A 144,179-nucleotide genomic window follows, 5' to 3' on the forward strand; every position below is an offset into this window, starting at 1 on the left:
TCTCCCTGTCTTTGAGTACCGTTTTCACTGTCCCGGTTACCTCTTTGCTAACATTCTCTTCAGAGCTGCAGTGAATCCAGGAACCACGTGGAGAAGGCACCCACACTGAAAGTGCCTGCAGGCAACATTGGGGCTTCTTCTCAGTGTCTCTGACATAGGGTTTCACTGTCCCGGGAAAGTCTCTGCTAACAGCCTGCAGAGCGCTGTGCCCAATATACAGAAACGTCTTGCGGTATCTCCTACAGGGAAAGTGCCAGGAGGGAATTGTCGATCTTGTTCTCAGTGTCTCTGAGAATTGCTCTGATTCTCTGTGTGACCTCTTTGCTAAGACTCTCCAGAGAGCCGTCCTCAAAACCAACACACATCTTGACATATCTCCCACATTGATCGCAGTGTCTCCAGGAACCGCATTCAGCGAGCCAGGAGCTTTTCTCCCTACACTGTCCCTTGAGTTGTCCTCAAAACCAATATACATCCTGCTATATCTCCCACATGGAAAATGCCAGGAGGGAAAAGTGGGGATTAGCTTAGACTTTCTCGGAACTGCTTCAAATCAACTAGATATCTTTGTGCTGTAAATCTCCCAGTAGCCAAACGCAAAAGCAGCAAACATCTCGCTGTATGTCCCACATTGAAAGTGCCAAGAGAGTAATATAGAGCTTGCTCTCCCTGTCTTTGAGTACTGTTTTCACTGTCCCGGTTACCTCTTTGCTAACATTCTTTTCAGAGCTGCAGTGAAACCAGGAACCACGTGGAGAAGGCACCCACACTGAAAGTGCCTGCAGGCAACATTGGGGCTTCTTCTCAGTGTCTCTGACATAGGGTTTCACTGTCCCGGGAAAGTCTCTGCTAACACCCTGCAGAGCGCTGTGCCCAATATACAGAAACGTCTTGCGGTATCTCCTACAGGGAAAGTGCCAGGAGGGAATTGTCGATCTTGTTCTCAGTGTCTCTGAGAATTGCTCTGATTCTCCGTGTGACCTCTTTGCTAAGACTCTCCAGAGAGCCGTCCTCAAAACCAACACACATCTTGACATATCTCCCACATTGATCGCAGTGTCTCCAGGAACGGCATTCAGCGAGCCAGGAACATTTCTCCCTACACTGTCCATTGAGTTGTCCTCAAAACCAATATACATCGTGCTATATCTCCCACATGGAAAGTGCCAGGAGGGAAAAGTGGGGATTAGCTTAGACTTTCTCGGAACTGCTTCAAATCAACTAGATATCTTTGTGCTGTAAATCTCCCAATAGCCAAACGCAAAAGCAGCAAACATCTCGCTGTATGTCCCACATTGAAAGTGCCAAGAGAGTAATATAGAGCTTGCTCTCCCTGTCTTTGAGTACTGTTTTCACTGTCCCGGTTACCTCTTTGCTAACATTCTCTTCAGAGCTGCAGTGAAACCAGGAACCATGTGGAGAAGGCACCCACACTGAAAATGCCTGGAGGGAACATTGGGCCTTCTTCTCAGTGTCTCTGACATAGGGTTTCACTGTCCCGGGAAAGTCTCTGCTAACACCCTGCAGAGCACTGTGCCCAATATACAGAAACGTCTTGCGGTATCTCCTACAGGGAAAGTGCCAGGAGGGAATTGTCGATCTTGTTCTCAGTGTCTCTGAGAATTGCTCTGATTCTCCGTGTGACCTCTTTGCTAAGACTCTCCAGAGAGCCGTCCTCAAAACCAACACACATCTTGACATATCTCCCACATTGATCGCAGGGTCTCCAGGAACGGCATTCAGTGAGCCAGGAGCTTTTCTCCCTACACTGTCCATTGAGTTGTCCTCAAAACCAATATACATCGTGCTATATCTCCCACATGGAAAGTGCCAGGAGGGAAAAGTGGGGATTAGCTTAGACTTTCTCGGAACTGCTTCAAATCAACTAGATATCTTTGTGCTGTAAATCTCCCAATAGCCAAACGCAAAAGCAGCAAACATCTCGCTGTATGTCCCACATTGAAAGTGCCAAGAGAGTAATATAGAGCTTGCTCTCCCTGTCTTTGAGTACTGTTTTCACTGTCCCGCTTACCTCTTTGCTAACATTCTCTTCAGAGCTGCAGTGAAACCAGGAACCACGTGGAGAAGGCACCCACACTGAAAGTGCCTGCAGGCAACATTGGGGCTTCTTCTCAGTGTCTCTGACATAGGGTTTCACTGTCCCGGGAAAGTCTCTGCTAACACCCTGCAGAGCGCTGTGCCCAATATACAGAAACGTCTTGCGGTATCTCCTACAGGGAAAGTGCCAGGAGGGAATTGTCGATCTTGTTCTCAGTGTCTCTGAGAATTGCTCTGATTCTCCGTGTGACCTCTTTGCTAAGACTCTCCAGAGAGCCGTCCTCAAAACCAACACACATCTTGACATATCTCCCACATTGATCGCAGGGTCTCCAGGAACGGCATTCAGTGAGCCAGGAGCTTTTCTCCCTACACTGTCCATTGAGTTGTCCTCAAAACCAATATACATCGTGCTATATCTCCCACATGGAAAGTGCCAGGAGGGAAAAGTGGGGATTAGCTTAGACTTTCTCGGAACTGCTTCAAATCAACTAGATATCTTTGTGCTGTAAATCTCCCAATAGCCAAACGCAAAAGCAGCAAACATCTCGCTGTATGTCCCACATTGAAAGTGCCAAGAGAGTAATATAGAGCTTGCTCTCCCTGTCTTTGAGTACTGTTTTCACTGTCCCGGTTACCTCTTTGCTAACATTCTCTTCAGAGCTGCAGTGAAACCAGGAACCACGTGGAGAAGGCACCCACACTGAAAGTGCCTGCAGGCAACATTGGGGCTTCTTCTCAGTGTCTCTGACATAGGGTTTCACTGGCCCGGGAAAGTCTCTGCTAACAGCCTGCAGAGCGCTGTGCCCAATATACAGAAACGTCTTGCGGTATCTCCTACAGGGAAAGTGCCAGGAGGGAATTGTCGATCTTGTTCTCAGTGTCTCTGAGAATTGCTCTGATTCTCCGTGTGACCTCTTTGCTAAGACTCTCCAGAGAGCCGTCCTCAAAACCAACACACATCTTGACATATCTCCCACATTGATCGCAGGGTCTCCAGGAACGGCATTCAGTGAGCCAGGAGCTTTTCTCCCTACACTGTCCCTTGAGTTGTCCTCAAAACCAATATACATCGTGCTATATCTCCCACATGGAAAGTGCCAGGAGGGAAAAGTGGGGATTAGCTTAGACTTTCTCGGAACTGCTTCAAATCAACTAGATATCTTTGTGCTGTAAATCTCCCAATAGCCAAACGCAAAAGCAGCAAACATCTCGCTGTATGTCCCACATTGAAAGTGCCAAGAGAGTAATATAGAGCTTGCTCTCCCTGTCTTTGAGTACTGTTTTCACTGTCCCGGTTACCTCTTTGCTAACATTCTCTTCAGAGCTGCAGTGAAACCAGGAACCACGTGGAGAAGGCACCCACACTGAAAGTGCCTGCAGGCAACATTGGGGCTTCTTCTCAGTGTCTCTGACATAGGGTTTCACTGTCCCGGGAAAGTCTCTGCTAACAGCCTGCAGAGCGCTGTGCCCAATATACAGAAACGTCTTGCGGTATCTCCTACAGGGAAAGTGCCAGGAGGGAATTGTCGATCTTGTTCTCAGTGTCTCTGAGAATTGCTCTGATTCTCCGTGTGACCTCTTTGCTAAGACTCTCCAGAGAGCCGTCCTCAAAACCAACACACATCTTGACATATCTCCCACATTGATCGCAGTGTCTCCAGGAACGGCATTCAGCGAGCCAGGAACTTTTCTCCCTACACTGTCCATTGAGTTGTCCTCAAAACCAATATACATCGTGCTATATCTCCCACATGGAAAGTGCCAGGAGGGAAAAGTGGGGATTAGCTTAGACTTTCTCGGAACTGCTTCAAATCAACTAGATATCTTTGTGCTGTAAATCTCCCAATAGCCAAACGCAAAAGCAGCAAACATCTCGCTGTATGTCCCACATTGAAAGTGCCAAGAGAGTAATATAGAGCTTGCTCTCCCTGTCTTTGAGTACTGTTTTCACTGTCCCGGTTACCTCTTTGCTAACATTCTCTTCAGAGCTGCAGTGAAACCAGGAACCACGTGGAGAAGGCACCCACACTGAAAGTGCCTGCAGGCAACATTGGGGCTTCTTCTCAGTGTCTCTGACATAGGGTTTCACTGTCCCGGGAAAGTCTCTGCTAACACCCTGCAGAGCGCTGTGCCCAATATACAGAAACGTCTTGCGGTATCTCCTACAGGGAAAGTGCCAGGAGGGAATTGTCGATCTTGTTCTCAGTGTCTCTGAGAATTGCTCTGATTCTCCGTGTGACCTCTTTGCTAAGACTCTCCAGAGAGCCGTCCTCAAAACCAACACACATCTTGACATATTTCCCACATTGATCGCAGTGTCTCCAGGAACCGCATTCAGCGAGCCAGGAGCTTTTCTCCCTACACTGTCCCTTGAGTTGTCCTCAAAACCAATATACATCGTGCTATATCTCCCACATGGAAAATGCCAGGAGGGAAAAGTGGGGATTAGTTTAGACTTTCTCGGAACTGCTTCAAATCAACTAGATATCTTTGTGCTGTAAATCTCCCAATAGTCAAACGCAAAAGCAGCAAACATCTCGCTGTATGTCCCACATTGAAAGTGCCAAGAGAGTAATATAGAGCTTGCTCTCCCTGTCTTTGAGTACTGTTTTCACTGTCCCGGTTACCTCTTTGCTAACATTCTCTTCAGAGCTGCAGTGAAACCAGGAACCACGTGGAGAAGGCACCCACACTGAAAGTGCCTGCAGGCAACATTGGGCCTTCTTCTCAGTGTCTCTGACATAGGGTTTCACTGTCCCGGGAAAGTCTCTGCTAACACCCTGCAGAGCACTGTGCCCAATATACAGAAACGTCTTGCGGTATCTCCTACAGGGAAAGTGCCAGGAGGGAATTGTCGATCTTGTTCTCAGTGTCTCTGAGAATTGCTCTGATTCTCCGTGTGACCTCTTTGCTAAGACTCTCCAGAGAGCCGTCCTCAAAACCAACACACATCTTGACATATCTCCCACATTGATCGCAGGGTCTCCAGGAACCGCATTCAGCGAGCCAGGAACTTTTCTCCCTACACTGTCCCTTGAGTTGTCCTCAAAACCAATATACATCGTGCTATATCTCCCACATGGAAAATGCCAGGAGGGAAAAGTGGGGATTAGCTTAGACTTTCTCGGAACTGCTTCAAATCAACTAGATATCTTTGTGCTGTAAATCTCCCAATAGCCAAACGCAAAAGCAGCAAACATCTCGCTGTATGTCCCACATTGAAAGTGCCAAGAGAGTAATATAGAGCTTGCTCTCCCTGTCTTTGAGTACTGTTTTCACTGTCCCGGTTACCTCTTTGCTAACATTCTCTTCAGAGCTGCAGTGAAACCAGGAACCACGTGGAGAAGGCACCCACACTGAAAGTGCCTGCAGGCAACATTGGGGCTTCTTCTCAGTGTCTCTGACATAGGGTTTCACTGTCCCGGGAAAGTCTCTGCTAACACCCTGCAGAGCGCTGTGCCCAATAGACAGAAACGTCTTGCGGTATCTCCTACAGGGAAAGTGCCAGGAGGGAATTGTCGATCTTGTTCTCAGTGTCTCTGAGAATTGCTCTGATTCTCCGTGTGACCTCTTTGCTAAGACTCTCCAGAGAGCCGTCCTCAAAACCAACACACATCTTGACATATTTCCCACATTGATCGCAGTGTCTCCAGGAACCGCATTCAGCGAGCCAGGAGCTTTTCTCCCTACACTGTCCCTTGAGTTGTCCTCAAAACCAATATACATCGTGCTATATCTCCCACATGGAAAATGCCAGGAGGGAAAAGTGGGGATTAGTTTAGACTTTCTCGGAACTGCTTCAAATCAACTAGATATCTTTGTGCTGTAAATCTCCCAATAGTCAAACGCAAAAGCAGCAAACATCTCGCTGTATGTCCCACATTGAAAGTGCCAAGAGAGTAATATAGAGCTTGCTCTCCCTGTCTTTGAGTACCGTTTTCACTGTCCCGGTTACCTCTTTGCTAACATTCTCTTCAGAGCTGCAGTGAATCCAGGAACCACGTGGAGAAGGCACCCACACTGAAAGTGCCTGCAGGCAACATTGGGGCTTCTTCTCAGTGTCTCTGACATAGGGTTTCACTGTCCCGGGAAAGTCTCTGCTAACAGCCTGCAGAGCACTGTGCCCAATATAGAGAAACGTCTTGCGGTATCTCCTACAGGGAAAGTGCCAGGAGGGAATTGTCGATCTTGTTCTCAGTGTCTCTGAGAATTGCTCTGATTCTCCGTGTGACCTCTTTGCTAAGACTCTCCAGAGAGCCGTCCTCAAAACCAACACACATCTTGACATATCTCCCACATTGATCGCAGTGTCTCCAGGAACCGCATTCAGCGAGCCAGGAGCTTTTCTCCCTACACTGTCCATTGAGTTGTCCTCAAAACCAATATACATCGTGCTATATCTCCCACATGGAAAGTGCCAGGAGGGAAAAGTGGGGATTAGTTTAGACTTTCTCGGAACTGCTTCAAATCAACTAGATATCTTTGTGCTGTAAATCTCCCAATAGCCAAACGCAAAAGCAGCAAACATTTCGCTGTATGTCCCACATTGAAAGTGCCAAGAGAGTAATATAGAGCTTGCTCTCCCTGTCTTTGAGTACTGTTTTCACTGTCCCGCTTACCTCTTTGCTAACATTCTCTTCAGAGCTGCAGTGAATCCAGGAACCACGTGGAGAAGGCACCCACACTGAAAATGCCTGCAGGCAACATTGGGCCTTCTTCTCAGTGTCTCTGACATAGGGTTTCACTGTCCCGGGAAAGTCTCTGCTAACACCCTGCAGAGCGCTGTGCCCAATATACAGAAACGTCTTGCGGTATCTCCTACAGGGAAAGTGCCAGGGGGGAATTGTCGATCTTGTTCTCAGTGTCTCTGAGAATTGCTCTGATTCTCCGTGTGACCTCTTTGCTAAGACTCTCCAGAGAGCCGTCCTCAAAACCAACACACATCTTGACATATCTCCCACATTGATCGCAGGGTCTCCAGGAACGGCATTCAGCGAGCCAGGAACTTTTCTCCCTACACTGTCCATTGAGTTGTCCTCAAAACCAATATACATCGTGCTATATCTCCCACATGGAAAATGCCAGGAGGGAAAAGTGGGGATTAGCTTAGACTTTCTCGGAACTGCTTCAAATCAACTAGATATCTTTGTGCTGTAAATCTCCCAATAGCCAAACGCAAAAGCAGCAAACATCTCGCTCTATGTCCCACATTGAAAGTGCCAAGAGAGTAATATAGAGCTTGCTCTCCCTGTCTTTGAGTACTGTTTTCACTGTCCCGGTTACCTCTTTGCTAACATTCTCTTCAGAGCTGCAGTGAAACCAGGAACCACGTGGAGAAGGCACCCACACTGAAAATGCCTGGAGGGAACATTGGGCCTTCTTCTCAGTGTCTCTGACATAGGGTTTCACTGTCCCGGGAAAGTCTCTGCTAACACCCTGCAGAGCGCTGTGCCCAATATACAGAAACGTCTTGCGGTATCTCCTACAGGGAAAGTGCCAGGAGGGAATTGTCGATCTTGTTCTCAGTGTCTCTGAGAATTGCTCTGATTCTCCGTGTGACCTCTTTGCTAAGACTCTCCAGAGAGCCGTCCTCAAAACCAACACACATCTTGACATATCTCCCACATTGATCGCAGTGTCTCCAGGAACGGCATTCAGCGAGCCAGGAACTTTTCTCCCTACACTGTCCCTTGAGTTGTCCTCAAAACCAATATACATCGTGCTATATCTCCCACATGGAAAGTGCCAGGAGGGAAAAGTGGGGATTAGCTTAGACTTTCTCGGAACTGCTTCAAATCAACTAGATATCTTTGTGCTGTAAATCTCCCAATAGCCAAACGCAAAAGCAGCAAACATCTCGCTGTATGTCCCACATTGAAAGTGCCAAGAGAGTAATATAGAGCTTGCTCTCCCTGTCTTTGAGTACAGTTTTCACTGTCCCGGTTACCTCTTTGCTAACATTCTCTTCAGAGCTGCAGTGAAACCAGGAACCACGTGGAGAAGGCACCCACACTGAAAGTGCCTGCAGGCAACATTGGGGCTTCTTCTCAGTGTCTCTGACATAGGGTTTCACTGTCCCGGGAAAGTCTCTGCTAACACCCTGCAGAGCGCTGTGCCCAATAGACAGAAACGTCTTGCGGTATCTCCTACAGGGAAAGTGCCAGGAGGGAATTGTCGATCTTGTTCTCAGTGTCTCTGAGAATTGCTCTGATTCTCCGTGTGACCTCTTTGCTAAGACTCTCCAGAGAGCCGTCCTCAAAACCAACACACATCTTGACATATCTCCCACATTGATCGCAGGGTCTCCAGGAACGGCATTCAGCGAGCCAGGAACTTTTCTCCCTACACTGTCCCTTGAGTTGTCCTCAAAACCAATATACATCGTGCTATATCTCCCACATGGAAAATGCCAGGAGGGAAAAGTGGGGATTAGCTTAGACTTTCTCGGAACTGCTTCAAATCAACTAGATATCTTTGTGCTGTAAATCTCCCAATAGCCAAACGCAAAAGCAGCAAACATCTCGCTGTATGTCCCACATTGAAAGTGCCAAGAGAGTAATATAGAGCTTGCTCTCCCTGTCTTTGAGTACTGTTTTCACTGTCCCGCTTACCTCTTTGCTAACATTCTCTTCAGAGCTGCAGTGAAACCAGGAACCACGTGGAGAAGGCACCCACACTGAAAGTGCCTGCAGGCAACATTGGGGCTTCTTCTCAGTGTCTCTGACATAGGGTTTCACTGTCCCGGGAAAGTCTCTGCTAACAGCCTGCAGAGCGCTGTGCCCAATATACAGAAACGTCTTGCGGTATCTCCTACAGGGAAAGTGCCAGGAGGGAATTGTCGATCTTGTTCTCAGTGTCTCTGAGAATTGCTCTGATTCTCCGTGTGACCTCTTTGCTAAGACTCTCCAGAGAGCCGTCCTCAAAACCAACACACATCTTGACATATCTCCCACATTGATCGCAGTGTCTCCAGGAACGGCATTCAGCGAGCCAGGAACTTTTCTCCCTACACTGTCCCTTGAGTTGTCCTCAAAACCAATATACATCGTGCTATATCTCCCACATGGAAAATGCCAGGAGGGAAAAGTGGGGATTAGCTTAGACTTTCTCGGAACTGCTTCAAATCAACTAGATATCTTTGTGCTGTAAATCTCCCAATAGCCAAACGCAAAAGCAGCAAACATCTCGCTGTATGTCCCACATTGAAAGTGCCAAGAGAGTAATATAGAGCTTGCTCTCCCTGTCTTTGAGTACTGTTTTCACTGTCCTGGTTACCTCTTTGCTAACATTCTCTTCAGAGCTGCAGTGAATCCAGGAACCACGTGGAGAAGGCACCCACACTGAAAATGCCTGCAGGCAACATTGGGGCTTCTTCTCAGTGTCTCTGACATAGGGTTTCACTGTCCCGGGAAAGTCTCTGCTAACAGCCTGCAGAGTGCTGTGCCCAATATACAGAAACGTCTTGCGGTATCTCCTACAGGGAAAGTGCCAGGAGGGAATTGTCGATCTTGTTCTCAGTGTCTCTGAGAATTGCTCTGATTCTCCGTGTGACCTCTTTGCTAAGACTCTCCAGAGAGCCGTCCTCAAAACCAACACACATCTTGACATATCTCCCACATTGATCGCAGGGTCTCCAGGAACGGCATTCAGCGAGCCAGGAACTTTTCTCCCTACACTGTCCATTGAGTTGTCCTCAAAACCAATATACATCGTGCTATATCTCCCACATGGAAAGTGCCAGGAGGGAAAAGTGGGGATTAGCTTAGACTTTCTCGGAACTGCTTCAAATCAACTAGATATCTTTGTGCTGTAAATCTCCCAATAGCCAAACGCAAAAGCAGCAAACATCTCGCTGTATGTCCCACATTGAAAGTGCCAAGAGAGTAATATAGAGCTTGCTCTCCCTGTCTTTGAGTACTGTTTTCACTGTCCCGGTTACCTCTTTGCTAACATTCTCTTCAGAGCTGCAGTGAAACCAGGAACCATGTGGAGAAGGCACCTACATTGAAAATGCCTGCAGGCAACATTGGGGCTTCTTCTCATTGTCTCTGACATAGGGTTTCACTGTCCCGGGAAAGTCTCTGCTAACACCCTGCAGAGCGCTGTGCCCAATATACAGAAACGTCTTGCGGTATCTCCTACAGGGAAAGTGCCAGGAGGGAATTGTCGATCTTGTTCTCAGTGTCTCTGAGAATTGCTCTGATTCTCCGTGTGACCTCTTTGCTAAGACTCTCCAGAGAGCCGTCCTCAAAACCAACACACATCTTGACATATCTCCCACATTGATCGCAGTGTCTCCAGGAACGGAATTCAGTGAGCCAGGAATTTTTCTCCCTACACTGTCCCTTGAGTTGTCCTCAAAACCAATATACATCGTGCTATATCTCCCACATGGAAAATGCCAGGAGGGAAAAGTGGGGATTAGCTTAGAATTTCTCGGAACTGCTTCAAATCAACTAGATATCTTTGTGCTGTAAATCTCCCAATAGCCAAACGCAAAAGCAGCAAACATCTCGCTGTATGTCCCACATTGAAAGTGCCAAGAGAGTAATATAGAGCTTGCTCTCCCTGTCTTTGAGTACTGTTTTCACTGTCCCGGTTACCTCTTTGCTAACATTCTCTTCAGAGCTGCAGTGAAACCAGGAACCACGTGGAGAAGGCACCCACACTGAAAGTGCCTGCAGGCAACATTGGGGCTTCTTCTCAGTGTCTCTGACATAGGGTTTCACTGTCCCGGGAAAGTCTCTGCTAACACCCTGCAGAGCGCTGTGCCCAATATACAGAAACGTCTTGCGGTATCTCCTACAGGGAAAGTGCCAGGAGGGAATTGTCAATCTTGTTCTCAGTGTCTCTGAGAATTGCTCTGATTCTCCGTGTGACCTCTTTGCTAAGACTCTCCAGAGAGCCGTCCTCAAAACCAACACACATCTTGACATATCTCCCACATTGATCGCAGTGTCTCCAGGAACGGCATTCAGCGAGCCAGGAACTTTTCTCCCTACACTGTCCCTTGAGTTGTCCTCAAAACCAATATACATCGTGCTATATCTCCCACATGGAAAATGCCAGGAGGGAAAAGTGGGGATTAGCTTAGACTTTCTCGGAACTGCTTCTAATCAACTAGATATCTTTGTGCTGTAAATCTCCCAATAGCCAAACGCAAAAGCAGCAAACATCTCGCTGTATGTCCCACATTGAAAGTGCCAAGAGAGTAATATAGAGCTTGCTCTCCCTGTCTTTGAGTACTGTTTTCACTGTCCCGGTTACCTCTTTGCTAACATTCTCTTCAGAGCTGCAGTGAAACCAGGAACCATGTGGAGAAGGCACCCACACTGAAAATGCCTGGAGGGAACATTGGGGCTTCTTCTCAGTGTCTCTGACATAGGGTTTCACTGTCCCGGGAAAGTCTCTGCTAACACCCTGCAGAGCGCTGTGCCCAATATACAGAAACGTCTTGCGGTATCTCCTACAGGGAAAGTGCCAGGAGGGAATTGTCGATCTTGTTCTCAGTGTCTCTGAGAATTGCTCTGATTCTCCGTGTGACCTCTTTGCTAAGACTCTCCAGAGAGCCGTCCTCAAAACCAACACACATCTTGACATATCTCCCACATTGATCGCAGGGTCTCCAGGAACGGCATTCAGCGAGCCAGGAACTTTTCTCCCTACACTGTCCCTTGAGTTGTCCTCAAAACCAATATACATCGTGCTATATCTCCCACATGGAAAGTGCCAGGAGGGAAAAGTGGGGATTAGCTTAGACTTTCTCGGAACTGCTTCAAATCAACTAGATACCTTTGTGCTGTAAATCTCCCAATAGCCAAACGCAAAAGCAGCAAACATCTCGCTGTATGTCCCACATTGAAAGTGCCAAGAGAGTAATATAGAGCTTGCTCTCCCTGTCTTTGAGTACTGTTTTCACTGTCCCGGTTACCTCTTTGCTAACATTCTCTTCAGAGCTGCAGTGAAACCAGGAACCACGTGGAGAAGGCACCCACACTGAAAGTGCCTGCAGGCAACATTGGGGCTTCTTCTCAGTGTCTCTGACATAGGGTTTCACTGTCCCGGGAAAGTCTCTGCTAACAGCCTGCAGAGCGCTGTGCCCAATATACAGAAACGTCTTGCGGTATCTCCTACAGGGAAAGTGCCAGGAGGGAATTGTCGATCTTGTTCTCAGTGTCTCTGAGAATTGCTCTGATTCTCCGTGTGACCTCTTTGCTAAGACTCTCCAGAGAGCCGTCCTCAAAACCAACACACATCTTGACATATCTCCCACATTGATCGCAGGGTCTCCAGGAACGGCATTCAGCGAGCCAGGAACTTTTCTCCCTACACTGTCCCTTGAGTTGTCCTCAAAACCAATATACATCGTGCTATATCTCCCACATGGAAAATGCCAGGAGGGAAAAGTGGGGATTAGCTTAGACTTTCTCGGAACTGCTTCAAATCAACTAGATATCTTTGTGCTGTAAATCTCCCAATAGCCAAACGCAAAAGCAGCAAACATCTCGCTGTATGTCCCACATTGAAAGTGCCAAGAGAGTAATATAGAGCTTGCTCTCCCTGTCTTTGAGTACTGTTTTCACTGTCCCGGTTACCTCTTTGCTAACATTCTCTTCAGAGCTGCAGTGAAACCAGGAACCATGTGGAGAAGGCACCCACACTGAAAATGCCTGCAGGCAACATTGGGGCTTCTTCTCAGTGTCTCTGACATAGGGTTTCACTGTCCCGGGAAAGTCTCTGCTAACACCCTGCAGAGCGCTGTGCCCAATATACAGAAACGTCTTGCGGTATCTCCTACAGGGAAAGTGCCAGGAGGGAATTGTCAATCTTGTTCTCAGTGTCTCTGAGAATTGCTCTGATTCTCCGTGTGACCTCTTTGCTAAGACTCTCCAGAGAGCCGTCCTCAAAACCAACACACATCTTGACATATCTCCCACATTGATCGCAGTGTCTCCAGGAACGGCATTCAGCGAGCCAGGAACTTTTCTCCCTACACTGTCCCTTGAGTTGTCCTCAAAACCAATATACATCGTGCTATATCTCCCACATGGAAAGTGCCAGGAGGGAAAAGTGGGGATTAGCTTAGACTTTCTCGGAACTGCTTCTAATCAACTAGATATCTTTGTGCTGTAAATCTCCCAATAGCCAAACGCAAAAGCAGCAAACATCTCGCTGTATGTCCCACATTGAAAGTGCCAAGAGAGTAATATAGAGCTTGCTCTCCCTGTCTTTGAGTACCGTTTTCACTGTCCCGGTTACCTCTTTGCTAACATTCTCTTCAGAGCTGCAGTGAAACCAGGAACCACGTGGAGAAGGCACCCACACTGAAAGTGCCTGCAGGCAACATTGGGCCTTCTTCTCAGTGTCTCTGACATAGGGTTTCACTGTCCCGGGAAAGTCTCTGCTAACAGCCTGCAGAGCGCTGTGCCCAATATACAGAAACGTCTTGCGGTATCTCCTACAGGGAAAGTGCCAGGAGGGAATTGTCGATCTTGTTCTCAGTGTCTCTGAGAATTGCTCTGATTCTCCGTGTGACCTCTTTGCTAAGACTCTCCAGAGAGCCGTCCTCAAAACCAACACACATCTTGACATATCTCCCACATTGATCGCAGGGTCTCCAGGAACGGCATTCAGCGAGCCAGGAACTTTTCTCCCTACACTGTCCCTTGAGTTGTCCTCAAAACCAATATACATCCTGCTATATCTCCCACATGGAAAATGCCAGGAGGGAAAAGTGGGGATTAGCTTAGACTTTCTCGGAACTGCTTCAAATCAACTAGATATCTTTGTGCTGTAAATCTCCCAATAGCCAAACGCAAAAGCAGCAAACATCTCGCTGTATGTCCCACATTGAAAGTGCCAAGAGAGTAATATAGAGCTTGCTCTCCCTGTCTTTGAGTACTGTTTTCACTGTCCCGGTTACCTCTTTGCTAACATTCTCTTCAGAGCTGCAGTGAAACCAGGAACCATGTGGAGAAGGCACCCACACTGAAAATGCCTGGAGGGAACATTGGGGCTTCTTCTCAGTGTCTCTGACATAGGGTTTCACTGTCCCGGGAAAGTCTCTGCTAACACCCTGCAGAGCTCTGTGCCCAATAGACAGAAACGTCTTGCGGTATCTCCTACAGGGAAAGTGCCAGGAGGGAATTGTCGATCTTGTTCTCAGTGTCTCTGAGAATTGCTCTGATTCTCCGTGTGACCTCTTTGCTAAGACTCTCCAGAGAGCCGTCCTCAAAACCAACACACATCTTGACATATCTCCCACATTGATCGCAGGGTCTCCAGGAACGGCATTCAGCGAGCCAGGAACTTTTCTCCCTACACTGTCCCTTGAGTTGTCCTCAAAACCAATATACATCGTGCTATATCTCCCACATGGAAAATGCCAGGAGGGAAAAGTGGGGATTAGCTTAGACTTTCTCGGAACTGCTTCAAATCAACTAGATATCTTTGTGCTGTAAATCTCCCAATAGCCAAACGCAAAAGCAGCAAACATCTCGCTGTATGTCCCACATTGAAAGTGCCAAGAGAGTAATATAGAGCTTGCTCTCCCTGTCTTTGAGTACTGTTTTCACTGTCCCGGTTACCTCTTTGCTAACATTCTCTTCAGAGCTGCAGTGAAACCAGGAACCACGTGGAGAAGGCACCCACACTGAAAGTGCCTGCAGGCAACATTGGGGCTTCTTCTCAGTGTCTCTGACATAGGGTTTCACTGTCCCGGGAAAGTCTCTGCTAACAGCCTGCAGAGCGCTGTGCCCAATATACAGAAACGTCTTGCGGTATCTCCTACAGGGAAAGTGCCAGGAGGGAATTGTCGATCTTGTTCTCAGTGTCTCTGAGAATTGCTCTGATTCTCCGTGTGACCTCTTTGCTAAGACTCTCCAGAGAGCCGTCCTCAAAACCAACACACATCTTGACATATCTCCCACATTGATCGCAGGGTCTCCAGGAACGGCATTCAGGGAGCCAGGAATTTTTCTCCCTACACTGTCCCTTGAGTTGTCCTCAAAACCAATATACATCGTGCTATATCTCCCACATGGAAAATGCCAGGAGGGAAAAGTGGGGATTAGCTTAGACTTTCTCGGAACTGCTTCAAATCAACTAGATATCTTTGTGCTGTAAATCTCCCAATAGCCAAACGCAAAAGCAGCAAACATCTCGCTCTATGTCCCACATTGAAAGTGCCAAGAGAGTAATATAGAGCTTGCTCTCCCTGTCTTTGAGTACTGTTTTCACTGTCCCGGTTACCTCTTTGCTAACATTCTCTTCAGAGCTGCAGTGAAACCAGGAACCATGTGGAGAAGGCACCCACACTGAAAATGCCTGCAGGCAACATTGGGGCTTCTTCTCAGTGTCTCTGACATAGGGTTTCACTGTCCCGGGAAAGTCTCTGCTAACACCCTGCAGAGCGCTGTGCCCAATATACAGAAACGTCTTGCGGTATCTCCTACAGGGAAAGTGCCAGGAGGGAATTGTCAATCTTGTTCTCAGTGTCTCTGAGAATTGCTCTGATTCTCCGTGTGACCTCTTTGCTAAGACTCTCCAGAGAGCCGTCCTCAAAACCAACACACATCTTGACATATCTCCCACATTGATCGCAGTGTCTCCAGGAACGGCATTCAGCGAGCCAGGAACTTTTCTCCCTACACTGTCCCTTGAGTTGTCCTCAAAACCAATATACATCGTGCTATATCTCCCACATGGAAAATGCCAGGAGGGAAAAGTGGGGATTAGCTTAGACTTTCTCGGAACTGCTTCAAATCAACTAGATATCTTTGTGCTGTAAATCTCCCAATAGCCAAACGCAAAAGCAGCAAACATCTCGCTGTATGTCCCACATTGAAAGTGCCAAGAGAGTAATATAGAGCTTGCTCTCCCTGTCTTTGAGTACTGTTTTCACTGTCCCGGTTACCTCTTTGCTAACATTCTCTTCAGAGCTGCAGTGAAACCAGGAACCATGTGGAGAAGGCACCCACACTGAAAATGCCTGGAGGGAACATTGGGCCTTCTTCTCAGTGTCTCTGACATAGGGTTTCACTGTCCCGGGAAAGTCTCTGCTAACAGCCTGCAGAGCGCTGTGCCCAATATACAGAAACGTCTTGCGGTATCTCCTACAGGGAAAGTGCCAGGAGGGAATTGTCGATCTTGTTCTCAGTGTCTCTGAGAATTGCTCTGATTCTCCGTGTGACCTCTTTGCTAAGACTCTCCAGAGAGCCGTCCTCAAAACCAACACACATCTTGACATATCTCCCACATTGATCGCAGGGTCTCCAGGAACGGCATTCAGCGAGCCAGGAACTTTTCTCCCTACACTGTCCCTTGAGTTGTCCTCAAAACCAATATACATCGTGCTATATCTCCCACATGGAAAATGCCAGGAGGGAAAAGTGGGGATTAGCTTAGACTTTCTCGGAACTGCTTCAAATCAACTAGATATCTTTGTGCTGTAAATCTCCCAATAGCCAAACGCAAAAGCAGCAAACATCTCGCTCTATGTCCCACATTGAAAGTGCCAAGAGAGTAATATAGAGCTTGCTCTCCCTGTCTTTGAGTACTGTTTTCACTGTCCCGGTTACCTCTTTGCTAACATTCTCTTCAGAGCTGCAGTGAAACCAGGAACCACGTGGAGAAGGCACCCACACTGAAAATGCCTGGAGGGAACATTGGGCCTTCTTCTCAGTGTCTCTGACATAGGGTTTCACTGTCCCGGGAAAGTCTCTGCTAACACCCTGCAGAGCGCTGTGCCCAATATACAGAAACGTCTTGCGGTATCTCCTACAGGGAAAGTGCCAGGAGGGAATTGTCGATCTTGTTCTCAGTGTCTCTGAGAATTGCTCTGATTCTCCGTGTGACCTCTTTGCTAAGACTCTCCAGAGAGCCGTCCTCAAAACCAACACACATCTTGACATATCTCCCACATTGATCGCAGTGTCTCCAGGAACGGCATTCAGCGAGCCAGGAACTTTTCTCCCTACACTGTCCCTTGAGTTGTCCTCAAAACCAATATACATCGTGCTATATCTCCCACATGGAAAGTGCCAGGAGGGAAAAGTGGGGATTAGCTTAGACTTTCTCGGAACTGCTTCAAATCAACTAGATATCTTTGTGCTGTAAATCTCCCAATAGCCAAACGCAAAAGCAGCAAACATCTCGCTGTATGTCCCACATTGAAAGTGCCAAGAGAGTAATATAGAGCTTGCTCTCCCTGTCTTTGAGTACTGTTTTCACTGTCCCGGTTACCTCTTTGCTAACATTCTCTTCAGAGCTGCAGTGAAACCAGGAACCACGTGGAGAAGGCACCCACACTGAAAGTGCCTGCAGGCAACATTGGGGCTTCTTCTCAGTGTCTCTGACATAGGGTTTCACTGTCCCGGGAAAGTCTCTGCTAACACCCTGCAGAGCGCTGTGCCCAATAGACAGAAACGTCTTGCGGTATCTCCTACAGGGAAAGTGCCAGGAGGGAATTGTCGATCTTGTTCTCAGTGTCTCTGAGAATTGCTCTGATTCTCCGTGTGACCTCTTTGCTAAGACTCTCCAGAGAGCCGTCCTCAAAACCAACACACATCTTGACATATCTCCCACATTGATCGCAGGGTCTCCAGGAACGGCATTCAGCGAGCCAGGAACTTTTCTCCCTACACTGTCCCTTGAGTTGTCCTCAAAACCAATATACATCGTGCTATATCTCCCACATGGAAAATGCCAGGAGGGAAAAGTGGGGATTAGCTTAGACTTTCTCGGAACTGCTTCAAATCAACTAGATATCTTTGTGCTGTAAATCTCCCAATAGCCAAACGCAAAAGCAGCAAACATCTCGCTGTATGTCCCACATTGAAAGTGCCAAGAGAGTAATATAGAGCTTGCTCTCCCTGTCTTTGAGTACTGTTTTCACTGTCCCGCTTACCTCTTTGCTAACATTCTCTTCAGAGCTGCAGTGAAACCAGGAACCACGTGGAGAAGGCACCCACACTGAAAGTGCCTGCAGGCAACATTGGGGCTTCTTCTCAGTGTCTCTGACATAGGGTTTCACTGTCCCGGGAAAGTCTCTGCTAACAGCCTGCAGAGCGCTGTGCCCAATATACAGAAACGTCTTGCGGTATCTCCTACAGGGAAAGTGCCAGGAGGGAATTGTCGATCTTGTTCTCAGTGTCTCTGAGAATTGCTCTGATTCTCCGTGTGACCTCTTTGCTAAGACTCTCCAGAGAGCCGTCCTCAAAACCAACACACATCTTGACATATCTCCCACATTGATCGCAGTGTCTCCAGGAACGGCATTCAGCGAGCCAGGAACTTTTCTCCCTACACTGTCCCTTGAGTTGTCCTCAAAACCAATATACATCGTGCTATATCTCCCACATGGAAAATGCCAGGAGGGAAAAGTGGGGATTAGCTTAGACTTTCTCGGAACTGCTTCAAATCAACTAGATATCTTTGTGCTGTAAATCTCCCAATAGCCAAACGCAAAAGCAGCAAACATCTCGCTGTATGTCCCACATTGAAAGTGCCAAGAGAGTAATATAGAGCTTGCTCTCCCTGTCTTTGAGTACTGTTTTCACTGTCCTGGTTACCTCTTTGCTAACATTCTCTTCAGAGCTGCAGTGAATCCAGGAACCACGTGGAGAAGGCACCCACACTGAAAATGCCTGCAGGCAACATTGGGCCTTCTTCTCAGTGTCTCTGACATAGGGTTTCACTGTCCCGGGAAAGTCTCTGCTAACAGCCTGCAGAGTGCTGTGCCCAATAGACAGAAACGTCTTGCGGTATCTCCTACAGGGAAAGTGCCAGGAGGGAATTGTCGATCTTGTTCTCAGTGTCTCTGAGAATTGCTCTGATTCTCCGTGTGACCTCTTTGCTAAGACTCTCCAGAGAGCCGTCCTCAAAACCAACACACATCTTGACATATCTCCCACATTGATCGCAGGGTCTCCAGGAACGGCATTCAGCGAGCCAGGAACTTTTCTCCCTACACTGTCCCTTGAGTTGTCCTCAAAACCAATATACATCGTGCTATATCTCCCACATGGAAAGTGCCAGGAGGGAAAAGTGGGGATTAGCTTAGACTTTCTCGGAACTGCTTCAAATCAACTAGATATCTTTGTGCTGTAAATCTCCCAATAGCCAAACGCAAAAGCAGCAAACATCTCGCTGTATGTCCCACATTGAAAGTGCCAAGAGAGTAATATAGAGCTTGCTCTCCCTGTCTTTGAGTACTGTTTTCACTGTCCCGGTTACCTCTTTGCTAACATTCTCTTCAGAGCTGCAGTGAAACCAGGAACCACGTGGAGAAGGCACCCACACTGAAAGTGCCTGCAGGCAACATTGGGGCTTCTTCTCAGTGTCTCTGACATAGGGTTTCACTGTCCCGGGAAAGTCTCTGCTAACACCCTGCAGAGCGCTGTGCCCAATAGACAGAAACGTCTTGCGGTATCTCCTACAGGGAAAGTGCCAGGAGGGAATTGTCGATCTTGTTCTCAGTGTCTCTGAGAATTGCTCTGATTCTCCGTGTGACCTCTTTGCTAAGACTCTCCAGAGAGCCGTCCTCAAAACCAACACACATCTTGACATATCTCCCACATTGATCGCAGGGTCTCCAGGAACGGCATTCAGCGAGCCAGGAACTTTTCTCCCTACACTGTCCCTTGAGTTGTCCTCAAAACCAATATACATCGTGCTATATCTCCCACATGGAAAATGCCAGGAGGGAAAAGTGGGGATTAGCTTAGACTTTCTCGGAACTGCTTCAAATCAACTAGATATCTTTGTGCTGTAAATCTCCCAATAGCCAAACGCAAAAGCAGCAAACATCTCGCTGTATGTCCCACATTGAAAGTGCCAAGAGAGTAATATAGAGCTTGCTCTCCCTGTCTTTGAGTACTGTTTTCACTGTCCCGCTTACCTCTTTGCTAACATTCTCTTCAGAGCTGCAGTGAAACCAGGAACCACGTGGAGAAGGCACCCACACTGAAAGTGCCTGCAGGCAACATTGGGGCTTCTTCTCAGTGTCTCTGACATAGGGTTTCACTGTCCCGGGAAAGTCTCTGCTAACAGCCTGCAGAGCGCTGTGCCCAATATACAGAAACGTCTTGCGGTATCTCCTACAGGGAAAGTGCCAGGAGGGAATTGTCGATCTTGTTCTCAGTGTCTCTGAGAATTGCTCTGATTCTCCGTGTGACCTCTTTGCTAAGACTCTCCAGAGAGCCGTCCTCAAAACCAACACACATCTTGACATATCTCCCACATTGATCGCAGTGTCTCCAGGAACGGCATTCAGCGAGCCAGGAACTTTTCTCCCTACACTGTCCCTTGAGTTGTCCTCAAAACCAATATACATCGTGCTATATCTCCCACATGGAAAATGCCAGGAGGGAAAAGTGGGGATTAGCTTAGACTTTCTCGGAACTGCTTCAAATCAACTAGATATCTTTGTGCTGTAAATCTCCCAATAGCCAAACGCAAAAGCAGCAAACATCTCGCTGTATGTCCCACATTGAAAGTGCCAAGAGAGTAATATAGAGCTTGCTCTCCCTGTCTTTGAGTACTGTTTTCACTGTCCTGGTTACCTCTTTGCTAACATTCTCTTCAGAGCTGCAGTGAATCCAGGAACCACGTGGAGAAGGCACCCACACTGAAAATGCCTGCAGGCAACATTGGGGCTTCTTCTCAGTGTCTCTGACATAGGGTTTCACTGTCCCGGGAAAGTCTCTGCTAACAGCCTGCAGAGTGCTGTGCCCAATATACAGAAACGTCTTGCGGTATCTCCTACAGGGAAAGTGCCAGGAGGGAATTGTCGATCTTGTTCTCAGTGTCTCTGAGAATTGCTCTGATTCTCCGTGTGACCTCTTTGCTAAGACTCTCCAGAGAGCCGTCCTCAAAACCAACACACATCTTGACATATCTCCCACATTGATCGCAGGGTCTCCAGGAACGGCATTCAGCGAGCCAGGAACTTTTCTCCCTACACTGTCCATTGAGTTGTCCTCAAAACCAATATACATCGTGCTATATCTCCCACATGGAAAGTGCCAGGAGGGAAAAGTGGGGATTAGCTTAGACTTTCTCGGAACTGCTTCAAATCAACTAGATATCTTTGTGCTGTAAATCTCCCAATAGCCAAACGCAAAAGCAGCAAACATCTCGCTGTATGTCCCACATTGAAAGTGCCAAGAGAGTAATGTAGAGCTTGCTCTCCCTGTCTTTGAGTACTGTTTTCACTGTCCCGGTTACCTCTTTGCTAACATTCTCTTCAGAGCTGCAGTGAAACCAGGAACCACGTGGAGAAGGCACCCACACTGAAAGTGCCTGGAGGGAACATTGGGGCTTCTTCTCAGTGTCTCTGACATAGGGTTTCACTGTCCCGGGAAAGTCTCTGCTAACACCCTGCAGAGCGCTGTGCCCAATAGACAGAAACGTCTTACGGTATCTCCTACAGGGAAAGTGCCAGGAGGGAATTGTCGATCTTGTTCTCAGTGTCTCTGAGAATTGCTCTGATTCTCCGTGTGACCTCTTTGCTAAGACTCTCCAGAGAGCCGTCCTCAAAACCAACACACATCTTGACATATCTCCCACATTGATCGCAGGGTCTCCAGGAACGGCATTCAGCGAGCCAGGAACTTTTCTCCCTACACTGTCCCTTGAGTTGTCCTCAAAACCAATATACATCGTGCTATATCTCCCACATGGAAAATGCCAGGAGGGAAAAGTGGGGATTAGCTTAGACTTTCTCGGAACTGCTTCAAATCAACTAGATATCTTTGTGCTGTAAATCTCCCAATAGCCAAACGCAAAAGCAGCAAACATCTCGCTGTATGTCCCACATTGAAAGTGCCAAGAGAGTAATATAGAGCTTGCTCTCCCTGTCTTTGAGTACTGTTTTCACTGTCCCGGTTACCTCTTTGCTAACATTCTCTTCAGAGCTGCAGTGAAACCAGGAACCACGTGGAGAAGGCACCCACACTGAAAGTGCCTGCAGGCAACATTGGGGCTTCTTCTCAGTGTCTCTGACATAGGGTTTCACTGTCCCGGGAAAGTCTCTGCTAACAGCCTGCAGAGCGCTGTGCCCAATATACAGAAACGTCTTGCGGTATCTCCTACAGGGAAAGTGCCAGGAGGGAATTGTCGATCTTGTTCTCAGTGTCTCTGAGAATTGCTCTGATTCTCCGTGTGACCTCTTTGCTAAGACTCTCCAGAGAGCCGTCCTCAAAACCAACACACATCTTGACATATCTCCCACATTGATCGCAGTGTCTCCAGGAACGGCATTCAGCGAGCCAGGAACTTTTCTCCCTACACTGTCCCTTGAGTTGTCCTCAAAACCAATATACATCGTGCTATATCTCCCACATGGAAAATGCCAGGAGGGAAAAGTGGGGATTAGCTTAGACTTTCTCGGAACTGCTTCAAATCAACTAGATATCTTTGTGCTGTAAATCTCCCAATAGCCAAACGCAAAAGCAGCAAACATCTCGCTGTATGTCCCACATTGAAAGTGCCAAGAGAGTAATATAGAGCTTGCTCTCCCTGTCTTTGAGTACTGTTTTCACTGTCCTGGTTACCTCTTTGCTAACATTCTCTTCAGAGCTGCAGTGAATCCAGGAACCACGTGGAGAAGGCACCCACACTGAAAATGCATGCAGGCAACATTGGGGCTTCTTCTCAGTGTCTCTGACATAGGGTTTCACTGTCCCGGGAAAGTCTCTGCTAACAGCCTGCAGAGTGCTGTGCCCAATATACAGAAACGTCTTGCGGTATCTCCTACAGGGAAAGTGCCAGGAGGGAATTGTCGATCTTGTTCTCAGTGTCTCTGAGAATTGCTCTGATTCTCCGTGTGACCTCTTTGCTAAGACTCTCCAGAGAGCCGTCCTCAAAACCAACACACATCTTGACATATCTCCCACATTGATCGCAGTGTCTCCAGGAACGGCATTCAGCGAGCCAGGAACTTTTCTCCCTACACTGTCCCTTGAGTTGTCCTCAAAACCAATATACATCCTGCTATATCTCCCACATGGAAAGTGCCAGGAGGGAAAAGTGGGGATTAGCTTAGACTTTCTCGGAACTGCTTCAAATCAACTAGATATCTTTGTGCTGTAAATCTCCCAATAGCCAAACGCAAAAGCAGCAAACATCTCGCTGTATGTCCCACATTGAAAGTGCCAAGAGAGTAATGTAGAGCTTGCTCTCCCTGTCTTTGAGTACTGTTTTCACTGTCCCGGTTACCTCTTTGCTAACATTCTCTTCAGAGCTGCAGTGAAACCAGGAACCACGTGGAGAAGGCACCCACACTGAAAGTGCCTGGAGGGAACATTGGGGCTTCTTCTCAGTGTCTCTGACATAGGGTTTCACTGTCCCGGGAAAGTCTCTGCTAACACCCTGCAGAGCGCTGTGCCCAATAGACAGAAACGTCTTGCGGTATCTCCTACAGGGAAAGTGCCAGGAGGGAATTGTCGATCTTGTTCTCAGTGTCTCTGAGAATTGCTCTGATTCTCCGTGTGACCTCTTTGCTAAGACTCTCCAGAGAGCCGTCCTCAAAACCAACACACATCTTGACATATCTCCCACATTGATCGCAGGGTCTCCAGGAACGGCATTCAGTGAGCCAGGAACTTTTCTCCCTACACTGTCCCTTGAGTTGTCCTCAAAACCAATATACATCGTGCTATATCTCCCACATGGAAAGTGCCAGGAGGGAAAAGTGAGGATTAGCTTAGACTTTCTCGGAAGTGCTTCAAATCAACTAGATATCTTTGTGCTGTAAATCTCCCAATAGCCAAACGCAAAAGCAGCAAACATCTCGCTGTATGTCCCACATTGAAAGTGCCAAGAGAGTAATATAGAGCTTGCTCTCCCTGTCTTTGAGTACTGTTTTCACTGTCCCGGTTACCTCTTTGCTAACATTCTCTTCAGAGCTGCAGTGAAACCAGGAACCACGTGGAGAAGGCACCCACACTGAAAGTGCCTGCAGGCAACATTGGGGCTTCTTCTCAGTGTCTCTGACATAGGGTTTCACTGTCCCGGGAAAGTCTCTGCTAACACCCTGCAGAGCGCTGTGCCCAATATACAGAAACGTCTTGCGGTATCTCCTACAGGGAAAGTGCCAGGAGGGAATTGTCGATCTTGTTCTCAGTGTCTCTGAGAATTGCTCTGATTCTCCGTGTGACCTCTTTGCTAAGACTCTCCAGAGAGCCGTCCTCAAAACCAACACACATCTTGACATATCTCCCACATTGATCGCAGTGTCTCCAGGAACGGCATTCAGCGAGCCAGGAACTTTTCTCCCTACACTGTCCCTTGAGTTGTCCTCAAAACCAATATACATCGTGCTATATCTCCCACATGGAAAGTGCCAGGAGGGAAAAGTGGGGATTAGCTTAAACTTTCTCGGAACTGCTTCTAATCAACTAGATATCTTTGTGCTGTAAATCTCCCAATAGCCAAACGCAAAAGCAGCAAACATCTCGCTGTATGTCCCACATTGAAAGTGCCAAGAGAGTAATATAGAGCTTGCTCTCCCTGTCTTTGAGTACTGTTTTCACTGTCCCGGTTACCTCTTTGCTAACATTCTCTTCAGAGCTGCAGTGAAACCAGGAACCATGTGGAGAAGGCACCCACACTGAAAATGCCTGGAGGGAACATTGGGGCTTCTTCTCAGTGTCTCTGACATAGGGTTTCACTGTCCCGGGAAAGTCTCTGCTAACAGCCTGCAGAGCGCTGTGCCCAATATACAGAAACGTCTTGCGGTATCTCCTACAGGGAAAGTGCCAGGAGGGAATTGTCGATCTTGTTCTCAGTGTCTCTGAGAATTGCTCTGATTCTCCGTGTGACCTCTTTGCTAAGACTCTCCAGAGAGCCGTCCTCAAAACCAACACACATCTTGACATATCTCCCACATTGATCGCAGGGTCTCCAGGAACGGCATTCAGCGAGCCAGGAACTTTTCTCCCTACACTGTCCCTTGAGTTGTCCTCAAAACCAATATACATCCTGCTATATCTCCCACATGGAAAGTGCCAGGAGGGAAAAGTGGGGATTAGCTTAGACTTTCTCGGAACTGCTTCAAATCAACTAGATATCTTTGTGCTGTAAATCTCCCAATAGCCAAACGCAAAAGCAGCAAACATCTCGCTGTATGTCCCACATTGAAAGTGCCAAGAGAGTAATATAGAGCTTGCTCTCCCTGTCTTTGAGTACTGTTTTCACTGTCCCGGTTACCTCTTTGCTAACATTCTCTTCAGAGCTGCAGTGAAACCAGGAACCACGTGGAGAAGGCACCCACACTGAAAGTGCCTGCAGGCAACATTGGGGCTTCTTCTCAGTGTCTCTGACATAGGGTTTCACTGTCCCGGGAAAGTCTCTGCTAACACCCTGCAGAGCGCTGTGCCCAATATACAGAAACGTCTTGCGGTATCTCCTACAGGGAAAGTGCCAGGAGGGAATTGTCGATCTTGTTCTCAGTGTCTCTGAGAATTGCTCTGATTCTCCGTGTGACCTCTTTGCTAAGACTCTCCAGAGAGCCGTCCTCAAAACCAACACACATCTTGACATATCTCCCACATTGATCGCAGTGTCTCCAGGAACGGCATTCAGCGAGCCAGGAACTTTTCTCCCTACACTGTCCCTTGAGTTGTCCTCAAAACCAATATACATCGTGCTATATCTCCCACATGGAAAGTGCCAGGAGGGAAAAGTGGGGATTAGCTTAAACTTTCTCGGAACTGCTTCTAATCAACTAGATATCTTTGTGCTGTAAATCTCCCAATAGCCAAACGCAAAAGCAGCAAACATCTCGCTGTATGTCCCACATTGAAAGTGCCAAGAGAGTAATATAGAGCTTGCTCTCCCTGTCTTTGAGTACTGTTTTCACTGTCCCGGTTACCTCTTTGCTAACATTCTCTTCAGAGCTGCAGTGAAACCAGGAACCATGTGGAGAAGGCACCCACACTGAAAATGCCTGGAGGGAACATTGGGGCTTCTTCTCAGTGTCTCTGACATAGGGTTTCACTGTCCCGGGAAAGTCTCTGCTAACAGCCTGCAGAGCGCTGTGCCCAATATACAGAAACGTCTTGCGGTATCTCCTACAGGGAAAGTGCCAGGAGGGAATTGTCGATCTTGTTCTCAGTGTCTCTGAGAATTGCTCTGATTCTCCGTGTGACCTCTTTGCTAAGACTCTCCAGAGAGCCGTCCTCAAAACCAACACACATCTTGACATATCTCCCACATTGATCGCAGTGTCTCCAGGAACGGCATTCAGCGAGCCAGGAACTTTTCTCCCTACACTGTCCATTGAGTTGTCCTCAAAACCAATATACATCGTGCTATATCTCCCACATGGAAAATGCCAGGAGGGAAAAGTGGGGATTAGTTTAGACTTTCTCGGAACTGCTTCAAATCAACTAGATATCTTTGTGCTGTAAATCTCCCAATAGCCAAACGCAAAAGCAGCAAACATCTCGCTGTATGTCCCACATTGAAAGTGCCAAGAGAGTAATATAGAGCTTGCTCTCCCTGTCTTTGAGTACTGTTTTCACTGTCCCGCTTACCTCTTTGCTAACATTCTCTTCAGAGCTGCAGTGAAACCAGGAACCACGTGGAGAAGGCACCCACACTGAAAGTGCCTGCAGGCAACATTGGGGCTTCTTCTCAGTGTCTCTGACATAGGGTTTCACTGTCCCGGGAAAGTCTCTGCTAACACCCTGCAGAGCGCTGTGCCCAATATACAGAAACGTCTTGCGGTATCTCCTACAGGGAAAGTGCCAGGAGGGAATTGTCGATCTTGTTCTCAGTGTCTCTGAGAATTGCTCTGATTCTCCGTGTGACCTCTTTGCTAAGACTCTCCAGAGAGCCGTCCTCAAAACCAACACACATCTTGACATATCTCCCACATTGATCGCAGGGTCTCCAGGAACGGCATTCAGCGAGCCAGGAACTTTTCTCCCTACACTGTCCCTTGAGTTGTCCTCAAAACCAATATACATCCTGCTATATCTCCCACATGGAAAGTGCCAGGAGGGAAAAGTGGGGATTAGCTTAGACTTTCTCGGAACTGCTTCAAATCAACTAGATATCTTTGTGCTGTAAATCTCCCAATAGCCAAACGCAAAAGCAGCAAACATCTCGCTGTATGTCCCACATTGAAAGTGCCAAGAGAGTAATATAGAGCTTGCTCTCCCTGTCTTTGAGTACTGTTTTCACTGTCCCGGTTACCTCTTTGCTAACATTCTCTTCAGAGCTGCAGTGAAACCAGGAACCACGTGGAGAAGGCACCCACACTGAAAGTGCCTGCAGGCAACATTGGGGCTTCTTCTCAGTGTCTCTGACATAGGGTTTCACTGTCCCGGGAAAGTCTCTGCTAACACCCTGCAGAGCGCTGTGCCCAATATACAGAAACGTCTTGCGGTATCTCCTACAGGGAAAGTGCCAGGAGGGAATTGTCGATCTTGTTCTCAGTGTCTCTGAGAATTGCTCTGATTCTCCGTGTGACCTCTTTGCTAAGACTCTCCAGAGAGCCGTCCTCAAAACCAACACACATCTTGACATATCTCCCACATTGATCGCAGTGTCTCCAGGAACGGCATTCAGCGAGCCAGGAACTTTTCTCCCTACACTGTCCCTTGAGTTGTCCTCAAAACCAATATACATCGTGCTATATCTCCCACATGGAAAGTGCCAGGAGGGAAAAGTGGGGATTAGTTTAGACTTTCTCGGAACTGCTTCAAATCAACTAGATATCTTTGTGCTGTAAATCTCCCAATAGCCAAACGCAAAAGCAGCAAACATCTCGCTGTATGTCCCACATTGAAAGTGCCAAGAGAGTAATATAGAGCTTGCTCTCCCTGTCTTTGAGTACTGTTTTCACAGTCCCGCTTACCTCTTTGCTAACATTCTCTTCAGAGCTGCAGTGAAACCAGGAACCACGTGGAGAAGGCACCCACACTGAAAGTGCCTGCAGGCAACATTGGGGCTTCTTCTCAGTGTCTCTGACATAGGGTTTCACTGTCCCGGGAAAGTCTCTGCTAACAGCCTGCAGAGCGCTGTGCCCAATATACAGAAACGTCTTGCGGTATCTCCTACAGGGAAAGTGCCAGGAGGGAATTGTCGATCTTGTTCTCAGTGTCTCTGAGAATTGCTCTGATTCTCCGTGTGACCTCTTTGCTAAGACTCTCCAGAGAGCCGTCCTCAAAACCAACACACATCTTGACATATCTCCCACATTGATCGCAGTGTCTCCAGGAACGGCATTCAGCGAGCCAGGAACTTTTCTCCCTACACTGTCCCTTGAGTTGTCCTCAAAACCAATATACATCATGCTATATCTCCCACATGGAAAGTGCCAGGAGGGAAAAGTGGGGATTAGCTTAGACTTTCTCGGAACTGCTTCAAATCAACTAGATATCTTTGTGCTGTAAATCTCCCAATAGCCAAACGCAAAAGCAGCAAACATCTCGCTGTATGTCCCACATTGAAAGTGCCAAGAGAGTAATATAGAGCTTGCTCTCCCTGTCTTTGAGTACTGTTTTCACTGTCCCGGTTACCTCTTTGCTAACATTCTCTTCAGAGCTGCAGTGAAACCAGGAACCACGTGGAGAAGGCACCCACACTGAAAGTGCCTGCAGGCAACATTGGGGCTTCTTCTCAGTGTCTCTGACATAGGGTTTCACTGTCCCGGGAAAGTCTCTGCTAACAGCCTGCAGAGCGCTGTGCCCAATATACAGAAACGTCTTGCGGTATCTCCTACAGGGAAAGTGCCAGGAGGGAATTGTCGATCTTGTTCTCAGTGTCTCTGAGAATTGCTCTGATTCTCCGTGTGACCTCTTTGCTAAGACTCTCCAGAGAGCCGTCCTCAAAACCAACACACATCTTGACATATCTCCCACATTGATCGCAGGGTCTCCAGGAACGGCATTCAGCGAGCCAGGAACTTTTCTCCCTACACTGTCCCTTGAGTTGTCCTCAAAACCAATATACATCGTGCTATATCTCCCACATGGAAAATGCCAGGAGGGAAAAGTGGGGATTAGTTTAGACTGACATAGGGTTTCACTGGTGTTAGCAGAGACTTGCAGGGTGTTAGCAGAGACTTTCCCGGGACAGTGAAACCCTATGTCAGAGACACTGAGACGAAGCCCCAATGTTGCCTGCAGGCACTTTCAGTGTGGGTGCCTTCTCCACGTGGTTCCTGGTTTCACTGCAGCTCTGAAGAGAATGTTAGCAAAGAGGTAACCGGGACAGTGAAAACAGTACTCAAAGACAGGGAGAGCAAGCTCTATATTACTCTCTTGGCACTTTCAATGTGGGACATACAGCGAGATGTTTGCTGCTTTTGCGTTTGGCTATTGGGAGATTTACAGCACAAAGATATCTAGTTGATTTGAAGCAGTTCCGAGAAAGTCTAAGCTAATCCCCACTTTTCCCTCCTGGCACTTTCCATGTGGGAGATATAGCATGATGTATATTGGTTTTGAGGACAACTCAATGGACAGTGTAGGGAGAAAAGTTCCTGGCTTGCTGAATGCGGTTCCTGGAGACACTGCGATCAATGTGGGAGATATGTCAAGATGTGTGTTGGTTTTGAGGACGGCTCTCTGGAGAGTCTTAGCAAAGAGGTCACACGGAGAATCAGAGCAATTCTCAGAGACACTGAGAACAAGATCGACAATTCCCTCCTGGCACTTTCCCTGTAGGAGATACCGCAAGACGTTTCTGTATATTGGGCACAGCGCTCTGCAGGCTGTTAGCAGAGACTTTCCCGGGACAGTGAAACCCTATGTCAGAGACACTGAGAAGAAGCCCCAATGTTGCCTGCAGGCACTTTCAGTGTGGGTGCCTTCTCCACGTGGTTCCTGGTTTCACTGCAGCTCTGAAGAGAATGTTAGCAAAGAGGTAAGCGGGACAGTGAAAACAGTACTCAAAGACAGGGAGAGCAAGCTCTATATTACTCTCTTGGCACTTTCAATGTGGGACATACAGCGAGATGTTTGCTGCTTTTGCGTTTGGCTATTGGGAGATTTACAGCACAAAGATATCTAGTTGATTTGAAGCAGTTCCGAGAAAGTCTAAACTAATCCCCACTTTTCCCTCCTGGCACTTTCCATGTGGGAGATATAGCACGATGTATATTGGTTTTGAGGACAACTCAAGGGACAGTGTAGGGAGAAAAGTTCCTGGCTCGCTGAATGCCGTTCCTGGAGACCCTGCGATCAATGTGGGAGATATGTCAAGATGTGTGTTGGTTTTGAGGACGGCTCTCTGGAGAGTCTTAGCAAAGAGGTCACACGGAGAATCAGAGCAATTCTCAGAGACACTGAGAACAAGATCGACAATTCCCTCCTGGCACTTTCCCTGTAGGAGATACCGCAAGACGTTTCTGTATATTGGGCACAGCGCTCTGCAGGCTGTTAGCAGAGACTTTCCCGGGACAGTGAAACCCTATGTCAGAGACACTGAGAAGAAGCCCCAATGTTGCCTGCAGGCACTTTCAGTGTGGGTGCCTTCTCCACGTGGTTCCTGGTTTCACTGCAGCTCTGAAGAGAATGTTAGCAAAGAGGTAAGCGGGACAGTGAAAACAGTACTCAAAGACAGGGAGAGCAAGCTCTATATTACTCTCTTGGCACTTTCAATGTGGGACATACAGCGAGATGTTTGCTGCTTTTGCGTTTGGCTATTGGGAGATTTACAGCACAAAGATATCTAGTTGATTTGAAGCAGTTCCGAGAAAGTCTAAGCTAATCCCCACTTTTCCCTCCTGGCACTTTCCATGTGGGAGATATAGCAGGATGTATATTGGTTTTGAGGACAACTCAATGGACAGTGTAGGGAGAAAAGTTCCTGGCTCGCTGAATGCCGTTCCTGGAGACACTGCGATCAATGTGGGAGATATGTCAAGATGTGTGTTGGTTTTGAGGACGGCTCTCTGGAGAGTCTTAGCAAAGAGGTCACACGGAGAATCAGAGCAATTCTCAGAGACACTGAGAACAAGATCGACAATTCCCTCCTGGCACTTTCCCTGTAGGAGATACCGCAAGACGTTTCTGTCTATTGGGCACAGCGCTCTGCAGGCTGTTAGCAGAGACTTTCCCGGGACAGTGAAACCCTATGTCAGAGACACTGAGAAGAAGCCCCAATGTTGCCTGCAGGCACTTTCAGTGTGGGTGCCTTCTCCACGTGGTTCCTGGTTTCACTGCAGCTCTGAAGAGAATGTTAGCAAAGAGGTAAGCGGGACAGTGAAAACAGTACTCAAAGACAGGGAGAGCAAGCTCTATATTACTCTCTTGGCACTTTCAATGTGGGACATACAGCGAGATGTTTGCTGCTTTTGCGTTTGGCTGTTGGGAGGTTTACAGCACAAAGATATCTAGTTGATTTGAAGCAGTTCCGAGAAAGTCTAAGCTAATCCCCACTTTTCCCTCCTGGCATTTTCCATGTGGGAGATATAGCACGATGTATATTGGTTTTGAGAACAACTCAAGGGACAGTGTAGGGAGAAAAGTTCCTGGCTCGCTGAATGCCGTTCCTGGAGACCCTGCGATCAATGTGGGAGATATGTCAAGATGTGTGTTGGTTTTGAGGACGGCTCTCTGGAGAGTCTTAGCAAAGAGGTCACACGGAGAATCAGAGCAATTCTCAGAGACACTGAGAACAAGATCGACAATTCCCTCCTGGCACTTTCCCTGTAGGAGATACCGCAAGACGTTTCTGTATATTGGGCACAGCGCTCTGCAGGCTGTTAGCAGAGACTTTCCCGGGACAGTGAAACCCTATGTCAGAGACACTGAGAAGAAGCCCCAATGTTGCCTGCAGGCACTTTCAGTGTGGGTGCCTTCTCCACGTGGTTCCTGGTTTCACTGCAGCTCTGAAGAGAATGTTAGCAAAGAGGTAAGCGGGACAGTGAAAACAGTACTCAAAGACAGGGAGAGCAAGCTCTATATTACTCTCTTGGCACTTTCAATGTGGGACATACAGCGAGATGTTTGCTGCTTTTGCGTTTGGCTATTGGGAGATTTACAGCACAAAGATATCTAGTTGATTTGAAGCAGTTCCGAGAAAGTCTAAGCTAATCCTCACTTTTCCCTCCTGGCACTTTCCATGTGGGAGATATAGCACGATGTATATTGGTTTTGAGGACAACTCAAGGGACAGTGTAGGGAGAAAAGTTCCTGGCTCGCTGAATGCCGTTCCTGGAGACACTGCGATCAATGTGGGAGATATGTCAAGATGTGTGTTGGTTTTGAGGACGGCTCTCTGGAGAGTCTTAGCAAAGAGGTCACACGGAGAATCAGAGCAATTCTCAGAGACACTGAGAACAAGATCGACAATTCCCTCCTGGCACTTTCCCTGTAGGAGATACCGCAAGACGTTTCTGTATATTGGGCACAGCGCTCTGCAGGGTGTTAGCAGAGACTTTCCCGGGACAGTGAAACCCTATGTCAGAGACACTGAGAAGAAGCCCCAATGTTGCCTGCAGGCACTTTCAGTGTGGGTGCCTTCTCCACGTGGTTCCTGGTTTCACTGCAGCTCTGAAGAGAATGTTAGCAAAGAGGTAAGCGGGACAGTGAAAACAGTACTCAAAGACAGGGAGAGCAAGCTCTATATTACTCTCTTGGCACTTTCAATGTGGGACATACAGCGAGATGTTTGCTGCTTTTGCGTTTGGCTATTGGGAGATTTACAGCACAAAGATATCTAGTTGATTTGAAGCAGTTCCGAGAAAGTCTAAGCTAATCCCCACTTTTCCCTCCTGGCACTTTCCATGTGGGAGATATAGCATGATGTATATTGGTTTTGAGGACAACTCAAGGGACAGTGTAGGGAGAAAAGTTCCTGGCTCACTGAATGCCGTTCCTGGAGACCCTGCGATCAATGTGGGAGATATGTCAAGATGTGTGTTGGTTTTGAGGACGGCTCTCTGGAGAGTCTTAGCAAAGAGGTCACACGGAGAATCAGAGCAATTCTCAGAGACACTGAGAACAAGATCGACAATTCCCTCCTGGCACTTTCCCTGTAGGAGATACCGCAAGACGTTTCTGTATATTGGGCACAGCGCTCTGCAGGGTGTTAGCAGAGACTTTCCCGGGACAGTGAAACCCTATGTCAGAGACACTGAGAAGAAGCCCCAATGTTGCCTGCAGGCACTTTCAGTGTGGGTGCCTTCTCCACGTGGTTCCTGGTTTCACTGCAGCTCTGAAGAGAATGTTAGCAAAGAGGTAACCGGGACAGTGAAAACGGTACTCAAAGACAGGGAGAGCAAGCTCTATATTACTCTCTTGGCACTTTCAATGTGGGACATACAGCGAGATGTTTGCTGCTTTTGCGTTTGGCTATTGGGAGATTTACAGCACAAAGATATCTAGTTGATTTGAAGCAGTTCCGAGAAAGTCTAAGCTAATCCTCACTTTTCCCTCCTGGCACTTTCCATGTGGGAGATATAGCACGATGTATATTGGTTTTGAGGACAACTCAAGGGACAGTGTAGGGAGAAAAGTTCCTGGCTCGCTGAATGCCGTTCCTGGAGACACTGCGATCAATGTGGGAGATATGTCAGGATGTGTGTTGGTTTTGAGGACGGCTCTCTGGAGAGTCTTAGCAAAGAGGTCACACGGAGAATCAGAGCAATTCTCAGAGACACTGAGAACAAGATCGACAATTCCCTCCTGGCACTTTCCCTGTAGGAGATACCGCAAGACGTTTCTGTATATTGGGCACAGCGCTCTGCAGGGTGTTAGCAGAGACTTTCCCGGGACAGTGAAACCCTATGTCAGAGACACTGAGAAGAAGCCCCAATGTTCCCTCCAGGCACTTTCAGTGTGGGTGCCTTCTCCACGTGGTTCCTGGTTTCACTGCAGCTCTGAAGAGAATGTCAGCAAAGAGGTAACCGGGACAGTGAAAACAGTACTCAAAGACAGGGAGAGCAAGCTCTATATTACTCTCTTGGCACTTTCAATGTGGGACATACAGCGAGATGTTTGCTGCTTTTGCGTTTGGCTATTGGGAGATTTACAGCACAAAGATATCTAGTTGATTTGAAGCAGTTCCGAGAAAGTCTAAGCTAATCCCCACTTTTCCCTCCTGGCACTTTCCATGTGGGAGATATAGCACGATGTATATTGGTTTTGAGGACAACTCAAGGGACAGTGTAGGGAGAAAAGTTCCTGGCTCGCTGAATGCCGTTCCTGGAGACCCTGCGATCAATGTGGGAGATATGTCAAGATGTGTGTTGGTTTTGAGGACGGCTCTCTGGAGAGTCTTAGCAAAGAGGTCACACGGAGAATCAGAGCAATTCTCAGAGACACTGAGAACAAGATCGACAATTCCCTCCTGGCACTTTCCCTGTAGGAGATACCGCAAGACGTTTCTGTATATTGGGCACAGCGCTCTGCAGGGTGTTAGCAGAGACTTTCCCGGGACAGTGAAACCCTATGTCAGAGACACTGAGAAGAAGCCCCAATGTTGCCTGCAGGCACTTTCAGTGTGGGTGCCTTCTCCACGTGGTTCCTGGTTTCACTGCAGCTCTGAAGAGAATGTTAGCAAAGAGGTAAGCGGGACAGTGAAAACAGTACTCAAAGACAGGGAGAGCAAGCTCTATATTACTCTCTTGGCACTTTCAATGTGGGACATACAGCGAGATGTTTGCTGCTTTTGCGTTTGGCTATTGGGAGATTTACAGCACAAAGATATCTAGTTGATTTGAAGCAGTTCCGAGAAAGTCTAAGCTAATCCCCACTTTTCCCTCCTGGCACTTTCCATGTGGGAGATATAGCATGATGTATATTGGTTTTGAGGACAACTCAAGGGACAGTGTAGGGAGAAAAGTTCCTGGCTCACTGAATGCCGTTCCTGGAGACCCTGCGATCAATGTGGGAGATATGTCAAGATGTGTGTTGGTTTTGAGGACGGCTCTCTGGAGAGTCTTAGCAAAGAGGTCACACGGAGAATCAGAGCAATTCTCAGAGACACTGAGAACAAGATCGACAATTCCCTCCTGGCACTTTCCCTGTAGGAGATACCGCAAGACGTTTCTGTATATTGGGCACAGCGCTCTGCAGGGTGTTAGCAGAGACTTTCCCGGGACAGTGAAACCCTATGTCAGAGACACTGAGAAGAAGCCCCAATGTTGCCTGCAGGCACTTTCAGTGTGGGTGCCTTCTCCACGTGGTTCCTGGTTTCACTGCAGCTCTGAAGAGAATGTTAGCAAAGAGGTAACCGGGACAGTGAAAACGGTACTCAAAGACAGGGAGAGCAAGCTCTATATTACTCTCTTGGCACTTTCAATGTGGGACATACAGCGAGATGTTTGCTGCTTTTGCGTTTGGCTATTGGGAGATTTACAGCACAAAGATATCTAGTTGATTTGAAGCAGTTCCGAGAAAGTCTAAGCTAATCCTCACTTTTCCCTCCTGGCACTTTCCATGTGGGAGATATAGCACGATGTATATTGGTTTTGAGGACAACTCAAGGGACAGTGTAGGGAGAAAAGTTCCTGGCTCGCTGAATGCCGTTCCTGGAGACACTGCGATCAATGTGGGAGATATGTCAGGATGTGTGTTGGTTTTGAGGACGGCTCTCTGGAGAGTCTTAGCAAAGAGGTCACACGGAGAATCAGAGCAATTCTCAGAGACACTGAGAACAAGATCGACAATTCCCTCCTGGCACTTTCCCTGTAGGAGATACCGCAAGACGTTTCTGTATATTGGGCACAGCGCTCTGCAGGCTGTTAGCAGAGACTTTCCCGGGACAGTGAAACCCTATGTCAGAGACACTGAGAAGAAGCCCCAATGTTCCCTCCAGGCACTTTCAGTGTGGGTGCCTTCTCCACGTGGTTCCTGGTTTCACTGCAGCTCTGAAGAGAATGTCAGCAAAGAGGTAACCGGGACAGTGAAAACAGTACTCAAAGACAGGGAGAGCAAGCTCTATATTACTCTCTTGGCACTTTCAATGTGGGACATACAGCGAGATGTTTGCTGCTTTTGCGTTTGGCTATTGGGAGATTTACAGCACAAAGATATCTAGTTGATTTGAAGCAGTTCCGAGAAAGTCTAAGCTAATCCCCACTTTTCCCTCCTGGCACTTTCCATGTGGGAGATATAGCACGATGTATATTGGTTTTGAGGACAACTCAAGGGACAGTGTAGGGAGAAAAGTTCCTGGCTCGCTGAATGCCGTTCCTGGAGACCCTGCGATCAATGTGGGAGATATGTCAAGATGTGTGTTGGTTTTGAGGACGGCTCTCTGGAGAGTCTTAGCAAAGAGGTCACACGGAGAATCAGAGCAATTCTCAGAGACACTGAGAACAAGATCGACAATTCCCTCCTGGCACTTTCCCTGTAGGAGATACCGCAAGACGTTTCTGTATATTGGGCACAGCGCTCTGCAGGGTGTTAGCAGAGACTTTCCCGGGACAGTGAAACCCTATGTCAGAGACACTGAGAAGAAGCCCCAATGTTGCCTGCAGGCACTTTCAGTGTGGGTGCCTTCTCCACGTGGTTCCTGGTTTCACTGCAGCTCTGAAGAGAATGTTAGCAAAGAGGTAAGCGGGACAGTGAAAACGGTACTCAAAGACAGGGAGAGCAAGCTCTATATTACTCTCTTGGCACTTTCAATGTGGGACATACAGCGAGATGTTTGCTGCTTTTGCGTTTGGCTATTGGGAGATTTACAGCACAAAGATATCTAGTTGATTTGAAGCAGTTCCGAGAAAGTCTAAGCTAATCCTCACTTTTCCCTCCTGGCACTTTCCATGTGGGAGATATAGCACGATGTATATTGGTTTTGAGGACAACTCAAGGGACAGTGTAGGGAGAAAAGTTCCTGGCTCGCTGAATGCCGTTCCTGGGGACACTGCGATCAATGTGGGAGATATGTCAAGATGTGTGTTGGTTTTGAGGACGGCTCTCTGGAGAGTCTTAGCAAAGAGGTCACACGGAGAATCAGAGCAATTCTCAGAGACACTGAGAACAAGATCGACAATTCCCTCCTGGCACTTTCCCTGTAGGAGATACCGCAAGACGTTTCTGTATATTGGGCACAGCGCTCTGCAGGGTGTTAGCAGAGACTTTCCCGGGACAGTGAAACCCTATGTCAGAGACACTGAGAAGAAGCCCCAATGTTGCCTGCAGGCACTTTCAGTGTGGGTGCCTTCTCCACGTGGTTCCTGGTTTCACTGCAGCTCTGAAGAGAATGTTAGCAAAGAGGTAAGCGGGACAGTGAAAACAGTACTCAAAGACAGGGAGAGCAAGCTCTATATTACTCTCTTGGCACTTTCAATGTGGGACATACAGCGAGATGTTTGCTGCTTTTGCGTTTGGCTATTGGGAGATTTACAGCACAAAGATATCTAGTTGATTTGAAGCAGTTCCGAGAAAGTCTAAGCTAATCCCCACTTTTCCCTCCTGGCACTTTCCATGTGGGAGATATAGCATGATGTATATTGGTTTTGAGGACAACTCAAGGGACAGTGTAGGGAGAAAAGTTCCTGGCTCGCTGAATGCCGTTCCTGGAGACCCTGCGATCAATGTGGGAGATATGTCAAGATGTGTGTTGGTTTTGAGGACGGCTCTCTGGAGAGTCTTAGCAAAGAGGTCACACGGAGAATCAGAGCAATTCTCAGAGACACTGAGAACAAGATCGACAATTCCCTCCTGGCACTTTCCCTGTAGGAGATACCGCAAGACGTTTCTGTATATTGGGCACAGCGCTCTGCAGGGTGTTAGCAGAGACTTTCCCGGGACAGTGAAACCCTATGTCAGAGACACTGAGAAGAAGCCCCAATGTTCCCTCCAGGCACTTTCAGTGTGGGTGCCTTCTCCACGTGGTTCCTGGTTTCACTGCAGCTCTGAAGAGAATGTTAGCAAAGAGGTAACCGGGACAGTGAAAACGGTACTCAAAGACAGGGAGAGCAAGCTCTATATTACTCTCTTGGCACTTTCAATGTGGGACATACAGCGAGATGTTTGCTGCTTTTGCGTTTGGCTATTGGGAGATTTACAGCACAAAGATATCTAGTTGATTTGAAGCAGTTCCGAGAAAGTCTAAGCTAATCCTCACTTTTCCCTCCTGGCACTTTCCATGTGGGAGATATAGCACGATGTATATTGGTTTTGAGGACAACTCAAGGGACAGTGTAGGGAGAAAAGTTCCTGGCTCGCTGAATGCCGTTCCTGGAGACCCTGCGATCAATGTGGGAGATATGTCAGGATGTGTGTTGGTTTTGAGGACGGCTCTCTGGAGAGTCTTAGCAAAGAGGTCACACGGAGAATCAGAGCAATTCTCAGAGACACTGAGAACAAGATCGACAATTCCCTCCTGGCACTTTCCCTGTAGGAGATACCGCAAGACGTTTCTGTATATTGGGCACAGCGCTCTGCAGGGTGTTAGCAGAGACTTTCCCGGGACAGTGAAACCCTATGTCAGAGACACTGAGAAGAAGCCCCAATGTTCCCTCCAGGCACTTTCAGTGTGGGTGCCTTCTCCACGTGGTTCCTGGTTTCACTGCAGCTCTGAAGAGAATGTTAGCAAAGAGGTAACCGGGACAGTGAAAACAGTACTCAAAGACAGGGAGAGCAAGCTCTATATTACTCTCTTGGCACTTTCAATGTGGGACATACAGCGAGATGTTTGCTGCTTTTGCGTTTGGCTATTGGGAGATTTACAGCACAAAGATACCTAGTTGATTTGAAGCAGTTCCGAGAAAGTCTAAGCTAATCCTCACTTTTCCCTCCTGGCACTTTCCATGTGGGAGATATAGCACGATGTATATTGGTTTTGAGGACAACTCAAGGGACAGTGTAGGGAGAAAAGTTCCTGGCTCGCTGAATGCCGTTCCTGGAGACCCTGCGATCAATGTGGGAGATATGTCAAGATGTGTGTTGGTTTTGAGGACGGCTCTCTGGAGAGTCTTAGCAAAGAGGTCACACGGAGAATCAGAGCAATTCTCAGAGACACTGAGAACAAGATCGACAATTCCCTCCTGGCACTTTCCCTGTAGGAGATACCGCAAGACGTTTCTGTATATTGGGCACAGCGCTCTGCAGGCTGTTAGCAGAGACTTTCCCGGGACAGTGAAACCCTATGTCAGAGACACTGAGAAGAAGCCCCAATGTTCCCTCCAGGCACTTTCAGTGTGGGTGCCTTCTCCACGTGGTTCCTGGTTTCACTGCAGCTCTGAAGAGAATGTTAGCAAAGAGGTAACCGGGACAGTGAAAACGGTACTCAAAGACAGGGAGAGCAAGCTCTATATTACTCTCTTGGCACTTTCAATGTGGGACATACAGCGAGATGTTTGCTGCTTTTGCGTTTGGCTATTGGGAGATTTACAGCACAAAGATATCTAGTTGATTTGAAGCAGTTCCGAGAAAGTCTAAGCTAATCCCCACTTTTCCCTCCTGGCACTTTCCATGTGGGAGATATAGCACGATGTATATTGGTTTTGAGGACAACTCAAGGGACAGTGTAGGGAGAAAAGTTCCTGGCTCGCTGAATGCCGTTCCTGGAGACCCTGCGATCAATGTGGGAGATATGTCAAGATGTGTGTTGGTTTTGAGGACGGCTCTCTGGAGAGTCTTAGCAAAGAGGTCACACGGAGAATCAGAGCAATTCTCAGAGACACTGAGAACAAGATCGACAATTCCCTCCTGGCACTTTCCCTGTAGGAGATACCGCAAGACGTTTCTGTATATTGGGCACAGCGCTCTGCAGGCTGTTAGCAGAGACTTTCCCGGGACAGTGAAACCCTATGTCAGAGACACTGAGAAGAAGCCCCAATGTTGCCTGCAGGCACTTTCAGTGTGGGTGCCTTCTCCACGTGGTTCCTGGTTTCACTGCAGCTCTGAAGAGAATGTTAGCAAAGAGGTAACCGGGACAGTGAAAACAGTACTCAAAGACAGAGAGAGCAAGCTCTATATTACTCTCTTGGCACTTTCAATGTGGGACATACAGCGAGATGTTTGCTGCTTTTGCGTTTGGCTATTGGGAGATTTACAGCACAAAGATATCTAGTTGATTTGAAGCAGTTCCGAGAAAGTCTAAGCTAATCCTCACTTTTCCCTCCTGGCACTTTCCATGTGGGAGATATAGCACGATGTATATTGGTTTTGAGGACAACTCAAGGGACAGTGTAGGGAGAAAAGTTCCTGGCTCGCTGAATGCCGTTCCTGGAGACACTGCGATCAATGTGGGAGATATGTCAAGATGTGTGTTGGTTTTGAGGACGGCTCTCTGGAGAGTCTTAGCAAAGAGGTCACACGGAGAATCAGAGCAATTCTCAGAGACACTGAGAACAAGATCGACAATTCCCCCCTGGCACTTTCCCTGTAGGAGATACCGCAAGACGTTTCTGTATATTGGGCACAGCGCTCTGCAGGGTGTTAGCAGAGACTTTCCCGGGACAGTGAAACCCTATGTCAGAGACACTGAGAAGAAGCCCCAATGTTGCCTGCAGGCACTTTCAGTGTGGGTGCCTTCTCCACGTGGTTCCTGGTTTCACTGCAGCTCTGAAGAGAATGTTAGCAAAGAGGTAAGCGGGACAGTGAAAACAGTACTCAAAGACAGGGAGAGCAAGCTCTATATTACTCTCTTGGCACTTTCAATGTGGGACATACAGCGAGATGTTTGCTGCTTTTGCGTTTGGCTATTGGGAGATTTACAGCACAAAGATATCTAGTTGATTTGAAGCAGTTCCGAGAAAGTCTAAGCTAATCCCCACTTTTCCCTCCTGGCACTTTCCATGTGGGAGATATAGCACGATGTATATTGGTTTTGAGGACAACTCAAGGGACAGTGTAGGGAGAAAAGTTCCTGGCTCGCTGAATGCCGTTCCTGGAGACCCTGCGATCAATGTGGGAGAAATGTCAAGATGTGTGTTGGTTTTGAGGACGGCTCTCTGGAGAGTCTTAGCAAAGAGGTCACACGGAGAATCAGAGCAATTCTCAGAGACACTGAGAACAAGATCGACAATTCCCTCCTGGCACTTTCCCTGTAGGAGATACCGCAAGACGTTTCTGTATATTGGGCACAGCGCTCTGCAGGCTGTTAGCAGAGACTTTCCCGGGACAGTGAAACCCTATGTCAGAGACACTGAGAAGAAGCCCCAATGTTGCCTGCAGGCACTTTCAGTGTGGGTGCCTTCTCCACGTGGTTCCTGGTTTCACTGCAGCTCTGAAGAGAATGTTAGCAAAGAGGTAACCGGGACAGTGAAAACAGTACTCAAAGACAGGGAGAGCAAGCTCTATATTACTCTCTTGGCACTTTCAATGTGGGACATACAGCGAGATGTTTGCTGCTTTTGCGTTTGGCTATTGGGAGATTTACAGCACAAAGATATCTAGTTGATTTGAAGCAGTTCCGAGAAAGTCTAAGCTAATCCTCACTTTTCCCTCCTGGCACTTTCCATGTGGGAGATATAGCACGATGTATATTGGTTTTGAGGACAACTCAAGGGACAGTGTAGGGAGAAAAGTTCCTGGCTCGCTGAATGCCGTTCCTGGAGACCCTGCGATCAATGTGGGAGATATGTCAGGATGTGTGTTGGTTTTGAGGACGGCTCTCTGGAGAGTCTTAGCAAAGAGGTCACACGGAGAATCAGAGCAATTCTCAGAGACACTGAGAACAAGATCGACAATTCCCTCCTGGCACTTTCCCTGTAGGAGATACCGCAAGACGTTTCTGTATATTGGGCACAGCGCTCTGCAGGGTGTTAGCAGAGACTTTCCCGGGACAGTGAAACCCTATGTCAGAGACACTGAGAAGAAGCCCCAATGTTCCCTCCAGGCACTTTCAGTGTGGGTGCCTTCTCCACGTGGTTCCTGGTTTCACTGCAGCTCTGAAGAGAATGTTAGCAAAGAGGTAACCGGGACAGTGAAAACAGTACTCAAAGACAGGGAGAGCAAGCTCTATATTACTCTCTTGGCACTTTCAATGTGGGACATACAGCGAGATGTTTGCTGCTTTTGCGTTTGGCTATTGGGAGATTTACAGCACAAAGATACCTAGTTGATTTGAAGCAGTTCCGAGAAAGTCTAAGCTAATCCTCACTTTTCCCTCCTGGCACTTTCCATGTGGGAGATATAGCACGATGTATATTGGTTTTGAGGACAACTCAAGGGACAGTGTAGGGAGAAAAGTTCCTGGCTCGCTGAATGCCGTTCCTGGAGACCCTGCGATCAATGTGGGAGATATGTCAAGATGTGTGTTGGTTTTGAGGACGGCTCTCTGGAGAGTCTTAGCAAAGAGGTCACACGGAGAATCAGAGCAATTCTCAGAGACACTGAGAACAAGATCGACAATTCCCTCCTGGCACTTTCCCTGTAGGAGATACCGCAAGACGTTTCTGTATATTGGGCACAGCGCTCTGCAGGCTGTTAGCAGAGACTTTCCCGGGACAGTGAAACCCTATGTCAGAGACACTGAGAAGAAGCCCCAATGTTCCCTCCAGGCACTTTCAGTGTGGGTGCCTTCTCCACGTGGTTCCTGGTTTCACTGCAGCTCTGAAGAGAATGTTAGCAAAGAGGTAACCGGGACAGTGAAAACGGTACTCAAAGACAGGGAGAGCAAGCTCTATATTACTCTCTTGGCACTTTCAATGTGGGACATACAGCGAGATGTTTGCTGCTTTTGCGTTTGGCTATTGGGAGATTTACAGCACAAAGATATCTAGTTGATTTGAAGCAGTTCCGAGAAAGTCTAAGCTAATCCCCACTTTTCCCTCCTGGCACTTTCCATGTGGGAGATATAGCACGATGTATATTGGTTTTGAGGACAACTCAAGGGACAGTGTAGGGAGAAAAGTTCCTGGCTCGCTGAATGCCGTTCCTGGAGACCCTGCGATCAATGTGGGAGATATGTCAAGATGTGTGTTGGTTTTGAGGACGGCTCTCTGGAGAGTCTTAGCAAAGAGGTCACACGGAGAATCAGAGCAATTCTCAGAGACACTGAGAACAAGATCGACAATTCCCTCCTGGCACTTTCCCTGTAGGAGATACCGCAAGACGTTTCTGTATATTGGGCACAGCGCTCTGCAGGCTGTTAGCAGAGACTTTCCCGGGACAGTGAAACCCTATGTCAGAGACACTGAGAAGAAGCCCCAATGTTGCCTGCAGGCACTTTCAGTGTGGGTGCCTTCTCCACGTGGTTCCTGGTTTCACTGCAGCTCTGAAGAGAATGTTAGCAAAGAGGTAAGCGGGACAGTGAAAACAGTACTCAAAGACAGGGAGAGCAAGCTCTACATTACTCTCTTGGCACTTTCAATGTGGGACATACAGCGAGATGTTTGCTGCTTTTGCGTTTGGCTATTGGGAGATTTACAGCACAAAGATATCTAGTTGATTTGAAGCAGTTCCGAGAAAGTCTAAGCTAATCCTCACTTTTCCCTCCTGGCACTTTCCATGTGGGAGATATAGCACGATGTATATTGGTTTTGAGGACAACTCAAGGGACAGTGTAGGGAGAAAAGTTCCTGGCTCGCTGAATGCCGTTCCTGGAGACCCTGCGATCAATGTGGGAGAAATGTCAAGATGTGTGTTGGTTTTGAGGACGGCTCTCTGGAGAGTCTTAGCAAAGAGGTCACACGGAGAATCAGAGCAATTCTCAGAGACACTGAGAACAAGATCGACAATTCCCTCCTGGCACTTTCCCTGTAGGAGATACCGCAAGACGTTTCTGTATATTGGGCACAGCGCTCTGCAGGCTGTTAGCAGAGACTTTCCCGGGACAGTGAAACCCTATGTCAGAGACACTGAGAAGAAGCCCCAATGTTGCCTGCAGGCACTTTCAGTGTGGGTGCCTTCTCCACGTGGTTCCTGGTTTCACTGCAGCTCTGAAGAGAATGTTAGCAAAGAGGTAAGCGGGACAGTGAAAACAGTACTCAAAGACAGGGAGAGCAAGCTCTATATTACTCTCTTGGCACTTTCAATGTGGGACATACAGCGAGATGTTTGCTGCTTTTGCGTTTGGCTATTGGGAGATTTACAGCACAAAGATATCTAGTTGATTTGAAGCAGTTCCGAGAAAGTCTAAGCTAATCCTCACTTTTCCCTCCTGGCACTTTCCATGTGGGAGATATAGCACGATGTATATTGGTTTTGAGGACAACTCAAGGGACAGTGTAGGGAGAAAAGTTCCTGGCTCGCTGAATGCCGTTCCTGGAGACCCTGCGATCAATGTGGGAGATATGTCAAGATGTGTGTTGGTTTTGAGGACGGCTCTCTGGAGAGTCTTAGCAAAGAGGTCACACGGAGAATCAGAGCAATTCTCAGAGACACTGAGAACAAGATCGACAATTCCCTCCTGGCACTTTCCCTGTAGGAGATACCGCAAGACGTTTCTGTATATTGGGCACAGCGCTCTGCAGGGTGTTAGCAGAGACTTTCCCGGGACAGTGAAACCCTATGTCAGAGACACTGAGAAGAAGCCCCAATGTTGCCTGCAGGCACTTTCAGTGTGGGTGCCTTCTCCACGTGGTTCCTGGTTTCACTGCAGCTCTGAAGAGAATGTTAGCAAAGAGGTAAGCGGGACAGTGAAAACAGTACTCAAAGACAGGGAGAGCAAGCTCTATATTACTCTCTTGGCACTTTCAATGTGGGACATACAGCGAGATGTTTGCTGCTTTTGCGTTTGGCTATTGGGAGATTTACAGCACAAAGATATCTAGTTGATTTGAAGCAGTTCCGAGAAAGTCTAAGCTAATCCTCACTTTTCCCTCCTGGCACTTTCCATGTGGGAGATATAGCACGATGTATATTGGTTTTGAGGACAACTCAAGGGACAGTGTAGGGAGAAAAGTTCCTGGCTCGCTGAATGCCGTTCCTGGAGACCCTGCGATCAATGTGGGAGATATGTCAAGATGTGTGTTGGTTTTGAGGACGGCTCTCTGGAGAGTCTTAGCAAAGAGGTCACACGGAGAATCAGAGCAATTCTCAGAGACACTGAGAACAAGATCGACAATTCCCTCCTGGCACTTTCCCTGTAGGAGATACCGCAAGACGTTTCTGTATATTGGGCACAGCGCTCTGCAGGCTGTTAGCAGAGACTTTCCCGGGACAGTGAAACCCTATGTCAGAGACACTGAGAAGAAGCCCCAATGTTGCCTGCAGGCACTTTCAGTGTGGGTGCCTTCTCCACGTGGTTCCTGGTTTCACTGCAGCTCTGAAGAGAATGTTAGCAAAGAGGTAAGCGGGACAGTGAAAACAGTACTCAAAGACAGGGAGAGCAAGCTCTATATTACTCTCTTGGCACTTTCAATGTGGGACATACAGCGAGATGTTTGCTGCTTTTGCGTTTGGCTATTGGGAGATTTACAGCACAAAGATATCTAGTTGATTTGAAGCAGTTCCGAGAAAGTCTAAGCTAATCCTCACTTTTCCCTCCTGGCACTTTCCATGTGGGAGATATAGCACGATGTATATTGGTTTTGAGGACAACTCAAGGGACAGTGTAGGGAGAAAAGTTCCTGGCTCGCTGAATGCCGTTCCTGGAGACCCTGCGATCAATGTGGGAGAAATGTCAAGATGTGTGTTGGTTGTGAGGACGGCTCTCTGGAGAGTCTTAGCAAAGAGGTCACACGGAGAATCAGAGCAATTCTCAGAGACACTGAGAACAAGATCGACAATTCCCTCCTGGCACTTTCCCTGTAGGAGATACCGCAAGACGTTTCTGTATATTGGGCACAGCGCTCTGCAGGCTGTTAGCAGAGACTTTCCCGGGACAGTGAAACCCTATGTCAGAGACACTGAGAAGAAGCCCCAATGTTCCCTCCAGGCACTTTCAGTGTGGGTGCCTTCTCCACGTGGTTCCTGGTTTCACTGCAGCTCTGAAGAGAATGTTAGCAAAGAGGTAACCGGGACAGTGAAAACAGTACTCAAAGACAGGGAGAGCAAGCTCTATATTACTCTCTTGGCACTTTCAATGTGGGACATACAGCGAGATGTTTGCTGCTTTTGCGTTTGGCTATTGGGAGATTTACAGCACAAAGATATCTAGTTGATTTGAAGCAGTTCCGAGAAAGTCTAAGCTAATCCTCACTTTTCCCTCCTGGCACTTTCCATGTGGGAGATATAGCACGATGTATATTGGTTTTGAGGACAACTCAAGGGACAGTGTAGGGAGAAAAGTTCCTGGCTCGCTGAATGCCGTTCCTGGAGACCCTGCGATCAATGTGGGAGAAATGTCAAGATGTGTGTTGGTTTTGAGGACGGCTCTCTGGAGAGTCTTAGCAAAGAGGTCACACGGAGAATCAGAGCAATTCTCAGAGACACTGAGAACAAGATCAACAATTCCCTCCTGGCACTTTCCCTGTAGGAGATACCGCAAGACGTTTCTGTATATTGGGCACAGCGCTCTGCAGGCTGTTAGCAGAGACTTTCCCGGGACAGTGAAACCCTATGTCAGAGACACTGAGAAGAAGCCCCAATGTTGCCTGCAGGCACTTTCAGTGTGGGTGCCTTCTCCACGTGGTTCCTGGTTTCACTGCAGCTCTGAAGAGAATGTTAGCAAAGAGGTAAGCGGGACAGTGAAAACAGTACTCAAAGACAGGGAGAGCAAGCTCTATATTACTCTCTTGGCACTTTCAATGTGGGACATACAGCGAGATGTTTGCTGCTTTTGCGTTTGGCTATTGGGAGATTTACAGCACAAAGGTATCTAGTTGATTTGAAGCAGTTCCGAGAAAGTCTAAGCTAATCCCCACTTTTCTCTCCTGGCACTTTCCATGTGGGAGATATAGCACGATGTATATTGGTTTTGAGGACAACTCAAGGGACAGTGTAGGGAGAAAAGTTCCTGGCTCGCTGAATGCCGTTCCTGGAGACCCTGCGATCAATGTGGGAGATATGTCAAGATGTGTGTTGGTTTTGAGGACGGCTCTCTGGAGAGTCTTAGCAAAGAGGTCACACGGAGAATCAGAGCAATTCTCAGAGACACTGAGAACAAGATCGACAATTCCCTCCTGGCACTTTCCATGTAGGAGATACCGCAAGACGTTTCTGTCTATTGGGCACAGCGCTCTGCAGGCTGTTAGCAGAGACTTTCCCGGGACAGTGAAACCCTATGTCAGAGACACTGAGAAGAAGCCCCAATGTTGCCTGCAGGCACTTTCAGTGTGGGTGCCTTCTCCACGTGGTTCCTGGTTTCACTGCAGCTCTGAAGAGAATGTTAGCAAAGAGGTAACCGGGACAGTGAAAACAGTACTCAAAGACAGAGAGAGCAAGCTCTATGTTACTCTCTTGGCACTTTCAATGTGGGACATACAGCGAGATGTTTGCTGCTTTTGCGTTTGGCTATTGGGAGATTTACAGCACAAAGATATCTAGTTGATTTGAAGCAGTTCCGAGAAAGTCTAAGCTAATCCCCACTTTTCCCTCCTGGCACTTTCCATGTGGGAGATATAGCACGATGTATATTGGTTTTGAGGACAACTCAAGGGACAGTGTAGGGAGAAAAGTTCCTGGCTCGCTGAATGCCATTCCTGGAGACACTGCGATCAATGTGGGAGATATGTCAAGATGTGTGTTGGTTTTGAGGACGGCTCTCTGGAGAGTCTTAGCAAAGAGGTCACACGGAGAATCAGAGCAATTCTCAGAGACACTGAGAACAAGATCGACAATTCCCTCCTGGCACTTTCCCTGTAGGAGATACCGCAAGACGTTTCTGTATATTGGGCACAGCGCTCTGCAGGCTGTTAGCAGAGACTTTCCCGGGACAGTGAAACCCTATGTCAGAGACACTGAGAAGAAGCCCCAATGTTGCCTGCAGGCACTTTCAGTGTGGGTGCCTTCTCCACGTGGTTCCTGGTTTCACTGCAGCTCTGAAGAGAATGTTAGCAAAGAGGTAAGCGGGACAGTGAAAACAGTACTCAAAGACAGGGAGAGCAAGCTCTATATTACTCTCTTGGCACTTTCAATGTGGGACATACAGCGAGATGTTTGCTGCTTTTGCGTTTGGCTATTGGGAGATTTACAGCACAAAGATATCTAGTTGATTTGAAGCAGTTCCTAGAAAGTCTAAGCTAATCCTCACTTTTCCCTCCTGGCACTTTCCATGTAGGAGATATAGCACGATGTATATTGGTTTTGAGGACAACTCAAGGGACAGTGTAGGGAGAAAAGTTCCTGGCTCGCTGAATGCCGTTCCTGGAGACCCTGCGATCAATGTGGGAGATATGTCAAGATGTGTGTTGGTTTTGAGGACGGCTCTCTGGAGAGTCTTAGCAAAGAGGTCACACGGAGAATCAGAGCAATTCTCAGAGACACTGAGAACAAGATCGACAATTCCCTCCTGGCACTTTCCCTGTAGGAGATACCGCAAGACGTTTCTGTATATTGGGCACAGCGCTCTGCAGGGTGTTAGCAGAGACTTTCCCGGGACAGTGAAACCCTATGTCAGAGACACTGAGAAGAAGCCCCAATGTTGCCTGCAGGCACTTTCAGTGTGGGTGCCTTCTCCACGTGGTTCCTGGTTTCACTGCAGCTCTGAAGAGAATGTTAGCAAAGAGGTAACCGGGACAGTGAAAACAGTACTCAAAGACAGAGAGAGCAAGCTCTATATTACTCTCTTGGCACTTTCAATGTGGGACATACAGCGAGATGTTTGCTGCTTTTGCGTTTGGCTATTGGGAGATTTACAGCACAAAGATATCTAGTTGATTTGAAGCAGTTCCGAGAAAGTCTAAGCTAATCCTCACTTTTCCCTCCTGGCACTTTCCATGTGGGAGATATAGCACGATGTATATTGGTTTTGAGGACAACTCAAGGGACAGTGTAGGGAGAAAAGTTCCTGGCTCGCTGAATGCCGTTCCTGGAGACACTGCGATCAATGTGGGAGATATGTCAAGATGTGTGTTGGTTTTGAGGACGGCTCTCTGGAGAGTCTTAGCAAAGAGGTCACACGGAGAATCAGAGCAATTCTCAGAGACACTGAGAACAAGATCGACAATTCCCCCCTGGCACTTTCCCTGTAGGAGATACCGCAAGACGTTTCTGTATATTGGGCACAGCGCTCTGCAGGGTGTTAGCAGAGACTTTCCCGGGACAGTGAAACCCTATGTCAGAGACACTGAGAAGAAGCCCCAATGTTGCCTGCAGGCACTTTCAGTGTGGGTGCCTTCTCCACGTGGTTCCTGGTTTCACTGCAGCTCTGAAGAGAATGTTAGCAAAGAGGTAAGCGGGACAGTGAAAACAGTACTCAAAGACAGGGAGAGCAAGCTCTATATTACTCTCTTGGCACTTTCAATGTGGGACATACAGCGAGATGTTTGCTGCTTTTGCGTTTGGCTATTGGGAGATTTACAGCACAAAGCTATCTAGTTGATTTGAAGCAGTTCCGAGAAAGTCTAAGCTAATCCCCACTTTTCCCTCCTGGCACTTTCCATGTGGGAGATATAGCACGATGTATATTGGTTTTGAGGACAACTCAAGGGACAGTGTAGGGAGAAAAGTTCCTGGCTCGCTGAATGCCGTTCCTGGAGACCCTGCGATCAATGTGGGAGATATGTCAAGATGTGTGTTGGTTTTGAGGACGGCTCTCTGGAGAGTCTTAGCAAAGAGGTCACACGGAGAATCAGAGCAATTCTCAGAGACACTGAGAACAAGATCGACAATTCCCTCCTGGCACTTTCCCTGTAGGAGATACCGCAAGACGTTTCTGTATATTGGGCACAGCGCTCTGCAGGGTGTTAGCAGAGACTTTCCCGGGACAGTGAAACCCTATGTCAGAGACACTGAGAAGAAGCCCCAATGTTGCCTGCAGGCACTTTCAGTGTGGGTGCCTTCTCCACGTGGTTCCTGGTTTCACTGCAGCTCTGAAGAGAATGTTAGCAAAGAGGTAAGCGGGACAGTGAAAACAGTACTCAAAGACAGGGAGAGCAAGCTCTATATTACTCTCTTGGCACTTTCAATGTGGGACATACAGCGAGATGTTTGCTGCTTTTGCGTTTGGCTATTGGGAGATTTACAGCACAAAGATATCTAGTTGACTTGAAGCACTTCCGAGAAAGTCTAAGCTAATCCTCACTTTTCCCTCCTGGCACTTTCCATGTGGGAGATATAGCACGATGTATATTGGTTTTGAGGACAACTCAAGGGACAGTGTAGGGAGAAAAGTTCCTGGCTCGCTGAATGCCGTTCCTGGAGACCCTGCGATCAATGTGGGAGATATGTCAAGATGTGTGTTGGTTTTGAGGACGGCTCTCTGGAGAGTCTTAGCAAAGAGGTCACACGGAGAATCAGAGCAATTCTCAGAGACACTGAGAACAAGATCGACAATTCCCTCCTGGCACTTTCCCTGTAGGAGATACCGCAAGACGTTTCTGTATATTGGGCACAGCGCTCTGCAGGCTGTTAGCAGAGACTTTCCCGGGACAGTGAAACCCTATGTCAGAGACACTGAGAAGAAGCCCCAATGTTGCCTGCAGGCACTTTCAGTGTGGGTGCCTTCTCCACGTGGTTCCTGGTTTCACTGCAGCTCTGAAGAGAATGTTAGCAAAGAGGTAACCGGGACAGTGAAAACAGTACTCAAAGACAGGGAGAGCAAGCTCTATATTACTCTCTTGGCACTTTCAATGTGGGACATACAGCGAGATGTTTGCTGCTTTTGCGTTTGGCTATTGGGAGATTTACAGCACAAAGATATCTAGTTGATTTGAAGCAGTTCCGAGAAAGTCTAAGCTAATCCCCACTTTTCCCTCCTGGCACTTTCCATGTGGGAGATATAGCATGATGTATATTGGTTTTGAGGACAACTCAAGGGACAGTGTAGGGAGAAAAGTTCCTGGCTCGCTGAATGCCGTTCCTGGAGACACTGCGATCAATGTGGGAGATATGTCAAGATGTGTGTTGGTTTTGAGGACGGCTCTCTGGAGAGTCTTAGCAAAGAGGTCACACGGAGAATCAGAGCAATTCTCAGAGACACTGAGAACAAGATCGACAATTCCCTCCTGGCACTTTCCCTGTAGGAGATACCGCAAGACGTTTCTGTATATTGGGCACAGCGCTCTGCAGGGTGTTAGCAGAGACTTTCCCGGGACAGTGAAACCCTATGTCAGAGACACTGAGAAGAAGCCCCAATGTTCCCTCCAGGCACTTTCAGTGTGGGTGCCTTCTCCACGTGGTTCCTGGTTTCACTGCAGCTCTGAAGAGAATGTTAGCAAAGAGGTAAGCGGGACAGTGAAAACAGTACTCAAAGACAGGGAGAGCAAGCTCTATATTACTCTCTTGGCACTTTCAATGTGGGACATACAGCGAGATGTTTGCTGCTTTTGCGTTTGGCTATTGGGAGATTTACAGCACAAAGATATCTAGTTGACTTGAAGCACTTCCGAGAAAGTCTAAGCTAATCCTCACTTTTCCCTCCTGGCACTTTCCATGTGGGAGATATAGCACGATGTATATTGGTTTTGAGGACAACTCAAGGGACAGTGTAGGGAGAAAAGTTCCTGGCTCGCTGAATGCGGTTCCTGGAGACCCTGCGATCAATGTGGGAGATATGTCAAGATGTGTGTTGGTTTTGAGGACGGCTCTCTGGAGAGTCTTAGCAAAGAGGTCACACGGAGAATCAGAGCAATTCTCAGAGACACTGAGAACAAGATCGACAATTCCCTCCTGGCACTTTCCCTGTAGGAGATACCGCAAGACGTTTCTGTATATTGGGCACAGCGCTCTGCAGGCTGTTAGCAGAGACTTTCCCGGGACAGTGAAACCCTATGTCAGAGACACTGAGAAGAAGCCCCAATGTTGCCTGCAGGCACTTTCAGTGTGGGTGCCTTCTCCACGTGGTTCCTGGTTTCACTGCAGCTCTGAAGAGAATGTTAGCAAAGAGGTAACCGGGACAGTGAAAACAGTACTCAAAGACAGGGAGAGCAAGCTCTATATTACTCTCTTGGCACTTTCAATGTGGGACATACAGCGAGATGTTTGCTGCTTTTGCGTTTGGCTATTGGGAGATTTACAGCACAAAGATATCTAGTTGATTTGAAGCACTTCCGAGAAAGTCTAAGCTAATCCCCACTTTTCCCTCCTGGCACTTTCCATGTGGGAGATATAGCACGATGTATATTGGTTTTGAGGACAACTCAAGGGACAGTGTAGGGAGAAAAGTTCCTGGCTCGCTGAATGCCGTTCCTGGAGACCCTGCGATCAATGTGGGAGATATGTCAAGATGTGTGTTGGTTTTGAGGACGGCTCTCTGGAGAGTCTTAGCAAAGAGGTCACACGGAGAATCAGAGCAATTCTCAGAGACACTGAGAACAAGATCGACAATTCCCTCCTGGCACTTTCCCTGTAGGAGATACCGCAAGACGTTTCTGTATATTGGGCACAGCGCTCTGCAGGGTGTTAGCAGAGACTTTCCCGGGACAGTGAAACCCTATGTCAGAGACACTGAGAAGAAGCCCCAATGTTCCCTCCAGGCACTTTCAGTGTGGGTGCCTTCTCCACGTGGTTCCTGGTTTCACTGCAGCTCTGAAGAGAATGTTAGCAAAGAGGTAAGCGGGACAGTGAAAACAGTACTCAAAGACAGGGAGAGCAAGCTCTATATTACTCTCTTGGCACTTTCAATGTGGGACATACAGCGAGATGTTTGCTGCTTTTGCGTTTGGCTATTGGGAGATTTACAGCACAAAGATATCTAGTTGACTTGAAGCACTTCCGAGAAAGTCTAAGCTAATCCTCACTTTTCCCTCCTGGCACTTTCCATGTGGGAGATATAGCACGATGTATATTGGTTTTGAGGACAACTCAAGGGACAGTGTAGGGAGAAAACCTCCAGGCTCGCTGAATGCCGTTCCTGGAGACCCTGCGATCAATGTGGGAGATATGTCAAGATGTGTGTTGGTTTTGAGGACGGCTCTCTGGAGAGTCTTAGCAAAGAGGTCACACGGAGAATCAGAGCAATTCTCAGAGACACTGAGAACAAGATCGACAATTCCCTCCTGGCACTTTCCCTGTAGGAGATACCGCAAGACGTTTCTGTATATTGGGCACAGCGCTCTGCAGGCTGTTAGCAGAGACTTTCCCGGGACAGTGAAACCCTATGTCAGAGACACTGAGAAGAAGCCCCAATGTTGCCTGCAGGCACTTTCAGTGTGGGTGCCTTCTCCACGTGGTTCCTGGTTTCACTGCAGCTCTGAAGAGAATGTTAGCAAAGAGGTAACCGGGACAGTGAAAACAGTACTCAAAGACAGGGAGAGCAAGCTCTATATTACTCTCTTGGCACTTTCAATGTGGGACATACAGCGAGATGTTTGCTGCTTTTGCGTTTGGCTATTGGGAGATTTACAGCACAAAGATATCTAGTTGATTTGAAGCAGTTCCGAGAAAGTCTAAGCTAATCCCCACTTTTCCCTCCTGGCACTTTCCATGTGGGAGATATAGCACGATGTATATTGGTTTTGAGGACAACTCAAGGGACAGTGTAGGGAGAAAAGTTCCTGGCTCGCTGAATGCCGTTCCTGGAGACCCTGCGATCAATGTGGGAGATATGTCAAGATGTGTGTTGGTTTTGAGGACGGCTCTCTGGAGAGTCTTAGCAAAGAGGTCACACGGAGAATCAGAGCAATTCTCAGAGACACTGAGAACAAGATCGACAATTCCCTCCTGGCACTTTCCCTGTAGGAGATACCGCAAGACGTTTCTGTATATTGGGCACAGCGCTCTGCAGGCTGTTAGCAGAGACTTTCCCGGGACAGTGAAACCCTATGTCAGAGACACTGAGAAGAAGCCCCAATGTTGCCTGCAGGCACTTTCAGTGTGGGTGCCTTCTCCACGTGGTTCCTGGTTTCACTGCAGCTCTGAAGAGAATGTTAGCAAAGAGGTAAGCGGGACAGTGAAAACAGTACTCAAAGACAGGGAGAGCAAGCTCTATATTACTCTCTTGGCACTTTCAATGTGGGACATACAGCGAGATGTTTGCTGCTTTTGCGTTTGGCTATTGGGAGATTTACAGCACAAAGATATCTAGTTGATTTGAAGCAGTTCCGAGAAAGTCTAAGCTAATCCCCACTTTTCCCTCCTGGCACTTTCCATGTGGGAGATATAGCACGATGTATATTGGTTTTGAGGACAACTCAAGGGACAGTGTAGGGAGAAAAGTTCCTGGCTCGCTGAATGCCGTTCCTGGAGACCCTGCGATCAATGTGGGAGATATGTCAAGATGTGTGTTGGTTTTGAGGACGGCTCTCTGGAGAGTCTTAGCAAAGAGGTCACACGGAGAATCAGAGCAATTCTCAGAGACACTGAGAACAAGATCGACAATTCCCTCCTGGCACTTTCCCTGTAGGAGATACCGCAAGACGTTTCTGTATATTGGGCACAGCGCTCTGCAGGGTGTTAGCAGAGACTTTCCCGGGACAGTGAAACCCTATGTCAGAGACACTGAGAAGAAGCCCCAATGTTCCCTCCAGGCACTTTCAGTGTGGGTGCCTTCTCCACGTGGTTCCTGGTTTCACTGCAGCTCTGAAGAGAATGTTAGCAAAGAGGTAAGCGGGACAGTGAAAACAGTACTCAAAGACAGGGAGAGCAAGCTCTATATTACTCTCTTGGCACTTTCAATGTGGGACATACAGCGAGATGTTTGCTGCTTTTGCTTTTGGCTATTGGGAGATTTACAGCACAAAGATATCTAGTTGACTTGAAGCACTTCCGAGAAAGTCTAAGCTAATCCTCACTTTTCCCTCCTGGCACTTTCCATGTGGGAGATATAGCACGATGTATATTGGTTTTGAGGACAACTCAAGGGACAGTGTAGGGAGAAAAGTTCCTGGCTCGCTGAATGCCGTTCCTCGAGACCCTGCGATCAATGTGGGAGATATGTCAAGATGTGTGTTGGTTTTGAGGACGGCTCTCTGGAGAGTCTTAGCAAAGAGGTCACACGGAGAATCAGAGCAATTCTCAGAGACACTGAGAACAAGATCGACAATTCCCCCCTGGCACTTTCCCTGTAGGAGATACCGCAAGACGTTTCTGTATATTGGGCACAGCGCTCTGCAGGGTGTTAGCAGAGACTTTCCCGGGACAGTGAAACCCTATGTCAGAGACACTGAGAAGAAGCCCCAATGTTGCCTGCAGGCACTTTCAGTGTGGGTGCCTTCTCCACGTGGTTCCTGGTTTCACTGCAGCTCTGAAGAGAATGTTAGCAAAGAGGTAACCGGGACAGTGAAAACAGTACTCAAAGACAGGGAGAGCAAGCTCTATATTACTCTCTTGGCACTTTCAATGTGGGACATACAGCGAGATGTTTGCTGCTTTTGCGTTTGGCTATTGGGAGATTTACAGCACAAAGATATCTAGTTGATTTGAAGCAGTTCCGAGAAAGTCTAAGCTAATCCCCACTTTTCCCTCCTGGCACTTTCCATGTGGGAGATATAGCACGATGTATATTGGTTTTGAGGACAACTCAAGGGACAGTGTAGGGAGAAAAGTTCCTGGCTCGCTGAATGCCGTTCCTGGAGACCCTGCGATCAATGTGGGAGATATGTCAAGATGTGTGTTGGTTTTGAGGACGGCTCTCTGGAGAGTCTTAGCAAAGAGGTCACACGGAGAATCAGAGCAATTCTCAGAGACACTGAGAACAAGATCGACAATTCCCTCCTGGCACTTTCCCTGTAGGAGATACCGCAAGACGTTTCTGTATATTGGGCACAGCGCTCTGCAGGCTGTTAGCAGAGACTTTCCCGGGACAGTGAAACCCTATGTCAGAGACACTGAGAAGAAGCCCCAATGTTGCCTGCAGGCACTTTCAGTGTGGGTGCCTTCTCCACGTGGTTCCTGGTTTCACTGCAGCTCTGAAGAGAATGTTAGCAAAGAGGTAAGCGGGACAGTGAAAACAGTACTCAAAGACAGGGAGAGCAAGCTCTATATTACTCTCTTGGCACTTTCAATGTGGGACATACAGCGAGATGTTTGCTGCTTTTGCGTTTGGCTATTGGGAGATTTACAGCACAAAGATATCTAGTTGATTTGAAGCAGTTCCGAGAAAGTCTAAGCTAATCCTCACTTTTCCCTCCTGGCACTTTCCATGTGGGAGATATAGCACGATGTATATTGGTTTTGAGGACAACTCAAGGGACAGTGTAGGGAGAAAAGTTCCTGGCTCGCTGAATGCCGTTCCTGGAGACCCTGCGATCAATGTGGGAGATATGTCAAGATGTGTGTTGGTTTTGAGGACGGCTCTCTGGAGAGTCTTAGCAAAGAGGTCACACGGAGAATCAGAGCAATTCTCAGAGACACTGAGAACAAGATCGACAATTCCCTCCTGGCACTTTCCCTGTAGGAGATACCGCAAGACGTTTCTGTATATTGGGCACAGCGCTCTGCAGGCTGTTAGCAGAGACTTTCCCGGGACAGTGAAACCCTATGTCAGAGACACTGAGAAGAAGCCCCAATGTTGCCTGCAGGCACTTTCAGTGTGGGTGCCTTCTCCACGTGGTTCCTGGTTTCACTGCAGCTCTGAAGAGAATGTTAGCAAAGAGGTAAGCGGGACAGTGAAAACAGTACTCAAAGACAGGGAGAGCAAGCTCTATATTACTCTCTTGGCACTTTCAATGTGGGACATACAGCGAGATGTTTGCTGCTTTTGCGTTTGGCTATTGGGAGATTTACAGCACAAAGATATCTAGTTGACTTGAAGCACTTCCGAGAAAGTCTAAGCTAATCCTCACTTTTCCCTCCTGGCACTTTCCATGTGGGAGATATAGCACGATGTATATTGGTTTTGAGGACAACTCAAGGGACAGTGTAGGGAGAAAACCTCCAGGCTCGCTGAATGCCGTTCCTGGAGACCCTGCGATCAATGTGGGAGATATGTCAAGATGTGTGTTGGTTTTGAGGACGGCTCTCTGGAGAGTCTTAGCAAAGAGGTCACACGGAGAATCAGAGCAATTCTCAGAGACACTGAGAACAAGATCGACAATTCCCTCCTGGCACTTTCCCTGTAGGAGATACCGCAAGACGTTTCTGTATATTGGGCACAGCGCTCTGCAGGCTGTTAGCAGAGACTTTCCCGGGACAGTGAAACCCTATGTCAGAGACACTGAGAAGAAGCCCCAATGTTGCCTGCAGGCACTTTCAGTGTGGGTGCCTTCTCCACGTGGTTCCTGGTTTCACTGCAGCTCTGAAGAGAATGTTAGCAAAGAGGTAAGCGGGACAGTGAAAACAGTACTCAAAGACAGGGAGAGCAAGCTCTATATTACTCTCTTGGCACTTTCAATGTGGGACATACAGCGAGATGTTTGCTGCTTTTGCGTTTGGCTATTGGGAGATTTACAGCACAAAGCTATCTAGTTGATTTGAAGCAGTTCCGAGAAAGTCTAAGCTAATCCCCACTTTTCCCTCCTGGCACTTTCCATGTGGGAGATATAGCACGATGTATATTGGTTTTGAGGACAACTCAAGGGACAGTGTAGGGAGAAAAGTTCCTGGCTCGCTGAATGCGGTTCCTGGAGACACTGCGATCAATGTGGGAGATATGTCAAGATGTGTGTTGGTTTTGAGGACGGCTCTCTGGAGAGTCTTAGCAAAGAGGTCACACGGAGAATCAGAGCAATTCTCAGAGACACTGAGAACAAGATCGACAATTCCCTCCTGGCACTTTCCCTGTAGGAGATACCGCAAGACGTTTCTGTATATTGGGCACAGCGCTCTGCAGGCTGTTAGCAGAGACTTTCCCGGGACAGTGAAACCCTATGTCAGAGACACTGAGAAGAAGCCCCAGTGTTCCCTCCAGGCACTTTCAGTGTGGGTGCCTTCTCCACGTGGTTCCTGGTTTCACTGCAGCTCTGAAGAGAATGTTAGCAAAGAGGTAACCGGGACAGTGAAAACAGTACTCAAAGACAGGGAGAGCAAGCTCTATATTACTCTCTTGGCACTTTCAATGTGGGACATACAGCGAGATGTTTGCTGCTTTTGCGTTTGGCTGTTGGGAGGTTTACAGCACAAAGATATCTAGTTGATTTGAAGCAGTTCCGAGAAAGTCTAAGCTAATCCCCACTTTTCCCTCCTGGCATTTTCCATGTGGGAGATATAGCACGATGTATATTGGTTTTGAGAACAACTCAAGGGACAGTGTAGGGAGAAAAGTTCCTGGCTCGCTGAATGCCGTTCCTGGAGACCCTGCGATCAATGTGGGAGATATGTCAAGATGTGTGTTGGTTTTGAGGACGGCTCTCTGGAGAGTCTTAGCAAAGAGGTCACACGGAGAATCAGAGCAATTCTCAGAGACACTGAGAACAAGATCGACAATTCCCTCCTGGCACTTTCCCTGTAGGAGATACCGCAAGACGTTTCTGTATATTGGGCACAGCGCTCTGCAGGCTGTTAGCAGAGACTTTCCCGGGACAGTGAAACCCTATGTCAGAGACACTGAGAAGAAGCCCCAATGTTGCCTGCAGGCACTTTCAGTGTGGGTGCCTTCTCCACGTGGTTCCTGGTTTCACTGCAGCTCTGAAGAGAATGTTAGCAAAGAGGTAAGCGGGACAGTGAAAACAGTACTCAAAGACAGGGAGAGCAAGCTCTATATTACTCTCTTGGCACTTTCAATGTGGGACATACAGCGAGATGTTTGCTGCTTTTGCGTTTGGCTATTGGGAGATTTACAGCACAAAGATATCTAGTTGATTTGAAGCAGTTCCGAGAAAGTCTAAGCTAATCCCCACTTTTCCCTCCTGGCACTTTCCATGTGGGAGATATAGCACGATGTATATTGGTTTTGAGGACAACTCAAGGGACAGTGTAGGGAGAAAAGTTCCTGGCTCGCTGAATGCCGTTCCTGGAGACCCTGCGATCAATGTGGGAGATATGTCAAGATGTGTGTTGGTTTTGAGGACGGCTCTCTGGAGAGTCTTAGCAAAGAGGTCACACGGAGAATCAGAGCAATTCTCAGAGACACTGAGAACAAGATCGACAATTCCCTCCTGGCACTTTCCCTGTAGGAGATACCGCAAGACGTTTCTGTATATTGGGCACAGCGCTCTGCAGGGTGTTAGCAGAGACTTTCCCGGGACAGTGAAACCCTATGTCAGAGACACTGAGAAGAAGCCCCAATGTTGCCTGCAGGCACTTTCAGTGTGGGTGCCTTCTCCACGTGGTTCCTGGTTTCACTGCAGCTCTGAAGAGAATGTTAGCAAAGAGGTAACCGGGACAGTGAAAACAGTACTCAAAGACAGGGAGAGCAAGCTCTATATTACTCTCTTGGCACTTTCAATGTGGGACATACAGCGAGATGTTTGCTGCTTTTGCGTTTGGCTATTGGGAGATTTACAGCACAAAGATATCTAGTTGATTTGAAGCAGTTCCGAGAAAGTCTAAGCTAATCCCCACTTTTCCCTCCTGGCACTTTCCATGTGGGAGATATAGCACGATGTATATTGGTTTTGAGGACAACTCAAGGGACAGTGTAGGGAGAAAAGTTCCTGGCTCGCTGAATGCCGTTCCTGGAGACCCTGCGATCAATGTGGGAGATATGTCAAGATGTGTGTTGGTTTTGAGGACGGCTCTCTGGAGAGTCTTAGCAAAGAGGTCACACGGAGAATCAGAGCAATTCTCAGAGACACTGAGAACAAGATCGACAATTCCCTCCTGGCACTTTCCCTGTAGGAGATACCGCAAGACGTTTCTGTATATTGGGCACAGCGCTCTGCAGGGTGTTAGCAGAGACTTTCCCGGGACAGTGAAACCCTATGTCAGAGACACTGAGAAGAAGCCCCAATGTTGCCTGCAGGCACTTTCAGTGTGGGTGCCTTCTCCACGTGGTTCCTGGTTTCACTGCAGCTCTGAAGAGAATGTTAGCAAAGAGGTAAGCGGGACAGTGAAAACAGTACTCAAAGACAGGGAGAGCAAGCTCTATATTACTCTCTTGGCACTTTCAATGTGGGACATACAGCGAGATGTTTGCTGCTTTTGCGTTTGGCTATTGGGAGATTTACAGCACAAAGATATCTAGTTGACTTGAAGCACTTCCGAGAAAGTCTAAGCTAATCCTCACTTTTCCCTCCTGGCACTTTCCATGTGGGAGATATAGCACGATGTATATTGGTTTTGAGGACAACTCAAGGGACAGTGTAGGGAGAAAAGTTCCTGGCTCGCTGAATGCCGTTCCTGGAGACACTGCGATCAATGTGGGAGATATGTCAAGATGTGTGTTGGTTTTGAGGACGGCTCTCTGGAGAGTCTTAGCAAAGAGGTCACACGGAGAATCAGAGCAATTCTCAGAGACACTGAGAACAAGATCGACAATTCCCTCCTGGCACTTTCCCTGTAGGAGATACCGCAAGACGTTTCTGTATATTGGGCACAGCGCTCTGCAGGCTGTTAGCAGAGACTTTCCCGGGACAGTGAAACCCTATGTCAGAGACACTGAGAAGAAGCCCCAATGTTGCCTGCAGGCACTTTCAGTGTGGGTGCCTTCTCCACGTGGTTCCTGGTTTCACTGCAGCTCTGAAGAGAATGTTAGCAAAGAGGTAAGCGGGACAGTGAAAACAGTACTCAAAGACAGGGAGAGCAAGCTCTATATTACTCTCTTGGCACTTTCGATGTGGGACATACAGCGAGATGTTTGCTGCTTTTGCGTTTGGCTATTGGGAGATTTACAGCACAAAGATATCTAGTTGATTTGAAGCAGTTCCGAGAAAGTCTAAGCTAATCCTCACTTTTCCCTCCTGGCACTTTCCATGTGGGAGATATAGCACGATGTATATTGGTTTTGAGGACAACTCAAGGGACAGTGTAGGGAGAAAAGTTCCTGGCTCGCTGAATGCCGTTCCTGGAGACCCTGCGATCAATGTGGGAGATATGTCAAGATGTGTGTTGGTTTTGAGGACGGCTCTCTGGAGAGTCTTAGCAAAGAGGTCACACGGAGAATCAGAGCAATTCTCAGAGACACTGAGAACAAGATCGACAATTCCCTCCTGGCACTTTCCCTGTAGGAGATACCGCAAGACGTTTCTGTATATTGGGCACAGCGCTCTGCAGGGTGTTAGCAGAGACTTTCCCGGGACAGTGAAACCCTATGTCAGAGACACTGAGAAGAAGCCCCAATGTTGCCTGCAGGCACTTTCAGTGTGGGTGCCTTCTCCACGTGGTTCCTGGTTTCACTGCAGCTCTGAAGAGAATGTTAGCAAAGAGGTAACCGGGACAGTGAAAACAGTACTCAAAGACAGGGAGAGCAAGCTCTATATTACTCTCTTGGCACTTTCAATGTGGGACATACAGCGAGATGTTTGCTGCTTTTGCGTTTGGCTATTGGGAGATTTACAGCACAAAGATATCTAGTTGATTTGAAGCAGTTCCGAGAAAGTCTAAGCTAATCCCCACTTTTCTCTCCTGGCACTTTCCATGTGGGAGATATAGCATGATGTATATTGGTTTTGAGGACAACTCAAGGGACAGTGTAGGGAGAAAAGTTCCTGGCTCGCTGAATGCCGTTCCTGGAGACCCTGCGATCAATGTGGGAGATATGTCAAGATGTGTGTTGGTTTTGAGGACGGCTCTCTGGAGAGTCTTAGCAAAGAGGTCACACGGAGAATCAGAGCAATTCTCAGAGACACTGAGAACAAGATCGACAATTCCCTCCTGGCACTTTCCCTGTAGGAGATACCGCAAGACGTTTCTGTATATTGGGCACAGCGCTCTGCAGGGTGTTAGCAGAGACTTTCCCGGGACAGTGAAACCCTATGTCAGAGACACTGAGAAGAAGCCCCAATGTTCCCTCCAGGCACTTTCAGTGTGGGTGCCTTCTCCACGTGGTTCCTGGTTTCACTGCAGCTCTGAAGAGAATGTTAGCAAAGAGGTAAGCGGGACAGTGAAAACAGTACTCAAAGACAGGGAGAGCAAGCTCTATATTACTCTCTTGGCACTTTCAATGTGGGACATACAGCGAGATGTTTGCTGCTTTTGCGTTTGGCTATTGGGAGATTTACAGCACAAAGATATCTAGTTGACTTGAAGCACTTCCGAGAAAGTCTAAGCTAATCCTCACTTTTCCCTCCTGGCACTTTCCATGTGGGAGATATAGCACGATGTATATTGGTTTTGAGGACAACTCAAGGGACAGTGTAGGGAGAAAAGCTCCTGGCTCGCTGAATGCGGTTCCTGGAGACCCTGCGATCAATGTGGGAGATATGTCAAGATGTGTGTTGGTTTTGAGGACGGCTCTCTGGAGAGTCTTAGCAAAGAGGTCACACGGAGAATCAGAGCAATTCTCAGAGACACTGAGAACAAGATCGACAATTCCCTCCTGGCACTTTCCCTGTAGGAGATACCGCAAGACGTTTCTGTATATTGGGCACAGCGCTCTGCAGGCTGTTAGCAGAGACTTTCCCGGGACAGTGAAACCCTATGTCAGAGACACTGAGAAGAAGCCCCAATGTTGCCTGCAGGCACTTTCAGTGTGGGTGCCTTCTCCACGTGGTTCCTGGTTTCACTGCAGCTCTGAAGAGAATGTTAGCAAAGAGGTAAGCGGGACAGTGAAAACAGTACTCAAAGACAGGGAGAGCAAGCTCTATATTACTCTCTTGGCACTTTCAATGTGGGACATACAGCGAGATGTTTGCTGCTTTTGCGTTTGGCTATTGGGAGATTTACAGCACAAAGATATCTAGTTGATTTGAAGCAGTTCCGAGAAAGTCTAAGCTAATCCCCACTTTTCCCTCCTGGCACTTTCCATGTGGGAGATATAGCATGATGTATATTGGTTTTGAGGACAACTCAAGGGACAGTGTAGGGAGAAAAGTTCCTGGCTCGCTGAATGCCGTTCCTGGAGACACTGCGATCAATGTGGGAGATATGTCAAGATGTGTGTTGGTTTTGAGGACGGCTCTCTGGAGAGTCTTAGCAAAGAGGTCACACGGAGAATCAGAGCAATTCTCAGAGACACTGAGAACAAGATCGACAATTCCCTCCTGGCACTTTCCCTGTAGGAGATACCGCAAGACGTTTCTGTATATTGGGCACAGCGCTCTGCAGGCTGTTAGCAGAGACTTTCCCGGGACAGTGAAACCCTATGTCAGAGACACTGAGAAGAAGCCCCAATGTTGCCTGCAGGCACTTTCAGTGTGGGTGCCTTCTCCACGTGGTTCCTGGTTTCACTGCAGCTCTGAAGAGAATGTTAGCAAAGAGGTAAGCGGGACAGTGAAAACAGTACTCAAAGACAGGGAGAGCAAGCTCTATATTACTCTCTTGGCACTTTCAATGTGGGACATACAGCGAGATGTTTGCTGCTTTTGCGTTTGGCTATTGGGAGATTTACAGCACAAAGATATCTAGTTGACTTGAAGCACTTCCGAGAAAGTCTAAGCTAATCCTCACTTTTCCCTCCTGGCACTTTCCATGTGGGAGATATAGCACGATGTATATTGGTTTTGAGGACAACTCAAGGGACAGTGTAGGGAGAAAACCTCCAGGCTCGCTGAATGCCGTTCCTGGAGACCCTGCGATCAATGTGGGAGATATGTCAAGATGTGTGTTGGTTTTGAGGACGGCTCTCTGGAGAGTCTTAGCAAAGAGGTCACACGGAGAATCAGAGCAATTCTCAGAGACACTGAGAACAAGATCGACAATTCCCTCCTGGCACTTTCCCTGTAGGAGATACCGCAAGACGTTTCTGTATATTGGGCACAGCGCTCTGCAGGGTGTTAGCAGAGACTTTCCCGGGACAGTGAAACCCTATGTCAGAGACACTGAGAAGAAGGCCCAATGTTGCCTGCAGGCACTTTCAGTGTGGGTGCCTTCTCCACGTGGTTCCTGGTTTCACTGCAGCTCTGAAGAGAATGTTAGCAAAGAGGTAACCGGGACAGTGAAAACAGTACTCAAAGACAGGGAGAGCAAGCTCTATATTACTCTCTTGGCACTTTCAATGTGGGACATACAGCGAGATGTTTGCTGCTTTTGCGTTTGGCTATTGGGAGATTTACAGCACAAAGATATCTAGTTGATTTGAAGCAGTTCCGAGAAAGTCTAAGCTAATCCCCACTTTTCCCTCCTGGCACTTTCCATGTGGGAGATATAGCACGATGTATATTGGTTTTGAGGACAACTCAAGGGACAGTGTAGGGAGAAAAGTTCCTGGCTCGCTGAATGCCGTTCCTGGAGACACTGCGATCAATGTGGGAGATATGTCAAGATGTGTGTTGGTTTTGAGGACGGCTCTCTGGAGAGTCTTAGCAAAGAGGTCACACGGAGAATCAGAGCAATTCTCAGAGACACTGAGAACAAGATCGACAATTCCCTCCTGGCACTTTCCCTGTAGGAGATACCGCAAGACGTTTCTGTCTATTGGGCACAGCGCTCTGCAGGGTGTTAGCAGAGACTTTCCCGGGACAGTGAAACCCTATGTCAGAGACACTGAGAAGAAGCCCCAATGTTGCCTGCAGGCACTTTCAGTGTGGGTGCCTTCTCCACGTGGTTCCTGGTTTCACTGCAGCTCTGAAGAGAATGTTAGCAAAGAGGTAAGCGGGACAGTGAAAACAGTACTCAAAGACAGGGAGAGCAAGCTCTATATTACTCTCTTGGCACTTTCAATGTGGGACATACAGCGAGATGTTTGCTGCTTTTGCGTTTGGCTATTGGGAGATTTACAGCACAAAGATATCTAGTTGACTTGAAGCACTTCCGAGAAAGTCTAAGCTAATCCTCACTTTTCCCTCCTGGCACTTTCCATGTGGGAGATATAGCACGATGTATATTGGTTTTGAGGACAACTCAAGGGACAGTGTAGGGAGAAAACCTCCAGGCTCACTGAATGCCGTTCCTGGAGACCCTGCGATCAATGTGGGAGATATGTCAAGATGTGTGTTGGTTTTGAGGACGGCTCTCTGGAGAGTCTTAGCAAAGAGGTCACACGGAGAATCAGAGCAATTCTCAGAGACACTGAGAACAAGATCGACAATTCCCTCCTGGCACTTTCCCTGTAGGAGATACCGCAAGACGTTTCTGTATATTGGGCACAGCGCTCTGCAGGGTGTTAGCAGAGACTTTCCCGGGACAGTGAAACCCTATGTCAGAGACACTGAGAAGAAGCCCCAATGTTGCCTGCAGGCACTTTCAGTGTGGGTGCCTTCTCCACGTGGTTCCTGGTTTCACTGCAGCTCTGAAGAGAAAGTTAGCAAAGAGGTAAGCGGGACAGTGAAAACAGTACTCAAAGACAGGGAGAGCAAGCTCTATATTACTCTCTTGGCACTTTCAATGTGGGACATACAGCGAGATGTTTGCTGCTTTTGCGTTTGGCTATTGGGAGATTTACAGCACAAAGATATCTAGTTGACTTGAAGCACTTCCGAGAAAGTCTAAGCTAATCCTCACTTTTCCCTCCTGGCACTTTCCATGTGGGAGATATAGCACGATGTATATTGGTTTTGAGGACAACTCAAGGGACAGTGTAGGGAGAAAAGTTCCTGGCTCGCTGAATGCCGTTCCTGGAGACACTGCGATCAATGTGGGAGATATGTCAAGATGTGTGTTGGTTTTGAGGACGGCTCTCTGGAGAGTCTTAGCAAAGAGGTCACACGGAGAATCAGAGCAATTCTCAGAGACACTGAGAACAAGATCGACAATTCCCTCCTGGCACTTTCCCTGTAGGAGATACCGCAAGACGTTTCTGTATATTGGGCACAGCGCTCTGCAGGCTGTTAGCAGAGACTTTCCCGGGACAGTGAAACCCTATGTCAGAGACACTGAGAAGAAGCCCCAACGTTGCCTGCAGGCACTTTCAGTGTGGGTGCCTTCTCCACGTGGTTCCTGGTTTCACTGCAGCTCTGAAGAGAATGTTAGCAAAGAGGTAAGCGGGACAGTGAAAACAGTACTCAAAGACAGGGAGAGCAAGCTCTATATTACTCTCTTGGCACTTTCAATGTGGGACATACAGCGAGATGTTTGCTGCTTTTGCGTTTGGCTATTGGGAGATTTACAGCACAAAGATATCTAGTTGATTTGAAGCAGTTCCGAGAAAGTCTAAGCTAATCCCCACTTTTCTCTCCTGGCACTTTCCATGTGGGAGATATAGCATGATGTATATTGGTTTTGAGGACAACTCAAGGGACAGTGTAGGGAGAAAAGTTCCTGGCTCGCTGAATGCCGTTCCTGGAGACCCTGCGATCAATGTGGGAGATATGTCAAGATGTGTGTTGGTTTTGAGGACGGCTCTCTGGAGAGTCTTAGCAAAGAGGTCACACGGAGAATCAGAGCAATTCTCAGAGACACTGAGAACAAGATCGACAATTCCCTCCTGGCACTTTCCCTGTAGGAGATACCGCAAGACGTTTCTGTATATTGGGCACAGCGCTCTGCAGGGTGTTAGCAGAGACTTTCCCGGGACAGTGAAACCCTATGTCAGAGACACTGAGAAGAAGCCCCAATGTTGCCTGCAGGCACTTTCAGTGTGGGTGCCTTCTCCACGTGGTTCCTGGTTTCACTGCAGCTCTGAAGAGAATGTTAGCAAAGAGGTAACCGGGACAGTGAAAACAGTACTCAAAGACAGGGAGAGCAAGCTCTATATTACTCTCTTGGCACTTTCAATGTGGGACATACAGCGAGATGTTTGCTGCTTTTGCGTTTGGCTATTGGGAGATTTACAGCACAAAGATATCTAGTTGATTTGAAGCAGTTCCGAGAAAGTCTAAGCTAATCCCCACTTTTCCCTCCTGGCACTTTCCATGTGGGAGATATAGCACGATGTATATTGGTTTTGAGGACAACTCAAGGGACAGTGTAGGGAGAAAAGTTCCTGGCTCGCTGAATGCCGTTCCTGGAGACCCTGCGATCAATGTGGGAGATATGTCAAGATGTGTGTTGGTTTTGAGGACGGCTCTCTGGAGAGTCTTAGCAAAGAGGTCACACGGAGAATCAGAGCAATTCTCAGAGACACTGAGAACAAGATCGACAATTCCCTCCTGGCACTTTCCCTGTAGGAGATACCGCAAGACGTTTCTGTATATTGGGCACAGCGCTCTGCAGGCTGTTAGCAGAGACTTTCCCGGGACAGTGAAACCCTATGTCAGAGACACTGAGAAGAAGCCCCAATGTTGCCTGCAGGCACTTTCAGTGTGGGTGCCTTCTCCACGTGGTTCCTGGTTTCACTGCAGCTCTGAAGAGAATGTTAGCAAAGAGGTAAGCGGGACAGTGAAAACAGTACTCAAAGACAGGGAGAGCAAGCTCTATATTACTCTCTTGGCACTTTCAATGTGGGACATACAGCGAGATGTTTGCTGCTTTTGCGTTTGGCTATTGGGAGATTTACAGCACAAAGATATCTAGTTGATTTGAAGCAGTTCCGAGAAAGTCTAAGCTAATCCCCACTTTTCCCTCCTGGCACTTTCCATGTGGGAGATATAGCACGATGTATATTGGTTTTGAGGACAACTCAAGGGACAGTGTAGGGAGAAAAGTTCCTGGCTCGCTGAATGCCGTTCCTGGAGACACTGCGATCAATGTGGGAGATATGTCAAGATGTGTGTTGGTTTTGAGGACGGCTCTCTGGAGAGTCTTAGCAAAGAGGTCACACGGAGAATCAGAGCAATTCTCAGAGACACTGAGAACAAGATCGACAATTCCCTCCTGGCACTTTCCCTGTAGGAGATACCGCAAGACGTTTCTGTATATTGGGCACAGCGCTCTGCAGGCTGTTAGCAGAGACTTTCCCGGGACAGTGAAACCCTATGTCAGAGACACTGAGAAGAAGCCCCAATGTTGCCTGCAGGCACTTTCAGTGTGGGTGCCTTCTCCACGTGGTTCCTGGTTTCACTGCAGCTCTGAAGAGAATGTTAGCAAAGAGGTAACCGGGACAGTGAAAACAGTACTCAAAGACAGGGAGAGCAAGCTCTATATTACTCTCTTGGCACTTTCAATGTGGGACATACAGCGAGATGTTTGCTGCTTTTGCGTTTGGCTATTGGGAGATTTACAGCACAAAGATATCTAGTTGATTTGAAGCAGTTCCGAGAAAGTCTAAGCTAATCCCCACTTTTCCCTCCTGGCACTTTCCATGTGGGAGATATAGCACGATGTATATTGGTTTTGAGGACAACTCAAGGGACAGTGTAGGGAGAAAAGTTCCTGGCTCGCTGAATGCCGTTCCTGGAGACACTGCGATCAATGTGGGAGATATGTCAAGATGTGTGTTGGTTTTGAGGACGGCTCTCTGGAGAGTCTTAGCAAAGAGGTCACACGGAGAATCAGAGCAATTCTCAGAGACACTGAGAACAAGATCGACAATTCCCTCCTGGCACTTTCCCTGTAGGAGATACCGCAAGACGTTTCTGTATATTGGGCACAGCGCTCTGCAGGGTGTTAGCAGAGACTTTCCTGGGACAGTGAAACCCTATGTCAGAGACACTGAGAAGAAGCCCCAATGTTCCCTCCAGGCACTTTCAGTGTGGGTGCCTTCTCCACGTGGTTCCTGGTTTCACTGCAGCTCTGAAGAGAATGTTAGCAAAGAGGTAAGCGGGACAGTGAAAACAGTACTCAAAGACAGGGAGAGCAAGCTCTATATTACTCTCTTGGCACTTTCAATGTGGGACATACAGCGAGATGTTTGCTGCTTTTGCGTTTGGCTATTGGGAGATTTACAGCACAAAGATATCTAGTTGATTTGAAGCAGTTCCGAGAAAGTCTAAGCTAATCCTCACTTTTCCCTCCTGGCACTTTCCATGTGGGAGATATAGCATGATGTATATTGGTTTTGAGGACAACTCAAGGGACAGTGTAGGGAGAAAAGTTCCTGGCTCGCTGAATGCGGTTCCTGGAGACCCTGCGATCAATGTGGGAGATATGTCAAGATGTGTGTTGGTTTTGAGGACGGCTCTCTGGAGAGTCTTAGCAAAGAGGTCACACGGAGAATCAGAGCAATTCTCAGAGACACTGAGAACAAGATCGACAATTCCCTCCTGGCACTTTCCCTGTAGGAGATACCGCAAGACGTTTCTGTATATTGGGCACAGCGCTCTGCAGGGTGTTAGCAGAGACTTTCCCGGGACAGTGAAACCCTATGTCAGAGACACTGAGAAGAAGCCCCAATGTTCCCTCCAGGCACTTTCAGTGTGGGTGCCTTCTCCACGTGGTTCCTGGTTTCACTGCAGCTCTGAAGAGAATGTTAGCAAAGAGGTAAGCGGGACAGTGAAAACAGTACTCAAAGACAGGGAGAGCAAGCTCTATATTACTCTCTTGGCACTTTCAATGTGGGACATACAGCGAGATGTTTGCTGCTTTTGCGTTTGGCTATTGGGAGATTTACAGCACAAAGATATCTAGTTGATTTGAAGCAGTTCCGAGAAAGTCTAAGCTAATCCCCACTTTTCCCTCCTGGCACTTTCCATGTGGGAGATATAGCACGATGTATATTGGTTTTGAGGACAACTCAAGGGACAGTGTAGGGAGAAAAGTTCCTGGCTCGCTGAATGCCGTTCCTGGAGACCCTGCGATCAATGTGGGAGATATGTCAAGATGTGTGTTGGTTTTGAGGACGGCTCTCTGGAGAGTCTTAGCAAAGAGGTCACACGGAGAATCAGAGCAATTCTCAGAGACACTGAGAACAAGATCGACAATTCCCTCCTGGCACTTTCCCTGTAGGAGATACCGCAAGACGTTTCTGTATATTGGGCACAGCGCTCTGCAGGCTGTTAGCAGAGACTTTCCCGGGACAGTGAAACCCTATGTCAGAGACACTGAGAAGAAGCCCCAATGTTGCCTGCAGGCACTTTCAGTGTGGGTGCCTTCTCCACGTGGTTCCTGGTTTCACTGCAGCTCTGAAGAGAATGTTAGCAAAGAGGTAAGCGGGACAGTGAAAACAGTACTCAAAGACAGGGAGAGCAAGCTCTATATTACTCTCTTGGCACTTTCAATGTGGGACATACAGCGAGATGTTTGCTGCTTTTGCGTTTGGCTATTGGGAGATTTACAGCACAAAGATATCTAGTTGATTAGAAGCAGTTCCGAGAAAGTCTAAGCTAATCCCCACTTTTCCCTCCTGGCACTTTCCATGTGGGAGATATAGCACGATGTATATTGGTTTTGAGGACAACTCAAGGGACAGTGTAGGGAGAAAAGTTCCTGGCTCGCTGAATGCCGTTCCTGGAGACACTGCGATCAATGTGGGAGATATGTCAAGATGTGTGTTGGTTTTGAGGACGGCTCTCTGGAGAGTCTTAGCAAAGAGGTCACACGGAGAATCAGAGCAATTCTCAGAGACACTGAGAACAAGATCGACAATTCCCTCCTGGCACTTTCCCTGTAGGAGATACCGCAAGACGTTTCTGTATATTGGGCACAGCGCTCTGCAGGCTGTTAGCAGAGACTTTCCCGGGACAGTGAAACCCTATGTCAGAGACACTGAGAAGAAGCCCCAATGTTGCCTGCAGGCACTTTCAGTGTGGGTGCCTTCTCCACGTGGTTCCTGGTTTCACTGCAGCTCTGAAGAGAATGTTAGCAAAGAGGTAAGCGGGACAGTGAAAACAGTACTCAAAGACAGGGAGAGCAAGCTCTATATTACTCTCTTGGCACTTTCAATGTGGGACATACAGCGAGATGTTTGCTGCTTTTGCGTTTGGCTATTGGGAGATTTACAGCACAAAGATATCTAGTTGATTTGAAGCAGTTCCGAGAAAGTCTAAGCTAATCCCCACTTTTCCCTCCTGGCACTTTCCATGTGGGAGATATAGCACGATGTATATTGGTTTTGAGGACAACTCAAGGGACAGTGTAGGGAGAAAAGTTCCTGGCTCGCTGAATGCCGTTCCTGGAGACACTGCGATCAATGTGGGAGATATGTCAAGATGTGTGTTGGTTTTGAGGACGGCTCTCTGGAGAGTCTTAGCAAAGAGGTCACACGGAGAATCAGAGCAATTCTCAGAGACACTGAGAACAAGATCGACAATTCCCTCCTGGCACTTTCCCTGTAGGAGATACCGCAAGACGTTTCTGTATATTGGGCACAGCGCTCTGCAGGGTGTTAGCAGAGACTTTCCCGGGACAGTGAAACCCTATGTCAGAGACACTGAGAAGAAGCCCCAATGTTCCCTCCAGGCACTTTCAGTGTGGGTGCCTTCTCCACGTGGTTCCTGGTTTCACTGCAGCTCTGAAGAGAATGTTAGCAAAGAGGTAAGCGGGACAGTGAAAACAGTACTCAAAGACAGGGAGAGCAAGCTCTATATTACTCTCTTGGCACTTTCAATGTGGGACATACAGCGAGATGTTTGCTGCTTTTGCGTTTGGCTATTGGGAGATTTACAGCACAAAGATATCTAGTTGATTTGAAGCAGTTCCGAGAAAGTCTAAGCTAATCCTCACTTTTCCCTCCTGGCACTTTCCATGTGGGAGATATAGCATGATGTATATTGGTTTTGAGGACAACTCAAGGGACAGTGTAGGGAGAAAAGTTCCTGGCTCGCTGAATGCGGTTCCTGGAGACCCTGCGATCAATGTGGGAGATATGTCAAGATGTGTGTTGGTTTTGAGGACGGCTCTCTGGAGAGTCTTAGCAAAGAGGTCACACGGAGAATCAGAGCAATTCTCAGAGACACTGAGAACAAGATCGACAATTCCCTCCTGGCACTTTCCCTGTAGGAGATACCGCAAGACGTTTCTGTATATTGGGCACAGCGCTCTGCAGGGTGTTAGCAGAGACTTTCCCGGGACAGTGAAACCCTATGTCAGAGACACTGAGAAGAAGCCCCAATGTTCCCTCCAGGCACTTTCAGTGTGGGTGCCTTCTCCACGTGGTTCCTGGTTTCACTGCAGCTCTGAAGAGAATGTTAGCAAAGAGGTAACCGGGACAGTGAAAACAGTACTCAAAGACAGAGAGAGCAAGCTCTATATTACTCTCTTGGCACTTTCAATGTGGGACATACAGCGAGATGTTTGCTGCTTTTGCGTTTGGCTATTGGGAGATTTACAGCACAAAGATATCTAGTTGATTTGAAGCAGTTCCGAGAAAGTCTAAGCTAATCCTCACTTTTCCCTCCTGGCACTTTCCATGTGGGAGATATAGCACGATGTATATTGGTTTTGAGGACAACTCAATGGACAGTGTAGGGAGAAAAGTTCCTGGCTCGCTGAATGCCGTTCCTGGAGACCCTGCGATCAATGTGGGAGATATGTCAAGATGTGTGTTGGTTTTGAGGACGGCTCTCTGGAGAGTCTTAGCAAAGAGGTCACACGGAGAATCAGAGCAATTCTCAGAGACACTGAGAACAAGATCGACAATTCCCTCCTGGCACTTTCCCTGTAGGAGATACCGCAAGACGTTTCTGTATATTGGGCACAGCGCTCTGCAGGCTGTTAGCAGAGACTTTCCCGGGACAGTGAAACCCTATGTCAGAGACACTGAGAAGAAGCCCCAATGTTGCCTGCAGGCACTTTCAGTGTGGGTGCCTTCTCCACGTGGTTCCTGGTTTCACTGCAGCTCTGAAGAGAATGTTAGCAAAGAGGTAAGCGGGACAGTGAAAACAGTACTCAAAGACAGGGAGAGCAAGCTCTATATTACTCTCTTGGCACTTTCAATGTGGGACATACAGCGAGATGTTTGCTGCTTTTGCGTTTGGCTATTGGGAGATTTACAGCACAAAGATATCTAGTTGATTTGAAGCAGTTCCGAGAAAGTCTAAGCTAATCCCCACTTTTCCCTCCTGGCACTTTCCATGTGGGAGATATAGCACGATGTATATTGGTTTTGAGGACAACTCAAGGGACAGTGTAGGGAGAAAAGTTCCTGGCTCGCTGAATGCCGTTCCTGGAGACCCTGCGATCAATGTGGGAGATATGTCAAGATGTGTGTTGGTTTTGAGGACGGCTCTCTGGAGAGTCTTAGCAAAGAGGTCACACGGAGAATCAGAGCAATTCTCAGAGACACTGAGAACAAGATCGACAATTCCCTCCTGGCACTTTCCCTGTAGGAGATACCGCAAGACGTTTCTGTATATTGGGCACAGCGCTCTGCAGGGTGTTAGCAGAGACTTTCCCGGGACAGTGAAACCCTATGTCAGAGACACTGAGAAGAAGCCCCAATGTTGCCTGCAGGCACTTTCAGTGTGGGTGCCTTCTCCACGTGGTTCCTGGTTTCACTGCAGCTCTGAAGAGAATGTTAGCAAAGAGGTAAGCGGGACAGTGAAAACAGTACTCAAAGACAGGGAGAGCAAGCTCTATATTACTCTCTTGGCACTTTCAATGTGGGACATACAGCGAGATGTTTGCTGCTTTTGCGTTTGGCTATTGGGAGATTTACAGCACAAAGATATCTAGTTGATTTGAAGCAGTTCCGAGAAAGTCTAAGCTAATCCTCACTTTTCCCTCCTGGCACTTTCCATGTGGGAGATATAGCACGATGTATATTGGTTTTGAGGACAACTCAAGGGACAGTGTAGGGAGAAAAGTTCCTGGCTCGCTGAATGCCGTTCCTGGAGACCCTGCGATCAATGTGGGAGATATGTCAAGATGTGTGTTGGTTTTGAGGACGGCTCTCTGGAGAGTCTTAGCAAAGAGGTCACACGGAGAATCAGAGCAATTCTCAGAGACACTGAGAACAAGATCGACAATTCCCTCCTGGCACTTTCCCTGTAGGAGATACCGCAAGACGTTTCTGTATATTGGGCACAGCGCTCTGCAGGCTGTTAGCAGAGACTTTCCCGGGACAGTGAAACCCTATGTCAGAGACACTGAGAAGAAGCCCCAATGTTGCCTGCAGGCACTTTCAGTGTGGGTGCCTTCTCCACGTGGTTCCTGGTTTCACTGCAGCTCTGAAGAGAATGTTAGCAAAGAGGTAACCGGGACAGTGAAAACAGTACTCAAAGACAGGGAGAGCAAGCTCTATATTACTCTCTTGGCACTTTCAATGTGGGACATACAGCGAGATGTTTGCTGCTTTTGCGTTTGGCTATTGGGAGATTTACAGCACAAAGATATCTAGTTGATTTGAAGCAGTTCCGAGAAAGTCTAAGCTAATCCTCACTTTTCCCTCCTGGCACTTTCCATGTGGGAGATATAGCACGATGTATATTGGTTTTGAGGACAACTCAAGGGACAGTGTAGGGAGAAAAGTTCCTGGCTCGCTGAATGCCGTTCCTGGAGACCCTGCGATCAATGTGGGAGATATGTCAAGATGTGTGTTGGTTTTGAGGACGGCTCTCTGGAGAGTCTTAGCAAAGAGGTCACACGGAGAATCAGAGCAATTCTCAGAGACACTGAGAACAAGATCGACAATTCCCTCCTGGCACTTTCCCTGTAGGAGATACCGCAAGACGTTTCTGTATATTGGGCACAGCGCTCTGCAGGCTGTTAGCAGAGACTTTCCCGGGACAGTGAAACCCTATGTCAGAGACACTGAGAAGAAGCCCCAATGTTCCCTCCAGGCACTTTCAGTGTGGGTGCCTTCTCCACGTGGTTCCTGGATTCACTGCAGCTCTGAAGAGAATGTTAGCAAAGAGGTAACCGGGACAGTGAAAACAGTACTCAAAGACAGGGAGAGCAAGCTCTATATTACTCTCTTGGCACTTTCAATGTGGGACATACAGCGAGATGTTTGCTGCTTTTGCGTTTGGCTATTGGGAGATTTACAGCACAAAGATATCTAGTTGATTTGAAGCAGTTCCGAGAAAGTCTAAGCTAATCCCCACTTTTCCCTCCTGGCACTTTCCATGTGGGAGATATAGCACGATGTATATTGGTTTTGAGGACAACTCAAGGGACAGTGTAGGGAGAAAAGTTCCTGGCTCTCTGAATGCGGTTCCTGGAGACCCTGCGATCAATGTGGGAGATATGTCAAGATGTGTGTTGGTTTTGAGGACGGCTCTCTGGAGAGTCTTAGCAAAGAGGTCACACGGAGAATCAGAGCAATTCTCAGAGACACTGAGAACAAGATCGACAATTCCCTCCTGGCACTTTCCCTGTAGGAGATACCGCAAGACGTTTCTGTATATTGGGCACAGCGCTCTGCAGGCTGTTAGCAGAGACTTTCCCGGGACAGTGAAACCCTATGTCAGAGACACTGAGAAGAAGCCCCAGTGTTCCCTCCAGGCACTTTCAGTGTGGGTGCCTTCTCCACGTGGTTCCTGGTTTCACTGCAGCTCTGAAGAGAATGTTAGCAAAGAGGTAAGCGGGACAGTGAAAACAGTACTCAAAGACAGAGAGAGCAAGCTCTATATTACTCTCTTGGCACTTTCAATGTGGGACATACAGCGAGATGTTTGCTGCTTTTGCGTTTGGCTATTGGGAGATTTACAGCACAAAGATATCTAGTTGATTTGAAGCAGTTCCGAGAAAGTCTAAGCTAATCCCCACTTTTCCCTCCTGGCACTTTCCATGTGGGAGATATAGCACGATGTATATTGGTTTTGAGGACAACTCAAGGGACAGTGTAGGGAGAAAAGTTCCTGGCTCGCTGAATGCCGTTCCTGGAGACACTGCGATCAATGTGGGAGATATGTCAAGATGTGTGTTGGTTTTGAGGACGGCTCTCTGGAGAGTCTTAGCAAAGAGGTCACACGGAGAATCAGAGCAATTCTCAGAGACACTGAGAACAAGATCGACAATTCCCTCCTGGCACTTTCCCTGTAGGAGATACCGCAAGACGTTTCTGTATATTGGGCACAGCGCTCTGCAGGCTGTTAGCAGAGACTTTCCCGGGACAGTGAAACCCTATGTCAGAGACACTGAGAAGAAGCCCCAATGTTGCCTGCAGGCACTTTCAGTGTGGGTGCCTTCTCCACGTGGTTCCTGGTTTCACTGCAGCTCTGAAGAGAATGTTAGCAAAGAGGTAACCGGGACAGTGAAAACAGTACTCAAAGACAGGGAGAGCAAGCTCTATATTACTCTCTTGGCACTTTCAATGTGGGACATACAGCGAGATGTTTGCTGCTTTTGCGTTTGGCTATTGGGAGATTTACAGCACAAAGATATCTAGTTGATTTGAAGCAGTTCCGAGAAAGTCTAAGCTAATCCTCACTTTTCCCTCCTGGCACTTTCCATGTGGGAGATATAGCACGATGTATATTGGTTTTGAGGACAACTCAAGGGACAGTGTAGGGAGAAAAGTTCCTGGCTCGCTGAATGCCGTTCCTGGAGACCCTGCGATCAATGTGGGAGATATGTCAAGATGTGTGTTGGTTTTGAGGACGGCTCTCTGGAGAGTCTTAGCAAAGAGGTCACACGGAGAATCAGAGCAATTCTCAGAGACACTGAGAACAAGATCGACAATTCCCTCCTGGCACTTTCCCTGTAGGAGATACCGCAAGACGTTTCTGTATATTGGGCACAGCGCTCTGCAGGCTGTTAGCAGAGACTTTCCCGGGACAGTGAAACCCTATGTCAGAGACACTGAGAAGAAGCCCCAATGTTCCCTCCAGGCACTTTCAGTGTGGGTGCCTTCTCCACGTGGTTCCTGGATTCACTGCAGCTCTGAAGAGAATGTTAGCAAAGAGGTAACCGGGACAGTGAAAACAGTACTCAAAGACAGGGAGAGCAAGCTCTATATTACTCTCTTGGCACTTTCAATGTGGGACATACAGCGAGATGTTTGCTGCTTTTGCGTTTGGCTATTGGGAGATTTACAGCACAAAGATATCTAGTTGATTTGAAGCAGTTCCGAGAAAGTCTAAGCTAATCCCCACTTTTCCCTCCTGGCACTTTCCATGTGGGAGATATAGCACGATGTATATTGGTTTTGAGGACAACTCAAGGGACAGTGTAGGGAGAAAAGTTCCTGGCTCTCTGAATGCGGTTCCTGGAGACACTGCGATCAATGTGGGAGATATGTCAAGATGTGTGTTGGTTTTGAGGACGGCTCTCTGGAGAGTCTTAGCAAAGAGGTCACACGGAGAATCAGAGCAATTCTCAGAGACACTGAGAACAAGATCGACAATTCCCTCCTGGCACTTTCCCTGTAGGAGATACCGCAAGACGTTTCTGTATATTGGGCACAGCGCTCTGCAGGCTGTTAGCAGAGACTTTCCCGGGACAGTGAAACCCTATGTCAGAGACACTGAGAAGAAGCCCCAGTGTTCCCTCCAGGCACTTTCAGTGTGGGTGCCTTCTCCACGTGGTTCCTGGTTTCACTGCAGCTCTGAAGAGAATGTTAGCAAAGAGGTAACCGGGACAGTGAAAACAGTACTCAAAGACAGAGAGAGCAAGCTCTATATTACTCTCTTGGCACTTTCAATGTGGGACATACAGCGAGATGTTTGCTGCTTTTGCGTTTGGCTATTGGGAGATTTACAGCACAAAGATATCTAGTTGATTTGAAGCAGTTCCGAGAAAGTCTAAGCTAATCCCCACTTTTCCCTCCTGGCACTTTCCATGTGGGAGATATAGCACGATGTATATTGGTTTTGAGGACAACTCAAGGGACAGTGTAGGGAGAAAAGTTCCTGGCTCGCTGAATGCCGTTCCTGGAGACACTGCGATCAATGTGGGAGATATGTCAAGATGTGTGTTGGTTTTGAGGACGGCTCTCTGGAGAGTCTTAGCAAAGAGGTCACACGGAGAATCAGAGCAATTCTCAGAGACACTGAGAACAAGATCGACAATTCCCTCCTGGCACTTTCCCTGTAGGAGATACCGCAAGACGTTTCTGTATATTGGGCACAGCGCTCTGCAGGCTGTTAGCAGAGACTTTCCCGGGACAGTGAAACCCTATGTCAGAGACACTGAGAAGAAGCCCCAATGTTGCCTGCAGGCACTTTCAGTGTGGGTGCCTTCTCCACGTGGTTCCTGGTTTCACTGCAGCTCTGAAGAGAATGTTAGCAAAGAGGTAACCGGGACAGTGAAAACAGTACTCAAAGACAGGGAGAGCAAGCTCTATATTACTCTCTTGGCACTTTCAATGTGGGACATACAGCGAGATGTTTGCTGCTTTTGCGTTTGGCTATTGGGAGATTTACAGCACAAAGATATCTAGTTGATTTGAAGCAGTTCCGAGAAAGTCTAAGCTAATCCCCACTTTTCCCTCCTGGCACTTTCCATGTGGGAGATATAGCACGATGTATATTGGTTTTGAGGACAACTCAAGGGACAGTGTAGGGAGAAAACCTCCTGGCTCGCTGAATGCGGTTCCTGGAGACCCTGCGATCAATGTGGGAGATATGTCAAGATGTGTGTTGGTTTTGAGGACGGCTCCCTGGAGAGTCTTAGCAAAGAGGTCACACGGAGAATCAGAGCAATTCTCAGAGACACTGAGAACAAGATCGACAATTCCCTCCTGGCACTTTCCCTGTAGGAGATACCGCAAGACGTTTCTGTATATTGGGCACAGCGCTCTGCAGGGTGTTAGCAGAGACTTTCCCGGGACAGTGAAACCCTATGTCAGAGACACTGAGAAGAAGCCCCAATGTTGCCTGCAGGCACTTTCAGTGTGGGTGCCTTCTCCACGTGGTTCCTGGTTTCACTGCAGCTCTGAAGAGAATGTTAGCAAAGAGGTAACCGGGACAGTGAAAACAGTACTCAAAGACAGGGAGAGCAAGCTCTATATTACTCTCTTGGCACTTTCAATGTGGGACATACAGCGAGATGTTTGCTGATTTTGCGTTTGGCTACTGGGAGATTTACAGCACAAAGATATCTAGTTGATTAGAAGCAGTTCCGAGAAAGTCTAAACTAATCCCCACTTTTCCCTCCTGGCATTTTCCATGTGGGAGATATAGCACGATGTATATTGGTTTTGAGGACAACTCAAGGGACAGTGTAGGGAGAAAAGCTCCTGGCTCGCTGAATGCCGTTCCTGGAGACACTGCGATCAATGTGGGAGATATGTCAAGATGTGTGTTGGTTTTGAGGACGGCTCTCTGGAGAGTCTTAGCAAAGAGGTCACACGGAGAATCAGAGCAATTCTCAGAGACACTGAGAACAAGATCAACAATTCCCTCCTGGCACTTTCCCTGTAGGAGATACTGCAAGACGTTTCTGTATATTGGGCACAGCGCTCTGCAGGGTGTTAGCAGAGACTTTCCCGGGACAGTGAAACCCTATGTCAGAGACACTGAGAAGAAGCCCCAATGTTGCCTGCAGGCACTTTCAGTGTGGGTGCCTTCTCCACGTGGTTCCTGGTTTCACTGCAGCTCTGAAGAGAATGTTAGCAAAGAGGTAACCGGGACAGTGAAAACAGTACTCAAAGACAGGGAGAGCAAGCTCTATATTACTCTCTTGGCACTTTCAATGTGGGACATACAGCGAGATGTTTGCTGATTTTGCGTTTGGCTATTGGGAGATTTACAGCACAAAGATATCTAGTTGATTAGAAGCAGTTCCGAGAAAGTCTAAACTAATCCCCACTTTTCCCTCCTGGCATTTTCCATGTGGGAGATATAGCACGATGTATATTGGTTTTGAGGACAACTCAAGGGACAGTGTAGGGAGAAAAGCTCCTGGCTCGCTGAATGCCGTTCCTGGAGACACTGCGATCAATGTGGGAGATATGTCAAGATGTGTGTTGGTTTTGAGGACGGCTCTCTGGAGAGTCTTAGCAAAGACGTCACACGGAGAATCAGAGCAATTCTCAGAGACACTGAGAACAAGATCGACAATTCCCTCCTGGCACTTTCCCTGTAGGAGATACCGCAAGACGTTTCTGTATATTGGGCACAGCGCTCTGCAGGGTGTTAGCAGAGACTTTCCCGGGACAGTGAAACCCTATGTCAGAGACACTGAGAAGAAGCCCCAATGTTGCCTGCAGGCACTTTCAGTGTGGGTGCCTTCTCCACGTGGTTCCTGGTTTCACTGCAGCTCTGAAGAGAATGTTAGCAAAGAGGTAACCGGGACAGTGAAAACAGTACTCAAAGACAGGGAGAGCAAGCTCTATATTACTCTCTTGGCACTTTCAATGTGGGACATACAGCGAGATGTTTGCTGATTTTGCGTTTGGCTACTGGGAGATTTACAGCACAAAGATATCTAGTTGATTAGAAGCAGTTCCGAGAAAGTCTAAACTAATCCCCACTTTTCCCTCCTGGCATTTTCCATGTGGGAGATATAGCACGATGTATATTGGTTTTGAGGACAACTCAAGGGACAGTGTAGGGAGAAAAGCTCCTGGCTCGCTGAATGCCGTTCCTGGAGACACTGCGATCAATGTGGGAGATATGTCAAGATGTGTGTTGGTTTTGAGGACGGCTCTCTGGAGAGTCTTAGCAAAGAGGTCACACGGAGAATCAGAGCAATTCTCAGAGACACTGAGAACAAGATCGACAATTCCCTCCTGGCACTTTCCCTGTAGGAGATACCGCAAGACGTTTCTGTATATTGGGCACAGTGCTCTGCAGGGTGTTAGCAGAGACTTTCCCGGGACAGTGAAACCCTATGTCAGAGACACTGAGAAGAAGCCCCAATGTTGCCTGCAGGCACTTTCAGTGTGGGTGCCTTCTCCACGTGGTTCCTGGTTTCACTGCAGCTCTGAAGAGAATGTTAGCAAAGAGGTAAGCGGGACAGTGAAAACAGTACTCAAAGACAGGGAGAGCAAGCTCTATATTACTCTCTTGGCACTTTCAATGTGGGACATACAGCGAGATGTTTGCTGCTTTTGCGTTTGGCTATTGGGAGATTTACAGCACAAAGATATCTAGTTGATTTGAAGCAGCTCCGAGAAAGTCTAAGCTAATCCCCACTTTTCCCTCCTGGCATTTTCCATGTGGGAGATATAGCACGATGTATATTGGTTTTGAGGACAACTCAATGGACAGTGTAGGGAGAAAAGCTCCTGACTCGCTGAATGCGGTTCCTGGAGACACTGCGATCAATGTGGGAGATATGTCAAGATGTGTGTTGGTTTTGAGGACGGCTCTCTGGAGAGTCTTAGCAAAGAGGTCACACGGAGAATCAGAGCAATTCTCAGAGACACTGAGAACAAGATCGACAATTCCCTCCTGGCACTTTCCCTGTAGGAGATACCGCAAGACGTTTCTGTATATTGGGCACAGCGCTCTGCAGGCTGTTAGCAGAGACTTTCCCGGGACAGTGAAACCCTATGTCAGAGACACTGAGAAGAAGCCCCAATGTTGCCTGCAGGCACTTTCAGTGTGGGTGCCTTCTCCACGTGGTTCCTGGTTTCACTGCAGCTCTGAAGAGAATGTTAGCAAAGAGGTAACCGGGACAGTGAAAACAGTACTCAAAGACAGGGAGAGCAAGCTCTATATTACTCTCTTGGCACTTTCAATGTGGGACATACAGCGAGATGTTTGCTGATTTTGCGTTTGGCTACTGGGAGATTTACAGCACAAAGATATCTAGTTGATTTGAAGCAGTTCCGAGAAAGTCTAAGCTAATCCCCACTTTTCCCTCCTGGCACTTTCCATGTGGGAGATATAGCACGATGTATATTGGTTTTGAGGACAACTCAAGGGACAGTGTAGGGAGAAAAGCTCCTGGCTCGCTGAATGCCGTTCCTGGAGACCCTGCGATCAATGTGGGAGATATGTCAAGATGTGTGTTGGTTTTGAGGACGGCTCTCTGGAGAGTCTTAGCAAAGAGGTCACACGGAGAATCAGAGCAATTCTCAGAGACACTGAGAACAAGATCGACAATTCCCTCCTGGCACTTTCCCTGTAGGAGATACCGCAAGACGTTTCTGTATATTGGGCACAGCGCTCTGCAGGGTGTTAGCAGAGACTTTCCCGGGACAGTGAAACCCTATGTCAGAGACACTGAGAAGAAGCCCCAATGTTGCCTGCAGGCACTTTCAGTGTGGGTGCCTTCTCCACGTGGTTCCTGGATTCACTGCAGCTCTGAAGAGAATGTTAGCAAAGAGGTAACCGGGACAGTGAAAACAGTACTCAAAGACAGGGAGAGCAAGCTCTATATTACTCTCTTGGCACTTTCAATGTGGGACATACAGCGAGATGTTTGCTGCTTTTGCGTTTGGCTATTGGGAGATTTACAGCACAAAGATATCTAGTTGATTTGAAGCAGTTCCGAGAAAGTTTACGCTAATCCCCACTTTTCCCTCCTGGCATTTTCCATGTGGGAGATATAGCACGATGTATATTGGTTTTGAGGACAACTCAAGGGACAGTGTAGGGAGAAAAGCTCCTGGCTCGCTGAATGCGGTTCCTGGAGACACTGCGATCAATGTGGGAGATATGTCAAGATGTGTGTTGGTTTTGAGGACGGCTCTCTGGAGAGTCTTAGCAAAGAGGTCACACGGAGAATCAGAGCAATTCTCAGAGACACTGAGAACAAGATCGACAATTCCCTCCTGGCACTTTCCCTGTAGGAGATACAGCAAGACGTTTCTGTCTATTGGGCACAGCGCTCTGCAGGGTGTTAGCAGAGACTTTCCCGGGACAGTGAAACCCTATGTCAGAGACACTGAGAAGAAGCCCCAATGTTCCCTCCAGGCATTTTCAGTGTGGGTGCCTTCTCCACGTGGTTCCTGGTTTCACTGCAGCTCTGAAGAGAATGTTAGCAAAGAGGTAACCGGGACAGTGAAAACAGTACTCAAAGACAGGGAGAGCAAGCTCTATATTACTCTCTTGGCACTTTCAATGTGGGACATACAGCGAGATGTTTGCTGCTTTTGCATTTGGCTTTTGGGAGATTTACAGCACAAAGATATCTAGTTGATTAGAAGCAGTTCCGAGAAAGTCTAAACTAATCCCCACTTTTCCCTCCTGGCATTTTCCATGTGGGAGATATAGCACGATGTATATTGGTTTTGAGGACAACTCAAGGGACAGTGTAGGGAGAAAAGCTCCTGGCTCGCTGAATGCCGTTCCTGGAGACACTGCGATCAATGTGGGAGATATGTCAAGATGTGTGTTGGTTTTGAGGACGGCTCTCTGGAGAGTCTTAGCAAAGAGGTCACACGGAGAATCAGAGCAATTCTCAGAGACACTGAGAACAAGATCAACAATTCCCTCCTGGCACTTTCCCTGTAGGAGATACTGCAAGACGTTTCTGTATATTGGGCACAGCGCTCTGCAGGGTGTTAGCAGAGACTTTCCCGGGACAGTGAAACCCTATGTCAGAGACACTGAGAAGAAGCCCCAATGTTGCCTGCAGGCACTTTCAGTGTGGGTGCCTTCTCCACGTGGTTCCTGGTTTCACTGCAGCTCTGAAGAGAATGTTAGCAAAGAGGTAAGCGGGACAGTGAAAACAGTACTCAAAGACAGGGAGAGCAAGCTCTATATTACTCTCTTGGCACTTTCAATGTGGGACATACAGCGAGATGTTTGCTGATTTTGCGTTTGGCTATTGGGAGATTTACAGCACAAAGATATCTAGTTGATTAGAAGCAGTTCCGAGAAAGTCTAAACTAATCCCCACTTTTCCCTCCTGGCATTTTCCATGTGGGAGATATAGCACGATGTATATTGGTTTTGAGGACAACTCAAGGGACAGTGTAGGGAGAAAAGCTCCTGGCTCGCTGAATGCCGTTCCTGGAGACACTGCGATCAATGTGGGAGATATGTCAAGATGTGTGTTGGTTTTGAGGACGGCTCTCTGGAGAGTCTTAGCAAAGACGTCACACGGAGAATCAGAGCAATTCTCAGAGACACTGAGAACAAGATCGACAATTCCCTCCTGGCACTTTCCCTGTAGGAGATACCGCAAGACGTTTCTGTATATTGGGCACAGCGCTCTGCAGGGTGTTAGCAGAGACTTTCCCGGGACAGTGAAACCCTATGTCAGAGACACTGAGAAGAAGCCCCAATGTTGCCTGCAGGCACTTTCAGTGTGGGTGCCTTCTCCACGTGGTTCCTGGTTTCACTGCAGCTCTGAAGAGAATGTTAGCAAAGAGGTAACCGGGACAGTGAAAACAGTACTCAAAGACAGGGAGAGCAAGCTCTATATTACTCTCTTGGCACTTTCAATGTGGGACATACAGCGAGATGTTTGCTGATTTTGCGTTTGGCTACTGGGAGATTTACAGCACAAAGATATCTAGTTGATTAGAAGCAGTTCCGAGAAAGTCTAAACTAATCCCCACTTTTCCCTCCTGGCATTTTCCATGTGGGAGATATAGCACGATGTATATTGGTTTTGAGGACAACTCAAGGGACAGTGTAGGGAGAAAAGCTCCTGGCTCGCTGAATGCCGTTCCTGGAGACACTGCGATCAATGTGGGAGATATGTCAAGATGTGTGTTGGTTTTGAGGACGGCTCTCTGGAGAGTCTTAGCAAAGAGGTCACACGGAGAATCAGAGCAATTCTCAGAGACACTGAGAACAAGATCGACAATTCCCTCCTGGCACTTTCCCTGTAGGAGATACCGCAAGACGTTTCTGTATATTGGGCACAGTGCTCTGCAGGGTGTTAGCAGAGACTTTCCCGGGACAGTGAAACCCTATGTCAGAGACACTGAGAAGAAGCCCCAATGTTGCCTGCAGGCACTTTCAGTGTGGGTGCCTTCTCCACGTGGTTCCTGGTTTCACTGCAGCTCTGAAGAGAATGTTAGCAAAGAGGTAAGCGGGACAGTGAAAACAGTACTCAAAGACAGGGAGAGCAAGCTCTATATTACTCTCTTGGCACTTTCAATGTGGGACATACAGCGAGATGTTTGCTGCTTTTGCGTTTGGCTATTGGGAGATTTACAGCACAAAGATATCTAGTTGATTAGAAGCAGTTCCGAGAAAGTCTAAACTAATCCCCACTTTTCCCTCCTGGCATTTTCCATGTGGGAGATATAGCACGATGTATATTGGTTTTGAGGACAACTCAAGGGACAGTGTAGGGAGAAAAGTTCCTGGCTCGCTGAATGCCGTTCCTGGAGACACTGCGATCAATGTGGGAGATATGTCAAGATGTGTGTTGGTTTTGAGGACGGCTCTCTGGAGAGTCTTAGCAAAGAGGTCACACGGAGAATCAGAGCAATTCTCAGAGACACTGAGAACAAGATCAACAATTCCCTCCTGGCACTTTCCCTGTAGGAGATACCGCAAGACGTTTCTGTATATTGGGCACAGCGCTCTGCAGGGTGTTAGCAGAGACTTTCCCGGGACAGTGAAACCCTATGTCAGAGACACTGAGAAGAAGCCCCAATGTTGCCTGCAGGCACTTTCAATGTGGGTGCCTTCTCCACGTGGTTCCTGGTTTCACTGCAGCTCTGAAGAGAATGTTAGCAAAGAGGTAAGCGGGACAGTGAAAACAGTACTCAAAGACAGGGAGAGCAAGCTCTATATTACTCTCTTGGCACTTTCAATGTGGGACATACAGCGAGATGTTTGCTGCTTTTGCGTTTGGCTATTGGGAGATTTACAGCACAAAGATATCTAGTTGATTTGAAGCAGCTCCGAGAAAGTCTAAGCTAATCCCCACTTTTCCCTCCTGGCATTTTCCATGTGGGAGATATAGCACGATGTATATTGGTTTTGAGGACAACTCAATGGACAGTGTAGGGAGAAAAGCTCCTGACTCGCTGAATGCGGTTCCTGGAGACACTGCGATCAATGTGGGAGATATGTCAAGATGTGTGTTGGTTTTGAGGACGGCTCTCTGGAGAGTCTTAGCAAAGAGGTCACATGGAGAATCAGAGCAATTCTCAGAGACACTGAGAACAAGATCGACAATTCCCTCCTGGCACTTTCCCTGTAGGAGATACCGCAAGACGTTTCTGTATATTGGGCACAGCGCTCTGCAGGCTGTTAGCAGAGACTTTCCCGGGACAGTGAAACCCTATGTCAGAGACACTGAGAAGAAGCCCCAATGTTGCCTGCAGGCACTTTCAGTGTGGGTGCCTTCTCCACGTGGTTCCTGGTTTCACTGCAGCTCTGAAGAGAATGTTAGCAAAGAGGTAACCGGGACAGTGAAAACAGTACTCAAAGACAGGGAGAGCAAGCTCTATATTACTCTCTTGGCACTTTCAATGTGGGACATACAGCGAGATGTTTGCTGATTTTGCGTTTGGCTACTGGGAGATTTACAGCACAAAGATATCTAGTTGATTTGAAGCAGTTCCGAGAAAGTCTAAGCTAATCCCCACTTTTCCCTCCTGGCACTTTCCATGTGGGAGATATAGCACGATGTATATTGGTTTTGAGGACAACTCAAGGGACAGTGTAGGGAGAAAAGCTCCTGGCTCGCTGAATGCCGTTCCTGGAGACACTGCGATCAATGTGGGAGATATGTCAAGATGTGTGTTGGTTTTGAGGACGGCTCTCTGGAGAGTCTTAGCAAAGAGGTCACACGGAGAATCAGAGCAATTCTCAGAGACACTGAGAACAAGATCAACAATTCCCTCCTGGCACTTTCCCTGTAGGAGATACTGCAAGACGTTTCTGTATATTGGGCACAGCGCTCTGCAGGGTGTTAGCAGAGACTTTCCCGGGACAGTGAAACCCTATGTCAGAGACACTGAGAAGAAGCCCCAATGTTGCCTGCAGGCACTTTCAGTGTGGGTGCCTTCTCCACGTGGTTCCTGGTTTCACTGCAGCTCTGAAGAGAATGTTAGCAAAGAGGTAAGCGGGACAGTGAAAACAGTACTCAAAGACAGGGAGAGCAAGCTCTATATTACTCTCTTGGCACTTTCAATGTGGGACATACAGCGAGATGTTTGCTGATTTTGCGTTTGGCTATTGGGAGATTTACAGCACAAAGATATCTAGTTGATTAGAAGCAGTTCCGAGAAAGTCTAAACTAATCCCCACTTTTCCCTCCTGGCATTTTCCATGTGGGAGATATAGCACGATGTATATTGGTTTTGAGGACAACTCAAGGGACAGTGTAGGGAGAAAAGCTCCTGGCTCGCTGAATGCCGTTCCTGGAGACACTGCGATCAATGTGGGAGATATGTCAAGATGTGTGTTGGTTTTGAGGACGGCTCTCTGGAGAGTCTTAGCAAAGACGTCACACGGAGAATCAGAGCAATTCTCAGAGACACTGAGAACAAGATCGACAATTCCCTCCTGGCACTTTCCCTGTAGGAGATACCGCAAGACGTTTCTGTATATTGGGCACAGCGCTCTGCAGGGTGTTAGCAGAGACTTTCCCGGGACAGTGAAACCCTATGTCAGAGACACTGAGAAGAAGCCCCAATGTTGCCTGCAGGCACTTTCAGTGTGGGTGCCTTCTCCACGTGGTTCCTGGTTTCACTGCAGCTCTGAAGAGAATGTTAGCAAAGAGGTAACCGGGACAGTGAAAACAGTACTCAAAGACAGGGAGAGCAAGCTCTATATTACTCTCTTGGCACTTTCAATGTGGGACATACAGCGAGATGTTTGCTGATTTTGCGTTTGGCTACTGGGAGATTTACAGCACAAAGATATCTAGTTGATTAGAAGCAGTTCCGAGAAAGTCTAAACTAATCCCCACTTTTCCCTCCTGGCATTTTCCATGTGGGAGATATAGCACGATGTATATTGGTTTTGAGGACAACTCAAGGGACAGTGTAGGGAGAAAAGCTCCTGGCTCGCTGAATGCCGTTCCTGGAGACACTGCGATCAATGTGGGAGATATGTCAAGATGTGTGTTGGTTTTGAGGACGGCTCTCTGGAGAGTCTTAGCAAAGAGGTCACACGGAGAATCAGAGCAATTCTCAGAGACACTGAGAACAAGATCGACAATTCCCTCCTGGCACTTTCCCTGTAGGAGATACCGCAAGACGTTTCTGTATATTGGGCACAGTGCTCTGCAGGGTGTTAGCAGAGACTTTCCCGGGACAGTGAAACCCTATGTCAGAGACACTGAGAAGAAGCCCCAATGTTGCCTGCAGGCACTTTCAGTGTGGGTGCCTTCTCCACGTGGTTCCTGGTTTCACTGCAGCTCTGAAGAGAATGTTAGCAAAGAGGTAAGCGGGACAGTGAAAACAGTACTCAAAGACAGGGAGAGCAAGCTCTATATTACTCTCTTGGCACTTTCAATGTGGGACATACAGCGAGATGTTTGCTGCTTTTGCGTTTGGCTATTGGGAGATTTACAGCACAAAGATATCTAGTTGATTTGAAGCAGTTCCGAGAAAGTCTAAACTAATCCCCACTTTTCCCTCCTGGCATTTTCCATGTGGGAGATATAGCACGATGTATATTGGTTTTGAGGACAACTCAAGGGACAGTGTAGGGAGAAAAGTTCCTGGCTCGCTGAATGCCGTTCCTGGAGACACTGCGATCAATGTGGGAGATATGTCAAGATGTGTGTTGGTTTTGAGGACGGCTCTCTGGAGAGTCTTAGCAAAGAGGTCACACGGAGAATCAGAGCAATTCTCAGAGACACTGAGAACAAGATCAACAATTCCCTCCTGGCACTTTCCCTGTAGGAGATACCGCAAGACGTTTCTGTATATTGGGCACAGCGCTCTGCAGGGTGTTAGCAGAGACTTTCCCGGGACAGTGAAACCCTATGTCAGAGACACTGAGAAGAAGCCCCAATGTTGCCTGCAGGCACTTTCAGTGTGGGTGCCTTCTCCACGTGGTTCCTGGTTTCACTGCAGCTCTGAAGAGAATGTTAGCAAAGAGGTAAGCGGGACAGTGAAAACAGTACTCAAAGACAGGGAGAGCAAGCTCTATATTACTCTCTTGGCACTTTCAATGTGGGACATACAGCGAGATGTTTGCTGCTTTTGCGTTTGGCTATTGGGAGATTTACAGCACAAAGATATCTAGTTGATTTGAAGCAGCTCCGAGAAAGTCTAAGCTAATCCCCACTTTTCCCTCCTGGCATTTTCCATGTGGGAGATATAGCACGATGTATATTGGTTTTGAGGACAACTCAATGGACAGTGTAGGGAGAAAAGCTCCTGACTCGCTGAATGCGGTTCCTGGAGACACTGCGATCAATGTGGGAGATATGTCAAGATGTGTGTTGGTTTTGAGGACGGCTCTCTGGAGAGTCTTAGCAAAGAGGTCACATGGAGAATCAGAGCAATTCTCAGAGACACTGAGAACAAGATCGACAATTCCCTCCTGGCACTTTCCCTGTAGGAGATACCGCAAGACGTTTCTGTATATTGGGCACAGCGCTCTGCAGGCTGTTAGCAGAGACTTTCCCGGGACAGTGAAACCCTATGTCAGAGACACTGAGAAGAAGCCCCAATGTTGCCTGCAGGCACTTTCAGTGTGGGTGCCTTCTCCACGTGGTTCCTGGTTTCACTGCAGCTCTGAAGAGAATGTTAGCAAAGAGGTAACCGGGACAGTGAAAACAGTACTCAAAGACAGGGAGAGCAAGCTCTATATTACTCTCTTGGCACTTTCAATGTGGGACATACAGCGAGATGTTTGCTGATTTTGCGTTTGGCTACTGGGAGATTTACAGCACAAAGATATCTAGTTGATTAGAAGCAGTTCCGAGAAAGTCTAAGCTAATCCCCACTTTTCCCTCCTGGCACTTTCCATGTGGGAGATATAGCACGATGTATATTGGTTTTGAGGACAACTCAAGGGACAGTGTAGGGAGAAAAGCTCCTGGCTCGCTGAATGCCGTTCCTGGAGACCCTGCGATCAATGTGGGAGATATGTCAAGATGTGTGTTGGTTTTGAGGACGGCTCTCTGGAGAGTCTTAGCAAAGAGGTCACACGGAGAATCAGAGCAATTCTCAGAGACACTGAGAACAAGATCGACAATTCCCTCCTGGCACTTTCCCTGTAGGAGATACCGCAAGACGTTTCTGTATATTGGGCACAGCGCTCTGCAGGGTGTTAGCAGAGACTTTCCCGGGACAGTGAAACCCTATGTCAGAGACACTGAGAAGAAGCCCCAATGTTGCCTGCAGGCACTTTCAGTGTGGGTGCCTTCTCCACGTGGTTCCTGGATTCACTGCAGCTCTGAAGAGAATGTTAGCAAAGAGGTAACCGGGACAGTGAAAACAGTACTCAAAGACAGGGAGAGCAAGCTCTATATTACTCTCTTGGCACTTTCAATGTGGGACATACAGCGAGATGTTTGCTGCTTTTGCGTTTGGCTATTGGGAGATTTACAGCACAAAGATATCTAGTTGATTTGAAGCAGTTCCGAGAAAGTTTACGCTAATCCCCACTTTTCCCTCCTGGCATTTTCCATGTGGGAGATATAGCACGATGTATATTAGTTTTGAGGACAACTCTATGGACAGTGTAGGGAGAAAAGCTCCTGGCTCGCTGAATGCGGTTCCTGGAGACACTGCGATCAATGTGGGAGATATGTCAAGATGTGTGTTGGTTTTGAGGACGGCTCTCTGGAGAGTCTTAGCAAAGAGGTCACACGGAGAATCAGAGCAATTCTCAGAGACACTGAGAACAAGATCGACAATTCCCTCCTGGCACTTTCCCTGTAGGAGATACAGCAAGACGTTTCTGTCTATTGGGCACAGCGCTCTGCAGGGTGTTAGCAGAGACTTTCCCGGGACAGTGAAACCCTATGTCAGAGACACTGAGAAGAAGCCCCAATGTTCCCTCCAGGCATTTTCAGTGTGGGTGCCTTCTCCACGTGGTTCCTGGTTTCACTGCAGCTCTGAAGAGAATGTTAGCAAAGAGGTAACCGGGACAGTGAAAACAGTACTCAAAGACAGGGAGAGCAAGCTCTATATTACTCTCTTGGCACTTTCAATGTGGGACATACAGCGAGATGTTTGCTGATTTTGCGTTTGGCTACTGGGAGATTTACAGCACAAAGATATCTAGTTGATTAGAAGCAGTTCCGAGAAAGTCTAAACTAATCCCCACTTTTCCCTCCTGGCATTTTCCATGTGGGAGATATAGCACGATGTATATTGGTTTTGAGGACAACTCAAGGGACAGTGTAGGGAGAAAAGCTCCTGGCTCGCTGAATGCGGTTCCTGGAGACCCTGCGATCAATGTGGGAGATATGTCAAGATGTGTGTTGGTTTTGAGGACGGCTCTCTGGAGAGTCTTAGCAAAGAGGTCACACGGAGAATCAGAGCAATTCTCAGAGACACTGAGAACAAGATCGACAATTCCCTCCTGGCACTTTCCCTGTAGGAGATACCGCAAGACGTTTCTGTATATTGGGCACAGCGCTCTGCAGGGTGTTAGCAGAGACTTTCCCGGGACAGTGAAACCCTATGTCAGAGACACTGAGAAGAAGCCCCAATGTTGCCTGCAGGCACTTTCAGTGTGGGTGCCTTCTCCACGTGGTTCCTGGTTTCACTGCAGCTCTGAAGAGAATGTTAGCAAAGAGGTAAGCGGGACAGTGAAAACAGTACTCAAAGACAGGGAGAGCAAGCTCTATATTACTCTCTTGGCACTTTCAATGTGGGACATACAGCGAGATGTTTGCTGCTTTTGCGTTTGGCTATTGGGAGATTTACAGCACAAAGATATCTAGTTGATTTGAAGCAGCTCCGAGAAAGTCTAAGCTAATCCCCAATTTTCCCTCCTGGCATTTTCCATGTGGGAGATATAGCACGATGTATATTGGTTTTGAGGACAACTCAATGGACAGTGTAGGGAGAAAAGTTCCTGGCTCGCTGAATGCGGTTCCTGGAGACACTGCGATCAATGTGGGAGATATGTCAAGATGTGTGTTGGTTTTGAGGACGGCTCTCTGGAGAGTCTTAGCAAAGAGGTCACACGGAGAATCAGAGCAATTCTCAGAGACACTGAGAACAAGATCGACAATTCCCTCCTGGCACTTTCCCTGTAGGAGATACCGCAAGACGTTTCTGTATATTGGGCACAGCGCTCTGCAGGCTGTTAGCAGAGACTTTCCCGGGACAGTGAAACCCTATGTCAGAGACACTGAGAAGAAGCCCCAATGTTGCCTGCAGGCACTTTCAGTGTGGGTGCCTTCTCCACGTGGTTCCTGGTTTCACTGCAGCTCTGAAGAGAATGTTAGCAAAGAGGTAACCGGGACAGTGAAAACAGTACTCAAAGACAGGGAGAGCAAGCTCTATATTACTCTCTTGGCACTTTCAATGTGGGACATACAGCGAGATGTTTGCTGATTTTGCGTTTGGCTACTGGGAGATTTACAGCACAAAGATATCTAGTTGATTTGAAGCAGTTCCGAGAAAGTCTAAGCTAATCCCCACTTTTCCCTCCTGGCACTTTCCATGTGGGAGATATAGCACGATGTATATTGGTTTTGAGGACAACTCAAGGGACAGTGTAGGGAGAAAAGCTCCTGGCTCGCTGAATGCCGTTCCTGGAGACCCTGCGATCAATGTGGGAGATATGTCAAGATGTGTGTTGGTTTTGAGGACGGCTCTCTGGAGAGTCTTAGCAAAGAGGTCACACGGAGAATCAGAGCAATTCTCAGAGACACTGAGAACAAGATCGACAATTCCCTCCTGGCACTTTCCCTGTAGGAGATACCGCAAGACGTTTCTGTCTATTGGGCACAGCGCTCTGCAGGGTGTTAGCAGAGACTTTCCCGGGACAGTGAAACCCTATGTCAGAGACACTGAGAAGAAGCCCCAATGTTCCCTCCAGGCATTTTCAGTGTGGGTGCCTTCTCCACGTGGTTCCTGGTTTCACTGCAGCTCTGAAGAGAATGTTAGCAAAGAGGTAAGCGGGACAGTGAAAACAGTACTCAAAGACAGGGAGAGCAAGCTCTATATTACTCTCTTGGCACTTTCAATGTGGGACATACAGCGAGATGTTTGCTGCTTTTGCGTTTGGCTATTGGGAGATTTACAGCACAAAGATATCTAGTTGATTTGAAGCAGCTCCGAGAAAGTCTAAGCTAATCCCCAATTTTCCCTCCTGGCATTTTCCATGTGGGAGATATAGCACGATGTATATTGGTTTTGAGGACAACTCAATGGACAGTGTAGGGAGAAAAGTTCCTGGCTCGCTGAATGCGGTTCCTGGAGACACTGCGATCAATGTGGGAGATATGTCAAGATGTGTGTTGGTTTTGAGGACGGCTCTCTGGAGAGTCTTAGCAAAGAGGTCACACGGAGAATCAGAGCAATTCTCAGAGACACTGAGAACAAGATCGACAATTCCCTCCTGGCACTTTCCCTGTAGGAGATACCGCAAGACGTTTCTGTATATTGGGCACAGCGCTCTGCAGGCTGTTAGCAGAGACTTTCCCGGGACAGTGAAACCCTATGTCAGAGACACTGAGAAGAAGCCCCAATGTTGCCTGCAGGCACTTTCAGTGTGGGTGCCTTCTCCACGTGGTTCCTGGTTTCACTGCAGCTCTGAAGAGAATGTTAGCAAAGAGGTAACCGGGACAGTGAAAACAGTACTCAAAGACAGGGAGAGCAAGCTCTATATTACTCTCTTGGCACTTTCAATGTGGGACATACAGCGAGATGTTTGCTGATTTTGCGTTTGGCTACTGGGAGATTTACAGCACAAAGATATCTAGTTGATTTGAAGCAGTTCCGAGAAAGTCTAAGCTAATCCCCACTTTTCCCTCCTGGCACTTTCCATGTGGGAGATATAGCACGATGTATATTGGTTTTGAGGACAACTCAAGGGACAGTGTAGGGAGAAAAGCTCCTGGCTCGCTGAATGCCGTTCCTGGAGACCCTGCGATCAATGTGGGAGATATGTCAAGATGTGTGTTGGTTTTGAGGACGGCTCTCTGGAGAGTCTTAGCAAAGAGGTCACACGGAGAATCAGAGCAATTCTCAGAGACACTGAGAACAAGATCGACAATTCCCTCCTGGCACTTTCCCTGTAGGAGATACAGCAAGACGTTTCTGTCTATTGGGCACAGCGCTCTGCAGGGTGTTAGCAGAGACTTTCCCGGGACAGTGAAACCCTATGTCAGAGACACTGAGAAGAAGCCCCAATGTTCCCTCCAGGCATTTTCAGTGTGGGTGCCTTCTCCACGTGGTTCCTGGTTTCACTGCAGCTCTGAAGAGAATGTTAGCAAAGAGGTAAGCGGGACAGTGAAAACAGTACTCAAAGACAGGGAGAGCAAGCTCTATATTACTCTCTTGGCACTTTCAATGTGGGACATACAGCGAGATGTTTGCTGCTTTTGCGTTTGGCTATTGGGAGATTTACAGCACAAAGATATCTAGTTGATTTGAAGCAGCTCCGAGAAAGTCTAAGCTAATCCCCAATTTTCCCTCCTGGCATTTTCCATGTGGGAGATATAGCACGATGTATATTGGTTTTGAGGACAACTCAATGGACAGTGTAGGGAGAAAAGTTCCTGGCTCGCTGAATGCGGTTCCTGGAGACACTGCGATCAATGTGGGAGATATGTCAAGATGTGTGTTGGTTTTGAGGACGGCTCTCTGGAGAGTCTTAGCAAAGAGGTCACACGGAGAATCAGAGCAATTCTCAGAGACACTGAGAACAAGATCGACAATTCCCTCCTGGCACTTTCCCTGTAGGAGATACCGCAAGACGTTTCTGTCTATTGGGCACAGCGCTCTGCAGGCTGTTAGCAGAGACTTTCCCGGGACAGTGAAACCCTATGTCAGAGACACTGAGAAGAAGCCCCAATGTTGCCTGCAGGCACTTTCAGTGTGGGTGCCTTCTCCACGTGGTTCCTGGTTTCACTGCAGCTCTGAAGAGAATGTTAGCAAAGAGGTAACCGGGACAGTGAAAACAGTACTCAAAGACAGGGAGAGCAAGCTCTATATTACTCTCTTGGCACTTTCAATGTGGGACATACAGCGAGATGTTCGCTGCTTTTGCGTTTGGCTATTGGGAGATTTACAGCACAAAGATATCTAGTTGATTTGAAGCAGTTCCGAGAAAGTCTAAGCTAATCCCCACTTTTCCCTCCTGGCATTTTCCATGTGGGAGATATAGCACGATGTATATTGGTTTTGAGGACAACTCAAGGGACAGTGTAGGGAGAAAAATTCCTGGCTCGCTGAATGCGGTTCCTGGAGACCCTGCGATCAATGTGGGAGATATGTCAAGATGTGTGTTGGTTTTGAGGACGGCTCTCTGGAGAGTCTTAGCAAAGAGGTCACACGGAGAATCAGAGCAATTCTCAGAGACACTGAGAACAAGATCGACAATTCCCTCCTGGCACTTTCCCTGTAGGAGATACCGCAAGACGTTTCTGTATATTGGGCACAGCGCTCTGCAGGCTGTTAGCAGAGACTTTCCCGGGACAGTGAAACCCTATGTCAGAGACACTGAGAAGAAGGTCCAATGTTCCCTCCAGGCATTTTCAGTGTGGGTGCCTTCTCCACATGGTTCCTGGTTTCACTGCAGCTCTGAAGAGAATGTTAGCAAAGAGGTAACCGGGACAGTGAAAACAGTACTCAAAGACAGGGAGAGCAAGCTCTATATTACTCTCTTGGCACTTTCAATGTGGGACATACAGCGAGATGTTTGCTGCTTTTGCGTTTGGCTATTGGGAGATTTACAGCACAAAGATATCTAGTTGATTAGAAGCAGTTCCGAGAAAGTCTAAACTAATCCCCACTTTTCCCTCCTGGCATTTTCCATGTGGGAGATATAGCACGATGTATATTGGTTTTGAGGACAACTCAAGGGACAGTGTAGGGAGAAAAGCTCCTGGCTCGCTGAATGCCGTTCCTGGAGACACTGCGATCAATGTGGGAGATATGTCAAGATGTGTGTTGGTTTTGAGGACGGCTCTCTGGAGAGTCTTAGCAAAGAGGTCACACGGAGAATCAGAGCAATTCTCAGAGACACTGAGAACAAGATCGACAATTCCCTCCTGGCACTTTCCCTGTAGGAGATACCGCAAGACGTTTCTGTATATTGGGCACAGCGCTCTGCAGGGTGTTAGCAGAGACTTTCCCGGGACAGTGAAACCCTATGTCAGAGACACTGAGAAGAAGCCCCAATGTTCCCTCCAGGCACTTTCAGTGTGGGTGCCTTCTCCACGTGGTTCCTGGTTTCACTGCAGCTCTGAAGAGAATGTTAGCAAAGAGGTAAGCGGGACAGTGAAAACAGTACTCAAAGACAGGGAGAGCAAGCTCTATATTACTCTCTTGGCACTTTCAATGTGGGACATACAGCGAGATGTTTGCTGCTTTTGCGTTTGGCTATTGGGAGATTTACAGCACAAAGATATCTAGTTGATTAGAAGCAGTTCCGAGAAAGTCTAAACTAATCCCCACTTTTCCCTCCTGGCATTTTCCATGTGGGAGATATAGCACGATGTATATTGGTTTTGAGGACAACTCAATGGACAGTGTAGGGAGAAAAGTTCCTGGCTCGCTGAATGCGGTTCCTGGAGACACTGCGATCAATGTGGGAGATATGTCAAGATGTGTGTTGGTTTTGAGGACGGCTCTCTGGAGAGTCTTAGCAAAGAGGTCACACGGAGAATCAGAGCAATTCTCAGAGACACTGAGAACAAGATCGACAATTCCCTCCTGGCACTTTCCCTGTAGGAGATACAGCAAGACGTTTCTGTCTATTGGGCACAGCGCTCTGCAGGGTGTTAGCAGAGACTTTCCCGGGACAGTGAAACCCTATGTCAGAGACACTGAGAAGAAGGCCCAATGTTCCCTCCAGGCATTTTCAGTGTGGGTGCCTTCTCCACGTGGTTCCTGGTTTCACTGCAGCTCTGAAGAGAATGTTAGCAAAGAGGTAACCGGGACAGTGAAAACAGTACTCAAAGACAGGGAGAGCAAGCTCTATATTACTCTCTTGGCACTTTCAATGTGGGACATACAGCGAGATGTTTGCTGCTTTTGCATTTGGCTATTGGGAGATTTACAGCACAAAGATATCTAGTTGATTAGAAGCAGTTCCGAGAAAGTCTAAACTAATCCCCACTTTTCCCTCCTGGCATTTTCCATGTGGGAGATATCGCACGATGTATATTGGTTTTGAGGACAACTCAAGGGACAGTGTAGGGAGAAAAGTTCCTGGCTCGCTGAATGCGGTTCCTGGAGACACTGCGATCAATGTGGGAGATATGTCAAGATGTGTGTTGGTTTTGAGGACGGCTCTCTGGAGAGTCTTAGCAAAGAGGTCACACGGAGAATCAGAGCAATTCTCAGAGACACTGAGAACAAGATCGACAATTCCCTCCTGGCACTTTCCCTGTAGGAGATACCGCAAGACGTTTCTGTCTATTGGGCACAGCGCTCTGCAGGCTGTTAGCAGAGACTTTCCCGGGACAGTGAAACCCTATGTCAGAGACACTGAGAAGAAGCCCCAATGTTGCCTGCAGGCACTTTCAGTGTGGGTGCCTTCTCCACGTGGTTCCTGGTTTCACTGCAGCTCTGAAGAGAATGTTAGCAAAGAGGTAACCGGGACAGTGAAAACAGTACTCAAAGACAGGGAGAGCAAGCTCTATATTACTCTCTTGGCACTTTCAATGTGGGACATACAGCGAGATGTTCGCTGCTTTTGCGTTTGGCTATTGGGAGATTTACAGCACAAAGATATCTAGTTGATTTGAAGCAGTTCCGAGAAAGTCTAAGCTAATCCCCACTTTTCCCTCCTGGCATTTTCCATGTGGGAGATATAGCACGATGTATATTGGTTTTGAGGACAACTCAAGGGACAGTGTAGGGAGAAAAATTCCTGGCTCACTGAATGCGGTTCCTGGAGACCCTGCGATCAATGTGGGAGATATGTCAAGATGTGTGTTGGTTTTGAGGACGGCTCTCTGGAGAGTCTTAGCAAAGAGGTCACACGGAGAATCAGAGCAATTCTCAGAGACACTGAGAACAAGATCGACAATTCCCTCCTGGCACTTTCCCTGTAGGAGATACCGCAAGACGTTTCTGTATATTGGGCACAGCGCTCTGCAGGGTGTTAGCAGAGACTTTCCCGGGACAGTGAAACCCTATGTCAGAGACACTGAGAAGAAGCCCCAATGTTGCCTGCAGGCACTTTCAGTGTGGGTGCCTTCTCCACGTGGTTCCTGGTTTCACTGCAGCTCTGAAGAGAATGTTAGCAAAGAGGTAACCGGGACAGTGAAAACAGTACTCAAAGACAAGGAGAGCAAGCTCTATATTACTCTCTTGGCACTTTCAATGTGGGACATACAGCGAGATGTTTGCTGCTTTTGCGTTTGGCTATTGGGAGATTTACAGCACAAAGATATCTAGTTGATTTGAAGCAGTTCCGAGAAAGTCTAAGCTAATCCCCACTTTTCCCTCCTGGCACTTTCCATGTGGGAGATATAGCACGATGTATATTGGTTTTGAGGACAACTCAAGGGACAGTGTAGGGAGAAAAGTTCCTGGCTCGCTGAATGCCGTGCCTGGAGACCCTGCGATCAATGTGGGAGATATGTCAAGATGTGTGTTGGTTTTGAGGACGGCTCTCTGGAGAGTCTTAGCAAAGAGGTCACACGGAGAATCAGAGCAATTCTCAGAGACACTGAGAACAAGATCGACAATTCCCTCCTGGCACTTTCCCTGTAGGAGATACCGCAAGACGTTTCTGTATATTGGGCACAGCGCTCTGCAGGGTGTTAGCAGAGACTTTCCCGGGACAGTGAAACCCTATGTCAGAGACACTGAGAAGAAGCCCCAATGTTGCCTGCAGGCACTTTCAGTGTGGGTGCCTTCTCCACGTGGTTCCTGGTTTCACTGCAGCTCTGAAGAGAATGTTAGCAAAGAGGTAAGCGGGACAGTGAAAACAGTACTCAAAGACAGGGAGAGCAAGCTCTATATTACTCTCTTGGCACTTTCAATGTGGGACATACAGCGAGATGTTTGCTGCTTTTGCGTTTGGCTATTGGGAGATTTACAGCACAAAGATATCTAGTTGATTTGAAGCAGTTCCGAGAAAGTCTAAGCTAATCCTCACTTTTCCCTCCTGGCACTTTCCATGTGGGAGATATAGCACGATGTATATTGGTTTTGAGGACAACTCAATGGGCAGTGTATGGAGAAAAGCTCCTGGCTCACTGAACGCCGTTCCTGGAGACCCTGCGATCAATGTGGGAGATATGTCAAGATGTGTGTTGGTTTTGAGGACGGCTCTCTGGAGAGTCTTAGCAAAGAGGTCACACGGAGAATCAGAGCAATTCTCAGAGACACTGAGAACAAGGTCGACAATTCCCTCCTGGCACTTTCCCTGTAGGAGATACCGCAAGACGTTTCTGTATATTGGGCACAGCGCTCTGCAGGGTGTTAGCAGAGACTTTCCCGGGACAGTGAAACCCTATGTCAGAGACACTGAGAAGAAGCCCCAATGTTGCCTGCAGGCACTTTCAGTGTGGGTGCCTTCTCCACGTGGTTCCTGGTTTCACTGCAGCTCTGAAGAGAATGTTAGCAAAGAGGTAACCGGGACAGTGAAAACAGTACTCAAAGACAGGGAGAGCAAGCTCTATATTACTCTCTTGGCACTTTCAATGTGGGACATACAGCGAGATGTTTGCTGATTTTGCGTTTGGCTACTGGGAGATTTACAGCACAAAGATATCTAGTTGATTTGAAGCAGTTCCGAGAAAGTCTAAGCTAATCCCCACTTTTCCCTCCTGGCACTTTCCATGTGGGAGATATAGCACGATGTATATTGGTTTTGAGGACAACTCAAGGGACAGTGTAGGGAGAAAAGCTCCTGGCTCGCTGAATGCCGTTCCTGGAGACACTGCGATCAATGTGGGAGATATGTCAAGATGTGTGTTGGTTTTGAGGACGGCTCTCTGGAGAGTCTTAGCAAAGAGGTCACACGGAGAATCAGAGCAATTCTCAGAGACACTGAGAACAAGATCGACAATTCCCTCCTGGCACTTTCCCTGTAGGAGATACAGCAAGACGTTTCTGTCTATTGGGCACAGCGCTCTGCAGGGTGTTAGCAGAGACTTTCCCGGGACAGTGAAACCCTATGTCAGAGACACTGAGAAGAAGCCCCAATGTTCCCTCCAGGCATTTTCAGTGTGGGTGCCTTCTCCACGTGGTTCCTGGTTTCACTGCAGCTCTGAAGAGAATGTTAGCAAAGAGGTAACCGGGACAGTGAAAACAGTACTCAAAGACAGGGAGAGCAAGCTCTATATTACTCTCTTGGCACTTTCAATGTGGGACATACAGCGAGATGTTTGCTGCTTTTGCATTTGGCTATTGGGAGATTTACAGCACAAAGATATCTAGTTGATTTGAAGCAGTTCCGAGAAAGTTTAAGCTAATCCCCACTTTTCCCTCCTGGCATTTTCCATGTGGGAGATATAGCACGATGTATATTGGTTTTGAGGACAACTCAAGGGACAGTGTAGGGAGAAAAGTTCCTGGCTCGCTGAATGCGGTTCCTGGAGACACTGCGATCAATGTGGGAGATATGTCAAGATGTGTGTTGGTTTTGAGGACGGCTCTCTGGAGAGTCTTAGCAAAGAGGTCACACGGAGAATCAGAGCAATTCTCAGAGACACTGAGAACAAGATCGACAATTCCCTCCTGGCACTTTCCCTGTAGGAGATACAGCAAGACGTTTCTGTCTATTGGGCACAGCGCTCTGCAGGCTGTTAGCAGAGACTTTCCCGGGACAGTGAAACCCTATGTCAGAGACACTGAGAAGAAGGCCCAATGTTGCCTGCAGGCACTTTCAGTGTGGGTGCCTTCTCCACGTGGTTCCTGGTTTCACTGCAGCTCTGAAGAGAATGTTAGCAAAGAGGTAACCGGGACAGTGAAAACAGTACTCAAAGACAGGGAGAGCAAGCTCTATATTACTCTCTTGGCACTTTCAATGTGGGACATACAGTGAGATGTTTGCTGCTTTTGCGTTTGGCTATTGGGAGATTTACAGCACAAAGATATCTAGTTGATTTGAAGCAGTTCCGAGAAAGTTTAAGCTAATCCCCACTTTTCCCTCCTGGCATTTTCCATGTGGGAGATATAGCACGATGTATATTGGTTTTGAGGACAACTCTATGGACAGTGTAGGGAGAAAAGTTCCTGGCTCGCTGAATGCGGTTCCTGGAGACACTGCGATCAATGTGGGAGATATGTCAAGATGTGTGTTGGTTTTGAGGACGGCTCTCTGGAGAGTCTTAGCAAAGAGGTCACACGGAGAATCAGAGCAATTCTCAGAGACACTGAGAACAAGATCGACAATTCCCTCCTGGCACTTTCCCTGTAGGAGATACAGCAAGACGTTTCTGTCTATTGGGCACAGCGCTCTGCAGGCTGTTAGCAGAGACTTTCCCGGGACAGTGAAACCCTATGTCAGAGACACTGAGAAGAAGGCCCAATGTTCCCTCCAGGCATTTTCAGTGTGGGTGCCTTCTCCACGTGGTTCCTGGTTTCACTGCAGCTCTGAAGAGAATGTTAGCAAAGAGGTAACCGGGACAGTGAAAACAGTACTCAAAGACAGGGAGAGCAAGCTCTATATTACTCTCTTGGCACTTTCAATGTGGGACATACAGCGAGATGTTTGCTGCTTTTGCATTTGGCTATTGGGAGATTTACAGCACAAAGATATCTAGTTGATTAGAAGCAGTTCCGAGAAAGTCTAAACTAATCCCCACTTTTCCCTCCTGGCATTTTCCATGTGGGAGATATCGCACGATGTATATTGGTTTTGAGGACAACTCAAGGGACAGTGTAGGGAGAAAAGTTCCTGGCTCGCTGAATGCGGTTCCTGGAGACACTGCGATCAATGTGGGAGATATGTCAAGATGTGTGTTGGTTTTGAGGACGGCTCTCTGGAGAGTCTTAGCAAAGAGGTCACACGGAGAATCAGAGCAATTCTCAGAGACACTGAGAACAAGATCGACAATTCCCTCCTGGCACTTTCCCTGTAGGAGATACCGCAAGACGTTTCTGTCTATTGGGCACAGCGCTCTGCAGGGTGTTAGCAGAGACTTTCCCGGGACAGTGAAACCCTATGTCAGAGACACTGAGAAGAAGCCCCAATGTTGCCTGCAGGCACTTTCAGTGTGGGTGCCTTCTCCACGTGGTTCCTGGTTTCACTGCAGCTCTGAAGAGAATGTTAGCAAAGAGGTAACCGGGACAGTGAAAACAGTACTCAAAGACAGGGAGAGCAAGCTCTATATTACTCTCTTGGCACTTTCAATGTGGGACATACAGCGAGATGTTTGCTGCTTTTGCGTTTGGCTATTGGGAGATTTACAGCACAAAGATATCTAGTTGATTTGAAGCAGTTCCGAGAAAGTCTAAGCTAATCCCCACTTTTCCCTCCTGGCATTTTCCATGTGGGAGATATAGCACGATGTATATTGGTTTTGAGGACAACTCAAGGGACAGTGTAGGGAGAAAAATTCCTGGCTCGCTGAATGCGGTTCCTGGAGACCCTGCGATCAATGTGGGAGATATGTCAAGATGTGTGTTGGTTTTGAGGACGGCTCTCTGGAGAGTCTTAGCAAAGAGGTCACACGGAGAATCAGAGCAATTCTCAGAGACACTGAGAACAAGATCGACAATTCCCTCCTGGCACTTTCCCTGTAGGAGATACCGCAAGACGTTTCTGTATATTGGGCACAGCGCTCTGCAGGGTGTTAGCAGAGACTTTCCCGGGACAGTGAAACCCTATGTCAGAGACACTGAGAAGAAGCCCCAATGTTGCCTGCAGGCACTTTCAGTGTGGGTGCCTTCTCCACGTGGTTCCTGGTTTCACTGCAGCTCTGAAGAGAATGTTAGCAAAGAGGTAAGCGGGACAGTGAAAACAGTACTCAAAGACAGGGAGAGCAAGCTCTATATTACTCTCTTGGCACTTTCAATGTGGGACATACAGCGAGATGTTTGCTGCTTTTGCGTTTGGCTATTGGGAGATTTACAGCACAAAGATATCTAGTTGATTTGAAGCAGTTCCGAGAAAGTCTAAGCTAATCCCCACTTTTCCCTCCTGGCACTTTCCATGTGGGAGATATAGCACGATGTATATTGGTTTTGAGGACAACTCAAGGGACAGTGTAGGGAGAAAAGTTCCTGGCTCGCTGAATGCGGTTCCTGGAGACCCTGCGATCATTGTGGGAGATATGTCAAGATGTGTGTTGGTTTTGAGGACGGCTCTCTGGAGAGTCTTAGCAAAGAGGTCACACGGAGAATCAGAGCAATTCTCAGAGACACTGAGCACAAGATCGACAATTCCCTCCTGGCACTTTCCCTGTAGGAGATACCGCAAGACGTTTCTGTATATTGGGCACAGCGCTCTGCAGGCTGTTAGCAGAGACTTTCCCGGGACTGTGAAAACCTATGTCAGAGACACTGAGAAGAAGGCCCAATGTTCCCTCCAGGCATTTTCAGTGTGGGTGCCTTCTCCACGTGGTTCCTGGTTTCACTGCAGCTCTGAAGAGAATGTTAGCAAAGAGGTAACCGGGACAGTGAAAACAGTACTCAAAGACAGGGAGAGCAAGCTCTATATTACTCTCTTGGCACTTTCAATGTGGGACATACAGCGAGATGTTTGCTGCTTTTGCGTTTGGCTATTGGGAGATTTACAGCACAAAGATATCTAGTTGATTTGAAGCAGTTCCGAGAAAGTCTAAGCTAATCCCCACTTTTCCCTCCTGGCATTTTCCATGTGGGAGATATAGCACGATGTATATTGGTTTTGAGGACAACTCAATGGACAGTGTAGGGAGAAAAGCTCCTGGCTCGCTGAATGCCGTTCCTGGAGACCCTGCGATCAATGTGGGAGATATGTCAAGATGTGTGTTGGTTTTGAGGACGGCTCTCTGGAGAGTCTTAGCAAAGAGGTCACACGGAGAATCAGAGCAATTCTCAGAGACACTGAGAACAAGATCGACAATTCCCTCCTGGCACTTTCCCTGTAGGAGATACCGCAAGACGTTTCTGTATATTGGGCACAGCGCTCTGCAGGGTGTTAGCAGAGACTTTCCCGGGACAGTGAAACCCTATGTCAGAGACACTGAGAAGAAGCCCCAATGTTGCCTGCAGGCACTTTCAGTGTGGGTGCCTTCTCCACGTGGTTCCTGGTTTCACTGCAGCTCTGAAGAGAATGTTAGCAAAGAGGTAAGCGGGACAGTGAAAACAGTACTCAAAGACAGGGAGAGCAAGCTCTATATTACTCTCTTGGCACTTTCAATGTGGGACATACAGCGAGATGTTTGCTGCTTTTGCGTTTGGCTATTGGGAGATTTACAGCACAAAGATATCTAGTTGATTTGAAGCAGTTCCGAGAAAGTCTAAGCTAATCCCCACTTTTCCCTCCTGGCACTTTCCATGTGGGAGATATAGCACGATGTATATTGGTTTTGAGGACAACTCAAGGGACAGTGTAGGGAGAAAAGTTCCTGGCTCGCTGAATGCGGTTCCTGGAGACCCTGCGATCATTGTGGGAGATATGTCAAGATGTGTGTTGGTTTTGAGGACGGCTCTCTGGAGAGTCTTAGCAAAGAGGTCACACGGAGAATCAGAGCAATTCTCAGAGACACTGAGCACAAGATCGACAATTCCCTCCTGGCACTTTCCCTGTAGGAGATACCGCAAGACGTTTCTGTATATTGGGCACAGCGCTCTGCAGGGTGTTAGCAGAGACTTTCCCGGGACTGTGAAAACCTATGTCAGAGACACTGAGAAGAAGGCCCAATGTTCCCTCCAGGCATTTTCAGTGTGGGTGCCTTCTCCACGTGGTTCCTGGTTTCACTGCAGCTCTGAAGAGAATGTTAGCAAAGAGGTAACCGGGACAGTGAAAACAGTACTCAAAGACAGGGAGAGCAAGCTCTATATTACTCTCTTGGCACTTTCAATGTGGGACATACAGCGAGATGTTTGCTGCTTTTGCGTTTGGCTATTGGGAGATTTACAGCACAAAGATATCTAGTTGATTTGAAGCAGTTCCGAGAAAGTCTAAGCTAATCCCCACTTTTCCCTCCTGGCATTTTCCATGTGGGAGATATAGCACGATGTATATTGGTTTTGAGGACAACTCAATGGACAGTGTAGGGAGAAAAGCTCCTGGCTCACTGAATGCCGTTCCTGGAGACACTGCGATCAATGTGGGAGATATGTCAAGATGTGTGTTGGTTTTGAGGACGGCTCTCTGGAGAGTCTTAGCAAAGAGGTCACACGGAGAATCAGAGCAATTCTCAGAGACACTGAGAACAAGATCGACAATTCCCTCCTGGCACTTTCCCTGTAGGAGATACCGCAAGACGTTTCTGTATATTGGGCACAGCGCTCTGCAGGGTGTTAGCAGAGACTTTCCCGGGACAGTGAAACCCTATGTCAGAGACACTGAGAAGAAGCCCCAATGTTGCCTGCAGGCACTTTCAGTGTGGGTGCCTTCTCCACGTGGTTCCTGGTTTCACTGCAGCTCTGAAGAGAATGTTAGTAAAGAGGTAAGCGGGACAGTGATAACAGTACTCAAAGACAGGGAGAGCAAGCTCTATATTACTCTCTTGGCACTTTCAATGTGGGACATACAGCGAGATGTTCGCTGCTTTTGCGTTTGGCTATTGGGAGATTTACAGCACAAAGATATCTAGTTGATTTGAAGCAGTTCCGAGAAAGTCTAAGCTAATCCCCACTTTTCCCTCCTGGCATTTTCCATGTGGGAGATATAGCACGATGTATATTGGTTTTGAGGACAACTCAAGGGACGGTGTAGGGAGAAAAGTTCCTGGCTCGCTGAATGCCGTTCCTGGAGACACTGCGATCAATGTGGGAGATATGTCAAGATGTGTGTTGGTTTTGAGGACGGCTCTCTGGAGAGTCTTAGCAAAGAGGTCACACGGAGAATCAGAGCAATTCTCAGAGACACTGAGAACAAGATCGACAATTCCCTCCTGGCACTTTCCCTGTAGGAGATACCGCAAGACGTTTCTGTATATTGGGCACAGCGCTCTGCAGGCTGTTAGCAGAGACTTTCCCGGGACAGTGAAACCCTATGTCAGAGACACTGAGAAGAAGGCCCAATGTTGCCTGCAGGCACTTTCAGTGTGGGTGCCTTCTCCACGTGGTTCCTGGATTCACTGCAGCTCTGAAGAGAATGTTAGCAAAGAGGTAACCGGGACAGTGAAAACGGTACTCAAAGACAGGGAGAGCAAGCTCTATATTACTCTCTTGGCACTTTCAATGTGGGACATACAGCGAGATGTTTGCTGCTTTTGCGTTTGGCTATTGGGAGATTTACAGCACAAAGATATCTAGTTGATTAGAAGCAGTTCCGAGAAAGTCTAAACTAATCCCCACTTTTCCCTCCTGGCATTTTCCATGTGGGAGATATAGCACGATGTATATTGGTTTTGAGGACAACTCAAGGGACAGTGTAGGGAGAAAAGCTCCTGGCTCGCTGAATGCGGTTCCTGGAGACTCTGCGATCAATGTGGGAGATATGTCAAGATGTGTGTTGGTTTTGAGGACGGCTCTCTGGAGAGTCTTAGCAAAGAGGTCACACGGAGAATCAGAGCAATTCTCAGAGACACTGAGAACAAGATCGACAATTCCCTCCTGGCACTTTCCCTGTAGGAGATACCGCAAGACGTTTCTGTATATTGGGCACAGCGCTCTGCAGGCTGTTAGCAGAGACTTTCCCGGGACAGTGAAACCCTATGTCAGAGACACTGAGAAGAAGGCCCAATGTTGCCTGCAGGCACTTTCAGTGTGGGTGCCTTCTCCACGTGGTTCCTGGTTTCACTGCAGCTCTGAAGAGAATGTTAGCAAAGAGGTAACCGGGACAGTGAAAACAGTACTCAAAGACAGGGAGAGCAAGCTCTATATTACTCTCTTGGCACTTTCAATGTGGGACATACAGCGAGATGTTTGCTGCTTTTGCGTTTGGCTACTGGGAGATTTACAGCACAAAGATATCTAGTTGATTTGAAGCAGTTCCGAGAAAGTCTAAGCTAATCCCCACTTTTCCCTCCTGGCATTTTCCATGTGGGAGATATAGCACGATGTATATTGGTTTTGAGGACAACTCAAGGGACAGTGTAGGGAGAAAAGCTCCTGGCTCACTGAACGCCGTTCCTGGAGACCCTGCGATCAATGTGGGAGATATGTCAAGATGTGTGTTGGTTTTGAGGACGGCTCTCTGGAGAGTCTTAGCAAAGAGGTCACACGGAGAATCAGAGCAATTCTCAGAGACACTGAGAACAAGATCGACAATTCCCTCCTGGCACTTTCCCTGTAGGAGACACCGCAAGACGTTTCTGTATATTGGGCACAGCGCTCTGCAGGGTGTTAGCAGAGACTTTCCCGGGACAGTGAAACCCTATGTCAGAGACACTGAGAAGAAGCCCCAATGTTCCCTCCAGGCACTTTCAGTGTGGGTGCCTTCTCCACGTGGTTCCTGGTTTCACTGCAGCTCTGAAGAGAATGTTAGCAAAGAGGTAACCGGGACAGTGAAAACGGTACTCAAAGACAGGGAGAGCAAGCTCTATATTACTCTCTTGGCACTTTCAATGTGGGACATACAGCGAGATGTTTGCTGCTTTTGCGTTTGGCTATTGGGAGATTTACAGCACAAAGATATCTAGTTGATTAGAAGCAGTTCCGAGAAAGTCTAAACTAATCCCCACTTTTCCCTCCTGGCATTTTCCATGTGGGAGATATAGCACGATGTATATTGGTTTTGAGGACAACTCAAGGGACAGTGTAGGGAGAAAAGCTCCTGGCTCGCTGAATGCGGTTCCTGGAGACACTGCGATCAATGTGGGAGATATGTCAAGATGTGTGTTGGTTTTGAGGACGGCTCTCTGGAGAGTCTTAGCAAAGAGGTCACATGGAGAATCAGAGCAATTCTCAGAGACACTGAGAACAAGATCGACAATTCCCTCCTGGCACTTTCCCTGTAGGAGATACCGCAAGACGTTTCTGTATATTGGGCACAGCGCTCTGCAGGCTGTTAGCAGAGACTTTCCCGGGACAGTGAAACCCTATGTCAGAGACACTGAGAAGAAGCCCCAATGTTCCCTCCAGGCACTTTCAGTGTGGGTGCCTTCTCCACGTGGTTCCTGGTTTCACTGCAGCTCTGAAGAGAATGTTAGCAAAGAGGTAACCGGGACAGTGAAAACGGTACTCAAAGACAGGGAGAGCAAGCTCTATATTACTCTCTTGGCACTTTCAATGTGGGACATACAGCGAGATGTTTGCTGCTTTTGCGTTTGGCTATTGGGAGATTTACAGCACAAAGATATCTAGTTGATTTGAAGCAGTTCCGAGAAAGTCTAAGCTAATCCCCACTTTTCCCTCCTGGCATTTTCCATGTGGGAGATATAGCACGATGTATATTGGTTTTGAGGACAACTCAAGGGACGGTGTAGGGAGAAAAGTTCCTGGCTCGCTGAATGCCGTTCCTGGAGACACTGCGATCAATGTGGGAGATATGTCAAGATGTGTGTTGGTTTTGAGGACGGCTCTCTGGAGAGTCTTAGCAAAGAGGTCACACGGAGAATCAGAGCAATTCTCAGAGACACTGAGAACAAGATCGACAATTCCCTCCTGGCACTTTCCCTGTAGGAGATACCGCAAGACGTTTCTGTATATTGGGCACAGCGCTCTGCAGGGTGTTAGCAGAGACTTTCCCGGGACAGTGAAACCCTATGTCAGAGACACTGAGAAGAAGCCCCAATGTTGCCTGCAGGCACTTTCAGTGTGGGTGCCTTCTCCACGTGGTTCCTGGATTCACTGCAGCTCTGAAGAGAATGTTAGCAAAGAGGTAACCGGGACAGTGAAAACGGTACTCAAAGACAGGGAGAGCAAGCTCTATATTACTCTCTTGGCACTTTCAATGTGGGACATACAGCGAGATGTTTGCTGCTTTTGCGTTTGGCTATTGGGAGATTTACAGCACAAAGATATCTAGTTGATTAGAAGCAGTTCCGAGAAAGTCTAAACTAATCCCCACTTTTCCCTCCTGGCATTTTCCATGTGGGAGATATAGCACGATGTATATTGGTTTTGAGGACAACTCAAGGGACAGTGTAGGGAGAAAAGCTCCTGGCTCGCTGAATGCGGTTCCTGGAGACTCTGCGATCAATGTGGGAGATATGTCAAGATGTGTGTTGGTTTTGAGGACGGCTCTCTGGAGAGTCTTAGCAAAGAGGTCACACGGAGAATCAGAGCAATTCTCAGAGACACTGAGAACAAGATCGACAATTCCCTCCTGGCACTTTCCCTGTAGGATATACCGCAAGACGTTTCTGTATATTGGGCACAGCGCTCTGCAGGGTGTTAGCAGAGACTTTCCCGGGACAGTGAAACCCTATGTCAGAGACACTGAGAAGAAGCCCCAATGTTGCCTGCAGGCACTTTCAGTGTGGGTGCCTTCTCCACATGGTTCCTGGTTTCACTGCAGCTCTGAAGAGAATGTTAGCAAAGAGGTAACCGGGACAGTGAAAAGAGTACTCAAAGACAGGGAGAGCAAGCTCTATATTACTCTCTTGGCACTTTCAATGTGGGACATACAGCGAGATGTTCGCTGCTTTTGCGTTTGGCTACTGGGAGATTTACAGCACAAAGATATCTAGTTGATTTGAAGCAGTTCCGAGAAAGTCTAAGCTAATCCCCACTTTTCCCTCCTGGCATTTTCCATGTGGGAGATATAGCATGATGTATATTGGTTTTGAGGACAACTCAAGGGACAGTGTAGGGAGAAAAGCTCCTGGCTCGCTGAATGCGGTTCCTGGAGACTCTGCGATCAATGTGGGAGATATGTCAAGATGTGTGTTGGTTTTGAGGACGGCTCTCTGGAGAGTCTTAACAAAGAGGTCACACGGAGAATCAGAGCAATTCTCAGAGACACTGAGAACAAGATCGACAATTCCCTCCTGGCACTTTCCCTGTAGGAGACACCGCAAGACGTTTCTGTATATTGGGCACAGCGCTCTGCAGGGTGTTAGCAGAGACTTTCCCGGGACAGTGAAACCCTATGTCAGAGACACTGAGAAGAAGCCCCAATGTTGCCTGCAGGCACTTTCAGTGTGGGTGCCTTCTCCACGTGGTTCCTGGATTCACTGCAGCTCTGAAGAGAATGTTAGCAAAGAGGTAACCGGGACAGTGAAAACGGTACTCAAAGACAGGGAGAGCAAGCTCTATATTACTCTCTTGGCACTTTCAATGTGGGACATACAGCGAGATGTTTGCTGCTTTTGCGTTTGGCTATTGGGAGATTTACAGCACAAAGATATCTAGTTGATTAGAAGCAGTTCCGAGAAAGTCTAAACTAATCCCCACTTTTCCCTCCTGGCATTTTCCATGTGGGAGATATAGCACGATGTATATTGGTTTTGAGGACAACTCAAGGGACAGTGTAGGGAGAAAAGCTCCTGGCTCGCTGAATGCGGTTCCTGGAGACTCTGCGATCAATGTGGGAGATATGTCAAGATGTGTGTTGGTTTTGAGGACGGCTCTCTGGAGAGTCTTAGCAAAGAGGTCACACGGAGAATCAGAGCAATTCTCAGAGACACTGAGAACAAGATCGACAATTCCCTCCTGGCACTTTCCCTGTAGGATATACCGCAAGACGTTTCTGTATATTGGGCACAGCGCTCTGCAGGGTGTTAGCAGAGACTTTCCCGGGACAGTGAAACCCTATGTCAGAGACACTGAGAAGAAGCCCCAATGTTGCCTGCAGGCACTTTCAGTGTGGGTGCCTTCTCCACATGGTTCCTGGTTTCACTGCAGCTCTGAAGAGAATGTTAGCAAAGAGGTAACCGGGACAGTGAAAAGAGTACTCAAAGACAGGGAGAGCAAGCTCTATATTACTCTCTTGGCACTTTCAATGTGGGACATACAGCGAGATGTTCGCTGCTTTTGCGTTTGGCTACTGGGAGATTTACAGCACAAAGATATCTAGTTGATTTGAAGCAGTTCCGAGAAAGTCTAAGCTAATCCCCACTTTTCCCTCCTGGCATTTTCCATGTGGGAGATATAGCATGATGTATATTGGTTTTGAGGACAACTCAAGGGACAGTGTAGGGAGAAAAGCTCCTGGCTCGCTGAATGCGGTTCCTGGAGACTCTGCGATCAATGTGGGAGATATGTCAAGATGTGTGTTGGTTTTGAGGACGGCTCTCTGGAGAGTCTTAACAAAGAGGTCACACGGAGAATCAGAGCAATTCTCAGAGACACTGAGAACAAGATCGACAATTCCCTCCTGGCACTTTCCCTGTAGGAGACACCGCAAGACGTTTCTGTATATTGGGCACAGCGCTCTGCAGGGTGTTAGCAGAGACTTTCCCGGGACAGTGAAACCCTATGTCAGAGACACTGAGAAGAAGCCCCAATGTTGCCTGCAGGCACTTTCAGTGTGGGTGCCTTCTCCACGTGGTTCCTGGTTTCACTGCAGCTCTGAAGAGAATGTTAGCAAAGAGGTAACCGGGACAGTGAAAACGGTACTCAAAGACAGGGAGAGCAAGCTCTATATTACTCTCTTGGCACTTTCAATGTGGGACATACAGCGAGATGTTTGCTGCTTTTGCGTTTGGCTATTGGGAGATTTACAGCACAAAGATATCTAGTTGATTAGAAGCAGTTCCGAGAAAGTCTAAACTAATCCCCACTTTTCCCTCCTGGCATTTTCCATGTGGGAGATATAGCACGATGTATATTGGTTTTGAGGACAACTCAAGGGACAGTGTAGGGAGAAAAGCTCCTGGCTCGCTGAATGCGGTTCCTGGAGACACTGCGATCAATGTGGGAGATATGTCAAGATGTGTGTTGGTTTTGAGGACGGCTCTCTGGAGAGTCTTAGCAAAGAGGTCACATGGAGAATCAGAGCAATTCTCAGAGACACTGAGAACAAGATCGACAATTCCCTCCTGGCACTTTCCCTGTAGGAGATACCGCAAGACGTTTCTGTATATTGGGCACAGCGCTCTGCAGGCTGTTAGCAGAGACTTTCCCGGGACAGTGAAACCCTATGTCAGAGACACTGAGAAGAAGCCCCAATGTTCCCTCCAGGCACTTTCAGTGTGGGTGCCTTCTCCACGTGGTTCCTGGTTTCACTGCAGCTCTGAAGAGAATGTTAGCAAAGAGGTAACCGGGACAGTGAAAACGGTACTCAAAGACAGGGAGAGCAAGCTCTATATTACTCTCTTGGCACTTTCAATGTGGGACATACAGCGAGATGTTTGCTGCTTTTGCGTTTGGCTATTGGGAGATTTACAGCACAAAGATATCTAGTTGATTTGAAGCAGTTCCGAGAAAGTCTAAGCTAATCCCCACTTTTCCCTCCTGGCATTTTCCATGTGGGAGATATAGCACGATGTATATTGGTTTTGAGGACAACTCAAGGGACGGTGTAGGGAGAAAAGTTCCTGGCTCGCTGAATGCCGTTCCTGGAGACACTGCGATCAATGTGGGAGATATGTCAAGATGTGTGTTGGTTTTGAGGACGGCTCTCTGGAGAGTCTTAGCAAAGAGGTCACACGGAGAATCAGAGCAATTCTCAGAGACACTGAGAACAAGATCGACAATTCCCTCCTGGCACTTTCCCTGTAGGAGATACCGCAAGACGTTTCTGTATATTGGGCACAGCGCTCTGCAGGGTGTTAGCAGAGACTTTCCCGGGACAGTGAAACCCTATGTCAGAGACACTGAGAAGAAGCCCCAATGTTGCCTGCAGGCACTTTCAGTGTGGGTGCCTTCTCCACGTGGTTCCTGGATTCACTGCAGCTCTGAAGAGAATGTTAGCAAAGAGGTAACCGGGACAGTGAAAACGGTACTCAAAGACAGGGAGAGCAAGCTCTATATTACTCTCTTGGCACTTTCAATGTGGGACATACAGCGAGATGTTTGCTGCTTTTGCGTTTGGCTATTGGGAGATTTACAGCACAAAGATATCTAGTTGATTAGAAGCAGTTCCGAGAAAGTCTAAACTAATCCCCACTTTTCCCTCCTGGCATTTTCCATGTGGGAGATATAGCACGATGTATATTGGTTTTGAGGACAACTCAAGGGACAGTGTAGGGAGAAAAGCTCCTGGCTCGCTGAATGCGGTTCCTGGAGACTCTGCGATCAATGTGGGAGATATGTCAAGATGTGTGTTGGTTTTGAGGACGGCTCTCTGGAGAGTCTTAGCAAAGAGGTCACACGGAGAATCAGAGCAATTCTCAGAGACACTGAGAACAAGATCGACAATTCCCTCCTGGCACTTTCCCTGTAGGATATACCGCAAGACGTTTCTGTATATTGGGCACAGCGCTCTGCAGGGTGTTAGCAGAGACTTTCCCGGGACAGTGAAACCCTATGTCAGAGACACTGAGAAGAAGCCCCAATGTTGCCTGCAGGCACTTTCAGTGTGGGTGCCTTCTCCACATGGTTCCTGGTTTCACTGCAGCTCTGAAGAGAATGTTAGCAAAGAGGTAACCGGGACAGTGAAAAGAGTACTCAAAGACAGGGAGAGCAAGCTCTATATTACTCTCTTGGCACTTTCAATGTGGGACATACAGCGAGATGTTCGCTGCTTTTGCGTTTGGCTACTGGGAGATTTACAGCACAAAGATATCTAGTTGATTTGAAGCAGTTCCGAGAAAGTCTAAGCTAATCCCCACTTTTCCCTCCTGGCATTTTCCATGTGGGAGATATAGCATGATGTATATTGGTTTTGAGGACAACTCAAGGGACAGTGTAGGGAGAAAAGCTCCTGGCTCGCTGAATGCGGTTCCTGGAGACTCTGCGATCAATGTGGGAGATATGTCAAGATGTGTGTTGGTTTTGAGGACGGCTCTCTGGAGAGTCTTAACAAAGAGGTCACACGGAGAATCAGAGCAATTCTCAGAGACACTGAGAACAAGATCGACAATTCCCTCCTGGCACTTTCCCTGTAGGAGATACCGCAAGACGTTTCTGTATATTGGGCACAGCGCTCTGCAGGGTGTTAGCAGAGACTTTCCCGGGACAGTGAAACCCTATGTCAGAGACACTGAGAAGAAGCCCCAATGTTGCCTGCAGGCACTTTCAGTGTGGGTGCCTTCTCCACGTGGTTCCTGGTTTCACTGCAGCTCTGAAGAGAATGTTAGCAAAGAGGTAAGCGGGACAGTGAAAACAGTACTCAAAGACAGGGAGAGCAAGCTCTATATTACTCTCTTGGCACTTTCAATGTGGGACATACAGCGAGATGTTTGCTGCTTTTGCGTTTGGCTATTGGGAGATTTACAGCACAAAGATATCTAGTTGATTTGAAGCAGTTCCGAGAAAGTCTAAGCTAATCCCCACTTTTCCCTCCTGGCACTTTCCATGTGGGAGATATAGCACGATGTATATTGGTTTTGAGGACAACTCAAGGGACAGTGTAGGGAGAAAAGTTCCTGGCTCGCTGAATGCGGTTCCTGGAGACCCTGCGATCAATGTGGGAGATATGTCAAGATGTGTGTTGGTTTTGAGGACGGCTCTCTGGAGAGTCTTAGCAAAGAGGTCACACGGAGAATCAGAGCAATTCTCAGAGACACTGAGCACAAGATCGACAATTCCCTCCTGGCACTTTCCCTGTAGGAGATACCGCAAGACGTTTCTGTATATCGGGCACAGCGCTCTGCAGGGTGTTAGCAGAGACTTTCCCGGGACTGTGAAAACCTATGTCAGAGACACTGAGAAGAAGGCCCAATGTTCCCTCCAGGCATTTTCAGTGTGGGTGCCTTCTCCACGTGGTTCCTGGTTTCACTGCAGCTCTGAAGAGAATGTTAGCAAAGAGGTAACCGGGACAGTGAAAACAGTACTCAAAGACAGGGAGAGCAAGCTCTATATTACTCTCTTGGCACTTTCAATGTGGGACATACAGCGAGATGTTCGCTGCTTTTGCGTTTGGCTATTGGGAGATTTACAGCACAAAGATATCTAGTTGATTTGAAGCAGTTCCGAGAAAGTCTAAGCTAATCCCCACTTTTCCCTCCTGGCATTTTCCATGTGGGAGATATAGCACGATGTATATTGGTTTTGAGGACAACTCAAGGGACGGTGTAGGGAGAAAAGTTCCTGGCTCGCTGAATGCCGTTCCTGGAGACACTGCGATCAATGTGGGAGATATGTCAAGATGTGTGTTGGTTTTGAGGACGGCTCTCTGGAGAGTCTTAGCAAAGAGGTCACACGGAGAATCAGAGCAATTCTCAGAGACACTGAGAACAAGATCGACAATTCCCTCCTGGCACTTTCCCTGTAGGAGATACCGCAAGACGTTTCTGTATATTGGGCACAGCGCTCTGCAGGGTGTTAGCAGAGACTTTCCCGGGACAGTGAAACCCTATGTCAGAGACACTGAGAAGAAGGCCCAATGTTGCCTGCAGGCACTTTCAGTGTGGGTGCCTTCTCCACGTGGTTCCTGGATTCACTGCAGCTCTGAAGAGAATGTTAGCAAAGAGGTAACCGGGACAGTGAAAACGGTACTCAAAGACAGGGAGAGCAAGCTCTATATTACTCTCTTGGCACTTTCAATGTGGGACATACAGCGAGATGTTTGCTGCTTTTGCGTTTGGCTATTGGGAGATTTACAGCACAAAGATATCTAGTTGATTAGAAGCAGTTCCGAGAAAGTCTAAACTAATCCCCACTTTTCCCTCCTGGCATTTTCCATGTGGGAGATATAGCACGATGTATATTGGTTTTGAGGACAACTCAAGGGACAGTGTAGGGAGAAAAGCTCCTGGCTCGCTGAATGCGGTTCCTGGAGACTCTGCGATCAATGTGGGAGATATGTCAAGATGTGTGTTGGTTTTGAGGACGGCTCTCTGGAGAGTCTTAGCAAAGAGGTCACACGGAGAATCAGAGCAATTCTCAGAGACACTGAGAACAAGATCGACAATTCCCTCCTGGCACTTTCCCTGTAGGAGATACCGCAAGACGTTTCTGTCTATTGGGCACAGCGCTCTGCAGGCTGTTAGCAGAGACTTTCCCGGGACAGTGAAACCCTATGTCAGAGACACTGAGAAGAAGCCCCAATGTTGCCTGCAGGCACTTTCAGTGTGGGTGCCTTCTCCACGTGGTTCCTGGTTTCACTGCAGCTCTGAAGAGAATGTTAGCAAAGAGGTAACCGGGACAGTGAAAACAGTACTCAAAGACAGGGAGAGCAAGCTCTATATTACTCTCTTGGCACTTTCAATGTGGGACATACAGCGAGATGTTTGCTGCTTTTGCGTTTGGCTATTGGGAGATTTACAGCACAAAGATATCTAGTTGATTTGAAGCAGTTCCGAGAAAGTCTAAGCTAATCCCCACTTTTCCCTCCTGGCATTTTCCATGTGGGAGATATAGCACGATGTATATTGGTTTTGAGGACAACTCAAGGGACAGTGTAGGGAGAAAAATTCCTGGCTCACTGAATGCGGTTCCTGGAGACCCTGCGATCAATGTGGGAGATATGTCAAGATGTGTGTTGGTTTTGAGGACGGCTCTCTGGAGAGTCTTAGCAAAGAGGTCACACGGAGAATCAGAGCAATTCTCAGAGACACTGAGAACAAGATCGACAATTCCCTCCTGGCACTTTCCCTGTAGGAGATACCGCAAGACGTTTCTGTATATTGGGCACAGCGCTCTGCAGGCTGTTAGCAGAGACTTTCCCGGGACAGTGAAACCCTATGTCAGAGACACTGAGAAGAAGCCCCAATGTTGCCTGCAGGCACTTTCAGTGTGGGTGCCTTCTCCACGTGGTTCCTGGTTTCACTGCAGCTCTGAAGAGAATGTTAGCAAAGAGGTAACCGGGACAGTGAAAACGGTACTCAAAGACAAGGAGAGCAAGCTCTATATTACTCTCTTGGCACTTTCAATGTGGGACATACAGCGAGATGTTTGCTGCTTTTGCGTTTGGCTATTGGGAGATTTACAGCACAAAGATATCTAGTTGATTTGAAGCAGTTCCGAGAAAGTCTAAGCTAATCCCCACTTTTCCCTCCTGGCACTTTCCATGTGGGAGATATAGCACGATGTATATTGGTTTTGAGGACAACTCAAGGGACAGTGTAGGGAGAAAAGTTCCTGGCTCGCTGAATGCCGTTCCTGGAGACACTGCGATCAATGTGGGAGATATGTCAAGATGTGTGTTGGTTTTGAGGACGGCTCTCTGGAGAGTCTTAGCAAAGAGGTCACACGGAGAATCAGAGCAATTCTCAGAGACACTGAGAACAAGATCGACAATTCCCTCCTGGCACTTTCCCTGTAGGAGATACCGCAAGACGTTTCTGTATATTGGGCACAGCGCTCTGCAGGGTGTTAGCAGAGACTTTCCCGGGACAGTGAAACCCTATGTCAGAGACACTGAGAAGAAGCCCCAATGTTGCCTGCAGGCACTTTCAGTGTGGGTGCCTTCTCCACGTGGTTCCTGGTTTCACTGCAGCTCTGAAGAGAATGTTAGCAAAGAGGTAACCGGGACAGTGAAAACAGTACTCAAAGACAGGGAGAGCAAGCTCTATATTACTCTCTTGGCACTTTCAATGTGGGACATACAGCGAGATGTTTGCTGCTTTTGCGTTTGGCTATTGGGAGATTTACAGCACAAAGATATCTAGTTGATTTGAAGCAGTTCCGAGAAAGTCTAAGCTAATCCTCACTTTTCCCTCCTGGCACTTTCCATGTGGGAGATATAGCACGATGTATATTGGTTTTGAGGACAACTCAATGGGCAGTGTATGGAGAAAAGCTCCTGGCTCACTGAACGCCGTTCCTGGAGACCCTGCGATCAATGTGGGAGATATGTCAAGATGTGTGTTGGTTTTGAGGACGGCTCTCTGGAGAGTCTTAGCAAAGAGGTCACACGGAGAATCAGAGCAATTCTCAGAGACACTGAGAACAAGGTCGACAATTCCCTCCTGGCACTTTCCCTGTAGGAGATACCGCAAGACGTTTCTGTATATTGGGCACAGCGCTCTGCAGGGTGTTAGCAGAGACTTTCCCGGGACAGTGAAACCCTATGTCAGAGACACTGAGAAGAAGCCCCAATGTTGCCTGCAGGCACTTTCAGTGTGGGTGCCTTCTCCACGTGGTTCCTGGTTTCACTGCAGCTCTGAAGAGAATGTTAGCAAAGAGGTAACCGGGACAGTGAAAACAGTACTCAAAGACAGGGAGAGCAAGCTCTATATTACTCTCTTGGCACTTTCAATGTGGGACATACAGCGAGATGTTTGCTGATTTTGCGTTTGGCTACTGGGAGATTTACAGCACAAAGATATCTAGTTGATTTGAAGCAGTTCCGAGAAAGTCTAAGCTAATCCCCACTTTTCCCTCCTGGCACTTTCCATGTGGGAGATATAGCACGATGTATATTGGTTTTGAGGACAACTCAAGGGACAGTGTAGGGAGAAAAGCTCCTGGCTCGCTGAATGCCGTTCCTGGAGACACTGCGATCAATGTGGGAGATATGTCAAGATGTGTGTTGGTTTTGAGGACGGCTCTCTGGAGAGTCTTAGCAAAGAGGTCACACGGAGAATCAGAGCAATTCTCAGAGACACTGAGAACAAGATCGACAATTCCCTCCTGGCACTTTCCCTGTAGGAGATACAGCAAGACGTTTCTGTCTATTGGGCACAGCGCTCTGCAGGCTGTTAGCAGAGACTTTCCCGGGACAGTGAAACCCTATGTCAGAGACACTGAGAAGAAGCCCCAATGTTCCCTCCAGGCATTTTCAGTGTGGGTGCCTTCTCCACGTGGTTCCTGGTTTCACTGCAGCTCTGAAGAGAATGTTAGCAAAGAGGTAACCGGGACAGTGAAAACAGTACTCAAAGACAGGGAGAGCAAGCTCTATATTACTCTCTTGGCACTTTCAATGTGGGACATACAGCGAGATGTTTGCTGCTTTTGCATTTGGCTATTGGGAGATTTACAGCACAAAGATATCTAGTTGATTTGAAGCAGTTCCGAGAAAGTTTAAGCTAATCCCCACTTTTCCCTCCTGGCATTTTCCATGTGGGAGATATAGCACGATGTATATTGGTTTTGAGGACAACTCAAGGGACAGTGTAGGGAGAAAAGTTCCTGGCTCGCTGAATGCGGTTCCTGGAGACACTGCGATCAATGTGGGAGATATGTCAAGATGTGTGTTGGTTTTGAGGACGGCTCTCTGGAGAGTCTTAGCAAAGAGGTCACACGGAGAATCAGAGCAATTCTCAGAGACACTGAGAACAAGATCGACAATTCCCTCCTGGCACTTTCCCTGTAGGAGATACAGCAAGACGTTTCTGTCTATTGGGCACAGCGCTCTGCAGGCTGTTAGCAGAGACTTTCCCGGGACAGTGAAACCCTATGTCAGAGACACTGAGAAGAAGGCCCAATGTTGCCTGCAGGCACTTTCAGTGTGGGTGCCTTCTCCACGTGGTTCCTGGTTTCACTGCAGCTCTGAAGAGAATGTTAGCAAAGAGGTAACCGGGACAGTGAAAACAGTACTCAAAGACAGGGAGAGCAAGCTCTATATTACTCTCTTGGCACTTTCAATGTGGGACATACAGCGAGATGTTTGCTGCTTTTGCATTTGGCTATTGGGAGATTTACAGCACAAAGATATCTAGTTGATTTGAAGCAGTTCCGAGAAAGTTTAAGCTAATCCCCACTTTTCCCTCCTGGCATTTTCCATGTGGGAGATATAGCACGATGTATATTGGTTTTGAGGACAACTCTATGGACAGTGTAGGGAGAAAAGTTCCTGGCTCGCTGAATGCGGTTCCTGGAGACACTGCGATCAATGTGGGAGATATGTCAAGATGTGTGTTGGTTTTGAGGACGGCTCTCTGGAGAGTCTTAGCAAAGAGGTCACACGGAGAATCAGAGCAATTCTCAGAGACACTGAGAACAAGATCGACAATTCCCTCCTGGCACTTTCCCTGTAGGAGATACAGCAAGACGTTTCTGTCTATTGGGCACAGCGCTCTGCAGGGTGTTAGCAGAGACTTTCCCGGGACAGTGAAACCCTATGTCAGAGACACTGAGAAGAAGGCCCAATGTTCCCTCCAGGCATTTTCAGTGTGGGTGCCTTCTCCACGTGGTTCCTGGTTTCACTGCAGCTCTGAAGAGAATGTTAGCAAAGAGGTAACCGGGACAGTGAAAACAGTACTCAAAGACAGGGAGAGCAAGCTCTATATTACTCTCTTGGCACTTTCAATGTGGGACCTACAGCGAGATGTTTGCTGCTTTTGCATTTGGCTATTGGGAGATTTACAGCACAAAGATATCTAGTTGATTAGAAGCAGTTCCGAGAAAGTCTAAACTAATCCCCACTTTTCCCTCCTGGCATTTTCCATGTGGGAGATATCGCACGATGTATATTGGTTTTGAGGACAACTCAAGGGACAGTGTAGGGAGAAAAGTTCCTGGCTCGCTGAATGCGGTTCCTGGAGACACTGCGATCAATGTGGGAGATATGTCAAGATGTGTGTTGGTTTTGAGGACGGCTCTCTGGAGAGTCTTAGCAAAGAGGTCACACGGAGAATCAGAGCAATTCTCAGAGACACTGAGAACAAGATCGACAATTCCCTCCTGGCACTTTCCCTGTAGGAGATACCGCAAGACGTTTCTGTCTATTGGGCACAGCGCTCTGCAGGGTGTTAGCAGAGACTTTCCCGGGACAGTGAAACCCTATGTCAGAGACACTGAGAAGAAGCCCCAATGTTGCCTGCAGGCACTTTCAGTGTGGGTGCCTTCTCCACGTGGTTCCTGGTTTCACTGCAGCTCTGAAGAGAATGTTAGCAAAGAGGTAAGCGGGACAGTGAAAACAGTACTCAAAGACAGGGAGAGCAAGCTCTATATTACTCTCTTGGCACTTTCAATGTGGGACATACAGCGAGATGTTCGATGCTTTTGCGTTTGGCTATTGGGAGATTTACAGCACAAAGATATCTAGTTGATTTGAAGCAGTTCCGAGAAAGTCTAAGCTAATCCCCACTTTTCCCTCCTGGCATTTTCCATGTGGGAGATATAGCACGATGTATATTGGTTTTGAGGACAACTCAAGGGACAGTGTAGGGAGAAAAATTCCTGGCTCGCTGAATGCGGTTCCTGGAGACCCTGCGATCAATGTGGGAGATATGTCAAGATGTGTGTTGGTTTTGAGGACGGCTCTCTGGAGAGTCTTAGCAAAGAGGTCACACGGAGAATCAGAGCAATTCTCAGAGACACTGAGAACAAGATCGACAATTCCCTCCTGGCACTTTCCCTGTAGGAGATACCGCAAGACGTTTCTGTATATTGGGCACAGCGCTCTGCAGGGTGTTAGCAGAGACTTTCCCGGGACAGTGAAACCCTATGTCAGAGACACTGAGAAGAAGCCCCAATGTTGCCTGCAGGCACTTTCAGTGTGGGTGCCTTCTCCACGTGGTTCCTGGTTTCACTGCAGCTCTGAAGAGAATGTTAGCAAAGAGGTAAGCGGGACAGTGAAAACAGTACTCAAAGACAGGGAGAGCAAGCTCTATATTACTCTCTTGGCACTTTCAATGTGGGACATACAGCGAGATGTTTGCTGCTTTTGCGTTTGGCTATTGGGAGATTTACAGCACAAAGATATCTAGTTGATTTGAAGCAGTTCCGAGAAAGTCTAAGCTAATCCCCACTTTTCCCTCCTGGCACTTTCCATGTGGGAGATATAGCACGATGTATATTGGTTTTGAGGACAACTCAAGGGACAGTGTAGGGAGAAAAGTTCCTGGCTCGCTGAATGCGGTTCCTGGAGACCCTGCGATCATTGTGGGAGATATGTCAAGATGTGTGTTGGTTTTGAGGACGGCTCTCTGGAGAGTCTTAGCAAAGAGGTCACACGGAGAATCAGAGCAATTCTCAGAGACACTGAGCACAAGATCGACAATTCCCTCCTGGCACTTTCCCTGTAGGAGATACCGCAAGACGTTTCTGTATATTGGGCACAGCGCTCTGCAGGGTGTTAGCAGAGACTTTCCCGGGACTGTGAAAACCTATGTCAGAGACACTGAGAAGAAGGCCCAATGTTCCCTCCAGGCATTTTCAGTGTGGGTGCCTTCTCCACGTGGTTCCTGGTTTCACTGCAGCTCTGAAGAGAATGTTAGCAAAGAGGTAACCGGGACAGTGAAAACAGTACTCAAAGACAGGGAGAGCAAGCTCTATATTACTCTCTTGGCACTTTCAATGTGGGACATACAGCGAGATGTTTGCTGCTTTTGCGTTTGGCTATTGGGAGATTTACAGCACAAAGATATCTAGTTGATTTGAAGCAGTTCCGAGAAAGTCTAAGCTAATCCCCACTTTTCCCTCCTGGCATTTTCCATGTGGGAGATATAGCACGATGTATATTGGTTTTGAGGACAACTCAATGGACAGTGTAGGGAGAAAAGCTCCTGGCTCACTGAATGCCGTTCCTGGAGACACTGCGATCAATGTGGGAGATATGTCAAGATGTGTGTTGGTTTTGAGGACGGCTCTCTGGAGAGTCTTAGCAAAGAGGTCACACGGAGAATCAGAGCAATTCTCAGAGACACTGAGAACAAGATCGACAATTCCCTCCTGGCACTTTCCCTGTAGGAGATACCGCAAGACGTTTCTGTATATTGGGCACAGCGCTCTGCAGGGTGTTAGCAGAGACTTTCCCGGGACAGTGAAACCCTATGTCAGAGACACTGAGAAGAAGGCCCAATGTTGCCTGCAGGCACTTTCAGTGTGGGTGCCTTCTCCACGTGGTTCCTGGTTTCACTGCAGCTCTGAAGAGAATGTTAGCAAAGAGGTAAGCGGGACAGTGAAAACAGTACTCAAAGACAGGGAGAGCAAGCTCTATATTACTCTCTTGGCACTTTCAATGTGGGACATACAGCGAGATGTTTGCTGCTTTTGCGTTTGGCTATTGGGAGATTTACAGCACAAAGATATCTAGTTGATTTGAAGCAGTTCCGAGAAAGTCTAAGCTAATCCCCACTTTTCCCTCCTGGCACTTTCCATGTGGGAGATATAGCACGATGTATATTGGTTTTGAGGACAACTCAAGGGACAGTGTAGGGAGAAAAGTTCCTGGCTCGCTGAATGCGGTTCCTGGAGACCCTGCGATCATTGTGGGAGATATGTCAAGATGTGTGTTGGTTTTGAGGACGGCTCTCTGGAGAGTCTTAGCAAAGAGGTCACACGGAGAATCAGAGCAATTCTCAGAGACACTGAGCACAAGATCGACAATTCCCTCCTGGCACTTTCCCTGTAGGAGATACCGCAAGACGTTTCTGTATATTGGGCACAGCGCTCTGCAGGGTGTTAGCAGAGACTTTCCCGGGACTGTGAAAACCTATGTCAGAGACACTGAGAAGAAGGCCCAATGTTCCCTCCAGGCATTTTCAGTGTGGGTGCCTTCTCCACGTGGTTCCTGGTTTCACTGCAGCTCTGAAGAGAATGTTAGCAAAGAGGTAACCGGGACAGTGAAAACAGTACTCAAAGACAGGGAGAGCAAGCTCTATATTACTCTCTTGGCACTTTCAATGTGGGACATACAGCGAGATGTTTGCTGCTTTTGCGTTTGGCTATTGGGAGATTTACAGCACAAAGATATCTAGTTGATTTGAAGCAGTTCCGAGAAAGTCTAAGCTAATCCCCACTTTTCCCTCCTGGCATTTTCCATGTGGGAGATATAGCACGATGTATATTGGTTTTGAGGACAACTCAATGGACAGTGTAGGGAGAAAAGCTCCTGGCTCACTGAATGCCGTTCCTGGAGACACTGCGATCAATGTGGGAGATATGTCAAGATGTGTGTTGGTTTTGAGGACGGCTCTCTGGAGAGTCTTAGCAAAGAGGTCACACGGAGAATCAGAGCAATTCTCAGAGACACTGAGAACAAGATCGACAATTCCCTCCTGGCACTTTCCCTGTAGGAGATACCGCAAGACGTTTCTGTATATTGGGCACAGCGCTCTGCAGGGTGTTAGCAGAGACTTTCCCGGGACAGTGAAACCCTATGTCAGAGACACTGAGAAGAAGCCCCAATGTTGCCTGCAGGCACTTTCAGTGTGGGTGCCTTCTCCACGTGGTTCCTGGTTTCACTGCAGCTCTGAAGAGAATGTTAGTAAAGAGGTAAGCGGGACAGTGATAACAGTACTCAAAGACAGGGAGAGCAAGCTCTATATTACTCTCTTGGCACTTTCAATGTGGGACATACAGCGAGATGTTTGCTGCTTTTGCGTTTGGCTATTGGGAGATTTACAGCACAAAGATATCTAGTTGATTAGAAGCAGTTCCGAGAAAGTCTAAACCAATCCCCACTTTTCCCTCCTGGCATTTTCCATGTGGGAGATATAGCACGATGTATATTGGTTTTGAGGACAACTCAAGGGACAGTGTAGGGAGAAAAGCTCCTGGCTCGCTGAATGCGGTTCCTGGAGACTCTGCGATCAATGTGGGAGATATGTCAAGATGTGTGTTGGTTTTGAGGACGGCTCTCTGGAGAGTCTTAGCAAAGAGGTCACACGGAGAATCAGAGCAATTCTCAGAGACACTGAGAACAAGATCGACAATTCCCTCCTGGCACTTTCCCTGTAGGAGATACCGCAAGACGTTTCTGTATATTGGGCACAGCGCTCTGCAGGCTGTTAGCAGAGACTTTCCCGGGACAGTGAAACCCTATGTCAGAGACACTGAGAAGAAGCCCCAATGTTCCCTCCAGGCACTTTCAGTGTGGGTGCCTTCTCCACGTGGTTCCTGGTTTCACTGCAGCTCTGAAGAGAATGTTAGCAAAGAGGTAACCGGGACAGTGAAAACGGTACTCAAAGACAGGGAGAGCAAGCTCTATATTACTCTCTTGGCACTTTCAATGTGGGACATACAGCGAGATGTTTGCTGCTTTTGCGTTTGGCTATTGGGAGATTTACAGCACAAAGATATCTAGTTGATTTGAAGCAGTTCCGAGAAAGTCTAAGCTAATCCCCACTTTTCCCTCCTGGCATTTTCCATGTGGGAGATATAGCACGATGTATATTGGTTTTGAGGACAACTCAAGGGACGGTGTAGGGAGAAAAGTTCCTGGCTCGCTGAATGCCGTTCCTGGAGACACTGCGATCAATGTGGGAGATATGTCAAGATGTGTGTTGGTTTTGAGGACGGCTCTCTGGAGAGTCTTAGCAAAGAGGTCACACGGAGAATCAGAGCAATTCTCAGAGACACTGAGAACAAGATCGACAATTCCCTCCTGGCACTTTCCCTGTAGGAGATACCGCAAGACGTTTCTGTATATTGGGCACAGCGCTCTGCAGGGTGTTAGCAGAGACTTTCCCGGGACAGTGAAACCCTATGTCAGAGACACTGAGAAGAAGGCCCAATGTTGCCTGCAGGCACTTTCAGTGTGGGTGCCTTCTCCACGTGGTTCCTGGATTCACTGCAGCTCTGAAGAGAATGTTAGCAAAGAGGTAACCGGGACAGTGAAAACGGTACTCAAAGACAGGGAGAGCAAGCTCTATATTACTCTCTTGGCACTTTCAATGTGGGACATACAGCGAGATGTTTGCTGCTTTTGCGTTTGGCTATTGGGAGATTTACAGCACAAAGATATCTAGTTGATTAGAAGCAGTTCCGAGAAAGTCTAAACTAATCCCCACTTTTCCCTCCTGGCATTTTCCATGTGGGAGATATAGCACGATGTATATTGGTTTTGAGGACAACTCAAGGGACAGTGTAGGGAGAAAAGCTCCTGGCTCGCTGAATGCGGTTCCTGGAGACTCTGCGATCAATGTGGGAGATATGTCAAGATGTGTGTTGGTTTTGAGGACGGCTCTCTGGAGAGTCTTAGCAAAGAGGTCACACGGAGAATCAGAGCAATTCTCAGAGACACTGAGAACAAGATCGACAATTCCCTCCTGGCACTTTCCCTGTAGGATATACCGCAAGACGTTTCTGTATATTGGGCACAGCGCTCTGCAGGGTGTTAGCAGAGACTTTCCCGGGACAGTGAAACCCTATGTCAGAGACACTGAGAAGAAGCCCCAATGTTGCCTGCAGGCACTTTCAGTGTGGGTGCCTTCTCCACATGGTTCCTGGTTTCACTGCAGCTCTGAAGAGAATGTTAGCAAAGAGGTAACCGGGACAGTGAAAAGAGTACTCAAAGACAGGGAGAGCAAGCTCTATATTACTCTCTTGGCACTTTCAATGTGGGACATACAGCGAGATGTTCGCTGCTTTTGCGTTTGGCTACTGGGAGATTTACAGCACAAAGATATCTAGTTGATTTGAAGCAGTTCCGAGAAAGTCTAAGCTAATCCCCACTTTTCCCTCCTGGCATTTTCCATGTGGGAGATATAGCATGATGTATATTGGTTTTGAGGACAACTCAAGGGACAGTGTAGGGAGAAAAGTTCCTGGCTCGCTGAATGCGGTTCCTGGAGACTCTGCGATCAATGTGGGAGATATGTCAAGATGTGTGTTGGTTTTGAGGACGGCTCTCTGGAGAGTCTTAGCAAAGAGGTCACACGGAGAATCAGAGCAATTCTCAGAGACACTGAGCACAAGATCGACAATTCCCTCCTGGCACTTTCCCTGTAGGAGATACCGCAAGACGTTTCTGTATATTGGGCACAGCGCTCTGCAGGGTGTTAGCAGAGACTTTCCCGGGACTGTGAAAACCTATGTCAGAGACACTGAGAAGAAGGCCCAATGTTCCCTCCAGGCATTTTCAGTGTGGGTGCCTTCTCCACGTGGTTCCTGGTTTCACTGCAGCTCTGAAGAGAATGTTAGCAAAGAGGTAACCGGGACAGTGAAAACAGTACTCAAAGACAGGGAGAGCAAGCTCTATATTACTCTCTTGGCACTTTCAATGTGGGACATACAGCGAGATGTTCGCTGCTTTTGCGTTTGGCTATTGGGAGATTTACAGCACAAAGATATCTAGTTGATTTGAAGCAGTTCCGAGAAAGTCTAAGCTAATCCCCACTTTTCCCTCCTGGCATTTTCCATGTGGGAGATATAGCACGATGTATATTGGTTTTGAGGACAACTCAAGGGACGGTGTAGGGAGAAAAGTTCCTGGCTCGCTGAATGCCGTTCCTGGAGACACTGCGATCAATGTGGGAGATATGTCAAGATGTGTGTTGGTTTTGAGGACGGCTCTCTGGAGAGTCTTAGCAAAGAGGTCACACGGAGAATCAGAGCAATTCTCAGAGACACTGAGAACAAGATCGACAATTCCCTCCTGGCACTTTCCCTGTAGGAGATACCGCAAGACGTTTCTGTATATTGGGCACAGCGCTCTGCAGGGTGTTAGCAGAGACTTTCCCGGGACAGTGAAACCCTATGTCAGAGACACTGAGAAGAAGGCCCAATGTTGCCTGCAGGCACTTTCAGTGTGGGTGCCTTCTCCACGTGGTTCCTGGATTCACTGCAGCTCTGAAGAGAATGTTAGCAAAGAGGTAACCGGGACAGTGAAAACGGTACTCAAAGACAGGGAGAGCAAGCTCTATATTACTCTCTTGGCACTTTCAATGTGGGACATACAGCGAGATGTTTGCTGCTTTTGCGTTTGGCTATTGGGAGATTTACAGCACAAAGATATCTAGTTGATTAGAAGCAGTTCCGAGAAAGTCTAAACTAATCCCCACTTTTCCCTCCTGGCATTTTCCATGTGGGAGATATAGCACGATGTATATTGGTTTTGAGGACAACTCAAGGGACAGTGTAGGGAGAAAAGCTCCTGGCTCGCTGAATGCGGTTCCTGGAGACTCTGCGATCAATGTGGGAGATATGTCAAGATGTGTGTTGGTTTTGAGGACGGCTCTCTGGAGAGTCTTAGCAAAGAGGTCACACGGAGAATCAGAGCAATTCTCAGAGACACTGAGAACAAGATCGACAATTCCCTCCTGGCACTTTCCCTGTAGGAGATACCGCAAGACGTTTCTGTATATTGGGCACAGCGCTCTGCAGGCTGTTAGCAGAGACTTTCCCGGGACAGTGAAACCCTATGTCAGAGACACTGAGAAGAAGCCCCAATGTTCCCTCCAGGCACTTTCAGTGTGGGTGCCTTCTCCACGTGGTTCCTGGTTTCACTGCAGCTCTGAAGAGAATGTTAGCAAAGAGGTAACCGGGACAGTGAAAACGGTACTCAAAGACAGGGAGAGCAAGCTCTATATTACTCTCTTGGCACTTTCAATGTGGGACATACAGCGAGATGTTTGCTGCTTTTGCGTTTGGCTATTGGGAGATTTACAGCACAAAGATATCTAGTTGATTTGAAGCAGTTCCGAGAAAGTCTAAGCATAATCGCCACTTTTCCCTCCTGGCATTTTCCATGTGGGAGATATAGCACGATGTATATTGGTTTTGAGGACAACTCAAGGGACGGTGTAGGGAGAAAAGTTCCTGGCTCGCTGAATGCCGTTCCTGGAGACACTGCGATCAATGTGGGAGATATGTCAAGATGTGTGTTGGTTTTGAGGACGGCTCTCTGGAGAGTCTTAGCAAAGAGGTCACACGGAGAATCAGAGCAATTCTCAGAGACACTGAGAACAAGATCGACAATTCCCTCCTGGCACTTTCCCTGTAGGAGATACCGCAAGACGTTTCTGTATATTGGGCACAGCGCTCTGCAGGGTGTTAGCAGAGACTTTCCCGGGACAGTGAAACCCTATGTCAGAGACACTGAGAAGAAGGCCCAATGTTGCCTGCAGGCACTTTCAGTGTGGGTGCCTTCTCCACGTGGTTCCTGGTTTCACTGCAGCTCTGAAGAGAATGTTAGCAAAGAGGTAACCGGGACAGTGAAAACGGTACTCAAAGACAGGGAGAGCAAGCTCTATATTACTCTCTTGGCACTTTCAATGTGGGACATACAGCGAGATGTTTGCTGCTTTTGCGTTTGGCTATTGGGAGATTTACAGCACAAAGATATCTAGTTGATTAGAAGCAGTTCCGAGAAAGTCTAAACTAATCCCCACTTTTCCCTCCTGGCATTTTCCATGTGGGAGATATAGCACGATGTATATTGGTTTTGAGGACAACTCAAGGGACAGTGTAGGGAGAAAAGCTCCTGGCTCGCTGAATGCGGTTCCTGGAGACTCTGCGATCAATGTGGGAGATATGTCAAGATGTGTGTTGGTTTTGAGGACGGCTCTCTGGAGAGTCTTAGCAAAGAGGTCACACGGAGAATCAGAGCAATTCTCAGAGACACTGAGAACAAGATCGACAATTCCCTCCTGGCACTTTCCCTGTAGGAGATACCGCAAGACGTTTCTGTATATTGGGCACAGTGCTCTGCAGGCTGTTAGCAGAGACTTTCCCGGGACAGTGAAACCCTATGTCAGAGACACTGAGAAGAAGCCCCAATGTTCCCTCCAGGCACTTTCAGTGTGGGTGCCTTCTCCACGTGGTTCCTGGTTTCACTGCAGCTCTGAAGAGAATGTTAGCAAAGAGGTAAGCGGGACAGTGAAAACAGTACTCAAAGACAGGGAGAGCAAGCTCTATATTACTCTCTTGGCACTTTCAATGTGGGACATACAGCGAGATGTTTGCTGCTTTTGCGTTTGGCTATTGGGAGATTTACAGCACAAAGATATCTAGTTGATTAGAAGCAGTTCCGAGAAAGTCTAAACCAATCCCCACTTTTCCCTCCTGGCACTTTCCATGTGGGAGATATAGCACGATGTATATTGGTTTTGAGGACAACTCAAGGGACAGTGTAGGGAGAAAAGCTCCTGGCTCGCTGAATGCGGTTCCTGGAGACTCTGCGATCAATGTGGGAGATATGTCAAGGTGTGTGTTGGTTTTGAGGACGGCTCTCTGGAGAGTCTTAGCAAAGAGGTCACATGGAGAATCAGAGCAATTCTCAGAGACACTGAGAACAAGATCGACAATTCCCTCCTGGCACTTTCCCTGTAGGATATACCGCAAGACGTTTCTGTATATTGGGCACAGCGCTCTGCAGGGTGTTAGCAGAGACTTTCCCGGGACAGTGAAACCCTATGTCAGAGACACTGAGAAGAAGCCCCAATGTTGCCTGCAGGCACTTTCAGTGTGGGTGCCTTCTCCACATGGTTCCTGGTTTCACTGCAGCTCTGAAGAGAATGTTAGCAAAGAGGTAACCGGGACAGTGAAAAGAGTACTCAAAGACAGGGAGAGCAAGCTCTATATTACTCTCTTGGCACTTTCAATGTGGGACATACAGCGAGATGTTCGCTGCTTTTGCGTTTGGCTACTGGGAGATTTACAGCACAAAGATATCTAGTTGATTTGAAGCAGTTCCGAGAAAGTCTAAGCTAATCCCCACTTTTCCCTCCTGGCATTTTCCATGTGGGAGATATAGCACGATGTATATTGGTTTTGAGGACAACTCAAGGGACAGTGTAGGGAGAAAAGCTCCTGGCTCGCTGAATGCGGTTCCTGGAGACTCTGCGATCAATGTGGGAGATATGTCAAGATGTGTGTTGGTTTTGAGGACGGCTCTCTGGAGAGTCTTAGCAAAGAGGTCACACGGAGAATCAGAGCAATTCTCAGAGACACTGAGAACAAGATCGACAATTCCCTCCTGGCACTTTCCCTGTAGGAGATACCGCAAGACGTTTCTGTATATTGGGCACAGCGCTCTGCAGGGTGTTAGCAGAGACTTTCCCGGGACAGTGAAACCCTATGTCAGAGACACTGAGAAGAAGCCCCAATGTTGCCTGCAGGCACTTTCAGTGTGGGTGCCTTCTCCACGTGGTTCCTGGTTTCACTGCAGCTCTGAAGAGAATGTTAGCAAAGAGGTAACCGGGACATTGAAAAAGGTACTCAAAGACAGGGAGAGCAAGCTCTGTATTACTCTCTTGGCACTTTCAATGTGGGACATACAGCGAGATGTTTGCTGCTTTTGCGTTTGGCTATTGGGAGATTTACAGCACAAAGATATCTAGTTGATTAGAAGCAGTTCCGAGAAAGTCTAAACTAATCCCCACTTTTCCCTCCTGGCATTTTCCATGTGGGAGATATAGCACGATGTATATTGGTTTTGAGGACAACTCAATGGACAGTGTAGGGAGAAAAGCTCCTGGCTCGCTGAATGCGGTTCCTGGAGACTCTGCGATCAATGTGGGAGATATGTCAAGATGTGTGTTGGTTTTGAGGACGGCTCTCTGGAGAGTCTTAGCAAAGAGGTCACACGGAGAATCAGAGCAATTCTCAGAGACACTGAGAACAAGATCGACAATTCCCTCCTGGCACTTTCCCTGTAGGAGATACCGCAAGACGTTTCTGTATATTGGGCACAGCGCTCTGCAGGGTGTTAGCAGAGACTTTCCCGGGACAGTGAAACCCTATGTCAGAGACACTGAGAAGAAGCCCCAATGTTGCCTGCAGGCACTTTCAGTGTGGGTGCCTTCTCCACATGGTTCCTGGTTTCACTGCAGCTCTGAAGAGAATGTTAGCAAAGAGGTAACCGGGACAGTGAAAACGGTACTCAAAGACAGGGAGAGCAAGCTCTATATTACTCTCTTGGCACTTTCAATGTGGGACATACAGCAAGATGTTTGCTGCTTTTGCGTTTGGCTATTGGGAGATTTACAGCACAAAGATATCTAGTTGATTTGAAGCAGTTCCGAGAAAGTCTAAGCTAATCCCCACTTTTCCCTCCTGGCATTTTCCATGTGGGAGATATAGCACGATGTATATTGGTTTTGAGGACAACTCAAGGGACAGTGTATGGAGAAAAGCTCCTGGCTCACTGAACGCCGTTCCTGGAGACCCTGCGATCAATGTGGGAGATATGTCAAGATGTGTGTTGGTTTTGAGGACGGCTCTCTGGAGAGTCTTAGCAAAGAGGTCACACGGAGAATCAGAGCAATTCTCAGAGACACTGAGAACAAGATCGACAATTCCCTCCTGGCACTTTCCCTGTAGGAGATACCGCAAGACGTTTCTGTATATTGGGCACAGCGCTCTGCAGGCTGTTAGCAGAGACTTTCCCGGGACAGTGAAACCCTATGTCAGAGACACTGAGAAGAAGCCCCAATGTTGCCTGCAGGCACTTTCAGTGTGGGTGCCTTCTCCACGTGGTTCCTGGTTTCACTGCAGCTCTGAAGAGAATGTTAGCAAAGAGGTAACCGGGACAGTGAAAACGGTACTCAAAGACAGGGAGAGCAAGCTCTATATTACTCTCTTGGCACTTTCAATGTGGGACATACAGCGAGATGTTTGCTGCTTTTGCGTTTGGCTATTGGGAGATTTACAGCACAAAGATATCTAGTTGATTAGAAGCAGTTCCGAGAAAGTCTAAACTAATCCCCACTTTTCCCTCCTGGCATTTTCCATGTGGGAGATATAGCACGATGTATATTGGTTTTGAGGACAACTCAAGGGACAGTGTAGGGAGAAAAGCTCCTGGCTCGCTGAATGCGGTTCCTGGAGACTCTGCGATCAATGTGGGAGATATGTCAAGATGTGTGTTGGTTTTGAGGACGGCTCTCTGGAGAGTCTTAGCAAAGAGGTCACACGGAGAATCAGAGCAATTCTCAGAGACACTGAGAACAAGATCGACAATTCCCTCCTGGCACTTTCCCTGTAGGAGATACCGCAAGACGTTTCTGTATATTGGGCACAGCGCTCTGCAGGGTGTTAGCAGAGACTTTCCCGGGACAGTGAAACCCTATGTCAGAGACACTGAGAAGAAGCCCCAATGTTGCCTGCAGGCACTTTCAGTGTGGGTGCCTTCTCCACGTGGTTCCTGGTTTCACTGCAGCTCTGAAGAGAATGTTAGCAAAGAGGTAACCGGGACAGTGAAAACGGTACTCAAAGACAGGGAGAGCAAGCTCTATATTACTCTCTTGGCACTTTCAATGTGGGACATACAGCGAGATGTTTGCTGCTTTTGCGTTTGGCTATTGGGAGATTTACAGCACAAAGATATCTAGTTGATTAGAAGCAGTTTCGAGAAAGTCTAAACTAATCCCCACTTTTCCCTCCTGGCATTTTCCATGTGGGAGATATAGCACGATGTATATTGGTTTTGAGGACAACTCAAGGGACAGTGTAGGGAGAAAAGCTCCTGGCTCGCTGAATGCGGTTCCTGGAGACACTGCGATCAATGTGGGAGATATGTCAAGATGTGTGTTGGTTTTGAGGACGGCTCTCTGGAGAGTCTTAGCAAAGAGGTCACATGGAGAATCAGAGCAATTCTCAGAGACACTGAGAACAAGATCGACAATTCCCTCCTGGCACTTTCCCTGTAGGAGATACCGCAAGACGTTTCTGTATATTGGGCACAGCGCTCTGCAGGCTGTTAGCAGAGACTTTCCCGGGACAGTGAAACCCTATGTCAGAGACACTGAGAAGAAGCCCCAATGTTGCCTGCAGGCACTTTCAGTGTGGGTGCCTTCTCCACGTGGTTCCTGGTTTCACTGCAGCTCTGAAGAGAATGTTAGCAAAGAGGTAACCGGGACAGTGAAAACAGTACTCAAAGACAGGGAGAGCAAGCTCTATATTACTCTCTTGGCACTTTCAATGTGGGACATACAGCGAGATGTTTGCTGCTTTTGCGTTTGGCTACTGGGAGATTTACAGCACAAAGATATCTAGTTGATTTGAAGCAGTTCCGAGAAAGTCTAAGCTAATCCCCACTTTTCCCTCCTGGCATTTTCCATGTGGGAGATATAGCACGATGTATATTGGTTTTGAGGACAACTCAAGGGACAGTGTATGGAGAAAAGCTCCTGGCTCACTGAACGCCGTTCCTGGAGACCCTGCGATCAATGTGGGAGATATGTCAAGATGTGTGTTGGTTTTGAGGACGGCTCTCTGGAGAGTCTTAGCAAAGAGGTCACACGGAGAATCAGAGCAATTCTCAGAGACACTGAGAACAAGATCGACAATTCCCTCCTGGCACTTTCCCTGTAGGAGATACCGCAAGACGTTTCTGTATATTGGGCACAGCGCTCTGCAGGCTGTTAGCAGAGACTTTCCCGGGACAGTGAAACCCTATGTCAGAGACACTGAGAAGAAGGCCCAATGTTGCCTGCAGGCACTTTCAGTGTGGGTGCCTTCTCCACGTGGTTCCTGGTTTCACTGCAGCTCTGAAGAGAATGTTAGCAAAGAGGTAACCGGGACAGTGAAAACGGTACTCAAAGACAGGGAGAGCAAGCTCTATATTACTCTCTTGGCACTTTCAATGTGGGACATACAGCGAGATGTTTGCTGCTTTTGCGTTTGGCTATTGGGAGATTTACAGCACAAAGATATCTAGTTGATTAGAAGCAGTTCCGAGAAAGTCTAAACTAATCCCCACTTTTCCCTCCTGGCATTTTCCATGTGGGAGATATAGCACGATGTATATTGGTTTTGAGGACAACTCAAGGGACAGTGTAGGGAGAAAAGCTCCTGGCTCGCTGAATGCGGTTCCTGGAGACTCTGCGATCAATGTGGGAGATATGTCAAGATGTGTGTTGGTTTTGAGGACGGCTCTCTGGAGAGTCTTAGCAAAGAGGTCACACGGAGAATCAGAGCAATTCTCAGAGACACTGAGAATAAGATCGACAATTCCCTCCTGGCACTTTCCCTGTAGGAGATACCGCAAGACGTTTCTGTATATTGGGCACAGCGCTCTGCAGGGTGTTAGCAGAGACTTTCCCGGGACAGTGAAACCCTATGTCAGAGACACTGAGAAGAAGCCCCAATGTTGCCTGCAGGCACTTTCAGTGTGGGTGCCTTCTCCACGTGGTTCCTGGTTTCACTGCAGCTCTGAAGAGAATGTTAGCAAAGAGGTAACCGGGACAGTGAAAACGGTACTCAAAGACAGGGAGAGCAAGCTCTATATTACTCTCTTGGCACTTTCAATGTGGGACATACAGCGAGATGTTTGCTGCTTTTGCGTTTGGCTATTGGGAGATTTACAGCACAAAGATATCTAGTTGATTAGAAGCAGTTCCGAGAAAGTCTAAACTAATCCCCACTTTTCCCTCCTGGCATTTTCCATGTGGGAGATATAGCACGATGTATATTGGTTTTGAGGACAACTCAAGGGACAGTGTAGGGAGAAAAGCTCCTGGCTCGCTGAATGCGGTTCCTGGAGACCCTGCGATCAATGTGGGAGATATGTCAAGATGTGTGTTGGTTTTGAGGACGGCTCTCTGGAGAGTCTTAGCAAAGAGGTCACACGGAGAATCAGAGCAATTCTCAGAGACACTGAGAACAAGATCGACAATTCCCTCCTGGCACTTTCCCTGTAGGAGATACCGCAAGACGTTTCTGTATATTGGGCACAGCGCTCTGCAGGGTGTTAGCAGAGACTTTCCCGGGACAGTGAAACCCTATGTCAGAGACACTGAGAAGAAGCCCCAATGTTGCCTGCAGGCACTTTCAGTGTGGGTGCCTTCTCCACGTGGTTCCTGGTTTCACTGCAGCTCTGAAGAGAATGTTAGCAAAGAGGTAACCGGGACAGTGAAAACGGTACTCAAAGACAGGGAGAGCAAGCTCTATATTACTCTCTTGGCACTTTCAATGTGGGACATACAGCGAGATGTTTGCTGCTTTTGCGTTTGGCTATTGGGAGATTTACAGCACAAAGATATCTAGTTGATTAGAAGCAGTTCCGAGAAAGTCTAAACTAATCCCCACTTTTCCCTCCTGGCATTTTCCATGTGGGAGATATAGCACGATGTATATTGGTTTTGAGGACAACTCAAGGGACAGTGTAGGGAGAAAAGCTCCTGGCTCGCTGAATGCGGTTCCTGGAGACTCTGCGATCAATGTGGGAGATATGTCAAGATGTGTGTTGGTTTTGAGGACGGCTCTCTGGAGAGTCTTAGCAAAGAGGTCACACGGAGAATCAGAGCAATTCTCAGAGACACTGAGAATAAGATCGACAATTCCCTCCTGGCACTTTCCCTGTAGGAGATACCGCAAGACGTTTCTGTATATTGGGCACAGCGCTCTGCAGGGTGTTAGCAGAGACTTTCCCGGGACAGTGAAACCCTATGTCAGAGACACTGAGAAGAAGCCCCAATGTTGCCTGCAGGCACTTTCAGTGTGGGTGCCTTCTCCACGTGGTTCCTGGTTTCACTGCAGCTCTGAAGAGAATGTTAGCAAAGAGGTAACCGGGACAGTGAAAACGGTACTCAAAGACAGGGAGAGCAAGCTCTATATTACTCTCTTGGCACTTTCAATGTGGGACATACAGCGAGATGTTTGCTGCTTTTGCGTTTGGCTACTGGGAGATTTACAGCACAAAGATATCTAGTTGATTAGAAGCAGTTCCGAGAAAGTCTAAGCATAATCCCCACTTTTCCCTCCTGGCATTTTCCATGTGGGAGATATAGCACGATGTATATTGGTTTTGAGGACAACTCAAGGGACAGTGTATGGAGAAAAGCTCCTGGCTCACTGAATGCCGTTCCTGGAGACCCTGCGATCAATGTGGGAGATATGTCAAGATGTGTGTTGGTTTTGAGGACGGCTCTCTGGAGAGTCTTAGCAAAGAGGTCACACGGAGAATCAGAGCAATTCTCAGAGACACTGAGAACAAGATCGACAATTCCCTCCTGGCACTTTCCCTGTAGGAGATACCGCAAGACGTTTCTGTATATTGGGCACAGCGCTCTGCAGGGTGTTAGCAGAGACTTTCCCGGGACAGTGAAACCCTATGTCAGAGACACTGAGAAGAAGGCCCAATGTTCCCTCCAGGCACTTTCAGTGTGGGTGCCTTCTCCACGTGGTTCCTGGTTTCACTGCAGCTCTGAAGAGAATGTTAGCAAAGAGGTAACCGGGACAGTGAAAACGGTACTCAAAGACAGGGAGAGCAAGCTCTATATTACTCTCTTGGCACTTTCAATGTGGGACATACAGCGAGATGTTTGCTGCTTTTGCGTTTGGCTATTGGGAGATTTACAGCACAAAGATATCTAGTTGATTAGAAGCAGTTCCGAGAAAGTCTAAACTAATCCCCACTTTTCCCTCCTGGCATTTTCCATGTGGGAGATATAGCACGATATATATTGGTTTTGAGGACAACTCAAGGGACAGTGTAGGGAGAAAAGCTCCTGGCTCGCTGAATGCGGTTCCTGGAGACTCTGCGATCAATGTGGGAGATATGTCAAGATGTGTGTTGGTTTTGAGGACGGCTCTCTGGAGAGTCTTAGCAAAGAGGTCACACGGAGAATCAGAGCAATTCTCAGAGACACTGAGAACAAGATCGACAATTCCCTCCTGGCACTTTCCCTGTAGGAGATACCGCAAGACGTTTCTGTATATTGGGCACAGCGCTCTGCAGGGTGTTAGCAGAGACTTTCCCGGGACAGTGAAACCCTATGTCAGAGACACTGAGAAGAAGCCCCAATGTTGCCTGCAGGCACTTTCAGTGTGGGTGCCTTCTCCACGTGGTTCCTGGTTTCACTGCAGCTCTGAAGAGAATGTTAGCAAAGAGGTAACCGGGACAGTGAAAACAGTACTCAAAGACAGGGAGAGCAAGCTCTATATTACTCTCTTGGCACTTTCAATGTGGGACATACAGCGAGATGTTTGCTGCTTTTGCGTTTGGCTATTGGGAGATTTACAGCACAAAGATATCTAGTTGATTAGAAGCAGTTCCGAGAAAGTCTAAACTAATCCCCACTTTTCCCTCCTGGCATTTTCCATGTGGGAGATATAGCACGATGTATATTGGTTTTGAGGACAACTCAAGGGACAGTGTAGGGAGAAAAGCTCCTGGCTCGCTGAATGCGGTTCCTGGAGACCCTGCGATCAATGTGGGAGATATGTCAAGATGTGTGTTGGTTTTGAGGACGGCTCTCTGGAGAGTCTTAGCAAAGAGGTCACACGGAGAATCAGAGCAATTCTCAGAGACACTGAGAACAAGATCGACAATTCCCTCCTGGCACTTTCCCTGTAGGAGATACCGCAAGACGTTTCTGTATATTGGGCACAGCGCTCTGCAGGCTGTTAGCAGAGACTTTCCCGGGACAGTGAAACCCTATGTCAGAGACACTGAGAAGAAGGCCCAATGTTGCCTGCAGGCACTTTCAGTGTGGGTGCCTTCTCCACGTGGTTCCTGGTTTCACTGCAGCTCTGAAGAGAATGTTAGCAAAGAGGTAACCGGGACAGTGAAAACAGTACTCAAAGACAGGGAGAGCAAGCTCTATATTACTCTCTTGGCACTTTCAATGTGGGACATACAGCGAGATGTTTGCTGCTTTTGCGTTTGGCTACTGGGAGATTTACAGCACAAAGATATCTAGTTGATTTGAAGCAGTTCCGAGAAAGTCTAAGCTAATCCCCACTTTTCCCTCCTGGCATTTTCCATGTGGGAGATATAGCACGATGTATATTGGTTTTGAGGACAACTCAAGGGACAGTGTATGGAGAAAAGCTCCTGGCTCACTGAACGCCGTTCCTGGAGACCCTGCGATCAATGTGGGAGATATGTCAAGATGTGTGTTGGTTTTGAGGACGGCTCTCTGGAGAGTCTTAGCAAAGAGGTCACACGGAGAATCAGAGCAATTCTCAGAGACACTGAGAACAAGATCGACAATTCCCTCCTGGCACTTTCCCTGTAGGAGACACCGCAAGACGTTTCTGTATATTGGGCACAGCGCTCTGCAGGGTGTTAGCAGAGACTTTCCCGGGACAGTGAAACCCTATGTCAGAGACACTGAGAAGAAGCCCCAATGTTCCCTCCAGGCACTTTCAGTGTGGGTGCCTTCTCCACGTGGTTCCTGGTTTCACTGCAGCTCTGAAGAGAATGTTAGCAAAGAGGTAACCGGGACAGTGAAAACGGTACTCAAAGACAGGGAGAGCAAGCTCTATATTACTCTCTTGGCACTTTCAATGTGGGACATACAGCGAGATGTTTGCTGCTTTTGCGTTTGGCTATTGGGAGATTTACAGCACAAAGATATCTAGTTGATTAGAAGCAGTTCCGAGAAAGTCTAAACTAATCCCCACTTTTCCCTCCTGGCATTTTCCATGTGGGAGATATAGCACGATGTATATTGGTTTTGAGGACAACTCAAGGGACAGTGTAGGGAGAAAAGCTCCTGGCTCGCTGAATGCGGTTCCTGGAGACTCTGCGATCAATGTGGGAGATATGTCAAGATGTGTGTTGGTTTTGAGGACGGCTCTCTGGAGAGTCTTAGCAAAGAGGTCACACGGAGAATCAGAGCAATTCTCAGAGACACTGAGAACAAGATCGACAATTCCCTCCTGGCACTTTCCCTGTAGGAGATACCGCAAGACGTTTCTGTATATTGGGCACAGCGCTCTGCAGGGTGTTAGCAGAGACTTTCCCGGGACAGTGAAACCCTATGTCAGAGACACTGAGAAGAAGCCCCAATGTTGCCTGCAGGCACTTTCAGTGTGGGTGCCTTCTCCACGTGGTTCCTGGTTTCACTGCAGCTCTGAAGAGAATGTTAGCAAAGAGGTAAGCGGGACAGTGAAAACAGTACTCAAAGACAGGGAGAGCAAGCTCTATATTACTCTCTTGGCACTTTCAATGTGGGACATACAGCGAGATGTTTGCTGCTTTTGCGTTTGGCTATTGGGAGATTTACAGCACAAAGATATCTAGTTGATTAGAAGCAGTTCTGAGAAAGTCTAAACTAATCCCCACTTTTCCCTCCTGGCATTTTCCATGTGGGAGATATAGCACGATGTATATTGGTTTTGAGGACAACTCAAGGGACAGTGTAGGGAGAAAAGTTCCTGGCTCGCTGAATGCCGTTCCTGGAGACCCTGCGATCAATGTGGGAGATATGTCAAGATGTGTGTTGGTTTTGAGGACGGCTCTCTGGAGAGTCTTAGCAAAGAGGTCACACGGAGAATCAGAGCAATTCTCAGAGACACTGAGAACAAGATCAACAATTCCCTCCTGGCACTTTCCCTGTAGGAGATACCGCAAGACGTTTCTGTATATTGGGCACAGCGCTCTGCAGGGTGTTAGCAGAGACTTTCCCGGGACAGTGAAACCCTATGTCAGAGACACTGAGAAGAAGCCCCAATGTTGCCTGCAGGCACTTTCAGTGTGGGTGCCTTCTCCACGTGGTTCCTGGTTTCACTGCAGCTCTGAAGAGAATGTTAGCAAAGAGGTAACCGGGACAGTGAAAACAGTACTCAAAGACAGGGAGAGCAAGCTCTATATTACTCTCTTGGCACTTTCAATGTGGGACATACAGCGAGATGTTTGCTGCTTTTGCGTTTGGCTATTGGGAGATTTACAGCACAAAGATATCTAGTTGATTAGAAGCAGTTCCGAGAATGTCTAAACTAATCCCCACTTTTCCCTCCTGGCATTTTCCATGTGGGAGATATAGCACGATGTATATTGGTTTTGAGGACAACTCAAGGGACAGTGTAGGGAGAAAAGCTCCTGGCTCGCTGAATGCGGTTCCTGGAGACACTGCGATCAATGTGGGAGATATGTCAAGATGTGTGTTGGTTTTGAGGACGGCTCTCTGGAGAGTCTTAGCAAAGAGGTCACATGGAGAATCAGAGCAATTCTCAGAGACACTGAGAACAAGATCGACAATTCCCTCCTGGCACTTTCCCTGTAGGAGATACCGCAAGACGTTTCTGTATATTGGGCACAGCGCTCTGCAGGGTGTTAGCAGAGACTTTCCCGGGACAGTGAAACCCTATGTCAGAGACACTGAGAAGAAGCCCCAATGTTGCCTGCAGGCACTTTCAGTGTGGGTGCCTTCTCCACGTGGTTCCTGGTTTCACTGCAGCTCTGAAGAGAATGTTAGCAAAGAGGTAAGCGGGACAGTGAAAACAGTACTCAAAGACAGGGAGAGCAAGCTCTATATTACTCTCTTGGCACTTTCAATGTGGGACATACAGCGAGATGTTCGCTGCTTTTGCGTTTGGCTATTGGGAGATTTACAGCACAAAGATATCTAGTTGATTTGAAGCAGTTCCGAGAAAGTCTAAGCTAATCCCCACTTTTCCCTCCTGGCATTTTCCATGTGGGAGATATAGCACGATGTATATTGGTTTTGAGGACAACTCAATGGACAGTGTAGGGAGAAAAGTTCCTGGCTCACTGAATGCCGTTCCTGGAGACCCTGCGATCAATGTGGGAGATATGTCAAGATGTGTGTTGGTTTTGAGGACGGCTCTCTGGAGAGTCTTAGCAAAGAGGTCACACGGAGAATCAGAGCAATTCTCAGAGACACTGAGAACAAGATCGACAATTCCCTCTTGGCACTTTCCTTGTAGGAGATACCGCAAGACGTTTCTGTATATTGGGCACAGCGCTCTGCAGGGTGTTAGCAGAGACTTTCCCGGGACAGTGAAACCCTATGTCAGAGACACTGAGAAGAAGCCCCAATGTTGCCTGCAGGCACTTTCAGTGTGGGTGCCTTCTCCACGTGGTTCCTGGTTTCACTGCAGCTCTGAAGAGAATGTTAGCAAAGAGGTAACCGGGACAGTGAAAACGGTACTCAAAGACAGGGAGAGCAAGCTCTATATTACTCTCTTGGCACTTTCAATGTGGGACATACAGCGAGATGTTTGCTGCTTTTGCGTTTGGCTATTGGGAGATTTACAGCACAAAGATATCTAGTTGATTAGAAGCAGTTCCGAGAAAGTCTAAACTAATCCCCACTTTTCCCTCCTGGCATTTTCCATGTGGGAGATATAGCACGATGTATATTGGTTTTGAGGACAACTCAAGGGACAGTGTAGGGAGAAAAGCTCCTGGCTCGCTGAATGCGGTTCCTGGAGACTCTGCGATCAATGTGGGAGATATGTCAAGATGTGTGTTGGTTTTGAGGACGGCTCTCTGGAGAGTCTTAGCAAAGAGGTCACACGGAGAATCAGAGCAATTCTCAGAGACACTGAGAACAAGATCGACAATTCCCTCCTGGCACTTTCCCTGTAGGAGATACCGCAAGACGTTTCTGTATATTGGGCACAGCGCTCTGCAGGGTGTTAGCAGAGACTTTCCCGGGACAGTGAAACCCTATGTCAGAGACACTGAGAAGAAGCCCCAATGTTGCCTGCAGGCACTTTCAGTGTGGGTGCCTTCTCCACGTGGTTCCTGGTTTCACTGCAGCTCTGAAGAGAATGTTAGCAAAGAGGTAAGCGGGACAGTGAAAACAGTACTCAAAGACAGGGAGAGCAAGCTCTATATTACTCTCTTGGCACTTTCAATGTGGGACATACAGCGAGATGTTTGCTGCTTTTGCGTTTGGCTATTGGGAGATTTACAGCACAAAGATATCTAGTTGATTAGAAGCAGTTCCGAGAAAGTCTAAACTAATCCCCACTTTTCCCTCCTGGCATTTTCCATGTGGGAGATATAGCACGATGTATATTGGTTTTGAGGACAACTCAAGGGACAGTGTAGGGAGAAAAGTTCCTGGCTCGCTGAATGCCGTTCCTGGAGACCCTGCGATCAATGTGGGAGATATGTCAAGATGTGTGTTGGTTTTGAGGACGGCTCTCTGGAGAGTCTTAGCAAAGAGGTCACACGGAGAATCAGAGCAATTCTCAGAGACACTGAGAACAAGATCAACAATTCCCTCCTGGCACTTTCCCTGTAGGAGATACCGCAAGACGTTTCTGTATATTGGGCACAGCGCTCTGCAGGGTGTTAGCAGAGACTTTCCCGGGACAGTGAAACCCTATGTCAGAGACACTGAGAAGAAGCCCCAATGTTGCCTGCAGGCACTTTCAGTGTGGGTGCCTTCTCCACGTGGTTCCTGGTTTCACTGCAGCTCTGAAGAGAATGTTAGCAAAGAGGTAACCGGGACAGTGAAAACAGTACTCAAAGACAGGGAGAGCAAGCTCTATATTACTCTCTTGGCACTTTCAATGTGGGACATACAGCGAGATGTTTGCTGCTTTTGCGTTTGGCTATTGGGAGATTTACAGCACAAAGATATCTAGTTGATTAGAAGCAGTTCCGAGAATGTCTAAACTAATCCCCACTTTTCCCTCCTGGCATTTTCCATGTGGGAGATATAGCACGATGTATATTGGTTTTGAGGACAACTCAAGGGACAGTGTAGGGAGAAAAGCTCCTGGCTCGCTGAATGCGGTTCCTGGAGACTCTGCGATCAATGTGGGAGATATGTCAAGATGTGTGTTGGTTTTGAGGACGGCTCTCTGGAGAGTCTTAGCAAAGAGGTCACACGGAGAATCAGAGCAATTCTCAGAGACACTGAGAACAAGATCGACAATTCCCTCCTGGCACTTTCCCTGTAGGAGATACCGCAAGACGTTTCTGTATATTGGGCACAGCGCTCTGCAGGGTGTTAGCAGAGACTTTCCCGGGACAGTGAAACCCTATGTCAGAGACACTGAGAAGAAGCCCCAATGTTGCCTGCAGGCACTTTCAGTGTGGGTGCCTTCTCCACGTGGTTCCTGGTTTCACTGCAGCTCTGAAGAGAATGTTAGCAAAGAGGTAACCGGGACAGTGAAAACGGTACTCAAAGACAGGGAGAGCAAGCTCTATATTACTCTCTTGGCACTTTCAATGTGGGACATACAGCGAGATGTTTGCTGCTTTTGCGTTTGGCTATTGGGAGATTTACAGCACAAAGATATCTAGTTGATTTGAAGCAGTTCCGAGAAAGTCTAAGCTAATCCCCACTTTTCCCTCCTGGCATTTTCCATGTGGGAGATATAGCACGATGTATATTGGTTTTGAGGACAACTCAATGGACAGTGTAGGGAGAAAAGTTCCTGGCTCACTGAATGCCGTTCCTGGAGACCCTGCGATCAATGTGGGAGATATGTCAAGATGTGTGTTGGTTTTGAGGACGGCTCTCTGGAGAGTCTTAGCAAAGAGGTCACACGGAGAATCAGAGCAATTCTCAGAGACACTGAGAACAAGATCGACAATTCCCTCTTGGCACTTTCCTTGTAGGAGATACCGCAAGACGTTTCTGTATATTGGGCACAGCGCTCTGCAGGGTGTTAGCAGAGACTTTCCCGGGACAGTGAAACCCTATGTCAGAGACACTGAGAAGAAGCCCCAATGTTGCCTGCAGGCACTTTCAGTGTGGGTGCCTTCTCCACGTGGTTCCTGGTTTCACTGCAGCTCTGAAGAGAATGTTAGCAAAGAGGTAACCGGGACAGTGAAAACGGTACTCAAAGACAGGGAGAGCAAGCTCTATATTACTCTCTTGGCACTTTCAATGTGGGACATACAGCGAGATGTTTGCTGCTTTTGCGTTTGGCTATTGGGAGATTTACAGCACAAAGATATCTAGTTGATTAGAAGCAGTTCCGAGAAAGTCTAAACTAATCCCCACTTTTCCCTCCTGGCATTTTCCATGTGGGAGATATAGCACGATGTATATTGGTTTTGAGGACAACTCAAGGGACAGTGTAGGGAGAAAAGCTCCTGGCTCGCTGAATGCGGTTCCTGGAGACTCTGCGATCAATGTGGGAGATATGTCAAGATGTGTGTTGGTTTTGAGGACGGCTCTCTGGAGAGTCTTAGCAAAGAGGTCACACGGAGAATCAGAGCAATTCTCAGAGACACTGAGAACAAGATCGACAATTCCCTCCTGGCACTTTCCCTGTAGGAGATACCGCAAGACGTTTCTGTATATTGGGCACAGCGCTCTGCAGGGTGTTAGCAGAGACTTTCCCGGGACAGTGAAACCCTATGTCAGAGACACTGAGAAGAAGCCCCAATGTTGCCTGCAGGCACTTTCAGTGTGGGTGCCTTCTCCACGTGGTTCCTGGTTTCACTGCAGCTCTGAAGAGAATGTTAGCAAAGAGGTAACCGGGACAGTGAAAACGGTACTCAA

Source organism: Larus michahellis, chromosome 5 (assembly GCF_964199755.1).
Source record: "Larus michahellis chromosome 5, bLarMic1.1, whole genome shotgun sequence".
NCBI classification, from domain to species: domain Eukaryota; kingdom Metazoa; phylum Chordata; class Aves; order Charadriiformes; family Laridae; genus Larus; species Larus michahellis.